The sequence below is a fragment of the Epinephelus fuscoguttatus genome, linkage group LG16 (genome assembly GCF_011397635.1).
Source record: "Epinephelus fuscoguttatus linkage group LG16, E.fuscoguttatus.final_Chr_v1".
NCBI lineage: Eukaryota > Metazoa > Chordata > Actinopteri > Perciformes > Serranidae > Epinephelus > Epinephelus fuscoguttatus.
Window position 1 is genome coordinate 1,831,885 of NC_064767.1, and position 113,705 is coordinate 1,945,589.

Here is a 113,705-nt window from a genome sequence, read left to right on the forward strand (position 1 = left end):
TTCTTTATTTTCATGACTATTTACATTGTAGATTCTCACTGAAGGCATCAAAACTATGAATGAACACACGTGGAGTTATGTACTTAACAAAAAAGGTGAAATAACTGAAAACATGTTTTATATTCTAGTTTCTTCAAAATAGCCACCCTTGGCTCTGATTACTGCTTTGCAAACTCTTGGCATTCTCCAGGTTCCAAGAGCATTTTGAAATATTTCCTCATCAAACTATTGAGCAACCTTAATATGACAGTCCTGAGATAGATAAAATATCATAAAAAGTATTTTATTAAAAATTAATTTTTCAGTAGACAATTATAAAGTTCTTTTCAGCTGTGTTTTCAAGATATATAGAATAAAAGAATCAACTTAGTGTTAGTATAAAGTTATAAAATAAGTGCTAAAAATAATAAAATAATAAATATCATAATTTGTGCTATAAAAAGGTAAGGAGCAGTACAGTATGCCAAAAAAGTCATGGTACAGAATGTCAAAGTCATAGTGGAGTATTTTGAAAAAAGACATAGTGCAGTGTAGTGGCCGTTTTTGTCCAAGTCGCTACTGTAGGCCACTTAATCTGCAGTAAGTATTTTTTAGTTCTGACTCGTGTTCGATTAATTAATCCACTCTTCTTGAGAAACCCAGTGTTACTCACAAGTAGTCCACAGGAGACAGGGAAAACGTTGATGTCACTTTATTTGAAGACACACACAAAAAAAACGTGGTCCAATACCAGTATAAAGCAGTCCAAAACTACAAGTTGTCACCTGCTATCTGTACACACTACTACACACGTTATGCACGTTATACACGGTCAAAAACTTATTTCAATCCACGCTAATGCAGATTCCTCTACATCCTAGCTGCACACATGATTGTCCTCACTGCGCACATGTGGCAAATTGCCCTAAAGCCCAATTAACTGTCGTAAAGGAACAAAACAATATACTTTACTGCATTTAGCATCAGAACACAAAAATTCATTCATTCATTCATTCATTCATTCATTCATTCATTCATTCATTCATCTTCTAACCACTTCATCCTCTTGAGGGTCGTGGGGGGGCTGGAGCACCTGGAGGAAACCCACGCTGACACAGGGAGAACATGCAAACTCTGCACAGAAGGGCTCCCACACCCGGGATCGAACCAGGAACCCTCTTGCTGTGAGGCGAGAGTGCTAACCACCTCACCACCGTGCCGCCCGAACACAAAAATTGCAAACCTTTTAATTTATAAATCTTAAAATACACATAACCTGTCCATATACTGTTGTTTAACTGTTGTGTGAACCAGCCAGAACATATTGCATATACTTGGCAACAGAAACGCTTTATCAAATATTACTTTGTGCCTAAGTGGCTCTCACATGCAAGTCAAGTCAGTGCAGTATGTCAGAAAAGTCATTGTAGAGTATGTCAAGAAAGTCATAGTATTGTTGAAAGAAAAAAGGGTTATAAAATAGCATGTCAAAAGACTGTTAAAAAAGTCATAGTACAGTATGAGACATGGCCTCCTTCCAACCCTGACACTGAAGAGCTATTAAGAACGCTCCAGGTACCAAAAACAGCCAGGATTTCAAACCCACACTCTGGAACATTGGCACCTTATTGCCACAGTCAGTCCAACTATTCCACCAAGTACCTGTCTCACTTAACCTTTTAATCTTTTCATTTGGGTGTTGGAATTAAAAATTCACCTGCCCTGGATTGAACCTTTAACCTGAGATTCTCCAAGCACTGTGTGTCACCAGGTCTTTTACTCAGTACACCAACCTTAAAACTCACTGACCCTTGATACAGATAAAACCCACAACCTCAGGATCTCCAACTAGTCCTTTAGCATCCTGAGCTATCAGGCTCAAGACGCTTTGTTTGTGTTCTTTTCAGCTTTTATACTTTTCATGTGTCGGATTTTAAAATTCACCTGTCCCAGGGAAGGATCAACCTTTCAACCGCAGACTCTCCAAGCAGCCCTTAAACAGTCTGAGCTATTCACCTCTCACTTCACACTCACTCACAGTGTTTCACTCAACCTTTTACTCTCTCCCTTGAACACCTGCCTTTAAATTCTCTGAGCCTCAATAAGGATCCAACCAACAACCTCAGAACTTCCAACCAGTCCTCTAATAGCCTGAGCTACTGCATCAGACAGTTATTCCATCTTTCCTCTGAGTGTTGCACCTTAAAAAACATCAGACTATTGGACTGAAGACTCAACAAGGCAGTTCGGGATTTACTTTATATGCCACTATGCTATGATAGCCTTTCTAGATACATCTGCCCAACAACAATTCCTTCAAAAAGAACAGCGTCAGTAACTTCCTCTTATTAGGTTTGTTTAATAAGTACAAAATACACACTTTTTAATAAAGGGTGGACTTAAGTTACATGTAAACAATTAAAGACATCAAACACATCAATGTATTGATATTTTCAGCAGCAGTTATAAAGAATGATTAGTTGCTTGTTTGGAAAGTTAGCTTGCAAACTTTGTCTGCCCAGAGTCGTAACTTGTCTCTACTATGATTTAGAAGAGTTTTGTCTTTTCTTTGCTGCATCATGCAGCAGAGATGAGAAGAAGTGGGGGAGGGGTAGCAGCTCCAGCTAAAAAGAAGATGGCCAAATCAAAGATGGCCACAGAGGGAGGTCTTCTGAGCACATTGGTCAGAAAAGCAATAGGACATGTGAGAGAGGAAGTTTTAAGTTCCCTCTCTGAGTGTAGTTATGTTGAAAGCCAAAATGTTTGCGTGTAATCTAAGTTTCATAGAGGTGCCAGGTTACTAAAAAGGATTTTCATTGCTAACAAGACCCTAGGTCTGTGTGAAGCATTACCTACCTTAAATCAACTTTGCTTTTGCAAAGCCAAATACTCAATAACCTGACTGCAAAGATATCACAACAATAACTGTGAAATCAGTATTGACAGAGGTCATGGTCCTGTACTGTTGTACTAATTCTGTGCCCAGTTTTTATGTTACCAGTCCATGAATGGAGGGAAGAGTTGGTTGTTTTGTTGTTCTGCTTGTTAGCCAATAGTTGTCTGTTATAGATGAGCCTGTCTTAGAAGAGTTGTGGTTCCAGTGGTGCAGGTCAGAGGACCCCGGTTGCTCTTTGTCCTTACAGAGTTAGCAGTACGGCACTAACTTGGCCTTGTTCTCATTTGCTCAAAAAGTTAGCTTGCAAACGTTGTATCTGCCTGGAGCATGAAGGTGTCTGGTCTCTTCTACCATTTAGAGAGAGCTTTTGCTGGCTGGGAGCAGGCCACATGCAGAGTGTCTTTTCTTTGCTGCTACTATAAGTCCATGATCTTAACTGTCGCACCACCCTCAGGACAAACTCACATCCTACACACATTCTCTGAGCTACCATCAGCTGCTCTGTACAGACTGAACTATCTGTTGGGAACATAAAGTCGGGCTTCACACGGTGGCACCAAATATGTAGGGATTTAATTGGCTATCGGAAATAATTAATAATTATTATTAATAATTAATAATCATGTCAAATAATGTGACTTAATTAACATTAAATCATCTCGTGGGGCACCATTCCCGTAAAGGGAAAAATGATAGCCAGTTAAATATATCAGTCTCCTAAAATATGCTGAACTATTAATTTGGAGTTTGATTAATAATTAAATTAATGACAACAACCAAAATTAACGGTAATGCCTGAAGGATTTCGGAGTTCTTGATGCAGCAGAGGTTGACTATTCATTCACTCTTGTGCAACATTAAACAGACAGCAGGTATGATTCCAAAGAATTATATTTATTCACAAATTAGCAAAGCACACCAAAACACACAAATTCTAACTAACTATATACAAGATTGGTGTGTATATATGTGTGTGTGTGTATGTGTGTGTGTGTGTGTGCGAGAGAGAGAGAGAGAGAGAGAGAGCGAGAGAGAGAGAGAGAAAGACAAAGGTGGGTGTGGTGATCAAAGAGCCGTTTGGCCAACAAAACAAAATGGCTGACAACAGAGAACTACCAAAATGGCCGAATCAAGGCTGGCTTCAGGTCGGGGGAGGTGTTTGTCTGACCGTGTGGTCAGGACAAAGACAAAGGAAAAGAAGCGGGAATTTTGAGATGCCTGTTTGGGTGTAGCTCTGTTGAAAGCCTATTTGTTAATGAGTCTATGTCAGTGTGACGTGTGTTGCAGACAGTCTGAATTAGTGCAGAGATTGTTTAGTTGTGTGCAAGAATCTGTTTGTGATCAGCATTAGCAAACTAAACACTTAGCTGTGGTGAAGCCAACTAATCAATGACCTGACTGCAATCTATCACAACAATAACTCAGTAAACAGCATCAAATCACACACAACAAGTCAAACAGTCTTGCTTAGCCTGTAAAGCTGTGATAAGCTATGCCCAGTTGTTACATTACCGATCCTTGAGTGGATGGGAGAAAGAGTCACTTGGTGGTGGTGCTTTGTTAGCCGGCAGAAGAAGGCTGAGAAGATCTGTGGTTTCAGCTGCAGTTGTTGTTGTGTCCTTTGTTCCAAAGGTGAAACTCCAAGGAAGCCGGTCACTCAGGGTTTAGCAGAGTTAGACGCTGGGTGCTAACTCACTTGGTTCTCTTCGTTGATGGAAAGCTAGTTGCAAACCTTGTGTTTGCAAGAGAGTCTATGATCAATTGCCCTCCCTTTGGGTTGGGCTATGGAGCAAGGGTCTGGGCTTCTGTGCTGGTCCAGACCCAGCCGGAAAGAGGTGTGAGCTGCTCAGCAGCTGGAGCAAGAGAGTGAAGGCTTGGAGGGGGCAGACCTTCTACAGGGTTTGGTGACATCACAGAGAGGCATGCCACTGTAACAGTACTGTCCAATTAAGTTGTGAGACTTGTTTCTCACTGAGGTGTGAGGTGAGACCTCCTGGGGATGGGTGTCAAATAGTTGTCTTTGTTTGGAGAACAAAGAGCATGCAGAGGAAAAAGCCTTTAAATGTCCAGTGATGATTTTACCAAATGATAAATCATCTGTGGTCCTGTGAATCCCAACGTATCTGTTCAGCAGTGAGAAAGTTTCTCTAACAGGAGGAGACTCTCCCTCCTACAGAGAACACAGAGACACTGAGGAACCAGGTGACAAGACTGCAAACCCAAACCCAGGATAAAGAGGTTTAGTGAATGTGGTGTTGAAGGTGTGGAGGTGGATCAGTGTGTCAGAGGAGACTCTGAAGAAGGACAGAGTGCCAGCAGGACAGTCCACATACACTGCTACTCTACCAGAGGAGGAGGAGGAGGAGGAAGATGTTACTCTGTTTTTGTGCCAGACAGTGTAACCACCATCAGAGCAGATCAGACTCCAGGACTGATCATTCCATCCAAACGCACAGTCATCACTGCCTCCACTCCTCCTGATTCCTCTGTAACTCACTGATATATAAACTCTTCCTCTCCACTCGACCTCCCAGTAACAGCGACCAGTCAGACCAGTTCTACACAGCAGCTGTGGCCAGTGGTCAAATCTGTCTGGATGATCAGGATATGACTGATCCTCCTCCACATGTGTCACCTTCCTGTTGTTGTCAGACAGTTTGAGGTGTCTGTTCACTGTGTTTGTGTCGATTGTGAGTTCACAGGAATCTGATGGAGAGAAGAAGACACAATACAGCTGCAGTTATTCATCTATCATCACTCTGATGATGACATCAGAGATTTGAATGAGTGATGTCACAGTTTGAAGATCAAATGAAAAACACACTTACACTTCCTCAGACCTGGTGTCAACCATCGGACTCCAGCAGGCTCCACCCTGAAAGGAGGAGGGGGGTCAGAGCAGCACTTCCTCTTTCACCATGGAAACATGGACATTACATCACTCTCATACACACAGCTTTGTTATTGTCTCCACATGGACTGACATGTTCATCACTTATTATTAATCAGCTGATATTGTTTTAGTTCAGTGTACCTGAGCAGGTGGTGTTTCAACAGTTTATTGTGGGTTCATCACCACCACACAACACTTGACCATTACAGTCAGCTGATCCATTGTCAATATACAAGTATTGATTATTGGAGCTTTGAAACCACCTGTTTTACTCCTGATGAGTGACCTCCTTTGTTTGTGTCATAATGACTGTTGTCTGTCACAAGTAAAGGAGACACAACCTCTGATGGAGGAGGTTGAATGTTGAAACAAGACAAGGCTCCAGAAACATTTCATCACTTTCCCTCCCTGTTTTGGCCCATCCTGGCTACTGTTCCCTGACTACTTGTGTCTGTATTGATGGTCTGATGTGGGACACAAACAGTTTGCTGAGTCAGTGTTTATCAGCTGTGGTTGTTTGAGGTCAGCTTGGTGTGTCAGGGTCATATGAGCCAGGCTGACAGTGTGACAGAGACAAAGTTTCCAGCTCTACCTCCTCTATCAGACTGAGTGTGTGTGGCTGCAGCAGGCCTCTTCATACCTGAGAGTGTCCAGTCTCCAGTGTGGATCCTTCAGTCCAGCCGACAGCAGCTTCACCCCTGAGTCTCCTGGATGATTGTAGCTCAGGTCCAGCTCTCTCAGATGGGAAGGGTTGGAGCTCAGAGCTGAGGCCAGAGAAGCACAGCCTTCCTCTGTGATCAGACAGCCTGACACACTGCAAACACACAAAACAACACACATGTCACATAATGTGAGGGTGGGTACCACAGTACTGCCATACTGTCGCCTACTGTGGGGTTACATCAACATTATTACTGACTTTGTTCTAGTCCCAACCAAACACCCACTAATGTCCACCAACTATCTGACAACATTACTGATTCCTCTCTGATATTTCAAGTTCCAACAACAGAAAAAAAAACAAGATAAAACATGTTGATGGAAAGAGACTGAAACACAAAACACAACTGGTTTGAAATCATATCAGCAGAGACAATCCTGTGATGGTTATGAGTTTATCAACTAATGTAAATCAGGATTTAAGTGGCCATCAGTTGAACATGTTGATGAATCCTGACCTGAGAGTTTCCAGTGTACAGTGTGAACTCTTCAGTCCATCAGACAGAAGCTTCACTGCTGAATCCTTCAGGTGGTTGTTACTCAGGTCCAGGTGTCTCAGACTGGAGGACTGGGAGCTGAGAACTGAGGACAGAGCTTCACAGCTTCTCTCTGAGAGGTCACAGACACTCAGCCTACAGAGACAACAATCAACAAGAAGGAAAAAAAACTAATTTGTGTTAAAATGTAATCCTCTTTGATTAATGAGTGTCAGGGTGCTTTCAGACCTAGAGTCGTCTCCTTTGGTCTGAATCAGGGACTAATGTTGTCACAAAGTTGCATAATTGCCTAGAGATCAAATGCCTTGTGTGAGAAAGCGACTTTTCTTTGATCAGAATTTCCATGTGGGAAAAATCCAGGAAGTAAAGCAAAAGTTGAAGAAGAGTACACTTGCAAGACAAATGTGACACTTTCTAATGTCACAATGGAGGGACAACTACGCAGGTTGATTTTAGCGCTGCTCATCGTGGACTATATTGCTGTGAAAAGCAACCACTTTAAATTTGTTCAGTAAAACATAACATGATATGAAAGCATGATGGTCTTTTCTATATCAGCCAGAGTTCATATCTGTATGTTGTTCAGTAGGTGGAATTGAAGCAGAAAAGAGTTTCTGAACTGTGAAGTTTCAAATCCTGATTGAACATTTGTCAGATTCAGAAATGCTGACATGAGAGAGAATGTTTAAACTGTATGGAGTTTAGAGAAATATGTGAAATCATTGCAGATGGTCTGCAGCTTGATCTGACCTGAGAGTTTCCAGTGTACAGTGTGAACTCTTCAGTCCATCAGACAGAAGCTTCACCCCTGAAGCCTTCAGGTCATTGTTACTCAGGTCCAGGTGTCTCAGACTGGAGGACTGGGAGCTGAGAACTGAGGACAGAGCTTCACAGCTTCTCTTTGAAAGGTTACAACCACTCAGCCTGAAGAGACAATAATGGAGAAAACACAAGCAATTCATTGAAAAGACAACAGAGCATTTAAGTTATGATATATGAATCCAACTGTCTCTGTACTTACAGAGCTTTGTTGGAGGCTTTGACCACTGGCAGCAGCCTCAGAAGAGCCTCCTCTGAAGCAGAGTATTTCTTCAGGTCAAACATGTCCAGATCTTCTTCTGATGACAGTAAGATGAAGACCAGAGCTGACCACTGAGCAGGAGACAGTTTATCTGTGGAGAGACGTCCTGAACTCAGGGACTGTTGGATCTCCTCCACTAGAGAACGATCATTCAGTTCATTCAGACAGTGGAACAGATTGATGCTTCTCTCTGCAGACAGATCCTGGTTGATCTTCTTCTTGATGTACTGGACTGTTTCCTGATTGGTCTGTGAGCAGCTTCCTGTCTGTCTCAGCAGACCTTGAAGGTGTTTCTGATTGGTCTGCAGTGAGAGACCCAGGAGGAAGCGGAGGAACAAGTCCAGGTGTCCATTTGGACTCTGTAAGGCCTTGTCCACAGCACTCTGGTGGAGATACTTCAGATTCTGTTTGTTTCTGATGACTTTAGACCAAAGGGAAGTTTTTTGTTGTTCTTCCATCAGATTGACTCCAGAGTTGATGAAGGTCAGATGGACATGAAGAGCAGCCAGAAACTCCTGAACACTCAGATGGACGAAGCAGAAGACCTTGTCCTGGTACAGTCCTCTCTCCTCTTTAAAGATCTGTGTGAACACTCCTGAGTACACTGAGGCTGCTCTGATATCGATGCCACACTCTGTCAGGTCTGATTCATAGAAGATCAGGTTGCCTTTCTGCAGCTGATCAAAAGCCAGTTTTCCCAGAGACTCAATCATCTTCCTGCTCTCTGGACTCCAGTGATGATCTGTCTCAGCTCCTCCATCATACTTGATGTTCTTCACTTTGGTCTGAACCACCAGGAAGTGGATGTACATCTCAGTCAGGGTCTTGGGCAGCTCTCCTTCCTCTCTGGTCTTCATCACATCCTCCAGAACTGTAGCAGTGATCCAGCAGAAGACTGGGATGTGGCACATGATGTGGAGGCTTCGTGATGTCTTGATGTGGGAGATGATTCTGCTGGCCTGCTCCTCATCTCTGAATCTCTTCCTGAAGTACTCCTCCTTCTGTGGGTCAGTGAACCCTCTGACCTCTGTCACCATGTCAACACAGTCAGGAGGGATCTGATTGGCTGCTGCAGGTCGTGTGGTTATCCAGAGGCGAGCAGAGGAAGCAGTTTCCCCCTGATGAGGTTTGTCAGCAGCACATCCACTGAGGTGGACTCTGTAACATCAGTCAGGATCTCATTGTTGTGGAAGTCCAGAGGAAGTCGACACTCATCCAGACCATCAAAGATGAACACAACCTGGAACTCTTCAAACCTGCAGATTCCTGCTTCTTTGGTTTCAGTAAAGAAGTGATGAACAAGTTCCACCAAGCTGTACTTTTTCTCTTTCAGCACATTCAGCTCTCTGAAAGTGAATGGAAATGTCAACTGTATGTCCTGGTTGGCTTTGTCTTCAGCCCAGTCCAGAGTGAACTTCTGTGTTAAGACTGTTTTCCCAATGCCAGCCACTCCTTTGTCATCACTGTTCTGATTGGTTCATCTCTTCCAGGTGAGGCTTTAAAGATGTCTTCTTGTCTGATGGTTGTTTCTGGTCTGTGTGGTTTCCTGGATGCTGTTTCAATCTGTCTGACCTCATGTTCATCATTGACCTCTGCAGTCCCTCCCTCTGTGATGTAGAGCTCTGTGTAGATCTGATTCAGAAGGGTTGGGTTTCCTGCTTTAGCGATCCCCTCAAACACACACTGGAACTTCTTCTGCAGGTTAGATTTCAGTTTACGCTGACAGACTGCAGCAAGATGTCCTGAATGAACACAACAAAGAAGATCAGTAAGACAAAGAAAATATTTCAACATGTCATTTCCTCAAAGAATGAGTATATGAATATATTTTGGTCCGTCTCTTGAGACATTAGTAAACGTCCCATTTATCCATCATGTTAAATCTTTATAGAAATCCTCTTACTGCTCTGCAGACAGTCAGCCAGCTCCTCCTGCTTCATTCTCCTCAGGAAGTTCAGTGTGATCTTCACAAATGCCTCTCTGCTGCTCCTCCTCTGCTCTTCATCCTCACCATGCAACACCTCCTCATCCTCCCTCTGACTCTCTAAGCATTCTGGGTAATCTGAACTCAGAACCTTCTGGATCTTCTTCAGCTGGTTCTTCACAAAAGTGAGGATGTTCTCCTCCAGCAGCTGGAACAGAATATTATATGAATGACACACTCAAACATCAGATCCATGTTGGACACACTGACAATCCACTGGTGTAAAAAGTGCAGCATGGAGATGATTGTGAACAGAATAGATGTCAAAGTAGTTGTTGTACATGTACAGACCATAAATATGGAGTCCAGGTGTGTTAGATGCTGCTGGGCAGACTGAGCACTGGGAACCTCTGAGCTCTCCTGGTCCACTCTGTGGAGGAATTAGAAATAATTAGTGCAATGCCTGTTTGGAAGGAGCCAACTGTTTGGCCTCTGGAATAGCTGCTTGCAGCTTTCTTTAGAAACGTTCATCCAAACAGATTTACACATGATGCCATTTTTGTTCGGGTCCTGAACAATACACCCGCCATGACATACTTGTTTGCCCTGACAATGCTACAGTGCACACATCATTTGCTAACAGCTAGCTGTTTTGGAGAAGGCCACATCTGGGAACAAAAGTGTTAATTCCAATGCTTGATGCTTGAAATGTTTGATTTTGCTGCAGGGTAAGATCCCATAAAGTGTTTCTTTATCTGTTCTTGAATGTGCTATAGCAAGTGATGGAGTAAGCTGTACCCATGCCCAGCATGCCGTTCACCGTTGTAGATCTGAAGTGGTCACACTCGACACTGCACTATATATATATATATATATATATATATATATATATATATATATATATATATATATATATATATATATATTATAGTTTGTAATTTTCAAACACAACTATTTAAAGATGGCGTGTTCTTTTATGATTGATCCTGATGAAGACCAGATGCAAACAAATGATGGGCAACCAATTCTGTATCAGTCTCACTGCAAACCCATCTGTTGAACCAACATTAAGTACTTACAGTGGGTCAAAAGAAGGTTGTCCATCTTTTAGGTCAATCAGACGACCGAATGACTGATCACTCTTCATGGACACACAGCTGGGTACAGGGGACTTTTCTCTCTGCTGCTGGAAACTGATAGAAACACTGACATTTACTGAACATACAAGATTTCTATTCATCATAAAACACAGCATAGATATTCCTTGACCTGACTGGTGGATGTGTGTGAGGCAGCGGCGTGTGTGCTTAAAGGCACTGATCACCACAATCTGATGTGATACTTGGAATTTTGGAATTTTATACCAGTGCCAGGCTTACACTTGATGCTGTTGACCTGCCCCTACACTTGAAACTGTGACCTGTGTTTGTCTTTGGACCACAGCACATCTGGGAGCACGGCCAGTTTCTGTCAGTGATAAAGCTTTGTCTTGGTCATTTGTGGGTGGAGCCTGCACTACATTCCCTGATTATAATTGCAATTAGCAATCTGAGGCTTTAGCTTTAAAGCCTCAGATTGCTTCAGATTGTTTCTAGAGGCATCTGCAAAACAAAAGAATAGTTACCTACAAAGGCTAGGACATAAGGGCAACCCTTCAAAAGAGATTTATTACACTGACTAACTTACTGACTCTCTCAAATTGTGCTCTGCACCCAAACCTCTGCAGGAAGTCCTCAATCTTCTGCATCTGATCCACAGCCTTCTGAAACCACACCCCATGCCCTTACGCGTAGTCCCTAAGAATTTGGAGCTAGTCCACAACCTCCTTGATTTCTTTCCAGACCACTTTAGTGAGTCCTCAGGCCCCTGTATCTGATCCATAGTCCTCAGAAACTACTCGCCATGCCACTGCAGGTAATCCTTTAAAGATCTGCAACTACTGCCCAGAGGGCTTCAGCTTCAGCAGATGTAGTGCTCTGCCATTATTGATTGTAATGAAAACCAGATGTAAACAACACTGTAAATCAAGAACTACCAGTTCTGTATCTGTAACTGATAGCCCATCTGTTTCAGTTGACAGTTTTAAGTACTTACAGTGGGTCAGAAGAAGGACGTCCATCTTTGAAGTCAGTTAAATCCTCTTTTGACCGATGACTCTTCATGGACACACAGCTGGGTACAGGGGACTTTTCTCTCTGCTGCTGGAAACTGATAGAAACACTGACATTTACTGAACATACAAGATTTCTGTCTCTGATTTCACTGGTTTTATTGGATAATAAAAGTTATTTTATCTCAATGCTTGTTTGTATTCAGTGTATGTGAATGTTTAACCAGTGTGTTGTCAGTCAGATGTGCTAAGACTTAACACTGTTGAGCTGCCACTCCAATTGAAACTGTGGCCTGTTTTGGGTTTTGGACGCAGCACATCTGAGTGCAGGGTCAGTTTCTGATAGTGCTAAATCTTTGTCTTGTTGAACTGCAGCTTGTCTTCAGACCTCTGCAGCTGGTCCTTCATACTAACAAGCCATCAAACCCTACCCTCCTCCTTTACCTCTGGACAGTTAGCTGCCCTGTCCCTGGTGGTGTGGTCTTTGATCTCGGTCAAGACTCTTTTCTGTTCTGGTTCCTCTGTCTTCCTCTGAAAATCATCTTTAAAACGATACGAGAGCCCTGCCAGTACATTCTAACTCCGACCTTGTCATATATTGACGTTTGGTCACAGACTTTCATCGTCCACATACAACGCACAAGGTACCCTGGGTGTGTTAGCTGTTGACGTTCTGGGACACCATTTCAATTCTGCCTGTTACATGCATTGTGTGTTTTCAAAAAACACATCCTTTTTCACAGAAAACTTAACGTCTACATACAGTCTCTTTAAAAACACACACACTTCAACAGTACAACACTGTGAATTGATGTTTTTTTTCCTTCAACAACAAACACATAGTTGGGTTTAGGCAACAAAAGCATGTGGTTAGGTTTAGGATAAAATAACATTGTTGGGCTCTGGAATCTTATGGGACATGAACACCGCTCTCTCAGGTGAAAGTTGGAGTTTGTTGAATCCATCCACCACCCCTCCCTGCCCATCCCAGTAGGACTTTCACTGCCGTAACTTTTGTCTTTGTCCCATTGCATTTCCCCCTGAGGTCGCCGGGTACTGTGAAATTATAATGGCGTCCAGCCCCATATCATGCCAATGGTAAAGGCCTTTTTTCATTGGTTTGTGACACCACAAGTCACTGCCCAATTGACAGATTTTGATGACCTTGGAGTGAGACCAGGCTTGCCCTGCACAGTTTTCTTTTTAGCACTTCCGTCCACTCCTGTTGGATTTCCAACTACGACTGCCTGGCAGATCATAATTGGGTATGGATTAGAAAAACAGAAGATGTCTTGAATGGGATCTATTTCAATGGACACTGTAAATAGTTTGCACTGTGAAACTGTTGCAATCCAGTTGTTTGTGGTGATGCAACAATCTTAAACTCTACAGATTGAGAAAAAGAACAGGTGTGTTAACGTTTCAGAGTTTTTCTTTGGGGGTGATGATGGCCTCCAGAAGAGAGCTCATGTTGACGGAGCAGCGAGCATGACGACTGAAATGAGAGAATTCTTTTAGCATTAGGCCACAGTTGTCGGGACAATGGAGGGAGGCTAAAGTTACATGATGGATTTTGTGTTTTGAGTGGAGATTGACTGAGTGGGATATGGACCGTGGAAGAGACTGTGTTGAGGCTGTACTTGCTCCCTCCCTTTTAGATGACAGAAAGCGAGGCTTGGGGCATGGAGATGATGGAGATGATGGAGATGATGGAGACAAGACCAGTTATACTGGGAAGCTGTCAGGTTCATTTAACATTTAATGTCAGCTTACTGTGCAGCAGAGACTTTTCGTCCTTTAACATCGATGCCATGTTCATGTGACGTGTCAGTCTGAAGGGACACACAGCTGGGGTCAGGTTCAGGTTCAGGTTCAGGTCCAGGTTCAGGTTCAAGTCCAGGTTTGGGTTCTGGTCCAGGTTCAGGTCGAGGGTAGTCTAGACTCTGATGGATCCTAGCACACAGAGAGGAAGAGCAGCAGGGAGGGAAATTCAGTTTTCAGTCTTCAGCCTCAGTATCAGCAGCTATCAACAGGAGAAGTAGAATCCTACAGGATGACAGCAGACTGACAGGAACACTGAGAGCAGCTGTAAACCTCACTGACCACCAGGGGGAGCTCACAATCCAAACCTCCACCCTGTGGACCTGCACACTGAGCCCTCCCACACTTCACTCACTCTGTCATGTGTTTAAATTCTCACTGTTAACACTGTGACACTGCTGAGTCCACAGGGTTAACATGAGGACTACAGTCGTTGCCATGGATACAGCATGACATATAACAAACAGTTGAAGCTGTGATTAATCTCAGAGTTTGTCTCCAACAGTTTTTGTATCAACAGTTTCTGCGACATGTGTTCAGTCTGCTGCTTCAGACACTTTAACAGAGACACATCATGTAACGTTCACTATATATACAACACAAATACATACATACAAAGAATAAAGTGTGAACACGGCTCATGTTATTCTGACATGAAACCGTCAGCTGATCGTCCTCACACTCACAGATGCTCTCATTTGTTTCTGTTGGATTCACTTTGAAAACTTTTGTCTCTGTGACTGCAGATAACACACAAATCCACATTATCAGAGTTCAAAGCTCAGATCATGTAAAATAACTACAGTGGTCCTTCCTTCATAGACTGGTTATTTCATCATAATAAAACATTGTTATTGAGTTGATTCAGTTATTAATTAACAGAGTAGAAATCATCCTCTGATCTATGAGAGCACTTTGACCAACAGAGGCCTCAATAAACATGAAATATGAGCCTTGATAAAATAATTCATAATAAAATAATAATAAAGTATCAGAGTCCAAACTGCAGTCCAGTATCAACTGTATGTGTTTGATACAACGTGTGGAAATGACTTTTGTATGATATTTACATGAAGTTATATTGACACACTGTGGCTCTTTGAGTACATTTACAGGTTTATTATGAGTCAGTGTTGAGGTGAGAGAGCAGAGAAACAGGAAACAGAGAGTTGATGAACATGTTGAAGGTGAAACACGATCAAATGTGATGAGTGTGTTGAGTGTGATACCTTTTCATGTTGGTGATAACCTGCAGCCTCCTGATGAAGACAGACAGACAGACAGATAGACAGGTTCATCATTAGACTTTAAAGTGTTTGTTGTCAGATAAACTTTGTGCTGTGGAGTCTGGATCAAAGACAGGAGGTGGACACATGAATCAACAGAGACACATTAGAGACTGGAATCAATCAAAGGTCCACTTACTCAGTTTCTTCTCATGGACTTCATCACTCTGCAGCTCTCTGCTGTCTGGACCAGGTCTGTGGACACAAAGAGTTTTCTGTTGTCCTCCGTCAGGATTCAGTCCTCTGTGTCTGCAGGCTACTGTCACACTCAAACACTGTGATGAACCAACCTGCAGCGCTCAGTTCAAAGTTCAGCTGCTGCGTTTTTATATGACTTTATATGATACATGTTAAAGTTTAACCCACAGCAGCAGCCACTCTGATACACTGCAACAAACCTGAGAACGAATAAAGCTCCCCATCACTGACAACATCAACACTCAATCACGGATATTATTTTACAAAAGAACATGACGGATAAAAGAGACTTGGATTGTACTGTAGGAGTTGTGAGAGATTTTTTAAACAGAAGTTTTGATAGAGTTTGGCACTGTTAAATACAGACCCCCATGACTTCAATTAAATTAAAAAATATTTAGTGTTTTTGTAAAATGCATCTACGCTGAACAGAGAACCAAAATAAACAACTATTCTTCACAAAGTCAATGCATGCACAAAGAGTAATTGATATACAACTTGTAATTTTGTGGGTGAAGTATTACATTAAATACACTGAACAAAAATATAAACGCAACACTTTTGTTTTTGCTCCTATTTTTCATGAGCTGAACTCAAGGATCTAAAACATTTTCTATATATACAAAAGACCATTTCTCACAAATATTGCTTACAAATCTGTCTAAATCTGTGTTAGTGAGCACTTCTCCTTTGCCGAGATAATCCATCCCACCTCACAGGTGTGGCATATCAAGATGCTGATTAGACAGCATGATTATTGCACAGGTGTGCCTTAGGCTGGCCACAATAAAAGGCCACTCTGAAATGTGCAGTTTTGCTTTATTGGGGGGTCAGAAAACCAGTCAGTATCTGGTGTGACCACCATTTGCCTCACACAGTGCAACACATCTTCGCATAGAGTTGATCAGGTTGTTGATTGTGGCCTGTGGAAATGTTGGTCCACTCCTCTTCAATGGCTGTGCGAAGTTGCTGGATATTGGTAGGAAGTGGAACACACTGTCGTATACGCCGATCCAGAGCATCCCAAACATGCTCAATGGGTGACATGTCTGGTGAGTATGCTGGCGATGCAAGAACTGGGATGTTTTCAGCTTCCAGGAATTGTGTACAGATCCTTGCAACATGGGGCCGTGCATTATCATGCTGCAACATGAGGTGATGGTCATGGATGGATGGTACAACAATGGGCCTCAGGATCTCGTCACAGTATCTCTGTGCATTCAAAATGCCATCAATAAAATGCACCTGTGTTCATTGTCCATAACATACGCCTGCCCATACCATAACCCCACCGCCACCATGGGCCACTCGATCCACAACATCAGCAAACCGCTCACCCACACGATGCCACATCCATCCATTCATCCATGAAGAGAACACCTCTCCAACGTGCCAGACACCATCAAATGTGAGAATTTGCCCACTCAAGTCGGTTACGACGACGAACTGCAGTCAGGTCGAGACCCCGATATGGATGACGAGCATGCAGATGAGCTTCCCTGAGATGGTTTCTGACAGTTTGTGCAGAAATTCTTTGGTTATGCAACCCGATTGTTGCAGCAGCTGTCCGGGTGGCTGGTCTTAGACAATCTTGGAGGTGAACATGCTGGATGTGGAGGTCCTGGGCTGGTGTGGTTACACGTGGTCTGCGGTTGTGAGGCCGGTTGGATGTACAGCCAAATTGTCTGAAACGCCTTTGGAGACGGCTTACGGTAGAGAAATGTACATTCAATTCACGGGCAACAGCTCTGGTGGACATTCCTGCAGTCAGCACACCAATTGCACGCTCCCTCAAAACTTGCGATATCTGTGGCATTGTGCTGTGTGATAAAACTGACCATTTTGGAGTGGTCTTTTATTGTGGCCAGCCTAAGGCACACCTGTGCAATAATCATACTGTCTAATCAGCATCTTTATATGCCACACCTGTGAGGTGGGATGGATTATCTCGGCAAAGGAGAGGTGCTCACTAACACAGATTTAGACAGATTTGTGAACAATATTTGTGAGGAAATGGTCTTTTGTGTATATAGAAAATGTTTTAGATCTTTGAGTTCAGCTCATGAAAAATGCTAGCAAAAACAAAAGTGTTGTGTTTATATTTTTGTTCAGTGTATATTTTGACATGTAAGCAATGAAATTATTTTTTGTGTAGGAAAGAAATAGCACAGAAAAAACACTTGCGAAAATAGCTGATTATGAACACATTCATAAAAGATGCAGTATGTGGAATAACTTATATGAGGTAAAGACTTTAAAAAGAAGGTGGTTGTACTGTTTAGACATTTCAAGAATTTAGTCTGTATTTCTCCACTAAGAGGTCTTTTCAGTGATTTTTACAGATTTCCAGGAAATGATGACAACTAAGATATGCAAAAGACTTTTGTGTGTTGTGAAAATATGATCGTTGATGACATGCCAGGAACCCAAGACAGCTACAGTCAGTTAAGGATTCAGTTTATGATGCTTGAGTGTGAAATGAGAACATTTATTTAAATGAGACAACAGAGACAGACAGGGCATGAGGATAGAGACAGATGGACATGACATGACATGCAACAAAGGTCCCTGAAACGTGTTCATAATAAAATGTCAGTAGATATCAACAGGGCAGACTGCACAACCTGCACACAAAAGATAATACAGATGGTTCATTCAGTGGATTCATCCGTCATGTGAACATCCTCATCCAAAATCAGAGGGCAGAGGTTAATTGAATGAGGAATGAAGCATCGAGTACTGAAGACAGGCAACAAGTCCTAAACCATGCTGTACTGATATTAAACATGACATAAAAACAAAGTTTTCAATGTAACATGATAAATAATTGCAAATGATCATTTTGCAGGTGAATTACTGCTTTAAACATAATTTTAACATGGAAGAAATGTAAGTATTTTTTAATGAAGCAGAGAATACAATAAATAAGGAAATAGCTGACTATAAACACATTTATAAAAGATGCAGTATGTGGAATAAAGTATCTGAGGTAAAGAATGAAAAACAAAGGAGGCAGTACTATTTGGACATTTCAGTAATGGAGTCTGTATATCTAGAAATGCCTATGAAAATTTTTATTATTATTGTTTATTATTAATGACATCATTATGATTATAATACTTATTATTATTGTTCTTGTTGTTATGCCTGTTGTTCTGAGCAAATATTGTTTCAGTTTGATGATGGGTTCCATTTTTTTTAGAGCTATTAGAGGTAGCCCAGCTTTTTGGCAGAGAGCAAAGCATGACCTCTTAGCTTATGTCTGTCAGCTTGGTGTCCCTCTGTAGTTCTCTTCATTTCTTTCTGCAGTTTTGTGTTGGACAAGTCTTCTCCTTAGCATTTTGAAACAGGAAGAAGAAATACAGGCAGTTGGCAATTTAAAATGGGCAGACAGGTGTGAACTGTTGCACCGTTGTATTGTCACTGCAGTAAAGATGTTTGATTTTAGATGGTATTGTTTTTGAGGAAAGTACTCATGTCTCCATCACAGGAAAAATCTTGGACTACTTTTATTTTGTGGAATTTCAACAATGTTGTTCACCTTATGTTCATTGCTTGTTCTGTATTGAGAATGCACCACAAATTGATAAAAAACACAGATGAAGAGGTAATTTGTTTTATTGATCAATAAGTGACATGCAATTTACCATCACAAGATGAGCCTGTAAAGACATTATTCTGAAAGACATTCCAAAACATGCAAGGAAAAAAAAAAGAAAGACAGAAAAAAACAGTTTGACAGTTTACATTTCCCAGGCCACCCTCCACTTCTATATTTATATGTCACAGCAGTGAAAAGGAATGTATATTAAAAGGGCAGCGTGTTGCTGATAAAATATAAGGTGAGAAGGTAGTTAAGATTATGAAAGCCATTACACTGGCTATTCAAATCAAAATCAAATCAAATTTATTATATAGCACATTTTAAAACAACCGCAGTTGACCAAAGTGCTGTTCATAAAAAAGAATGACACACAAAGCAATATAAAATGTACACAAATAAAAACAGTAATAACAATTACAAATGTAAAAAAGATTAAAAATTACTAAAATATTAAATTGACTACAGACAACTGAGGGCCATTGAAAACATCTACATTTTAAGATTTGTCTTAGAAGTGTCAATGATGGGGGAGTATTTAACTGAGAGTGGGAGGCTATTCCAAAGCTTTGCCGCAGCTACCGCAAAAGCCCGATCTCCCTTACCCACCAGCCTGAATCAGGGGACAGTTAAAAGACAATGTTCCCAGGATCTGAGAGGTCAGGCACTGGAATAGAGGCAGAGAAGTTCAGCAATATACTGTTGAATAAGAATAATACTTTCAGTAGCGTGGAGGAATTATTTACTATTTTAAGAAAAGATCAAGCCACTTTTAAGGCTGTATAAAAACTTATTGGCAGAAATACACACGTTGTATTAAGAAGCCAGGTTGATGAAATTTGGATTAATCAACACAGCAAGCCACTTAAAAATTGTGGAATGCAAACTTGAGTTTGCTTGAGTTCTAGTTGAATAATTTTTGAATATTTCCTGTTAGTAAATTGTTTTTCTCAAACTATGTATGGTATGTACACATACTCACATGTACATAAACAAAACCAAATGGTAATAAATAAATTAATAAATAAAGAGTAAACACCTGCTGATAGTCAAACACCTTCTTCATTCTTGTACCTTGTGAAAATCATCTCTTTTTAAACTGCTTTATGTTTGGACATTTCTTGAGCTCCACTTTCAAACGCTTCCATTGTTTCACTCCACAGACAGAAATACATTGCTTTATATTAGCATAGCATAACAACATAGGAAAAAAGTGTCTCATTTGTTTCTGTTGGATTCACTTTGAAAACTTTTGTCTCTGTGACTGCAGATAACACACAAATCCAGATTAACAGAGTTCAAAGCTCAGATCATGTAAAATAACTACAGTGGTCCTTCCTTCATAGACTGGTTATTTCATCATAATAAAACATTGTTATTGAGTTGATTCAGTTATTAATTAACAGAGTAGAAATTATCCTCTGATCTATGAGAGCACTTTGACCAACAGAGGCCTCAATTAACATGAAATATGAGCCTTGATAAAATAATTCAAGTATCAGAGTCCAAACGTGTTTTGTGCAGTCTGTCATTCCACAAGATCTTTAGATTGTCAGAGTTTTGACTGTAAGAATAAAGAGTCTGTATGATCCCTATATCCTGCCCCATGAATGATCTGAAGTGCTTTCTTTTGCGAAATAAGTCATGGATGAATTGTACTGATGTAGTTGTTGCCCAAACCTCTGCACAGTCATTTAGATATGGAAGAACTAGTGAACAGTACAGAATGTGGATTTGATTTATTTAATACTGCAGTACTTTTTGATACTTTGGTTTGTACATGCTTCATATGTGATTTCCAGCAGATTTGGTCATCTGTTGTCACCCCAAGGAATTTGATTTCATTAACTGTTTCAATATTAAACCCATTCAAATTCATCTTTATCTCTGTATTAGTTCTGCAGTTCCCAAAAAGTGTCAGTCTTGTTTTGTTCAGATTTAATGATCATTTATTTCTATCAAACCATATTTTTAATTTGTATCATCAGCAAATAACACCAGTTTGAATAGTTTTGATACGTTGCATAAATCATTGATATGAAGAACTAACAATTTAGGGCCCAACACTGACCTCTGGGGGACACCACGAGTAATCTCCAAACATGTTGAACACTGATCACCCAGCTTCACAAACTGCTTTCTGTTAGACAAATAACTCCTCACCCAGTCCAACTCTTTACCCCTGATGCCACAGTGTTCTAGTTCATTGAATAATATATCATGGTCTATTGTGTCAAAAGCTTTTTTATGTCTGTGAATATTCCAACTGTATACAGTTTATGGTCCAGTGAATCTGTGATTTCCTCAGCTGAATCTATTAATGCCAGTGATGTTGCTGTTTGATCTGAATCCATATTGACTTTCAGTGAGTCATTTGTATTTGTCTATGAATTTTTCCAGTCGGTTATTGAAAAGCTTTTCTAGAATTTTGGAGACTTGAGGTCGTAATGAAACAGGTCTGTAGTTTGTGAAGTGGTGTTTGTTCCCAGATTTATACAGAGCTATGACTTTTGCTATTTTCATTTTGTCTGGAAATGTAGCGGTCTGTAATGATAAATTACAGATATACGGCACGGTGGTGTGGTGGTTAGCACTCTCGCCTCACAGCAAGAGGGTTGCCGGTTCGATCCCGGGCGTGGGAGCCCTTCCGGGTTCTCTCCGGGCACTCCGGCTTCCTCCCACAGTCCAAAGACATGCAGGTTAATTGGTAACTCTAAATTGTCCATAGGTGTGAATGTGAGTGTGAATGGTTGTCTGTCTCTATGTGTCAGCCCTGTGATAGTCTGGCGACCTGTCCAGGATGAACCCTGCCTCTCGCCTGATGTCAGCTGGGATAGGCTCCAGCCCCCCCGCGACCCTCAAGAGGATGAAGTGGTTAGAACATGAATGAATGAATATGTAAACAGTATATCCATCAAACTAAAGAAGAGACCTTCTGTTTTTATAAACTTTTTTATTCTGTCTTATTCCATTTCTTTTTTTTATCAGCACTTGAATTTGTGCATTTTAACATTTACATTTTTGTTTTCTTCAATTCAGTTTGAATTGTATGAAAGAAAATTATAATACTGAAAATGATATTCTATTTTGAGGTATAGTGGAACATTGTTGTCTCATTCAGTGATCGTTCAGTGTTCTGTTCCTCTGTCTCCTCTGTGGGCCCTGGGTTCCTCCTGGTGCAGGACAATGCCTGGCCTCATGTATCCAGAGTGGATGAGTTGGATCAGCTGTGATTTCAATTTTTTACTTTGATTTTTGGTGTGATGTTTAATCCAGCCCTCAGTGGGTTGATGATTTTAGTTTCCACTGAAGGTTGTAGCGTCATTTTGTCTCAAGAACTCAACAAGTCCTGTACACACTGAACTATCTGTTCAGCAGTGAGAAAGTTTCTCTAACAGGAGGAGACTCTCCCTCCTACAGAGAACACAGAGACACTGAGGAACCAGGTGACCTGAGCCTGAACCCAGGATAAAGAGGTTCAGTGAATGTGGTGTTGAAGGTGTTGAGGTGGATCGGTGTGTCAGAGGAGACTCTGAAGAAGGACAGAGTGCCAGCAGGACAGTCCACATACACTGCTACTCTACCAGAGACAGAGGAGGAGGAGGAGGAGGAGGAGATATATGTTACTCTGTTTTTGTGCCTGACAGTGTAACGACCATCAGAGCAGCTCAGACTCCAGGACTGATCATTCCTTCCAAACACGCAGTCTTCACTGTCTCCTCTCCTCCTGATCCCTCTGTAACTCACTGATATAAAAACTCTTCCTCTCCACTCGACCTCCCAGTAACAGCGACCAGTCAGACCAGTTCTACACAGCAGCTGAGGCCAAACGTCAAATCTGTCTGGATGATCAGGATATGACTGATCCTCCTCCACATATGTCACCTCCCTGTTGTTGTCAGACAGTTTGAGGCGTCTGTTCACTGTGTTTGTGTCGACTGTGAGTTCACAGGAATCTGATGGAGAGAAGAAGACACAATACAGCTGCAGTTATTCATCTATCATCACTCTGATGATGACATCAGAGATTTGAATGAGTGATGTCACAGTTTGAAGATCAAATGAAAAACACACTTACACTTCCTCAGACCTGGTCTCAACCATCGGACTCCAGCAGGCTCCACCCTGAAAGGAGGAGGGGGGTCAGAGCAGCACTTCCTCTTTCACCATGGAAACATGGACATTACATCACTCTCATACACACAGCTTTGTTACTGTCTCCACATGGACATGTTCATCACTTATTATTAATCAGCTGATATTGTTTTAGTTCAGTGTACCTGAGCAGGTGGTGTTTCAACAGTTTACTGTGGGTTCATCACCACCACACAACACTTGACCATTACAGTCAGCTGATCCATTGTCAATATACAAGTATTGATTATTGGAGCTTTGAAACCACCTGTTTTACTCCTGATGAGTGACCTCCTTTGTTTGTGTCATAATGACTGTTGTCTGTCACAAGTAAAGGAGACACAACCTCTGATGGAGGAGGTCGGGGTGGATGGTTGGATGGGTTAGGGTTGCTGTTCACATCCTGTCTCCTAGCAACAGTCAGCACTGGTTTTATCATCTGTAATCTGGATATCAAATATTCCAGTCAAAGTCCATCTGCAGCCACAGTGCACTGCCTGTTTCCCCATAATGTTGGTCCAGTTCGAAATAAAGCTCTTTGGTCTCTGACACACCACGTCCACAATCAGCTGTTAGTTCTTCATTGAGCGTCTGTGGCTGACTGTCACCTTTAGTTTCTGTGGTGAGTCCCACTACAAGTCCACTCTTATCAGCCAGGGAACTCTCTGTCAGTGCAAAACAAACCAAATCCAGGTGAAGCTAAACTCCTTTTAAATCAGGAAACATTCCCATTATGATGACACCCATTGGTGGCAGATGATGAAGACCAAAACATCCCCCACTATTGTTTCATATGAGCCCACAAACCTGCAGCATGACCACATTGACACCGTCAACCCACCATGAACCTCCAACGTGTCAGGATACACCACTGTCCTATTATCCAATGTTGAAACAAGACAAGGCTCCAGAAACATTTCATCACCTTCACTCCCTGTTTTGGCCCATCCTGGCTACTGTTCCCTGACTACTTGTGTCTGTATTGATGGTCTGATGTGGGACACAAACAGTTTGATGAGTCAGTGTTTATCAGCTGTGGTTGTTTGAGGTCAGCTTGGTGTGTCAGGGTCATATGAGCCAGGCTGACAGTGTGACAGAGACAAAGTTTCCAGCTCTACCTCCTCTATCAGACTGAGTGTGTGTGGCTGCAGCAGGCCTCTTCATACCTGAGAGTGTCCAGTCTCCAGTGTGGATCCTTCAGTCCAGCCGACAGCAGCATCACCCCTGAGTCTCTTGGATGATTGTAGCTCAGGTCCAGCTCTCTCAGATGGGAGGGGTTGGAGCTCAGTGCTGAGGCCAGAGAAGCACAGCCTTCCTCTGTGATCAGACAGCCTGACAGACTGCAAACACACAAAACAACACACATGTCACATAATGTGAGGGTGGGTACCACAGTACTGCCATACTATCGCCTACTGTGGGGTTACATCAACATTATTACTGACTTTGTTCTAGTCCCAACCAAACACCCACTAATGTCCACCAACTATCTGACAACATTACTGATTCCTCTCTGATATTTCAAGTTCCAACAACAGAGAAAAAAACAAGATAAAACATGTTGATGGAAAGAGACTGAAACACAAAACACAACTGGTTTGAAATCATATCAGCAGAGACAATCCTGTGATGGTTATGAGTTTATCAACTAATGTAAATCAGGATTTAAGTTTCCATCAGTTGAACATGTTGATGAATCCTGACCTGAGAGTTTCCAGTGTACAGTGTGAACTCTTCAGTCCATCAGACAGAAGCTTCACTCCTGAATCCTTCAGGTGGTTGTTACTCAGGTCCAGGTGTTTCAGACTGGAGGACTGGGAGCTGAGAACTGAGGACAGAGCTTCACAGCTTCTCTCTGAGAGGTTACAGACACTCAGCCTACAGAGACGATATAATAAAGAAATGAAAAGACAGTAAGTTGAAAAGACAACAGAGCATTTAAGTTATGATATATGAATCCAGCTGTCTCTGTACTTACAGAGCTTTGTTGGAGGCTTTGACCACTGGCAGCAGCCTCAGAAGAGCCTCCTCTGAAGCAGAGTATTTCTTCAGGTCAAACACGTCCAGATCTTCTTCTGATGACAGTAAGATGAAGACCAGAGCTGACCACTGAGCAGGAGACAGTTTATCTGTGGAGAGACTTCCTGAACTCAGGGACTGTTGGATCTCCTCCACTAGAGAACGATCATTCAGTTCATTCAGACAGTGGAACAGATTGATGCTTCTCTCTGCAGACAGATCCTGGTTGAACTTCTTCTTGATGTACTGGACTGTTTCCTGATTGGTCTGAGAGCTACTTCCTGTCTGTCTCAGCAGACCTCGTAGGTGTCTCTGATTGGTCTGCAGTGAGAGACCCAGGAGGAAGCGGAGGAACAAGTCCAGGTGTCCATTTGGACTCTGTAAGGTCTTGTCCACAGCACTCTGGTGGAGATACTTCAGATTCTGTTTGTCTTTGAAGACTTTAGACCTTTGGGATGTTGTTTGTTGTTCTGCCATCAGATTGACTCCAGAGTTTATGAAGGTCAGATGGACATGAAGAGCAGCCAGAAACTCCTGAACACTCAGATGGACGAAGCAGAACACCTTGTCCTGGTACAGTCCTCTCTCCTCTTTAAAGATCTGTGTGAACACTCCTGAGTACACTGAGGCTGCTCTGATATCGATGCCACACTCTGTCAGGTCTGATTCATAGAAGATCAGGTTGCCTTTCTGCAGCTGATCAAAAGCCAGTTTTCCCAGAGACTCAATCATCTTCCTGCTCTTTTTACTCCAGTGATGATCTGTCTCAGCTCCTCCATCATACTTGATGTTCTTCACTTTGGTCTGAACCACCAGGAAGTGGATGTACATGTCAGTCAGGGTCTTGGGCAGCTCTCCTTCCTCTCTGGTCTTCATCACATCCTCCAGAACTGTAGCAGTGATCCAGCAGAAGACTGGGATGTGGCACATGATGTGGAGGCTTCGTGATGTCTTGATGTGGGAGATGATTCTGCTGGCCTGCTCCTCATCTCTGAATCTCTTCCTGAAGTACTCCTCCTTCTGTGGGTCAGTGAACCCTCTGACCTCTGTCACCATGTCAACACAGTCAGGAGGGATCTGATTGGCTGCTGCAGGTCGTGTGGTTATCCAGAGGCGAGCAGAGGAAGCAGTTTCCCCCTGATGAGGTTTGTCAGCAGCACATCCACTGAGGTGGACTCTGTAACATCAGTCAGGATCTCATTGTTGTGGAAGTCCAGAGGAAGTCGACACTCATCCAGACCGTCAAAGATGAACACAACCTGGAACTCTTCAAACCTGCAGATTCCTGCTTCTTTGGTTTCAGTAAAGAAGTGATGAACAAGTTCCACCAAGCTGTACTTTTTCTCTTTCAGCACATTCAGCTCTCTGAAAGTGAATGGAAATGTCAACTGTATGTCCTGGTTGGCTTTGTCTTCAGCCCAGTCCAGAGTGAACTTCTGTGTTAAGACTGTTTTCCCAATGCCAGCCACTCCCTTTGTCATCACTGTTCTGATTGGTTCATCTCTTCCAGGTGAGGCTTTAAAGATGTCTTCTTGTCTGATGGTTGTTTCTGGTCTGTCTGGTTTCCTGGATGCTGTTTCAATCTGTCTGACCTCATGTTCATCATTGACCTCTGCAGTCCCTCCCTCTGTGATGTAGAGCTCTGTGTAGATCTGATTCAGAAGGGTTGGGTTTCCTGCTTTAGTGATCCCCTCAAACACACACTGGAACTTCTTCTGCAGGTTAGATTTCAGTTTACGCTGACAGACTGCAGAATAACTTCCTGAATGAACACAACAAAGAATATCAGTAAGACAATGAAAATATTTCAACATGTCATTTCCTCAAAGAATGAGTATATGAATATATTTTGGTCCGTCTCTTGAGACATTAGTAAACGTCCCATTTATCCATCATGTTAAATCTTTATAGAAATCCTCTTACTGCTCTGCAGACAGTCAGCCAGCTCCTCCTGCTTCATTCTCCTCAGGAAGTTCAGTGTGATCTTCAGAAATGCCTCTCTGCTGCTCCTCCTCTGCTCTTCATCCTCACCATCCAACACCTCCTCATCCTCCCTCTGACTCTCTAAGCATTCTGGGTAATCTGAACTCAGAACCTTCTGGATCTTCTTCAGCTGGTTCTTCACAAAAGTGAGGATGTTCTCCTCCAGCAGCTGGAACAGAATATTATGTGAATGACACACTCAAACATCAGATCCATGTTGGACACACTGACAATCCACTGGTGTAAAAAGTGCAGCATGGAGATGATTGTGAACAGAATAGATGTTAAAGTAGTTGTTGTACATGTACAGACCATAAATATGGAGTCCAGGTGTGTTTGATGTTGCTGGGCAGACTGAGCACTGGGAACCTCTGAGCTCTCCTGGTCCAATCTGTGGAGGAATTAGAAAGAATTAGTGTAGTGCCAGTTTGGAACGAGCCAACTGTTTGGCCTCTGGTATTGCTGCTTGCAGCTTTCTTTAGAACACCAGATGCAAACAAGTGATGGGCAACCAATTCTGTACCTGTCTCACATCAAATCCATCTGTTGAACCTACATTACACAAATTGAAGAGGGTCTGGACTACCTCCAGAGTTTTGGGGACTTACAGCAGGTCAGAAGAAGGACGTCCATCTTTGAAGGTAATCCAAAATTCCTTTGACTGATCACTCTTCATGGACACACAGCTGGGTACAGGGGACTTTTCTCTCTGCTGCTGGAAACTGATAGAAACACTGACATTTACTGAACATACAAGATTTCTATTCAGCATAAAACACAGCATAGATATTCCTTGACCTGACTGGTGGATGTGTGTGAGGCAGCGGCGTGTGTGCTTAAAGGCACTTATCACCACAATCTGATGTGATACTTGGATTTTTGGAATTTTATACCAGTGCCAGGCTTACACTTGATGCTGTTGACCTGCCCCTACACTTGAAATGTCAGAAGAAATGTCCCCTGGTCGACTCAGTGAAAGAATTAGCTCACATTGTGTTTGCACCAGGAGACTGCTTTAAGTTATGAATTACACATGTACACACCAGTTCGTTAGAGATGTTGTGTTTTGTCATATTTTATTGTCATGAAAACCAGATGTAAACAACACTGTAAATCATGGGTGACCAGTTCTGTATCTGTGTAACTGATAGCCCATCTGTTTCAGTTGACAGTTTTAAGTACTTACAGTGGGTCAGAAGAAGGACGTCCATCTTTGAAGTCAGTTAAATCCTCTTTTGACTGATCACTCTTCATGGACACACAGCTGGGTACAGGGGACTTTTCTCTCTGCTGCTGGAAACTGATAGAAACACTGACATTTACTGAACATACAAGATTTCTGTCTCTGATTTCATTGGTTTTATTGGATAATAAAAGTTATTTTATCTCAATGCTTGTTTGTATTCAGAGTATGTGAATGTTTAACCAGTGTGTTGTCAGTCAGATGTGCTAAGACTTCACACTGTTGAGCTGCCACTCCAATTGACACTGTGGCCTGTTTTGGGTTTTGGACGCAGCACATCTGAGTGCAGGGTCAGTTTCAGATAGTGCTCAATCTTTGTCTTGTTGATCTGCAGCTTGTCTTCAGACCTCTGCAGCTGGTCCTTCATACTAACAAGCCATCAAACCCTACCCTCCTCCTTATAGTGGTGGGCAATAAAACGATAACATATTGTCTTGCGATTAACACTTATGTGCAGTCGATAGAAAAAAAGTTTGACGTAACGTTCGATAATGTAACTGTATTCTGTCGGGGTAAAAACACAAGGAAAGCCGAGCATGTTACCCTCGAGTCGGGCTGTGCAAGGTTGGTTGCATGAACACACTCACTTGCTCCCTGGTAACCTAGCAACGGTGTCATGCAAACAGCTAACAACGTCTGGTTTGGTTGTGCCATCCTCGTGTGTGAACACAGGTACGCTTATTAGCCGCGACTTTGGGCTTGTTTTTTTGTAAAGTCGCTTACAAATATTGGTAGTCGCGGGTTGTGGTTTTTTGGGCTTGCTTCTAAAGTGGAGTTGCTTATTTGGGCTTGCTCTCTAAACGTCGCCTTTCTCTATATCCGTCTAATAGGTTATTTAAACGCATGATAGTATGTCGGACTGCAGGATGTTTCCACAGCTCCGCCCCTCTCCTTCTACACATACACACAGGTGACGGTCAGTCAGTGAGAGTTTTTAAATTGCGCGATTAATGGAGATTCTTTAACTATTTCGTTAACAAGTGGGCGAAATATGGAAAGAATACAATAAAGATTTTTAGAAAGAGAGGATTAAAAGATTCGACTTCAAGAGGGGGACGATTCAAAGGCAGTGTTCAGATTCAGATTCTGCGTGAAATATCAGTCCCTTCAGAAAAACGCAATTATGCAATCGCATAATTCAACGCATAATCAGCCAAAGTCCACATATTTATGCAGGGGCCGTATTTTTTCAAAGACACCGCACTTTCGCCGCATAAATCGCCGATTTCTGCGCAAAATGTGCGAAATATGCGGGGCTTGCATGATTTCATAATCCCCGCATTTTCGTTGCAAAAAAGTAGGGATAGACCGATATGGATTTTTTTAGGGCCAATGCCGATACCGATTTTTTTCCATCACCCTTAGCCGATGACCGATTATGGACTGCCGATTTTCTTGAGCCGATATTTGGGGCCGATACTGCTTTTGCCTCCTCAATTTACATCAAAAAATGACACAATGATAACAAATATTACAGGTCTCAAGTTTAAAATAAGAAACATTTATTGAACAGTAAAAAATACTAAAACAAGATGGAAAGTTGAGGTAGAACAGGTAGAATATTATTATTATTTGTTATTATTATTATTATTATTATTATTATTATTATACATTCAAATTAAAAAAAGAGTTCAGTGCTCTTAACTCTTCCAGTAATGTCTTTATAAAATAAACAAATATTTAAGCTGAAGCATAAATAAAACAACAACTACTGTACACAGTAGGATTCGCTGCATGTGCGCTGCAGGGTCTTTCGGCAACACAGAGCTGCCCGTGGATGCCTGTCTGTAAATCATGCCAGGGAAAAATAAATCCGCGAACCCACACGCATATCGGCCAATGCCGATACAAGTAAAAAAAACTCAAATATCGGCCCGATATATCGGCCGGCCGATGTATCGGTCTATCCTTACAAAAAAGTCACATATATCTTAGCAGAAAGTTGAAATATTAATTGGAGGGGTTTTCCTTGTGAATGCTCTCTGTAATGTACAAACAGCTGTTGTGTCTGTCTGAGGCTCGCTGTGTGAGTCACGTAATGAGACAGAGCGCGCACTGGGCAGAGTCGGTGTGATGTTTCTTCTCCTCCTGTGGGGAGGAGGGAAGAAACCTTCCAGTGAAATAACTTTTGATCTAAAAGAGCTGGTTATGATTTTAGGCATGAATGTGGGATTCGGCCTCAGAGTAGCTGCGCTCCCGTCATCTCTGATAACGAAACAAGACGGGGAGACTGAAAGCGCACATAAATCACTCCCTCTCTTACGAAGTCAGGGCTAAGAGAAGTGCTGTCTTTAATGACAGTAGTTTGAGAGATATTGGGACAGAGGCTCGAAGGGAGGTTCTCCCAGAGCGCGTAACACCAGGGGTAAATCCCACTGCGGGGCCAAAGAACGCGTGACAGGTCTCTGTCGCCTGACTCCTTTCAAAAAGCGCTTAACCAGCGGGTGTGCAAAAACGGATCTCTCTCCATAGCCTTCATGACATAATATATATTTTATTTATTCATTTTTACAGAAGTTGTAGCATATTCCTTTTGTAAAGCTACAGAACTTGTTTGACTCAGCAATGTTTTGTTATATTTTATTTATTCATTTTTACAGAAGTTGTAGCATATTCCTTTTGTAAAGCTACAGAACTTGTTTGACTCAGCAATGTTTTGTTATATTTTATTTATTCATTTTTACAGAAGTTGTAGCATATTCTTTTTGTAAAGCTACAGAACTTGTTTGACTCAGCAATGTTTTTTAAGTTTGAGCCATGTGTTTAAGGTCTGAACTAAAACAAGATGAGAACTTAAATATCCCCTGCACTTTATGTGATGTAGTATGCTTGCTTATCATAGGAAGTAATTAGAAATGACTCTTTACATTAAGGTAGTGGCCTAGTGACAACAGGGTTTTGGTGGAATCACTTTTTTTTCTCTTTTTTATCAAACCGCAATTTTTACAAGTTCCCGCAAATGTCATTGCTTAAAATTGCATAAATATCCTGCATATTCCATCGCACTTTTTAAGAAAACGTGCCGCATAATCAAGGATTTTTGCCCACAACAATCACAAAAAAACTCATCATTCAGATCTTGTTCAGCATACCAGCACTTTACTTTCATTTTCATTCATTCATTTATTCTTTACATGCTTTTGGTCGGCTAATTGGTTTGCTAGAGTTCAAGGGCAGTAAATATAATGTATTTGTAAAGTAATTTTGGTTGTTGGTCCTCGTTGCTTGTTTCTCTCCCAAGATCTGGCAACACTGAACACAACACAGTGTGGAGTGAGTAGCAAGAATGAGTGCGGATAGCGAGGAAATAGTCGAGTAGTAGTTTTTATACCATCTTGTGTATGTTCATTTATTTGAGTGTTTTCTAATGGTTGTATTACATTTCTTCCATGACTGATTACTGTGATTGAATTCAGAAGAAAGCTACTGAGTTTAAAACAAATGTGTTAAAATTTATTTATTTTCTCCTGGTCCTTATTTTAAATAGGTTATAAAAAAATTAGCGATAATTATCGTTATCATTCAATATGAACCAGCTATATCTTGATATACTTTTCAGCCATATCCCCCAACTCTACTAGTCTACAACTCTACTACTTTAGTAGGGTGCTGTGCAAGGGAAGTTGTCATGTGGGGTCAGCACGGTGTCCAAAAAAAATGAATGAAGAGAGTGTAAATAAGAACAGGGCAGAAAAGGGGTTGTCTTAGTGATGGCCAAATGAGGCCTCATGAAGCATTTTCTTTATTTTCTGTTCCCACTAGATGGCACTTTTTGTTCATCAAAAGGTTGAAAGCACACTGAATTGCTATTCTTTGAGCCTCTCTCTTTAAACCAAGAGAACCATCTAGTGGGCTCAGAAAATAAAGAAAATGCTTCATGAGGCTTCAATTGGCCGTCACTAGTTGTCATACAGTGATGCTGCTAACAGAATGGAAAGACACAACAAAATGGAGGCAGTACGAGAGGAATTGGAACAGAAAAGAAATGGAGCTGATCAGAATATCTGCAGTGACAACAGTGGGTTTTGGGGCATTTATTGCCATGGTGATAAAATTGTGCTGTTAAAATACAGATGAAGTTTTGGGGCATTTATTGCCATGGTGATAAAATTGTGCTGTTAAAATACAGATGAAGTTGGAAAGGATTAAGATGATGGATACTGGGGATTAACACTTGAATGGTGTGGACGTATCCAGAGAAGATCTAGATACTACACTGAGGGAAGGGTTTGCAGATCATAATTGGGTCTGGATTACAAAACGTAAGATGTCTTGATTGGGATCTATTTGAATGGACACTAAATAGTTTGCTCTGTGAAAGTGTTGCAATCCAGTGGGTGGTGGTGATGCAACAGTCTTAAACTCTACAGACTGAGAAAAAGAACAGGTGTGTTAACGTTTCAGCGTTTTCTTTATTTTATTCTTTGGGGGTGATGATGGCCTCCAGAAGAGAGCTCGTGTTGACGGAGCAGTGAGCCTGACGACAGACATGAGAGAATTCTTTTAGCATTAGGCCACAGTTGTCGGGACAATGGAGGGAGGCTAAAGTTACATGATGGATTTTGTGTTTTGAGTGGAGATTGACTGAGTGGGATATGGACCGTGGAAGAGACTGTGTTGAGACTGTACTCGCTTCCTGGTTGACTTCTGGACTACGGAAGGCTTGGGGCATGGAGATGATGGAGATGATGGAGACAAGAGCAGTTAAACTGGGAAGCTGTCAGGTTCATTTAACATTTAATGTCAGCTTACTGTGCAGCAGAGACTTTTCGTCCTTTAACATCGATGCCATGTTCATGTGACTGGTCAGTCTGAAGGGACACACAGCTGGGGTCAGGGTCAGGTTCTGGTCCAGGTGAGTCTGGTCTCTGATGGATCCTAGCACACAGAGAGGAAGAGCAGCAGGGAGGGAAATTCAGTTTTTAGTCTTCAGCCTCAGCAGCTGCTGGAGAAACTATCAGCTATCAACAGGAAAAGGATCAACACAGCAACTTTTAACTAGAACTGAATTTACTGAAGAAAATGTGTGTGAGTGCTGACAGCTGAAGATTATGGTTTAACAAGGTGGAGTTATGTGTCACATAAGGGGAACTCAACACTATATTTTCTGTCACAGCTGGGATTTGAACTGATAATGTTTAATCAGTGAGGTGCACACTGCACCAAGGAAGCTAATGTCTGACACAGAGATACATGTATACTTGTCTTTATGCTGCAACACATGATTAATTCATCGTCAATGAATTAGCTGTTTATAATACTAATAATGATAATAATGACTTTATTAAGGACACAGAGAAAGGTCCATAGCATACCTGCTTTATAAATAAAATTGAAAATTGAATTAATACCCCACACAAAAAATACACAATCATCTCCGTACAAAAATAAATAAATAAATACTATACATATTTATATGAAGACAAGAAATACCTGACACTACATTATACAAGTTCATATAACAAGACATAATTCAATAAACTGCAGCCACAAACAAGCTGAGGGCCAGTGGCCCCACAGTCTGGATGGAAACAGTCTGGAGAGCTGCACATATATCAATATATAAGATTATGTATTGAAGCAGGGCAGGTAGGCACACTGACATTTACAAACATTTGGCTGGCACTGCACTATCAAGGAAGTTTAAGAAGCAGTCTCATGCCATCGTTATAGGCCACATTAAGTCTCTGCATGATGCCCTTCTATTGGAGCGCCACTAGTGGGCAGTTTATACAGCGGAGTGCAAAATGCTCTATAAAGAGCGATCTTCACATGAACTGAACACAGGCTGAATTTGAGAGCAAGCATATTAGCTTGTGCACACATCTTCAGACACTGTCTATGGATATCTGTATCATCAGATAAATCATTGACAGTATGATGACCAAGATGTTTAATCTCATTACACACTTTTAGAGCAACGCCACATAACAAGAATTCAGGAATACTAATTTTCTGTCTTCTTTACTTCTAACTATCATAATGTTGCTCTTGCTGGTGTTATATTTGATGGTCAAAGTTTTAACCATAGTCTGAGCAAATCTTCAACAGCTGTTGTAGGCTGGCACTATATGGGCAGAAGATCACCAGATCATCTGCATACATAAGATGATTTATTAAAACATTACCAACCATCCATGTCATCCATGTTCACATTAAAGAGAAAAGGAGACAAAATGCTGCCCTGTTGAACTCTGTTACTAACAGGAAATGATTCTGATACAGAGTACCTCCATCTAACCTGCACAGACTGATGAGCAGACCAGTAAACACTAATGCTAATGATGCACGTAGGGACCCCTCTACCATGTGATTTATTATTTAATTATTATCTATAAAGCACATAAACATTGTGTTCTGACGGTTATATATCTAAAATTTCTAGGGCTGTAGTCTCCTGGTCGACTAGTCGATTATTTGGTCGCTATGCTCTCGTCCGACCAAATTCTCATTAGTCGAATAATCGTCGTGTTACTTTCATAAGGAGAAAAGTGCTACATCAACAGCTTTCCAGGATTAATCCATTATTTCCTGCGGCGGGGGGACAGGCTAAGTTACCTGTGAAAATGGGGGTGTTTTCAAAACACCCCCAGTGTTGACCTCCTGTCTGTTTCTGTAAGCTGACATCATTTCCCTCAGTGGAAACAAAGCCAAATTATGTGCCGTTACCTTTGTTACATGTTGCTGTTGTCCCTGGTTTTATATGAGAAGAGAAAAAGATTGCTAGCTGCTAAGCTAATTTATATAATGTAAAATGCCATAGGCTTGTGCTAATAACGTTAGCATTTTGTATTGGTGGGGAAATGTGTCCAGATAAAGACAAGTGTTTGTCTGTGAACGCTGCGAGTTATAGTGAAGCTGATTTGTGTTTGACACTGTCTCTATTAAGCCATGTTTAATGTGTGTTTACTGTGTGTTTTGAATCAACTAAACTTTACAACACAGTCCTCCACCGCCCACTAGTGTTTTGGAGGTGTAACTGCAGAGTGACACAGACACACCACCACACAAGTAAAAATAAAGTGCAGATTTTTTTTCCACGACTAATCAATTAGTTGAAAATTATGTGCGACTTTAGTCGACCAAGATTTTCTTTGGTTGACTACAGCCCTAGAAGTTTCCTTGAAAGCAAAAATACACGTCAGTACTGTGTTTACGTTTGAAACCAAACTGGTTGTCAGTGGTAGTGATGTATATCACCAACATGTGACATGCTCATTCCAGCCACGCTTGATATTAGATCTCTTTGGCTGAGGTTTATAAAAAGGCTTACTAGAGATATGAAGCGGCTTCGCAATAGACTCATATAAAACACATAAATCAATAAAACGTTGTGGGTTACTACAGTTCACATTATCACATCTTATAGCATCTTTAGGCAGTTCAGTATTTCTCAGCAAAGTGTCTGTGAGGGAAGCATATTTCTGAACATCTCCATTAGTTAAAGTAGACCACTCCAGATTCCCAGTATCCATGCTATTTGCCACTGTTGGTATCACCACTAGCTTTTCTACATTGAGTAACATTCTACATTCTCAATTAAGTTTTATGTACAACTGTCCAAAAAAACAACTGAAATATTATCCAGTACAGTTTTTCAGAGCCCAAGGTGACGTCTTCAAACTGTCCACAACAAGATATTCAGTTTAAAGAGCTGATGAACATGTTGAAGGTGAAACAGGATCAAATGTGATGTCAAGTGTTGAGTGTGATACCTTTTCATGTTGGTGATAACCTGCAGCCTCCTGATGAAGACAGACAGACAGACAGACAGACAGACAGGTTCATCATTAGACTTTAAAGTGTTTGTTGTCAGATAAACTTTGTGCTGTGGAGTCTGGATCAAAGACAGGAGGTGAACACATGAACCAACAGAGACACATTAGAGACTGGAATCAATCAAAGGTCCACTTACTCAGTTTCTTCTCATGGACTTCATCACTCTGCAGCTCTCTGCTGTCTGGACCAGGTCTGTGGACACAAAGAGTTTTCTGTTGATCTGAGTGGGACCATGTGCTCCATCAGGACTCAGACTGGAGGCAGACTGGCTCTTTTAAGCCCTCTTCACACAGGAAATATGTGACACTGCTGCCGTCATGGATTTGTTAAAGTGATATTTGCTCATTGAGACAAAGGAGACGTTTACGCTGATGTTTCTTACAGCTTCATTCACACATGGCAGCACATTTATGGACAGAGACTCCATGAGAGAGAGAACAACAGTGAGTGAAATGATGTGAAGGAAGAAGAAGAAGGTTTTCTCAGCCTCTGTTAGAGTTCATAATGTGTCCTCTTCTACACCACAGGGACACACTTCATGTTGCTTTGTCTTTGTCTGTCTTTGGGGATGACCTCACTTTTCACTTGTGTGCAGTGTGCAGTCTAACAACTCATGTAGGACACAGGTCACATGATATACTGGTGTAGGGCTCATGTGACACAGGTCACAACAGTGAGATGAAGTAAGAATTGTTCTATATTGTGACAAACCTGCACATTAAGTGACAGGAAATGAAAAATATGCATTTTTGGACTGCCTGCCTGTACCATGGACTTTTACACTGAGTGAGCTGGACAGTCCTTGTTTTTTATCTGTATGTGACTATTTGCCCCGTCCTCCAAGAGCACCTGATGTTTTACAGCTAACTACATAGAGCCTTAACCCAGTGCAGCACTCCCTGTTTGTTTCCTCATTATCATATCTACAAATCTAAGTACAACAACTGGAGACGCTCATTTGGTAGATTTGAAAATGAAACCAAACAACACATCAAAAACATCTTCTCCTCAGAAAATTAGAAGGCTATTCACACCATGAATTTGTGCACCCTCTTTAATGTGTGTGTATGAATCAATATTGTCTTCTGGCTCTGTAGCTGTGGATGATAGAGGCGTTAGCTTTGTCTCCATGGTCACAGGTATAGAAGCAGGAGGGTCAAAGTTCAGGGCGTCCTGTTATGAGACAGTAGTCTGTCCTGATTGTGTGCAGACTGCATGGAACAGGAGGTACTTTTTAAGGGCAGCTGCAGGACCTACTAAAAGTAGAAAGGATGTGATTCGGAGCGCACCCAAAGTTTCCTCTGAACAAAAAGGATCCAAAGTGTCCGTGCGTCATGACGCGGAGAGCTCTGCGTGTAAAGAGGATGCAAAGACTGAATGTGATTGGCCATGATCGTCTCAGCCTCTATGATATAACCTCTCTGATCCCAGCACACAGGTGCGTAAAAGAGGAAATGAACCCAAAGTGTGATTTGCGCGCTGCCAACCCCGACGCACTGAACCGAAAGTAACTGAGTGCGACCTGCGCGCGCCGTCCCCGTGCGCATGCGTAGACCTCTAACTTTTCTTTTAGATTCTAAATAGTTGGTGACAAACTGTGAGAGTAAGAAGTGAAGAGTGTTAAAGTCCGGACTGAAGAGTTTGTGTTCTTCTTCAGAGGGTTTGGAGGGACGTGTCTGTCCGGTCCTCACTGATCCTCCTCTCATGGTGGAAACTGAACTCCACTTTAACAAGTTTCTACAGGAAGTGAACTAACAAAGAGTCATTCAAGAGTCACACAGTGAAAAGTGTCAAAGCTTACAAACCTTTAGATGGAGACAAGAAGCTGCGACACGACGACGAGCACACAAAGTGAAACTAAAGTGCCAACAGGAAGGAAGGGGCGGTGACAAACAGCTGCTCTCACATCAGTCTCATTCTTCACATCCACCCAGTGCCGCCTCCACACTGCAGGTGGCGCCCTCGGCCCAAATATACAGCAGCTCCAATATGAATGGACAGCAGCAGAATCTTCATATAGTCAGTGAGACATATTAATACACAGCTGCCCAAATGTCTCTTACAGTCCTTCTGTCAGTGAGTTCAGACAGATTAAAGCCAGATGTTAGGTGTTAGTATTCTGACTGAGAGGCAAGCTGAGGATTGTTTTATTTATTTTGAGGCTGATGTTGGCCAAAAGTTCATCTGCTCACTACAAGATATGATCTCCTACACACAAGACATTATCCTGACTGAGGACATATTATCTTCTACATACCAGATCATGTCTCCTAACATGTGTTCACTATCTCCTAACCTTATGCACACCCACTTCAGCACTGAGATATTATCTCCTACGTAGGAGATGTTGCTTTTAAAGCCACATGATGTTGAACTTGTGTTTGAGGAGAGACTCCTTCAGTGTGAACAGGAAGTGCACAAAGTTCTGTTAGAAAACAAGCATTTTCAGAGATTCTTAACTGCACACCCATTGCCACTGATGTCTTCTAGTTTTGAAGTTCTGATGTTTAAATCCAGTAACTCATGCCCAGTCCTGTGTGCTGTTGTGTACCGCCCCCCCAGGCTGGATGTCACCTTCCTCACTGAGTTCTCTGAATTTTTTTATCTTCAGTTGTTGTAATATATGATAACATTTTAATCACTGGTGATTTTAATTTTCACGTTGACATTGTGTCAAACACCAAAGCCTTGGAATTTCTCTGCATCATGGAGTCTTTTAACTTTAGGCAACGAGTCTCGGGCCCAACCCATAACCACGGCCACACACTTGGTTTTTACTCTTGGCCTGACCACTCCCACTCTGACTGTTGAGGAGTTGGGGATCTCAGATCACCTGTGCATCAAGTTTTCCACTACACCACATTCAGATCCTAAACCTCAGCTGCCTGCCTCATACTCCCGTATAGGCTAGTTTCCTCCTCCACAGCCAGACAGTTTACTGAGGCATATATAACCTCTTCTTCATCCCGGATCTCTGAGGCCCCTCCTTCTCTTAATCTCCCAGTTCAACTCAACCTGTGTCAACATCCTGGACTCTGTTGCTCCACTCAAACTCAGAAAATCCAAACATAAAACTCATCCCTGGCTTGTCAACAACAACATCCATGCTCTCAGGCAATCATGCAGAAAGGCAGAAAGAAAATTGAAAAAGGACAAGCTGCAAATCTCCTTTGAGATCCGAAGAAACCACCTACACAAATATCAGGAAGCAGTCAAGTTGACAAGAATCACATATTTCTCAAATTTAATATCCAATAACTTCTATAATCCAAAGGTCCTATCCAACACCATAAACTCCGTCATTTGTCCTCCTCCCAACACCAGCCTTGATGTGTCCCCTGACAAATGTGAGGAATTTTGAAACTTTTTCATCAGTAAAGTGAAAGCCATCAGGAAAAACATCCATCCCCCACCCGTGACATAGCTGTCTCCCTGGCCTGTTCATCCAAACTGGACTTCTTCCAACCCATCTCTCTATCCACCCTTACACACACCATCACCAGCATGAAAACAGAAACCTGCTCTCTTGACATCATTCCCACTGCTCACGTCTTTGACATCACTGGTCCAACCATCCATCCCGACCATCCCGTCTTTCTACTTTGTAAAATATTTTAGATCAAACACACACACTTGTTTTCCTCACACTGACTTTACAGTCTCAAACAAACTCAAGAATGTTTGGTGTCAAAAGATGAAAACCTACATGTCCATATGCTTAAATGAACTATTTAAAACTGTCTAAGAAATTCCTCCTCCAATTCTCATGATTTTTATTCTATAATCTTCTAAATATTCTAAAGAATTCCTCACTTGCACAATTAATGTCATTGCTCTTGTACAGTATATGGTGTCCCAGTTTTGTGCCATGAAGTCATTTTTGAATGCTCTTATTGATTCCTCTGTTCTCACTCTTCTGTGTACTGTTTTGTCGTCAGGTTGATTCGTCTTGTAGCTGCTGTCAAATACTGTAAAAATTGGCAAATGGTCACTGATATCACTGATTAATAGTCCACTTATTGTGTTGTTCATCATGTCAGTTGTGAATATATTGTTGATTAGCGTGGCACAGTGGGAAGTTATCCAGGTGGGTCTGGTGATTTTTGGATATAAGTTCATACTGTTTATTGTATGAATGAAATCATCAGTCATTTTGTGTTTATTTGTATGAAGCAGGTCGATATTGAAGTCTCCACAGATGAAAATTGTTTTATGACTTTTTTTTGCAAACATTTCCTCCATCCAGTCCTTGAACAGTTCAATACTGGAACCTGGTGTCCTGTATATGCAGCTAATAATTACAGATTTATTTTTCTCTTTGTATATTTCAGTTGATTTGCATTCAAGCGTGGTGTTAACGACAGCTGACATATTGTCCAACACCCTGAAGTTCATTTTATTCTGCCGATCCATGTGCATAAACTCAAACCCCTCCAGCTCAAAGTCCACCCCTTTTTCCATGTTGATCCATGTTTCAGATATTGCAATGATGTTGAATAAGTGTGTAAATTGACTCAGGGAATCCTTGATGTTTGTAACATTTGCATACAGACTCCTGCTGTTAATGTGTATGATTGATCATCTACCATCTTTATTGATGCAGTTATATTGTTCATCAGTGTAATAGCAGCAGTTATTATTGATGGAGTTGAAGAAGTAGTTATCCATATCCAGTAAATGGTGATCAGTGTATTGAAATGTTTGCAGCTGCAGGTTGTCATGTTCACTGATCCTCTGAGTTGTGCTACTATTGCCTCCAGATGTGGATGAGTGAATTCTTTCAGTGTGTGTCATGGTTGTGTGTAAAGAGGTTTGTTACCTTCCAGTCCAGCTCATGTTGATCATCAGTATTTGTCCAGCTCCTCCATACTTCTTACCATCAACACGTTGGCCTCCTCTGGTGTCCCGTTAAGCTTGATGAATATTTTGCAGTTTGTGGTCCAGGTGTGTTTAATTGAACTGCAGTTTACACACTTGTATGGCTGCTCTTAAAAAGACATACTTTTTGACTTTTATGTTCCTAGTTACATTTGTTTTTGTGCTATTCTTTGTATCGTGTTCTTCAAATCACATCAAGTCAATGTCACGTATATATCCCAGTATCACAAATCACACTTTGTGTCATGGGACTTTACAATCTGTACGACATACGACACCTTCTGTCCTCAGACCCTCACAGCAGATAAGGACGCTCCCCCAAAAACCCCTTTAAGGCCCCGATCACACACAAAGTGTTTTGCAGGTTGCAAAATTGGAGGCGCGCCACACTGCCTTTTTTTAATTGTATGCCACTTAGTTTATTTTATTGTATTTATCCTGCAGTAATCAGTGTGTAGCTGCTGCCATGTTGAGGCAGAGGGTACTGTCTGTAGCTCTGGTTGAGGGTGAGAGGCTGTCAGCAGATAAACAGAGATCTGTGTGGGTACATGAGACCCTAAAAAAGAGGCTGGATCATGGGGAGTACCACCAGTTGGTCCAGGAGCTTCTCCTCCATCATGGACGTTTACAGGCAGATTTTAGGATGACTCAGGGGCAGTTTGACAACCTGCTGTCTATCATCAGGCCGTATAGCTCTGGGTATCCAGCAACCACTACCACCAGTTTCTCCTCCATTGTTTACCAACTGTAAACTGGTTGTCGTGACCACCACAGAAGCCCCGCCTCTCAAATCATCCCATTGGACAATGGGGAAAAAGATGACGAAAAAAGATTCCTTATGTCAGTTTGTATAAATTAAAATACTAATCATAATGAAAATAATATTCTCTTTGAGGTATAGCGGAACACATTGTCACCTTCAGTGATGGTTCAGTGTCAGGAATTAAAGTTAAAAAGTCAGGACCCTTTCTGCAGGTGGATCCTCCCACTCAATTCATATAATTTGGAAATAATTTGATGAAGATCAGGGGGAGCAATGCTTCACTGTGCAGATTGAAAAGTGCTCAATGAAACATTAAATAAGTGCTAATATGTGACGTCCACACAAGTCACAGAGTCACAGTATAGTGTGTCAAAAAGACTCAAAATAATGTTAAAACAAGTTCATAAAAAACAAAACATGTTGAAACACCTGCAAATAAAGGCAGAGCTGTGCATGTTTGGACGCTGGTTCCTGTTTGCAGACAAAAGAGAGGAGGAAGATATAAAATGCAAAAAGGGACTGAAGATGTAAAATATGACTGTAGCCGAGTCAAATTTTCTTATTTTATTTTGTTTATTTATTTTCCCTAAAATCCTTCTTTTGTGTTGTGAACTTCCCCAAAATTGTTTCCTGCCTGTAAAAAGGTTCCTTCAGTGGTTTCTATTTGCAGACCTTTTGTTTGTTCCCCTGGGGAATTGTTGTGGCGTTGCACCACCTAGCGTCAAAGAGCTGTGTGTGCTGGAAACTGGTGAGTCACGTCATGAAGCGCTCTCTCCTCTGTCTGATTTATTTTCATTTTTCTCCATTTTAAATCACAATATATTGATGTCTGCTGTAGTGTAACATGCTAACGAACCTGTTGGTCTAGCCTTCGTCGCATTAACAACTTGTAAATTGAATCTTAAACTGTGTTATTCATACAGAGTTAGCTAACTAAGTCTTATGCTAGCTGAAACGTTTTTTTGCTCCTCATCTTTCTTTTTCATGCTGATCTTATTGGGCTGTGCTCAGCATGTGCTGGCTAAATAATAACTGTGTTATCTCATATGTAATGTGGAGTTTTATTGTGGTTTATGTGAGTTTTATTTTAATTTTCTCTTGTAGAGTGGTGGAGAGATGCTGTGTGGCTCGTGGTGTGTGACGCCTCTGTGAAGGTATGCTAGCTTGAAGTGTTAAATTTTTTTCATGTTCTTGATATTCATGTATTATAAAGAAAATGGGCTGATGTGGGTGAAATTATTTTTTTAATCCTGGAAGATGTGTGGAAAAGAGTTTGAATATATTTTCACTGCGTTTTGTATCCTGCTTTAATGAGGGCTGGATACTGTTTTATACAGTGCGCTGTCTTTCACTGTTAATATTACAGTTTGAGCTATATACCGTATATTGTGTAATATACGCAAAAGAGTTGTGTGTGCTCGAAACTGAGTGGTGGAGAGATGCTGTGTGGCTCGTGGTGTGTGACGCCTGTGTTTTTTCTTTTTCTGTGAAGAATAAATCCCACAAATACTCAACTCCGGTGTGTGTCTCACTTGCTAACTACACAACACAACGCAGAAAGGAGAGCAGAAAGCCATCTGCTACAGACACACAGGTATTTCTGGACTCCTAACTGCACTCTGTCTCATCAATGTGTGGACTTTATTTGTCTTCATGTGCGTCCATGATAAAGTAAGTGCAGAATGATTATTCCTCTGTCATAGTTTGGTTGAAGTGAAATGTGCCTTTCACTGCATTTTGCTATTTATGTACAATGTGTGCTGTGTTGCCGTTTTTAATGCTGATTGTAAAAGCAATTTCTCCCCAAATCTCCTTTGTATAATTGTAGGAATAAGTGATATGAGTGTCTGCATGTTTTTAGTTTCCCTGTTGTTGGTTTGCTCCTTTCAGGAGACTCATTGTTTCATTGATTCTGGGTTCATTTAGAGTGTGTTTTTGAAGGTGGCTGCGCTACAGGTGTGTGCCAAGTCATGGTGGATTCTGCCATTAGAGGGCGCTTTGCCAATATAACAGGGTTAACAAGGGGAGTTTGATTGACTTGACAGTTGAATATTGATTGGTGCTGTCTCACAGCCTGAACTGCTGCCTGTTGCATTGAAATATTATGTTGGTGTGTCTGTTTGATTTTGGCAACCTTTCTAAATGTTTCAACCTTTGTTGTTCAGGTTGAATTGAGTAAGATAGTTTGTTGACTTCTAAATATGTATTAGGCCAGGAGCCAGGTCCAGCCCTCATGATGTTTTCTGCCACCTTTGTTTCATCATTACTTCCTGTTAGCCTGTATATACCCTGGGCCATCATAAGTTGATAACCAGCACCCCCAGCTCGGGGCCGTTTGGTCTCAGGGGGCCTAAAACCCCTTTTTGGGACATGCTTCTGGTGAAATGATGGAAATGCAAATATTAGGGCACTACGTCGACATAAATAGTCATACAAGTATGACATTTGGCAGGAAGTGTCCTGACACAAAGGGGGAAGTAGCAAAATAAGACTCTGGGGCTTGTTGACATTTTATTTCAAAATATCACACACAACATCCCAAAAGTATTATTAACTTATTGTAAAATGAGTTTTACTTCTTGGAAATATATCCCTTAAATTCTCTTTCATTTTCTGTGTACAGAAGCACAGGTTCACAAATGTAGTCAAAGTTCCTTGTTGTGGATGAGCGCCCTGTGCATCGCTGTGTCTTCATCTGAACACTTTCCCCACCAGAGTATTATTTTTAAGTTTCCAGCCACCGCAGCATTTTTGATCCTATTCACTGATCTTTCAAGACCCACAGAATAATTTGTTCTATGAATATGTAAACAGTATATACATCAAACTGAAGAAGAAACCTTTTGTTTTTAGAACTGACAAACGTTTTATTCTATCTTATTCCATTTCTTTTTTATCACCACTTGACTTAGTGCATTTTCATTAAAGAGGAAAAAACATTTGAGACAAAAAGCTGAGAAAAATGCAATTTGTTGAAAGTAGTGTTGCTTTCGTCACCGAAAAGTATGACTAAATATTGTCGTCAGCGAACCTTTATCACATGACGAAAACAAGACGAGACGCAACGTAAATGGTGGTCATGTGACGATAACTATGATTAAATATATAATGCAATGTTGTTGACGAATAAAAACAAGACTTAATGTGGTTTACAAAATAAAACCTCTGCTAAAATGTCTCTTCATTTTCGTTGACCAAAACGAGATGAGACGAAATAACGTCATAATGTTTAGTCGTGTTATTATTATTATTCTGCAGTATTTCTGTTTCCTAGGCTGTGTGTCGCACTGAGCAGACGGATTACAGCCGTGACGATATACAGTATAACATCACTCGCCCTCATGTGATATTGCTTTTTTACAACAGTTCAACAGCAGCTTAAACAGCAATGCTGAGTAAGGAAATGTTAACAAAAGGTGATGAAATAAATCTATATCAGCACCCACGGAATGCCTCTCGTCCAATCAAATTACACGGTCGGAACTAACTGTTGTATAAATAAATATATATTTAGCTGTAACTGGGAGCTAATTTAGAAAAGAAAATTTTGGTTTGGTATAATAGAACTGCATTACTAAAAAGAGACTAAAATACAATTTTCATTGACTAGACGAAAATGTCATGGATTATTCTGACTAAAATAAGACTAAAATGCTCAGACTTTTAGTTGACTGAAACTCGACTGGACAAAAAAGAGTATGAACATGACTAAAACTAATAAAAACTAAAATGACAGTTTGACACAAAAGAGTCATTTTCAAGTACAGAATCAATTTTTGTCATTTACTTTTTTTTTCTTATTTCCTTATGTCAGTTTATATTGTATAAATGAAAATAATAATAATAATGAAAATAATATTCTCTTTGAGGTACAGCAGAACATGTCACGTTCAGAGATCATTCAGTGTTCTGTTGTCTCCTTCTCTGTGGGCCTCATGTGTCCAAAGTGGATGAGTTAGATCAGCTGCGATTTCAATTTTTTATTTGGATTTTCGGTGTGATTTTGAATCCAGCCCTCAGTGGGTTGATGATTTTGGTTCCCACTGACTGTTGTTACATCATTTTGTTCTCATCAAGTCCTGTACAGACTGAACTATCTGTTCAGCAGTGAGACAGTTTCTCTAACAGGAGGAGACTCTCCCTCCTACAGAGAACACAGAGACGCTGAGGAACCAGGTGACCAGAACCTAAACCCAGGATAAAGAGGTTCAGTGAATGTGGTGTTGAAGGTGTGGAGGTGGATCAGTGTGTCAGAGGAGACTCTGAAGAAGGACAGAGTGCCAGCAGGACAGTCCACATACACTGCTACTCTACCAGAGGAGGAGGAGGAGGAGGAGGAGGAGGAGGAGAGCTCTGTTCCTCTGTTATTGTGCCAGACAGTGTAACCACCACCACAGCAGATCAGACTCCAGGACTGATCATTCCATCCAAACGCACAGTCCTCTCTGTCTCCTCTCCTCCTGATTCCTCTGTAACTCACTGATATATAAACTCTTCCTCTCCACTCGACCTCCCAGTAACAGCGACCAGTCAGACCAGTTCTATACAGCAGCTGAGGCCAGTAGTCAAATCTGTCTGGATGATCAGGATATGACTGAACCTCCTCCACATGTGTCACCTTCCTGTTGTTGTCAGACAGTTTGAGGCGTCTGTGTACTGTGTTTGTGTCGATTGTGAGTTCACAGGAATCTGATGGAGAGAAGAAGACACAATACAGCTGCAGTTATTCATCTATCATCACTCTGATGATGACATCAGAGATTTGAATGAGTGATGTCACAGTTTGAAGATCAAATGAAAAACACACTTACACTTCCTCAGACCTGGTGTCAACCATCGGACTCCAGCAGGCTCCACCCTGAAAGGAGGAGGGGGGTCAGAGCAGCACTTCCTCTTTCACCATGGAAACATGGACATTACATCACTCTCATACACACAGCTTTGTTATTGTCTCCACATGGACTGACATGTTCATCACTTATTATTAATCAGCTGATATTGTTTTAGTTCAGTGTACCTGAGCAGGTGGTGTTTCAACACTTTACTGTGGGTTCATCACCACCACACAACACTTGACCATTACAGTCAGCTGATCCATTGTCAATATACAAGTATTGATTATTGGAGCTTTGAAACCACCTGTTTTACTCCTGATGAGTGACCTCCTTTGTTTGTGTCATAATGACTGTTGTCTGTCACAAGTAAAGGAGACACAATCTCTGATGGAGGAGGTCGGGGTGGATGGTTGGATGGGTTAGGGTTGCTGTTCACATCCTGTCTCCTAGCAACAGTCAGCACTGGTTTTTATCATCTGTAATCTGGAGCTGAAAATATGACAGTAGTAGTAGTACAGTACGTTCTGTGGTGAGTCCCAAAAAGAGTCATTTATCTGTTTTTGCATGATTAAATTTTCGATGTAATACGCCTTCTGTATACTGGGTGGCGGTTATCTACAATGGAACTGCATTTAAACAGGAAGGGTAACTGTAGCCAGGTGTGTTGCATGCCAGGGGAAAGCATACCATTTTGATAGTGTCACTGGGGTCTGCAGGTAGCGTGACGGTACCTTAGAGTGGAGTTAGGCTACTAAACTGTGGAATTTGACAATGTTCTACATGGATGCAAGAAGTTGTAAATAGTTGTAAGCAATTAATGAAGTGACCAAGAGACAATGTAAACACTTGCTGATAGTTTTGGTGATGTGTTACAGCATGTGTCAATTAAGTGTGCTAACATTGCAGCACCATTGGCTTAACGAAAGTATGAGCACATTTCACCTGTTTTAGCTTCACTCCACTGGCTGCTGTCCATTTTAGGATTCATTTTAAAAAATCCTTTTATTTGCTTTTAAAGCCTTAAATGGTCTTGCCCCACCCTACATCTCTGAGCTGCTGCACCCCTACACACCCAGTCAATCTCTCAGGTCAGCTGAGTTAGGCTTAAGCTCAGAGAGGATTGAGCTTTTGCTGTTGCAGCACCAAAACTTTGGAATGAACTGCTGCTGCACATTAGACAGGCCTCCTCACTGACTCATTTTAAGTCTTCTTAAAACCCACCTCTTTTCTTTGGCTTTTAACACCACGTAGGTTGTTGTTTTTATGTATATGCATATTTTTATCTTGTGCGGGGCAGTGTACTTTATTTATTTTATTTCATTGCTTTTATCTTTTTATTGTGAATTTTATCTTTTTGATCTTATTCGTATTTATTGTGTTTTAGCTTGTTGTGCAGCACTTTGGAAATCTTGTGTTTGTTAAAATTGTGCTATATAAATAAAGTGGATTGAATTAGATTAAAGCAGCTGTGCGGAACTTTTTACCATTAATAAAACTGTCCCTAGTTCGTATCACCTCCCCTTGAAGATCCGCATATTTATTTGAACCCATCAGTGACAAAAAAGCCTTTCTCTATATGGCTATTTAGCGTAGCCTCGGTGGGGTCAGACACAGCAGAAGTCAGCAAACCAGAATACGGCACCCGGAGGCGGAAGTAAGTCTGCACGCCTGCGGTGGCCCGCAGCCATTAAACCGCAGAAGAAGGAGCCGTGTTTACAGAGAGTGTTCTGCGAGTAAACGCTACACAGCGGGCATTGCTGAACACATGACAGTTTTACCAGATGTATCTATCTATAAGGACTTGGTTGTACTTTCGATGTCATGGCGGTTAAAAGAAAAAGAACAGAAGAAGGCTAAACGGGACAGCGATAGATAGGGTTGGGTTCCGGATCCGGTTCTTTTTTGGAACCGGGTCCAATGTTCCGGTTCCGGAACCGGTTCCATCACAGTTGGAGTAACGGTTCATGCAAACGGTTCCTAGGTTGTAAAAAAAACCAAAACGTCACATGCATTTCCATTAGAGTGTGGCACGGGCCGCATATTTCTGTCCGAACCAGACCGAGCCCAACATTATCTAATTACTAAAGCACTGAGTTTGTGTCACACAGTTGTCATGGTTACAGGCTATTTAACAGGCCAGGTGTGCACTGTGGTTGCTCCGCGGAGAGGAGACCTTCGTGTTTGAGACGGGAGCGGGCGGCGGGAGGTCCGAGGCTTCCAGCGAGAGGAGATGGAGAAACAAACAGCCTGTGTGTGTGTGTTATGTTCAGGTGTTGTCATGTATGAATGCATATAAGTATTTTTTATTACATTGCTGTGGTTAATTTGAGCTAATAGTGTTACTGTAGAAATCAAAAAATCACTTTTTGTTGTTATATATTCTCAGGGAGATGATACAAGCTCTAAATCTGAAATACACACCACACACAAATGTGTATTTTCATCTAATTGTACTGTGCAACAGTTAGAATAAAGTTTTTGTATTTGTATGATTGCATTTGTGTTTATTATATACTTGTTTAAGTATAGCAAGTATAATGAATATAATGTAGGAATCGGTAAGAGGAATCGGACAGATAAGAAGGAATCAGTAAGGAATCGGAATCGTTAAAATCCTAACGAGTCCCAACCCTAGTGATAGGGCTCGAGCCCAAACGCGTGTAAACCTCGGTCGGGCATTCACCAAGTGTAGAGAACTGAGAGATTTGTAAGGTTTTAAAACTGATCCCGAGTTGGCCATTTTCCTAATCGACAGGTATGTCATTTTTGTTTTTATTTAGAGAATATACCGCAACTTGTTAGACGTTGTTTCACTTCAATATACGACGACAGGGACGTTATAAGCACGCTAAATGTAACATTAGCTGATGTGAACCGCTTTTGTGTAGTAGCGTTACAACAAACGCCACAAAATTATCTGTGACTGTGACCATGAACACAAATATACAGCAGGCAGTTGTCCTCAGTTTATAAGAAATTCAGAGTTACACCAGAACATTTATGATTTTCCTCTCGCTCTCCAAAACAAATGCATGCGGTAATTGCCGGTTGCAGTTGAGATTTTACGAATGAACCCGAATGCTGGCTGCAGTGGGAATTTTACGACCCCAGGCTGTGGGTGTCATATCGCTTTGACCAAAGGGGGCGCTATAATCAACCAAAACGTAAAGTTCCGCACAGCTGCTTCAATCAAAAGCCACTATAGACGGTGTTTATCAGCTGTGGTTGTTTGAGGTCAGCTTGGTGTGTCAGGGTCATATGAGCCAGGCTGACAGTGTGACAGAGACAAAGTTTCCAGCTCTACCTCCTCTATCAGACTGAGTGTGTGTGGCTGCAGCAGGCCTCTTCATACCTGAGAGTGTCCAGTCTCCAGTGTGGATCCTTCAGTCCAGCCGACAGCAGCTTCACCCCTGAGTCTCCTGGATGATTGTAGCTCAGGTCCAGCTCTCTCAGATGGGAGGGGTTGGAGCTCAGTGCTGAGGCCAGAGAAGCACAGCCTTCCTCTGTGATCAGACAGCCTGACACACTGCAAACACACAAAACAACACACATGTCACATAATGTGAGGGTGGGTACCACAGTACTGCCATACTGTCGCCTACTGTGGGGTTACATCAACATTATTACTGACTTTGTTCGAGTCCCAACCAAACACCCACTAATGTCCACCAACTATCTGACAACATTACTGATTCCTCTCTGATATTTCAAGTTCCAGCAACAGAGAAAAAAACAAGATAAAACATGTTGATGGAAAGAGACTGAAACACAAAACACAACTGGTTTGAAATCATATCAGCAGAGACAATCCTGTGATGGTTATGAGTTTATCAACTAATGTAAATCAGGATTTAAGTGGCCATCAGTTGAACATGTTGATGAATCCTGACCTGAGAGTTTCCAGTGTACAGTGTGAACTCTTCAGTCCATCAGACAGAAGCTTCACTGCTGAATCCTTCAGGTGGTTGTTACTCAGGTCCAGGTGTCTCAGACTGGAGGACTGGGAGCTGAGAACTGAGGACAGAGCTTCACAGCTTCTCTCTGAGAGGTCACAGTCACTCAGCCTACAGAGACAACAATCAACAAGAAGGAAAAAAAACTAATTTGTGTTAAAATGTAATCCTCTTTGATTAATGAGTCTCAGGGTGCTTTCAGACCTAGAGTCATCTCCTTCATCTGAACCAGGGACTGATGTTGTTACAAAGTTGCATAATTGCCGAGAGATCAAATACCTGCACAAGAAAGCTGCTCTTGATTGGTCAGAATTTCAATGTGGGAAAAATCCAGGCAGTAAACAAACACTGAAAAATAGTACATTTACAAGATAAACACTTTCTAATGTCACAATGGAGGGACAACTACGCAGGTTGATTTTAGTGCTGCTCATCGTGGACTATATTGCTGTGAAAAGCACCCTCAGTTTGCACTTTAGCTCACAGGAAACTAACAGACCTGCATTTTAACTCTGAGTCAATAACAAGAACACTTTAAATTTGTTCAGTAAAACATGACATGATATGAAAGCATAATGGTCTTTTCTATATCAGCCAGAGTTCATATCTGTATGTTCAGTAGGTGGAATTGAAGCAGAAAAGAGTTTCTGAACTGTAGTTTCAAATCCTGATTGAACATTTGTCAGATTCAGAAATGCTGACATGAGAGAGAATGTTTAAACTGTATGGAGTTTCGAGAAATATGTGAAATGATTTCAGATGGTCTGCAGCTTGATCTGACCTGAGAGTTTCCAGTGTACAGTGTGAATTCTTCAGTCCATCAGACAGAAGCTTCACTGCTGAATCCTTCAGGTGGTTGTTACTCAGGTCCAGGTGTCTCAGACTGGAGGACTGGGAGCTGAGAACTGAGGACAGAGCTTCACAGCTTCTCTTTGAGAGGTTACAGCCACTCAGTCTATGGAGTCAATAATGGAGAAAACACAAGCAATTCATGAAAAGACAACAGAGCATTTAAGTTATGATATATGAATCCAACTGTCTCTGTACTTACAGAGCTTTGTTGGAGGCTTTGACCACTGGCAGCAGCCTCAGAAGAGCCTCCTCTGAAGCAGAGTATTTCTTCAGGTCAAACACGTCCAGATCTTCTTCTGATGACAGTAAGATGAAGACCAGAGCTGACCACTGAGCAGGAGACAGTTTATCTGTGGAGAGACGTCCTGAACTCAGGGACTGTTGGATCTTCTCCACTAGAGAACGATCATTCAGTTCATTCAGACAGTGGAACAGATTGATGCTTCTCTCTGCAGACAGATCCTGGTTGATCTTCTTCTTGATGTACTGGACTGTTTCCTGATTGGTCTGTGAGCTACTTCCTGTCTGTCTCAGCAGACCTTGTAGGGGTTTCTGATTGGTCTGCAGTGAGAGACCCAGGAGGAAGCAGAGGAACAAGTCCAGGTGTCCATTTGGACTCTGTAAGGCCTTGTCCACAGCACTCTGGTGGAGATACTTCAGATTCTGTTTGTCTCTGAAGACTTTAGACCACCAGGATGTTGTTTGTTGTTCTTCCATCAGATTGACTTCAGAGTTGATGAAGGTCAGATGGACATGAAGAGCAGCCAGAAACTCCTGAACACTCAGATGGACGAAGCAGAAGACCTTGTCCTGGTACAGTCCTCTCTCCTCTTTAAAGATCTGTGTGAACACTCCTGAGTACACTGAGGCTGCTCTGATATCGATGCCACACTCTGTCAGGTCTGATTCATAGAAGATCAGGTTGCCTTTCTGCAGCTGATCAAAAGCCAGTTTTCCCAGAGACTCAATCATCTTCCTGCTCTCTGGACTCCAGTGATGATCTGTCTCAGCTCCTCCATCATACTTGATGTTCTTCACTTTGGTCTGAACCACCAGGAAGTGGATGTACATGTCAGTCAGGGTCTTGGGTAGCTCTCCTTCCTCTCTGGTCTTCATCACATCCTCCAGAACTGTAGCAGTGATCCAGCAGAAGACTGGGATGTGGCACATGATGTGGAGGCTTGGTGATGTCTTGATGTGGGAGATGATTCTGCTGGCCTGCTCCTCATCTCTGAATCTCTTCCTGAAGTACTCCTCCTTCTGTGGGTCAGTGAACCCTCTGACCTCTGTCACCATGTCAACACAGTCAGGAGGGATCTGATTGGCTGCTGCAGGTCGTGTGGTTATCCAGAGGCGAGCAGAGGGAAGCAGTTTCCCCCTGATGAGGTTTGTCAGCAGCACATCCACTGAGGTGGACTCTGTAACATCAGTCAGGATCTCATTGTTGTGGAAGTCCAGAGGAAGTCGACACTCATCCAGACCGTCAAAGATGAACACAACCTGGAACTCTTCAAACCTGCAGATTCCTGCTTCTTTGGTTTCAGTAAAGAAGTGATGAACAAGTTCCACCAAGCTGTACTTTTTCTCTTTCAGCACATTCAGCTCTCTGAAAGTGAATGGAAATGTCAACTGTATGTCCTGGTTGGCTTTGTCTTCAGCCCAGTCCAGAGTGAACTTCTGTGTTAAGACTGTTTTCCCAATGCCAGCCACCTGTGTCATCACTGTTCTGATTGGTTCATCTCTTCCAGGTGAGGCTTTAAAGATGTCTTCTTGTCTGATGGTTGTTTCTGGTCTGTCTGGTTTCCTGGATGCTGTTTCAATCTGTCTGACCTCATGTTCATCATTGACCTCTGCAGTCCCTCCCTCTGTGATGTAGAGCTCTGTGTAGATCTGATTCAGAAGGGTTGGGTTTCCTGCTTTAGTGATCCCCTCAAACACACACTGGAACTTCTTCTGCAGGTTAGATTTCAGTTTACGCTGACAGACTGCAGATAGATGTCCTGAATGAACACAACAAAGAAGATCAGTAAGACAAAGAAAATATTTCAACATGTCATTTCCTCAAAGAATGAGTATATGAATATATTTTGGTCCGTCTCTTGAGACATTAGTAAACGTCCCATTTATCCATCATGTTAAATCTTTATAGAAATCCTCTTACTGCTCTGCAGACAGTCAGCCAGCTCCTCCTGCTTCATTCTCCTCAGGAAGTTCAGCGTGATCTTCAGAAATGCCTCTCTGCTGCTCCTCCTCTGCTCCTCATCCTCACCCTCCAACACCTCCTCATCCTCCCTCTGACTCTCTAAGCATTCTGGGTCATCTGAACTCAGAACCTTCTGGATCTTCTTCAGCTCGTTCTTCACAAAAGTGAGGATGTTCTCCTCCAGCAGCTGGAACAGAATATTATATGAATGACACACTCAAACATCAGATCCATGTTGGACACACTGACAATCCACTGGTGTAAAAACTGCAGCATGGAGATGATTGTGAACAGAATAGATGTCAAAGTAGTTGTTGTACATGTACAGACCATAAATATGGAGTCCAGGTGTGTTTGATGCTGCTGGGCAGACTGAGCACTGGGAACCTCTGAGCTCTCCTGGTCCACTCTGTGGAGGAATCATCAACAGTGAGCTCACATGATGTTTGCACCAGGAGACTGTAGAACTTATATCATTTACAAAAACACACACAGACCAGTTAGTTAAAGACGTGTTCTGTCATGACTGATCAGAATGAAAACCAGATGTAAACAACACTGTAAATGATGGACACCTGATTCTGTGTCTCATGACTGAGGATGACAACAGTTAGTTCATCTGTTTCATTCAACAGTTTCATTCACTTACAGCAGGTCAGAAGAAGGACGTCCATCTTTGAAGTTAATCAGACGACCCTTAGACCGATCACCCTTCATGGACACACAGCTGGGTACAGGGGACTTTTCTCTCTGCTGCTGGAAACTGATAGAAACACTGACATTTACTGAACATACAAGATTTCTATTCAGCATAAAACACAGCATAGATATTCCTTGACCTGACTGGTGGATGTGTGTGAGGCAGCGGCGTGTGTGCTTAAAGGCACTGATCACCACAATCTGATGTGATACTTGGAATTTTGGAATTTTATAGCAGTGCCAGGCTTACACTTGATGCTGTTGACCTGCCCCTACACTTGAAACATCAGGACAAATGTCCCCTGGTCGACTCAGTGAAAGAATTAGCTCACATTGTTGTGAAATAGTTTGGCTCGAGTGTCAAGGAAGGTGGTAAGTAGGCAGACTCAGCAGACTTCTTAACTCCACCAAAGTGTAAATTTATTTACAGTGCTCGCCATTACGTGTGCAAATTAGGCAAAAACAAATAAAAACCCACACGAAAAGCCAAGCAAATAACTGAGGAAAATTAATTCATAATAAATCAAACATAAGGGCACATGTTCACAGCAGCACGACCACTCCTCTCAGCCTCGAGCCCAAACCTCAACTGCCTTTATATAGAGGGACTGACTCACACTTAGACTGCCTCAGCCCCTACCAGAACAAAAGGAGGTTGCAATACACAGTAACCTTAACACAAGGAAATCAAATAAACACCTAGTATTAACTTACAAGCACATTTACATCACTAAATGAACTACTAAAAGTAAATAATCCTAACCGGTTACTTTAAACTGCACTAAACAAACAAAAGAAATATTCCTATAAAAAGAAAACCCCTCTACTTAGTTCAGCCCAATGATGTCATTGATGACATCACTAACACTATAAAAGACAGGAAGTGCTGGGCGGCGGCCTTTCAAACAGTCCTGCATGGTGGGTCTGAACAAAGGAACAAACAGAGCTTAGTACAGACAAAGGAACAAACAATTCGACTAAGTTCAAACCTGAAACACAATAAAGGTAACTGAAACCAACTTATGACTGTGTGTTTGTTTTAATTTACTCATATACACTGATGTTAACTGTAACATAACAAGAACACAAACCCGGGATAATAAGTGGTGTAATGTTACGAAAGCAATGGTAAATTATAGCAAAATAAACGTATGTAAAAGTAACATGGTATACTGTGTACACTGAGCATGTAAGGGACAAGTGGTGAGTGAAGCTGCATTCTCACCCACTTCGTCACAATTGTGTTTGCACCAGGAGACTGCTTTAAGTTATGAATTACACACACACCAGTTAGTTAAAGATGTTGTGTTCTGCCATATTTTATTGTCATGAAAACCAGATGTAAACAACACTGCAAATCATGAACTACCAGTTCTGTATCTGTGTAACTGATAGCCCATCTGTTTCAGTTGACAGTTTTAAGCACTTACAGTGGGTCAGAAGAAGGACGTCCATCTTTGAAGGTAACCCAAAACTCCCTTGACTGAGCACTCTTCATGGACACACAACTGGGTACAGGGGACTTTTCTCTCTGCTGCTGGAAACTGATAGAAACACTGACATTTACTGAACATACAAGATTTCTGTCTCTGATTTCACTGGTTTTATTGGATAATAAAAGTTATTTTATCTCAATGCTTGTTTGTATTCAGTGTATGTGAATGTTTAACCAGTGTGTTGTCAGTCAGATGTGCTAAGACTTCACACTGTTGAGCTGCCACTACAATTGAAACTGTGGCCTGTTTTGGGTTTTGGACGCAGCACATCTGAGTGCAGGGTCAGTTTCAGATAGTGCTAAATCTTTGTCTTGTTGAACTGCAGCTTGTCTTCAGACCTCTGCAGCTGGTCCTTCATACTAACAAGCCATCAAACCCTACCCTCCTCCTTTACCTCTGGACATTTAGCTGCCCTGTCCCTGGTGGTGTGGTCTTTGATCTGGGTCAAGACTCTTTTCTGTTCTGGTTCCTCTGTGGTGGAATGAACTCCCTACTGATGTCAGGACAACACAGTCACTGAACATCTTGACCAACATCTGAAAACCATCTTCCACATGATACCAGAGCCCTGCCAGCACATTCTCACTCCAACCTCGTCACATGGACATGGTCATAGACTTACGACATGCAAGGTACCCTGGGTGCGTTCTGAGACACCATATCAAGTTCTTCCTGTTACATGCATTGTCTTCTTTCAAAATACACTTCAGTCTTGATTGGGATCTATTTGAATGGACACTGTAAATAGTTTGCACTGTGAAACTGTTGCAATCCAGTGGGTGGCGGTGATGCAACAGTCTTAAACTCTACAGATTGAGAAAAAGAACAGGTGTGTTAACGTTTCAGCGTTTTTCTTTGGGGGTGATGATGGCCTCCAGAAGAGAGCTCATCTTGACGGAGCAGTGAGCATGACGACTGACATGAGAGGATTGAAAGTTTTGCTTTGTTGTCTGTTGTGAGAAACAGAATTCTTTTAGCATTAGGCCACAGTTGTCAGGACAATGGAGGGAGGCTAAAGTTACATGATGGATTTTGAATTCTGAGTGGAGATTGACTGAGTGGGATATGGACCATGGAAGAGACTGTGTTGAGACTGTACTTTCTTCCTGGGTGACTACAGAAAGTGCGGCCTCTGACAAGACCAGTTAAACTGGGAAGCCGTCAGGTTCATTTAACATTTAATGTCAGCTTACTGTGCAGCAGAGACTTTTCGTCCTTTAACATCGATGCCATGTTTATGTGACTGGTCAGTCTGAAGGGACACACAGCTGGGGTCAGGTCCAGGTCCAGGTTCAGGTCCAGGTTGAGGGGAGTCTGGTCTCTGATGGATCCTAGCACACAGAGAGGAAGAGCAGCAGGGAGGGAAATTCAGTTTTCAGTCTTCAGCCTCAGTATCAGCAGCTATCAACAGGAGAAGTAGAATCCTACAGGATGACAGCAGACTGACAGGAACACTGAGAGCAGCTGTAAACCTCACTGACCACCAGGGGGAGCTCACAATCCAAACCTCCACCCTGTGGACCTGCACACTGAGCCCTCCCACACTTCACTCACTCTGTCATGTGTTTAAATTCTCACTGTTAACACTGTGACACTGCTGAGTCCACAGGGTTAACATGAGGACTACAGTCGTTGCCATGGATACAGCATGACATATAACAAACAGTTGAAGCTGTGATTAATCTCAGAGTTTGTCTCCAACAGTTTTTGTATCAACAGTTTGTGCAACATGTGTTCAGTCTGCTGCTTCAGACACTTTAACAGAGACACATCATGTAACGTTCACTATATATACAACACAAATGCATACATACAAGGAATAAAGTGTGAACACAGCTCATATTATTCTGACATGAAACCGTGGGCTGATCATCCTCACACTCACAGATGCTCTCATTTGTTTCTGTTGGATTCACTTTGAAAACTTTTGTCTCTGTGACTGCAGATAACACACAAATCCAGATTATCAGAGTTCAAAGCTCAGATCATGTAAAATAACTACAGTGGTCCTTCCTTCATAGACTGGTTATTTCATCATAATAAAACATTGTTATTGAGTTGATTCAGTTATTAATTAACAGAGTAGAAATGATCCTCTGATCTATGGGAGCACTTTGACCAACAGAGGCCTCAATAAACATGAAATATGAGCCTTGATAAAATAATTCAAGTATCAGAGTCCAAACTGAAGTCCAGTATCAACTGTATGTGTCTTATACAACGTGTGGAAATGACTTCTGTTTCATATTTAAATTAAGTTAATGATGTTTAAATGAAGTTATATTGACACATTGTGGCTCTTTGAGTACATTTACAGGTTTATCATGAGTCAGTGTTGAGGTGAGAGAGCAGAGAAACAGGAAACAGAGAGTTGATGAACATGTTGAAGGTGAAACAGGATCAAATGTGATGTCAAGTGTTGAGTGTGATACCTTTTCATGTTGGTGATAACCTGCAGCCTCCTGATGAAGACACAGACAGACAGACAGACAGACAGGTTCATCATTAGACTTTAAAGTGTTTGTTGTGAGATAAACTTTGTGCTGTGGAGTCTGGATCAAAGACAGGAGGTGAACACATGAACCAACAGAGACACATTAGAGACTGGAATCAATCAAAGGTCCACTTACTCAGTTTCTTCTCATGGACTTCATCACTCTGCAGCTCTCTGCTGTCTGGACCAGGTCTGTGGACACAAAGAGTTTTCTGTTGTCCTCCTTCAGGATTCAGTCCTCTGTGTCTGCAGGCTGCTGTCACACTCAAACACTGTAATGAACCAACCTGCAGCGCTCAGTTCAAAGTTCAGCTGCTGCGTCTTTATATGACTTTATATGATACATGTTAAAGTTTAACCCACAGCAGCAACACACACTGCAACAATCCTGAGAACAAATAAAGCTCCCCATCACTGACAACATCAACACTCACTCTTATTTTACAAAAGAACTTGTTGGATAAATTGGATTATACTGTTTCTATACTGAGAGTTTGTAAACAGATGTTTTGATATAGTTTGGTGCTGTTTCTGTAAAATGCATCCACACTCAACAGAGAATTAAAAAAAAGTTTTTTTTCACAAAGTCAGTGCATGTACAAATGAGTCATTTATATAGAAATGGTAATATTGTGGGTGAAGTATTTCCATAAATATATTTTGACATGGAAGCAGTGAAAGCAATTTTTGTGCCAGAAAGAAATAGCACAGAAAAAACACTTGTGAAAATAACTGTTTATAAAGGCATTCATAAAAGATGCAGTTTGTGGAATAACTTATATGAGGTAAAGAATGAAAAAAGAAGGTGGTTGTACTGTTTAGACATTTCAAGAATTTAGTCTGTACCTTCCCACTAAGAGGTCTTTTCAGTGATTTTTACAGATTTCCAGGAAATGATGAAAGCTAAGATATGCAAAAGACGTTGGTGTGTTGTGAAAATATGACATTTCAGGAACCCATGACAGCTACAGTCAGTTATGTATTCAGTTTATGATGTTTGAGTGTGAAATGAGAACATTTATTAAAAGGAGACAACAGAGGCAGACAGGGCATGAGGATAGAGACAGATGGACATGACATGACATGCAACAAAGGTCCCTGAAACATGTTCATAATAAAATGTCAGTACATATCAACAGGGCACAGTGCACAACCTGCACACAAAAGATAATACAGATGGTTCATTCAGTGGATTCATCAGTCATGTGAACATCCTCATCCAGGTTAATTTAATGAGGAATGACGCATTGAGTACTGAAGACAGGCAACAAGTCCTAAACCAAGGTGTATTAATATTAAACATGACATAAAAAACAAAGTTTTCTTCACAAAATCATTGTAACATGGTAAATAATTGTATACAGATGATCATTTTGCAGGTGAAGTACTGCTTTAAATATAATTTTAGCATGTAAGAAATGTAATTTTTTTTTAATGAAGCAGAGAATACAAAAAATAAGGAAATAGCGGACTATAAATACATTTATAAAAGATACAGAATGTGGAATAAAGTACATGAGGTAAAGAATGAAAAAAGAAGGTGGCAGTACTATTTGGACATTTCAGTAATGGAGTCTGTATATCTAGAAATGCCTATGAAAAAATTCTTCCTCTTCTTGTCTTCTTCATTATTATTGTTTATTATTAATGACATCATTATGATTACAATAATTATTATTATTGTTCTTGTTGTTATGCCTGTTGTTCTGAGCAAATATTGTTTCAGTTTGATGATGGGTTCCATTTTTTAGAGGTATTAGAGGTACCCCCGCTTTTTGGCAGAGAGCAAAGCATGACCTCTTAGCTTATGTCTGTCAGCTTGGTGTCCCTCCGTAGTTATCATCACTTCCTTTCACAGTTTTGTGTTGGACAAGTCTTCTCCTTAGCATTTTGAAACAGGAAGAAGAAATACAGACAGTTGACAATTTAAAATGGGCAGACAGACAGATGTGAACTGTTGCACTGTTGTATTGTCACTGCAGCAAGGATGTTTGATTTTAGATGGTATTGTTTTGAGGGAATTACTCATGTCTCCATCACAGGAAAAATCTTGGACTACTTTTATTCTCAGGTATTTCAACAATGTGGTTTACCTTCTGTTCATTGCTTGTTTTGGATTGAGAATGCACCGCAATTTGATAAAAACACAAGTGAAGAGGTAATTAATTTTGACAGTTTACATTTCCAAGGCCACCCTTCACTTCTATATTTATATGTCACAGCAGTGAAAAGGAATGTAAATAAAAAGGGCAGAGTGTAGCTGATAAAATGCAAGGTGAGAAGGTAGTTAAGATTATGAAAGCCATTAAATTGGCTATTCAAATCAAAATCAAATTAAATCAACTTTATTTAAATGGCATATTTAAAAACAACCACAGTTGACCAAAGTGCTGTTCAAAAAAAGAATAACACACAAATATATAGTAATATAAGATGTGCACAAATAAAAACAGAATAAAACCAATACATGACAACAGACAACCGAAGGCTGTTGAAAGCATCTACATTTTAAGATTTGTCTTAAAAGTGTCAATGATGGAGGAATATTTAATTGAGAGTGGGAGGCTATTCCAAAGCTTTGGAGCAGCTACCGCAAAGGCCCAATCTCCCTTACCCACCAGCCTCAATCAGGGGACAGTTAAAAGACAATGTTCCCAGGATCTAAGAGGTCAGGAGCTGGAATAGAAGTTCAGCAATATACTGTTGAATAAGAATAATACTTACAGTCATGTGGAGGAATTATTTGCTAGTTTAAGAAAAGATCAAGCCACTTTTAAGGCTGTCGATAAACTTATTGGCAGAAATACACATGTTGTATTAAGAAGCCAGGTTGATGAAATTTGGATTAATCAATAATTTTTTTTTTTTTTTAAATTTTATATACTTTATTAATCCCCGAGGGGAAATTCAATTTTTTTCACTCTGTTGTCAATTACATACAGGTCCGAACACACACATGCACAAGCAGGACCTCTACATGCACTAAGTGGAGAGATGTCAGAGTGGGCTGCCCATGACAGGCGCTCTGAGCGGTGGGGGGATTTGGTGCCTTTCTCAAGGGCACCTCGGCAGTGCCCAGGAGGTGAACTGGCACCTCTCCATTCATTCAGCAAGCCACTTAAAAATTGTGGAATGCAAACACTGACATTTAGTGTGCGGTTAATGCACATGCATGTTTAATATTTTATACATTTCTAAAGCAGAAAATGAAATGGGATTTTGTTTACTGCAGATTGGTTTGCTGCGAGGGACAAAACAGTAACCTGCGCAATGTCGAAGTCACGTTTTCTTACATAACTCTGTCTCTTCTATTTTTGATTTGTGTAAGGAAAACAGATTGATTGAACTCAACATACAACAAACATAAACATAATAATAACATAAAAATAGTCAGTGGTGGACAGACATAAAGACAAAAACAAGTTACTAAAGGCAGCATGAAAACTGAAAACAACATATAATGATTTGATGTACATGTCCAAAAAGGAGTGGGAGGAAGTACAAACTTATTTATTCCCACCCCTTCCTCATATATTAATGATAGTCAGTTATGTAGCTCCCCATCAGTATAAAGCTGTACAACAATGAATTCTCCTAGACCTATTCTAATAATAAATTAAATTAATTACCAATAATATTTGTCTTATAGCACGATATAAATAATTACAAAAGTACTTAGAAAATATAAATTCATATATCTATACCGTATTCAAAAAATCTCATTTTTATATCCTTATCCAGTCATGAAAGATATGTTTGCTTTGTCAAACTATGTATATATACACACAAACTATGTATTTACAAACACACTATGTATGTACAAACACTCACATGTATATAAACAAAACTGATGGTAAATAAATGAATAAACACCTGCTGATAGTCAAACACCCTCTTCATTCTTATACCTTGCGAAAAACATCTCTTGACATTCAAACACTGTCATAGTTTCATTCAACAGACAGAAATACAAAACTTTCTTGTAGTCTTGTCTTGAAATTTAATTTTCCCCTTAAGTTATAACCCCCCTGTCTTTCAACGAATATTTTTTGAATATTTCCTGGTGGTTAAATTGTTTTTTTGCTTTAAATATTAGCATATATATATATATATATATAGCATATATATATATCATATTATTCTGACATGAAACCGTCGGCTGGTCGTCCTCACACTCACAGATGCTCTCATTTGTTTCTGTTGGATTCACTTTGAAAACTTTTGTCTCTGTGACTGCAGATAACACACAAATCCAGATTATCAGAGTTCAAAGCTCAGATCATGTAAAATAACTACAGTGGTCCTTCCTTCATAGACTGGTTATTTCATCATAATAAAACATTGTTATTGAGTTGATTCAGTTATTAATTAACAGAGTAGAAATGATCCTCTGATCTATGGGAGCACTTTGACCAACAGAGGCCTCAAAAAACATGAAATATGAGCCTTGATAAAATAATTCAAGTATCAGAGTCTAAACGTATTTGTGCTGTCTGTAATTCCACAAGATATTTAGATTTTCAGAGTTTTGACTGTAAGAATAAAGAGTCTGTATGATCCCTATATCCTGCCCCATGAATGATCTGAAGTGCTTTCTTTTGCAAAATAAGTCATGGATGAATTGTACTTATGTAGTTGTTGCCCCAAACCTCTGCACAGTCATTTAGATATGGAAGAACTAGTGAACAGTACAGAATGTGGAGTGACTTGTGATCCAGGACCTGCTTTGCTTTATGTAATACTGCAGTACTTTTGATACTTTGGTTTGTACATGCTTCATATGTGATTTTCAGCAGATTTGGTCGTCTGTTGTCACCCCAAGAAATTTGATTTCATTAACTGTTTCAATATTAAACCCATTCAAATTCATCTTTATCTGTGTATTAGTTCTGCAGTTCCCAAAAAGTATCAGTCTTGTTTTGTTCAGGTTTAATGATCATTTATTTCTATCAAACCATATTTTTAATCTTTATCATCAGCAAATAACACCAGTTTGAATACTTCTGATACGCTGCATAAATCACTGATATAAAGAAAAAACAATTTAGGGCCCAACACTGACCCCTGGGGGACACCATAAGTAATGTCCAAACATGTTGAACACTGATCACCCAGCTTCACAAACTACCTTCTGTTAGACAAATAACTCCTCACCCAGTCCAACACTTTACCCCTGATGCCACAGTGTTCTAGTTCATTGAATAATATATCATGGTCTATTGTGTCAAAAGCTTTTTTATGTCTGTGAATATTCCAACTGTATACAGTTTATGGTCTAGTGAATCTGTGATTTCCTCAGCTGAATCTATTGATGCCAGTGATGTTGCTGTTTGATCTGAATCCATATTGACTTTCAGTGAGTCATTTGTGTTTGTCTGTGAATTTTTCCAGTCGGTTATTGAAAAGCTTTTCTAGGATTTTGGAGACTTGAGGTCGTAATGAAACAGGTCTGTAGTTTGTGAAGTGGTGTTTGTTCCCAGATTTATACAGAGCTATGACTTTTGCTATTTTCATGTTGTCTGGAAATGTAGCGGTCTGAAATGATTAATTACAGATATACGTTAATGGTTTTGATATTCCCTCAATGAGCCTTTTTACAACAGTCATATTAATGTCATCACAGTCAGTAGATGTCTTATTTGGACATTTAGCAACAATATCTAAAATGTCTTTCTCATCCACTGCTGTGAGGAACATTGAACTCAGATTTCTATCTATGAAATGATCATTCTGCTCCTCAGATGTTCCTGGATCAGGGATTTGTTTTGCAAGATCAGGTCCAGCACTTACAAAGAATTTATTGAAACCATTAACCACTTAATTCATATTATACTTTTCAGTGTAATCACTTATCAAATATTTAGAGTAATCTAGAACCATTTTTATTAGTGTTCAATATTTTCCATATACCTTTAATGTTATTCTTGTTATCATCTAATAGTTTGTTTTAATATTCTTTCCTTGTTATTCTTATAATATTAGTGAACTTGTTTTTATATTTTTTATATTTATATTCTGCCTCCTCAGTTCTCTGTCTCATGAATTCTCTATAAAGTGTATTTTTCTTTTTGCAGGCATTTTGTAACCCCTTTGTGATCCAAGGACGATCTGCATATTTTAGTCTCCTAGTGATGATTTTTATAGGACAGTTTTTATCCTATAATCTTCTAAATATTATGAAGAATTCCTCATATGCACAATTAATGTTATTGCTGTTGTATATGGTGTCCCAGTTTTGTGCCATGAAGTCATTTTTGAATGCTATTATTGATTCCTCTGTTCTCACTCTTCTGTGTACTGTTTTGTCATCAGGTTGATTCGTCTTGTAGCTGCTGTCAAATACTGTAAAAATTGGCAAATGGTCACTGATATCACTGATTAATAGTCCACTTATTGTGTTGTTCATCATGTCAGTTGTGAATATATTGTTGATTAGCGTGGCACAGTGGGAAGTTATCGGGGTGGGTCTGGTGATATTTGGATATAAGTTCATACTGTTTATTGTATGAATGAAATCATCGGTCATTTTGTGTTTATTTGGATGAAGCAGGTCGATATTGAAGTCTCCACAGATGAAAATGGTTTTATGACTTTTTTTGCAAACATTTCCTCCATCCAGTCCTTGAACAGTTCAATACTGGAACCTGGTGTCCTGTATATGCAGCTGATAATTACAGATTTATTTTTCTCTTTGTATATTTCAATTGATTTGCATTCAAGCGTGTTGTTAACAACACCTGACATATTGTCCAACACCCTGAAGTTCAGATTTCTGTCCACATAGATTGCAACTCCCCCTCCACCTTTATTCTGCCGATCCATGTGCATAAACTCAAACCCCTCCAGCTCAAAGTCCACCCCTTTTTCCATGTTGATTCATGTTTCAGATATTGATGTTGAATAAGTGTGTAAATTGACTCAGGGAATCCTTGATGCTTGTAACATTTGCATACAGACTCCTGCTGTTAATGTGTATAATTAATCATCTACCATCTTTATTGATGCAGTTATATTGTTAATCAGTGTAATAGCAGCAGTTATTATTGATGGAGTTGAAGAAGTAGTTGTCCATATCCAGTGAATTGTGATCAGTGTATTGAAATGTTTGCAGCTGCAGGTTGTCATGTTCACTGATCCTCTGAGTTGTGCTACTATTGCCTCCAGATGTGGATGAGTGAATTCTTTCAGTGTGTGTCATGGTTGTGTGTAAAGAGATTTGTTACCTTCCAGTCCAGCTCATGTTGATCATCAGTATTTGTCCAGCTCCTCCATACTTCTTACCATCAACACTTTGGCCTCCTCTGGTGTCCCATTAAGCTTGATGAATATTTTGCAGTTTGTGGTCCAGGTGTGTTTAATTGAACTGCAGTTTACACACTTGTATGGCTGCTCTTAAAAAGACATACTTTTTGACTTTTATGTTCCTAGTTACATTTGTTTTTGTGCTATTCTTTGTATTGTGTTCTTCAAATCACATCAAGTCAATGTCACGTATATATCCCAGTATCACAAATCACACTTTGTGTCATGGGACTTTACAATCTGTACGACATACCTTCTGTCCTCAGACCCTCACAGCAGATAAGGACACTCCCCCAAAAACCCTTTTAAGGCCCCGATCACACACAAAAGTGTTTTGCAGGTTGAAAAACTGGAGGCGTGCCACACTGCCTTTTTTAAATTGTTTGCCACTTATTTTATTTTATTTTATTTTATTTATCCCGCAGTAATCAGTGTGTAGTTGCTGCCATGTTGAGGCAGAGGGTACTGTCTGTAGCTCATGGGGAGTACCACCAGTTGGTCCAGGAGCTTCACCTCCATCATGGACGTTTACAAGCATATTTTAGGATGACTCAGGGGCAGTTTGACAACCTGCTGTCTATCATCAGGCCGTATAGCTCTGGGTATCCAGCAACCACTACCACCAGTTTCTCCTCCATTGTTAACCAACTGTAAACTTGTTGTCGTGACCACCACAGAAGACCCACCTCTCAGATCATCCCATTGAACAATAGAAAAAGATGACGAAAAAAGATACCTTATGTCAGTTTGTATAAATTAAAATAATAATAATCATAATGAAATGACCCTTTCTGCAGGTGGATCCTCCCACTCAATTCATTTAATTTGGAAATAATTTGATGAAGATCGGGGGGGGCAATCCTTCAGTCTGCAGAATGAAAAGTGCTCAGTGAAACATTAAATAAGTGCTAAAATGTGACGTCTACACAAGTCACAGAGTCACAGTATAGTGTGTCAAAAAGACTCAAAATAATGTTAAAACAAGTTCATAAAAAAACATGTTGAAACACCTGTTAAAAAGTCACACTACAGTGTGTCAGAACAACTCACAGTATAGTATGTTTAAAGCAAATAAAGGCAGAGCTGTGCATGTCTGGACGCTGGTTCCTGTTTGCAGACAAAAGAGAAGAGGAAGATATAAAATGCAAAAAGGGACTGAAGGTGTAAAAAAGGCCCAGAAATATGACGTCATAGCCACAGAGCATTGTGGGACTTTTTCTAGTAGGAAGACACACAGGTATTTCTGGACTCCTAACTGCACTCTGTCTCATCAATCTGTGGACTTTATTTGTCTTCATGTGCGTCCATGATAATGTAAGTGCAGAATGATTATTCCTCTGTCATAGTTTGGTTGAAGTGAAATGTGCCTTTCACTGCATTTTGCTATTTATGTACAATGTGTGCTGTGTTGCCGTTTTTAATGCTGATTGTAAAAGCAATTTCTCCCCAAATCTCCTTTGTATAATTGTAGGAATAAGTGATATGAGTGTCTGCATGTTTTTAGTTTCCCTGTTGTTGGTTTGCTCCTTTCAGGAGACTCATTGTTTCATTGATTCTGGGTTCATTTAGAGTGTGTTTTTGAAGGTGGCTGCGCTACAGGTGTGTGCCAAGTCATGGTGGATTCTGCCACTAGAGGGCGCTTTACCAATATAACAGGGTTAACAAGGGGAGTTTGATTGACTTGACAGTTGAATATTGATTGGTGCTGTCTCACAGCCTGAACTGCTGCCTGTTGCATTGAAATATTATGTTGGTGTGTCTGTTTGATTTTGGCAACCTTTCTAAATGTTTCAACCTTTGTTGTTCAGGTTGAATTGAGTAAGATAGTTTGTTGACTTCTAAATATGTATTAGGCCAGGAGCCAGGTCCAGCCCTCATGATGTTTTCTGCCACCTTTGTTTCATCATTACTTCCTGTTAGCCTGTATATACCCTGGGCCATCATAAGTTGATAACCAGCACCCCCAGCTCGGGGCCGTTTGGTCTCAGGGGGCCTAAAACCCCTTTTTGGGACATGCTTCTGGTGAAATGATGTAAATGCAAATATTAGGGCACTACGTCGACATAAATAGTCATACAAGTATGACATTTGGCAGGAAGTGTCCTGACACAAAGGGGAAAGTAGCAAAATAAGACTCTGGGGCTTGTTGACATTTATTTCAAAATATCACACAACATCCCAAAAAAACACAAGTATTATTAACTTATTGTAAAATGAGTTTTACTTGTTGGAAATATATCCCTTAAATTCTCTGCTTTCATTTTCTGTGTACAGAAGCACAGGTTCACAAATGTAGTCAAAGTTCCTTGTTGTGGATGAGAGCCCTGTGCATCGCTGTGTCTTCATCTGAACACTTTCCCCACCAGAGTATTATTTTTAAGTTTCCAGCCACCGCAGCATGTTTGATCATATTCACTGATCTTTCAAGACCCACAGAATAATTTGTTCTATGAATATGTAAACAAGGGCGGCACGGTGGTGTGGTGGTTAGCACTCTCGCCTCACAGCAAGAGGGTTGCCGGTTCGATCCCGGGCGTGGGAGCCCTTCCGGGTTCTCTCCGGGCACTCCGGCTTCCTCCCACAGTCCAAAGACATGCAGGTTAATTGGTAACTCTAAATTGTCCATAGGTGTGAATGTGAGTGTGAATGGTTGTCTGTCTCTATGTGTCAGCCCTGTGATAGTCTGGCGACCTGTCCAGGGTGTACCCTGCCTCTCGCCCGATGTCAGCTGGGATAGGCTCCAGCCCCCCCGCGACCCTCAAGAGGATGAAGCGGTTAAAAGATGAATGAATGAATATGTAAACAGTATATACATCAAACTAAAGAAGAGACCTTCTGTTTTTATAAACTTTTTTATTCTGTCTTATTCCATTTCTTTTTTTTATCAGCACTTGAATTTGTGCATTTTAACATTTACATTTTTGTTTTCTTTTCATTTCCTTATGTCAGTTTGAATTGTATGAAAGAAAATTATAATACTGAAAATGATATTCTATTTTGAGGTATAGTGGAACATTGTTGTCTCATTCAGTGATCATTCAGTGTTCTGTGTCTCTGTCTCCTCTGTGGGCCCTGGGTTCCTCCTGGTGCAAAGGGCCCTGGGTTCTTCCTGGTGCAGAGGGCCCTGGGTTCCTCCTGGTGCAAAGGGCCCTGGGTTCTTCCTGGTGCAGAGGGCCCTGGGTTCCTCCTGGTGCAGGACAATGCCTGGCCTCATGTATCCAGAGTGGATGAGTTGGATCAGCTGTGATTTCAATTTTTTACTTTGATTTTTGGTGTGATTTTTAATCCAGCCCTCAGTGGGTTGATGATTTTAGTTTCCACTGAAGGTTGTAGCGTCATTTTGTCTCAAGAACTCAACAAGTCCTGTACAGACTGAACTATCTGTTCAGCAGTGAGAAAGTTTCTCTAACAGGAGGAGACTCTCCCTCCTACAGAGAACACAGAGACACTGAGGAACCAGGTGACCTGAGCCTGAACCCAGGATAAAGAGGTTCAGTGAATGTGGTGTTGAAGGTGTGGAGGTGGATCAGTGTGTCAGAGGAGACTCTGAAGAAGGACAGGGTGCCAGCAGGACAGTGCACATACACTGCTACTCTACCAGAGACAGAGGAGGAGGAGGAGGAGGAGGAGATATATGTTACTCTGTTTTTGTGCCTGACAGTGTAACGACCATCAGAGCAGCTCAGACTCCAGGACTGATCATTCCTTCCAAACACACAGTCAGCTCTGTCTCCTCTCCTCCTGATTCCTCTGTAACTCACTGATATATAAACTCTTCCTCTCCACTCGACCTCCCAGTAACAGCGACCAGTCAGACCAGTTCTACACAGCAGCTGAGCCCAGTGGTCAAACCTGTCTGGATGATCAGGATATGACTGATCCTCCTCCACATGTGTCACCTTCCTGTTGTTGTCAGACAGTTTGAGGTGTCTGTTCACTGTGTTTGTGTCGATTGTGAGTTCACAGGAATCTGATGGAGAGAAGAAGACACAATACAGCTGCAGTTATTCATCTATCATCACTCTGATGATGACATCAGAGATTTGAATGAGTGATGTCACAGTTTGAAGATCAAATGAAAAACACACTTACACTTCCTCAGACCTGGTCTCAACCATCGGACTCCAGCAGGCTCCACCCTGAAAGGAGGAGGGGGTCAGAGCAGCACTTCCTCTTTCACCATGGAAACATGGACATTACATCACTCTCATACACACAGCTTTGTTATTGTCTCCACATGGACTGACATGTTCATCACTTATTATTAATCAGCTGATATTGTTTTAGTTCAGTGTACCTGAGCAGGTGGTGTTTCAACAGTTTACTGTGGGTTCATCACCACCACACAACACTTGACCATTACAGTCAGCTGATCCATTGTCAATATACAAGTATTGATTATTGGAGCTTTGAAACCACCTGTTTTACTCCTGATGAGTGACCTCCTTTGTTTGTGTCATAATGACTGTTGTCTGTCACAAGTAAAGGAGACACAACCTCTGATGGAGGAGGTCGGGGTGGATGGATGGATGGGTTAGGGTTGCTGTTCACATCCTGTCTCCTAGCAACAGTCAGCACTGGTTTTTATCATCTGTAATCTGGATATCAAATATTCCAGTCAAAGTCCATCTGCAGCCACAGTGCACTGCCTGTTTCCCCATAATGTTGGTCCAGTTCTAAATAAAGCTCTTTGGTCTCTGACACACCACGTCCACAATCAGCTGTTAGTTCTTCATTGAGCATCTGTGGCTGACTGTCACCTTTAGTTTCTGTGGTGAGTCCCACTACAAGTCGACTCTTATCAGCCAGGGAACTCTCTGTCAGTGCAAAACAAACCAAATCCAGGTGAAGCTAAACTCCTTTTAAATCAGGAAACATTCCCATTATGATGACACCCACTGGTGGCAGATGATGAAGACCAAAACATCCCCCACTATTGTTTCATATGAGCCCACAAACCTGCAGCATGACCACATTGACACACGTTACATAATGTGAGGGTGGGTACCACAGTACTGCCATACTGTCGCCTACTGTGGGGTTACATCAACATTATTACTGACTTTTTTCTAGTCCCAACCAAACACCCACTAATGTCCACCAACTATCTGACAACATTACTGATTCCTCTCTGATATTTCAAGTTCCAACAACAGAGAAAAAAACAACATAAAACATGTTGATGGAAAGAGACTGAAACATAAAACACAACTGTTTTGAAATCATATCAGCAGAGACAATCCTGTGATGGTTATGAGTTTATCAACGAATGTAAATGTAGGAGCATAACTTTCCTCAACTCATCAGCAGGGTCAAATGTTTATTACCCCGCCCCCGAACTTACTCCGGTCAGGAGAGATGCAGACTTCCTGGTACCAAAAGGGAGATAGAGAGGTCATTTGAGATGGCTCAAATGACTTTGTAAGTCATTAATTTATCAAAGGGTCCCCTCCTCTCTGAGGCAACGCCTGGATTAACATGCTGCTAACTCAAACAATGCTCCTTTCAACTCCAATTTCCTGCTACTTCTTGTGACCCCAGGGGACGCCACCCCCTCTCTGACCAAATGCCTCTGTGTGATAAAATTCAAATGTATGTTGGAAGTGAGATTATTCCTTTTTTTGATCCTCTTTGTTGGTCGTTTGCCATGTCCTGACTTGTACACGTGCATAATCATGTTTATGTGAATGATGCTTTGCTTTAACCCTGTAAAAGAAAAGATTGATAAGTTGCAGAATTCAATTTTAGTTTCAACTGTTAACCCCTCTTTAACATGTAGCCATACTGCCATCTTGTGGCGGAGTTAAGAAGAGTTACCGCAAGGAAGTAAACTTTATATAGTTTGAATGAAGATATAATTGGAAATTATTAAGCAACTTGTCTGCATGAATACGTGCTTCTTCATTTTGTTTTCATTATATATTGTCATTGAGTTAATCTAGAGTGTGTGTATTTGACGTAGGCTAGCTGATACCACGGCATAATAATTGTATTTTGATTTAATGTTAATCTGCATGTTTAATTGGATGATTAAGAGTCAATGTTGACCATAGTGGGAAGAGTATGTGTTCCTCACGCGTAACATATCAAAGTACACGACCTCGTATAAGAAAAGCTTTAAGTTTCCCCAAAATAACACGTTGACTATTTTCACTGCGAGAGGAGCCTCCCTGATTAAATCCGCCCACTTTTTGGCCAGTCAAATACCCATGCGCTCGGAGCGGCTCAAGGCAGTCTTTGTTAGTCTTTTAGTCTAGTTAGTCTTTTTGCAACCTTTTCCAGTCTTTTCCGGTCTTCGGTAGTTCTTAGCTTCTTCTAGTCTTTTGTTAGTTATTCCCTGTTATTCTTGCTGTTAGTTCTGCCGTGCTTATTCGTGTTTTACCTTCTTGTCCTGCGTAATTTTCTATTACTCTCTTAACTCTTTTGTGCTCACGATCAAAGTTATTTTGAACTTTTAAATTTTGTCGATCCAGTTCTCTTTTATCTCCAGCGTTTTAAATATTTTTGCGCGTAATAACTTTGACAACAATATCGAATGGCCAACAATGTTGTTTTCACCATTATTATAAGCGAGTAACCAGAACGAAGTAGACCAGCACCTGCCGACCTCTTCGCTCCAGATTCATCGGAACCAGCGACTGCCAGCCACAGTGGTCCTCGTGCCAAGCCCAAAGGCCTTCTGCAACGTGAACCAACCCATTGGGGCACCCGCAGGACATCGCAAATTCAACTGATCCCGCTCTGCTATGAGACAGCTGTTCCATACTGCTGAAAAGTCCGGGAGCTGCAAAGCGACAGTCAGGGGCCCCAAGAGGAGCTTTGCCTTTGATCCCTGCTGCTCAAAGTAGGCCTAAACTTCCATAACTTAAGTGAGCCGCTGTGCAGTGAAGAGTGAGGTCGAGCAGGAGACTAAGTTAATGATCCTGATTTTAATTTAGGTTTTATTAGGCTGCATGAATGGTTTTGCGCCTTCCTCCGTTCCCCATTTATAATGTACATTAACATACTGTCCCACTATCGCCAAACTAAATAACTCACACAAGTGTTATTTCTCATTTTCATTCCATTTATATACTGTTAATTTTGTGTTGTGTCATATAATCATCATTTGCCAGTCATTTATTCAGTTGTTACCTATTTAGCTTAAATAAATCTTCATTTATCCAAGTCGTTGTCTGTGTGTATATCTTTTGGACAGGAGCTGAGATCACTGTATAGAGAATTCATAACCCAGATATTGAGATTGATTCATTTTTGATAAGTGTGCTGACTAATTAATAAGTGATTTATGGCGTTATTAATTTGATTAGTCGCTTCCCTCATTAGGAGGGTGGTGCCTCAAAATTCATTACAAGTGCAAATATTCTCAAAGAGGTATTTCCCCTACATAAATCAGGATTTAAGTGGCCATCAGTTGAACATGTTGATGAATCCTGACCTGAGAGTTTCCAGTGTACAGTGTGAACTCTTCAGTCCATCAGACAGAAGCTTCACTCCTGAATCCTTCAGGTGGTTGTTACTCAGGTCCAGGTGTCTCAGACTGGAGGACTGGGAGCTGAGAACTGAGGACAGAGCTTCACAGCTTCTCTCTGAGAGGTCACAGACACTCAGCCTACAGAGACAACAATCAACAAGAAGGAAAAAAAAATTAATTTGTGTTCAAATGTAATCCTCTTTGATTAATGAGTCTGGACTAAAGTCATATCTAAAGGAACAAAGATCTCAGTTAGTACTTTAGCTCACAGGAAACTAACAGACCTGCATTATAACACTGAGTCAAGAAGAACACTTTAAATTTGTTCAGTAAAACTGAAATATCAACTTCATCCAGATGGTAACAAGTGAGGACCCACTAAATTTGGTGATCTACAGTATAATCTCTTCTGAGCACAGATTAAAATCCTCACAGTTATTTATGATTAACTCAAAAATAAGGAGTCAATCCAAATAACATGATATAGTTTAGAGAAATATGTGAAATCATTTCAGATGGTCTGCAGCTTGATCTGACCTGAGAGTTTCCAGTGTACAGTGTGAACTCTTCAGTCCATCAGACAGAAGCTTCACTCCTGAATCCTTCAGGTGGTTGTTACTCAGGTCCAGGTGTCTCAGACTGGAGGACTGGGAGCTGAGAACTGAGGACAGAGCTTCACAGCTTCTCTCTGAGAGGTTACAGCCACTCAGCCTGAAGAGACGATAATGCAGAAAACACAAGCAATTAGTTGAAAAGACAACAGAGCATTTAAGTTATGATATATGAATCCAGCTGTCTCTGTACTTACAGAGCTTTGTTGGAGGCTTTGACCACTGGCAGCAGCCTCAGAAGAGCCTCCTCTGAAGCAGAGTATTTCTTCAGGTCAAACACGTCCAGATCTTCTTCTGATGACAGTAAGATGAAGACCAGAGCTGACCACTGAGCAGGAGACAGTTTATCTGTGGAGAGACGTCCTGAACTCAGGGACTGTTGGATCTCCTCCACTAGAGAACGATCATTCAGTTCATTCAGACAGTGGAACAGATTGATGCTTCTCTCTGCAGACAGATCCTGGCTGATCTTCTTCTTGATGTACTGGACTGTTTCCTGATTGGTCTGTGAGCTACTTCCTGTCTGTCTCAGCAGACCTTGTAGGTGTCTCTGATTGGTCTGCAGTGAGAGACCCAGGAGGAAGCGGAGGAACAAGTCCAGGTGTCCATTTGGACTCTGTAAGGCCTTGTCCACAGCACTCTGGTGGAGATACTTCAGATTCTGTTTGTCTCTGAAGACTTTAGACCACATGGATGTTGTTTGTTGTTCTTCCATCAGATTGACTCCAGAGTTGATGAAGGTCAGATGGACATGAAGAGCAGCCAGAAACTCCTGAACACTCAGATGGACGAAGCAGAAGACCTTGTCCTGGTACAGTCCTCTCTCCTCTTTAAAGATCTGTGTGAACACTCCTGAGTACACTGAGGCTGCTCTGATATCGATGCCACACTCTGTCAGGTCTGATTCATAGAAGATCAGGTTGCCTTTCTGCAGCTGATCAAAAGCCAGTTTTCCCAGAGACTCAATCATCTTCCTGCTCTCTGGACTCCAGTGATGATCTGTCTCTCCTCCATCATACTTGATGTTCTTCACTTTGGTCTGAACCACCAGGAAGTGGATGTACATGTCAGTCAGGGTCTTGGGCAGCTCTCCTTCCTCTCTGCTCTTCATCACATCCTCCAGAACTGTAGCAGTGATCCAGCAGAAGACTGGGATGTGGCACATGATGTGGAGGCTTCGTGATGTCTTGATGTGGGAGATGATTCTGCTGGCCTGCTCCTCATCTCTGAATCTCTTCCTGAAGTACTCCTCCTTCTGTGGGTCAGTGAACCCTCTGACCTCTGTCACCATGTCAACACAGTCAGGAGGGATCTGATTGGCTGTTGCAGGTCGTGTGGTTATCCAGAGGCGAGCAGAGGGAAGCAGCTTCCCCCTGATGAGGTTTGTCAGCAGCACATCCACTGAGGTGGACTCTGTAACATCAGTCAGGATCTCATTGTTGTGGAAGTCCAGAGGAAGTCGACACTCATCCAGACCATCAAAGATGAACACAACCTGGAACTCTTCAAACCTGCAGATTCCTGCTTCTTTGGTTTCAGGAAAGAAGTGATGAACAAGTTCCACCAAGCTGTACTTTTTCTCTTTCAGCACATTCAGCTCTCTGAAAGTGAATGGAAATGTCAACTGTATGTCCTGGTTGGCTTTGTCTTCAGCCCAGTCCAGAGTGAACTTCTGTGTTAAGATTGTTTTCCCAATGCCAGCCACTCCCTTTGTCATCACTGTTCTGATTGGATCATCTCTTCCAGGTGAGGCTTTAAAGATGTCTTCTTGTCTGATGGTTGTTTCTGGTCTGTGTGGTTTCCTGGATGCTGTTTCAATCTGTCTGACCTCATGTTCATCATTGACCTCTGCAGTCCCTCCTCTGTGATGTAGAGCTCTGTGTAGATCTGATTCAGAAGGGTTGGGTTTCCTGCTTTAGCGATCCCCTCAAAAACACACTGGAACTTCTTCTGCAGGTTAGATTTCAGTTTACGCTGACAGACTGCAGAATAACTTCCTGAATGAACACAACAAAGAAGATCAGTAAGACAAAGAAAATATTTCAACATGTCATTTCCTCAAAGAATGAGTATATGAATATATTTTGGTCCGTCTCTTGAGACATTAGTAAACGTCCCATTTATCCATCATGTTAAATCTTTATAGAAATCCTCTTACTGCTCTGCAGACAGTCAGCCAGCTCCTCCTGCTTCATTCTCCTCAGGAAGTTCAGTGTGATCTTCAGAAATGCCTCTCTGCTGCTCCTCCTCTGCTCTTCATCCTCACCATCCAACACCTCCTCATCCTCCCTCTGACTCTCTAAGCATTCTGGGTAATCTGAACTCAGAACCTTCTGGATCTTCTTCAGCTGGTTCTTCACAAAAGTGAGGATGTTCTCCTCCAGCAGCTGGAACAGAATATTATATGAATGACACACTCAAACATCAGATCCATGTTGGACACACTGACAATCCACTGGTGTAAAAAGTGCAGCATGGAGATGATTGTGAACAGAATAGATGTCAAAGTAGTTGTTGTACATGTACAGACCATAAATATGGAGTCCAGGTGTGTTTGATGCTGCTGGGCAGACTGAGCACTGGGAACCTCTGAGCTCTCCTGGTCCACTCTGTGGAGGAATTAGAAAGAATTAGTGCAGTGCTTTTTGAAACGAGCCAACTGTTTGGCCTCTGGTATTGTTGCTTGCAGTTTCCTTCTTTTTTGCGTCCTGAACAATACACCCACCAATAATTGTTTGCCCTAACAGTGCGAGAGTATATATGTCATTTGCTAACAGCTAGCTTTTTTAGAGAAGGCTACATCTGGGAACAAAAGCATTAATTCCAAAAGTTACATCACTGATGCTTGAAATGTTTGAATTTGCTACAGTGTAAGATCCCACGAGTGTTTCTTTCTTCTTCCGTTCTTGAATGTACTATAGCAAGTGATGAAGAGAAGGCTGTACCCAGCATGCCGTTCACCAGTGTAACAGTTAAGCGAGGTCCCCCCTCAATACACTACACAGTATGCTAACAATGCTCTATCAATAATTGTGTCCCATAGATCTCAAGTGGTCACACTTGACACTGCACTTCCCTGGGTCCCTCAGCAATACACACAATGCGTGAAGTTGTTTGGGTTTTAAGAAAATCAAAGGACATACATATGTACAGAGACTCCTTCCATTTTAGTTCTACTACTCATGTTATTTTTGCAGCATAGACTATTTACAGTTAATAATTTTCAAACACAACTATGAGTTAACTCTTCTCTGGTGCAAAAGTTAAAAAGCCTTTATTAAATGGCCATGCTCACTGGCCTTCATAAAGGCCAGTGAGCATGGCCGAAACATGTTGGTGATTTTAATGTTCATCATGAACTAGCCATTTAATAAAGGCTTTTTAACTTTTGCACCAGAGAAGAGTTGCCTTGGATTTTGTTTTTTTCAAGATGTTCTACACTTCCTGACCAAAGAGCACCTTCCTGGGTACCATGACACTGCAACCCACATGAGCACTTCATCTGCTGTTGTCTACAACTATGAGTTATATAGTGTTCTGCCATGATTGATCCTGATGAAGACCAGATGCAAACAAATGATGGGCAACCAATTCTATTTCTGTCTCACAGCAAATCCATCTTTTGAACCTACATTAAGTACTTACAGTGGGTCATAAGAAGGACGAACATCTTTTAGGTCAATCAGACCACCCATAGACTGATCACTCTTCATGGACACACAGCTGGGTACAGGGGACTTTTCCCTCTGCTGCTGGAAACTGATAGAAACACTGACATTTACTGAACATAGAACATAGATTTCTATTCAGCATAAAACACAGCATAGATATTCCTTGACCTGACTGCTGGATGTGTGTGAGGCAGCGGCGTGTGTGCTTAAAGGTACGGATCACCACAATCTGATGTGATACTTAGAATTTTGGAATTTTATACCAGTGCCAGGCTTACACTTGATGCTGTTGACCTGCCCCTACACTTGAAACTGTGACCTTTCTTTGTCTTTGGGCCACAGCACATCTGGGAGCACGGCCAGTTTCTGTCAGTGATAAAGCTTTGTCTTGGTCATTTGTGGGTGGAGCCTGCACTACATTCCCTGATTATAATTGCAATTAGCAATCTGAGGCTTTAGCTTTAATCAGAGGGTGTTTCTGGAGGCATCTGTGAAACCAAAGACTACTTACCTACAAAGGCTAGGACATAAGGGCAACCCTTCAAAAGGGAACTCTTAAACTAACTGACTAACTGACTCTTCAACAAACTGCGCTCTGCCTCCAGACCTCTGCAGGTAGTCCTTAAACTTCTGTAGTTAGTGTACAGACCTCTGTAGCTAGGCCCCAACATCTGCCACTAGTCCACATACCTTCACTGGTTGTTCCCAGAACTCTGAAGCATGGACGCAGCCTTTTGAAAGTAGTCCAAAAACCTCTGCAGCAATTGACCTAAAACTCTGGAGCTAGTCCACAACCTCTTTAATTTGTTTCCAGACCACTTTAGTGAGTCCTCAAGCCTCTGCATCTGGACCATAAGCTTCTGAAACTACTTGCCGTAGTGCTGCAGGTAGTCCTTAAAAATCTAGAACTACTGCCCAGAGGACTTCAGCTAGTCTCCAGTTGTCTGCCAGTCCCCAAAAATCTGCAGCTATCTGAAACTTTGGCCTCCCCTGGTTGACTCTGTGAAAGAATTAGCTCACATTGTGTTTGCACCAGGAGACTGCTTTAAGTTATGAATTAACCAGTTAGTTAAAGATGTTGTGCTCTGACATAATTGATTGTAATGAAAACCAGATGTAATCAACACTGTAAATCATGGATGACCAGTTCTGTGTCTGTGTAACTGATAGCCCATCTGTTTCAGTTGACAGTTTTAAGTACTTACAGTGGGTCAGAAGAAGGACGTCCATCTTTCAAGTCAATCAGATGACCCATAGACCGATCACTCTTCATGGACACACAGCTGGGTACAGGGGACTTTTCTCTCTGCTGCTGGAAACTGACAGAAACCCTGACATTTACTGAACATACAAGATTTCCGTCTCTGATTTCACTGGTTTTATTGGATAATAAAAGTTATTTTATCTCAATGCTTGTTTGTATTCAGTGTATGTGAATGTTTAACCAGTGTGTTGTCAGTCAGATGTGCTAAGACTTCACACTGTTGAGCTGCCACTCCAATTGAAACTGTGGCCTGTTTTGGGTTTTGGACGCAGCACATCTGAGTGCAGGGTCAGTTTCTGATAGTGCTAAATCTTTGTCTTGTTGATCTGCAGCTTGTCTTCAGACCTCTGCAGCTGGTCCTTCATACTAACAAGCCATCAAACCCTACCCTCCTCCTTTACCTCTGGACATTTAGCTGCCCTGTCCCTGGTGGTGTGGTCTTTGATCTGGGTCAAGACTCTTTTCTGTTCTGGTTCCTCTGTGGTGGAATGAACTCCCTACTGAAGTCTATGCTGATGACACACAACTCTACATCAGAACTGCCCCAAACCCCTCTGCAGTCCTGTCATCCCTCATCACCTGTCTCGAGGACATAAAGGCATGGATGAACAATAACTTCCTCCAACTGAACAGCAATAAAACAGAGGCACTTCTCATTGGCACCCCACACCAGGTTCAGTCTTCACCCATATCCCAACTTACCTTCGACAGCCAGCTCATACCTCTCTCCTCCTCAGTTACAAATCTGGGGGTTAGGTTTGACCCTCACTTGTCCTTCAATGACCATATAAAACACCTGTGCAAGACCTCATTCTACCATCTTCGCAACATCTCCAGACTCCGCCCCACTTTAACCCTTCCAGATGCAGAGAAGCTAGTCCATGCCTTTATCTCCTCGAGACTGGACTACTGCAACGGACTCTTCATCGGGTTCCTGGCAAGAACATCCAGAAGCCGCAATACATCCTCCTCCGAGTCCCCAGCACCAAGCTCTGCACCATGGGAGACTGAGCCTTTTGCTCGGCCGCACCACGTTTGTGGAACAACCTCCCTCTCCAGCTGAGGGCTGCACAGAGCCTGGGCTCTTTTAAAGCAGGCCTGACAACCTTTTTATTCAAAAAGGCCTTTGATTGTTAATTTGAGATAATTATAGGGTTTTTTTCTGTTTTTATTATGCTTTTAACCTGTAGCACTTTGAGATCCAAGGGTGAAAAGGGCATTACAAATAAAATCTATTATTATTATTATTATTATTATTATTATTATTATTATTACCATCACTAAGTCAGGACAGCACAGTCTCTGAACATCTTCCACCAAAGTCTGAAAACCATCTTTCACATGATACCAGAGCCCTGCCAGCACATTCTCACTCAAACCTCACCAGATATTGACATTTGGTCATGGACTTCCCACATCCACATACAACATTTAACGTTTACATACAGTATCTTTCCAAATACACACACTACACTGGTACGACACTGAACTGACTTTTTTTTTCCTTCACCAACAAACACATGGTTGGGTTTAGGCAACAAAAGCATGTGGTGAGGTTTAGGATAAAAGAACAGGGTTAGGCTTTAAAATCTTACGGGTTATGAACACCTCCCTCTGGGGTAAAAGTCTGTGTTTGTTGGACCCATTGGTTTTGTTATGGCTGATGAACCCCATCTTTGCTTTGCTGCTGCTCTTTCTGCTGTCTTGAGCTGGAGAATATAGATGAACTGTCCTTCTAGTAGGGGCGCCGTACAAAGGAAAGTTGTCATGTGGGGTCAGCACGGTGTCCAAAGAAAATTAATGAAGAGAGTGTAAATAAGATCAGGGCAGAAATTAGTGATGGCCAAATGAGGCCTCATGAAGCATTTTCTTTATTTTCTGAGCCCACTAGATGGTGCTTTGTGTTCATCAAAAGGTTGAAAGCACATTGAATTTCTATTCTTTGAGTCTCTCTCTTTAGACCAAGAGCACCAACTAGTGGGCTCAGAAAATAAAGAAAATGCTTCATGAGGCTTCATTTGGCCATCACTAGTTGTCATACAGTGATGCTGCTAACAGAACGGAAAGACACAACAAAATGGAGGCAGTACGAGAGGAATTGGAACAGAAAAGAAATGGAGTTGGTCGGAATATCTGCAGTGACAACAATGGGTTTTTGGGGCATTTATTGCCATGGTGATAAATTGTGCTGTTAAAATACAGATGAAGTTGGAAAGGATTAAGATGATGGATACTGGGGATTAACACTTGAATGTTGTGGACGTATCCAGAGAAGATCTAGATACTACACTGAGGAAAGGGTTTGCAGATCATAATTGGGTCTGGATTACAAAACATAAGATGTCTTGATTGGGATCTATTTGAATGGACACTGTAAATAGTTTGCTCTGTGAAACTGTTGCAATCCAGTGGGTGGTGGTGATGCAACAGTCTTAAACTCTACAGATTGAGAAAAAGAACAGGTGTGTTAATGTTTCAGAGTTTTTCTTTGGGGTTGATGATGGCCTCCAGAAGAGAGCTCATGTTGACGGAGCAGTGAGTATAACGACTGACATGAGAGAATTGGAAGGTCTGCTTTGTTGTCTGTTTTGAGAAACAAAATAATGACTATTGAGGCTGTACTCACTTCCTGGGTGACTACAGAAAGTAAGACTTCGGGCATTGAGATGATGAAGATGATGGAGACAAGAGCAGTTATACTGTGAAGCTGTCAGCTTCTTTTGAAATTTACTAAAGGAAAGCCCCTTGAGATTGAGCATCTCCTTTTCAAGGGGGTCCCTTGACCAAGACAACATTACATACAAAGACAATATCACATAACAAACATACAATACATGCTCACCCACTCCCACCCACATCCCTGCCCTCATCAGTCAAACACAGAAAAATAGATGAGTAAATTAACCAAGACCTGGATAATAAATCAATTATAACAGCAGCACAAAACAAGTTATATATTAATGTCAGCTTACTGTGCAGCAGAGGCTTTTCGTCCTTTAACATCGATGCCATGTTCATGTGACTGGTCAGTCTGAAGGGACACACAGCTGGGGTCAGGTTGAGAAGACTTTGGGCTCTTACGGCTCCTAGCACACAGAGAGGAAGACCAGCAGGGAGGGAAATTCAGTTTTTAGTCTTCAGCCTCAGCAGCTGCTGGAGAAACTATCAGCTATCAACAGGAAAAGGATCAACACAGCAACGTTTAACTAGAACTGAATTTACTGAAGAAAATGTGTGTGAGTGCTGACAGCTGAAGATTATGGTTTAACAAGATGGAGTTATGTGTCACATAAGGGGAACTCAACACTATATTTTCTGTCACAGCTGGGATTTGAACTGATAACGTTTAATCAGTGAGGTGCACACTGCACCAAGGAAGCTAATGTCTGACACAGAGATACATGTATACTTGTCTTTATGCTGCAACACATGATTAATTCACTGTCAATGAATCTGCAGATGATATTCTCCAAAAACAGTTTGATGTACAAATGAAAAAAAAGAGTAAAATATTATGAAGTACTGTCAATTAGAGGGCGGCACGGTGGTGTGGTGGTTAGCACTCTCGCCTCACAGCAAGAGGGTTGCCGGTTCGATCCCGGGCGTGGGAGCCCTTCTGTGCGGAGTTTGCATGTTCTCCCCGTGTCAGCGTGGGTTCTCTCCGGGCACTCCGGCTTTCTCCCATGCAGGTTAATTGATAACTCTAAATTGTCCGTAGGTGTGAATGTGAGTGTGAATGGTTGTCTGTCTCTATGTGTCAGCCCTGTGATAGTCTGGCGACCTGTCCAGGGTGAACCCTGCCTCTCGCCCAGTGTCAGCTGGGATAGACTCCAGCCCCCCCGCGACCCTCAAGAGGATGAAGCGGTTAGAAGATGAATGAATGTCAATTAGAGCCGAAGATCATATCTTCAAATTGTCCAAACCCCCAAATAACCCATTTAAATTTGAAAAAGCCAAGTGATATACAAGGGCAAAAAAAACTGAGGTCTGTCACCAGACAATACACCAGACCCAGAGCTCTGAAGCTTCCTCACAAACCTCTGACACTAGTCCCAAAACTCTGGAGCTGCTCCCCAGACCTCTGCAGTATGCCATTTGTAAAGTGTCTCACGCTGAAAATAACATCAACATTTTGCCACATTTAGCTTCAAACAATGTTTAAAAAAGTATTGTGAATTTTTTAACGTCACCTTTTACCACATTTACAGCAATATTTGTTAACTTAGAAATATATTAAATAGTTAAATCTAAATATTAAATGTGGCACCTAAATGTTAAATGTTAAATCTAAATATTAAATCTAAATCTAAATCTAAATGCTAAATATAAATATAAATATAAATGTAAAATCTAAATATTAAATATAAATATAAATATAAATGTTAAATCTAAATATTAAATATAAATCTAAATCTAAATGTTAAATTTAAATGCTAAATATAAATATAAATCTAAATGTTAAATCTAAATGCTAAATATAAATATAAATATAAATGTTAAATCTAAATATTAAATATAAATATAAATCTAAATATTAAATCTAAATCTAAATCTAAATGTTAAATCTAAATGTTCTGGGTGAAACTAAATATTTAGCTAATATGCAAATTCACACTGCCGGTCACCGGAAGTACCAAAATAAAAGCTCGAGATGGTCAGACTGTGTTTATAGAATCAAATAACGAATTAAAACCAACTTATCGGGGGAAATGGACACTTGAACATACATTAGCGTGATAATAACTACCTAAAATAACAAGAAACGTGTTTGGAGAAATTTTATTTGATGTGTACTTTGAGCTGTTAGTGTCCCTTCTGAGGGAATCACCCTGTTGTTCACAAATACTTCCGAGTAGAAAACCAGCGGAGTTTAGCTACATATATATGCATATCTCACGTTTTTCACGTCACTGTATCACCGTTTAGACTAATCTGGTGTTTGTAAAGCCTATAAACACTATGGCTGAACAAACATTATTATCACGGTCTGAAATTAATAACATGGTTATCGTAGATTAGCGGGGCTAACTGTTAGCTGTTAGCCCCGTTAGCGGTGTCTGTAATGACTCACTAACTCTAAACGGTCCGTGAAGAAAATATTTTTCCAGTGGATGTCTTAGTTACAACATGATTGAGCTAACTGGAGTAGTTTAATGTCGTATCCGACAATGGGAGACATTTAACAGATGACGTCCTGATAGCTTTGCTGCTGCTGCAGCCACTGATGCTTTCTAGACATCGTGATTTCCCAAAACTGAATAAATACCACACATCGCAACACAAAACTGCTTTGCTAGATCAATCATGTTGTAACTAACACATCCGCTGGAAGAAAATATTTTTTTCACGGACCGTTTAAGAGTTAATGAGTCATTACAGACACTGCTAACGGGGCTAAGAACTGACGGTTGTTAGTTTAGCTTAGGTTGTTAATCCCTCCGAAGGGACACTAACAACTCAAAGTACACGTCAAATAAAATTTCTCCAAACATGTTTCTTGTTATTTTAGGTCATTATTATCACGCTAATGTATGTTCAAGTGTTCATTTCCCCCAATAAATTGGTTTTAATTCGTTATTTGATTCTATAAACACAGTCTGACCATCTCGAGCTTTTATTTTGGTACTTCCGGTGACCGGCAGTGTGAATTTGCATATTAGCTAAATATTTAGTTTCACCCAAAACATTTAGATTTAACATTTAGATTTAACATTTAACATTTAGATTTATATTTAGCATTTAGATTTAACATTTATATTTATATTTATATTTAATATTTAGATTTAACATTTATATTTATATTTAGCATTTAGATTTAACATTTATATTTATATTTATATTTAACATTTAGATTTAGATTTAGATTTAATATTTAGATTTAACATTTATATTTATATTTATATTTAGCATTTAGATTTAGATTTAATATTTAGATTTAGATTTAGATTTAATATTTAGATTTAACATTTAACATTTAGGTGCCACATTTAATATTTAGATTTAACTATTTAATATATTTCTAAGTTAACAAATATTGCTGTAAATGTGGTAAAAGGTGACGTTAAAAAATTCACAATACTTTTTTAAACATTGTTTGAAGCTAAATGTGGCAAAATGTTGATGTTTTTTTTTAATGTGAGACACTTTACAAACGGCACCCCATACTGCAGCAGTCCCATCCTGTGGACTCTAGTAGAATCCTACAGGATGACAGCAGACTGACAGGAACACTGAGAGCAGCTGTAAACCTCACTGACCACCAGGGGGAGCTCACAATCCAAACCTCCACCCTGTAGACCTGCACACTGAGCCCTCCCACACTTCACTCACTCTGTCATGTGTTTAAATTCTCACTGTTAACACTGTGACACTGCTGAGTCCACAGGGTTAACATGAGGACTACAGTCGTTGCCATGGATACAGCATGACATATAACAAACAGTTGAAGCTGTGATTAATCTCAGAGTTTGTCTCCAACAGTTTTTGTATCAACAGTTTGTGCAACATGTGTTCAGTCTGCTGCTTCAGACACTTTAACAGAGACACATCATGTAACGTTCACTATACAACACAAATACATACATACAAAGAATAAAGTGTGAACACGGCTCATATTATTCTGACATGAAACCGTCAGCTGATCGTCCTCACACTCACAGATGCTCTCATTTGTTTGTTGGATTCACTTTGAAAACGTTTGTCTCTGTGACTGCAGATAACACACAAATCCAGATTATCAGAGTTCAAAGCTCAGATCATGTAAAATAACTACAGTGGTCCTTCCTTCATAGACTGGTTATTTCATCATAATAAAACATTGTTATTGAGTTGATTCAGTTATTAATTAACAGAGTAGAAATGATCCTCTGATCTATGAGAGCACTTTGACCAACAGAGGCCTCAATAAACATGAAATATGAGCCTTGATAAAATAATTCAAGTATCAGAGTCCAAACTGAAGTCCAGTATCAACTGTATGTGTTTGATGCAACGTGTGGAAATGACTTCTGTATGATATTTAAATGAAGTTATATTGACACATTGTGGCTCTTTGGGTACATTTACAGGTTTATTATGAGTCAGTGTTGAGGTGAGAGAGCAGAGAAACAGGAAACAGAGAGTTGATGAACATGTTGAAGGTGAAACAGGATCAAATGTGATGTCAAGTGTTGAGTGTGATACCTTTTCATGTTGGTGATAACCTGCAGCCTCCTGATGAAGACAGACAGACAGACAGACAGACAGACAGACAGGTTCATCATTAGACTTTAAAGTGCTTGTTGTCAGATAAACTTTGTGCTGTGGAGTCTGGATCAAAGACAGGAGGTGAACACATGAATCAACAGAGACACATTAGAGACTGGAATCAATCAAAGGTCCACTTACTCAGTTTCTTCTCATGGACTTCATCACTCTGCAGCTCTCTGCTGTCTGGACCAGGTCTGTGGACACAAAGAGTTTTCTGTTGTCCTCCGTCAGGATTCAGTCCTCTGTGTCTGCAGGCTGCTGTCACACTCAAACACTGTGATGAACCAACCTGCAGCGCTCAGTTCAAAGTTCAGCTGCTGCGTCTTTATATGACTTTATATGATACATGTTAAAGTTTAACCCACAGCAGCAACACACACTGACAACATCAACACTCAATCACTGAAATTATTTTACACAAGAAGACATGAATTCACCTCCAGAGCTGGAAATAAAGCAGGAAGGTTTCATACCGTTGATCTGATAGAGATAAAACCACCAGTGTCCATTTAAAGCACTTGGATCAAACTGGTTTCAGATTGGCTGTTCTAAGCTCTCTTCAGACATTAAATGTCTTCGTGCATTTGTTAAAGTGATATTTGGTCACTGTGACAGAGGAGACTTGTCAATGTCACGTATATATCCCAGTATCACAAATTACACTTTGTGCCAGAGGACTTTACAGTCTGTACGACATATAACGCCTTCTGTCCTCAGACCCTCACAGCAGATAAGGACGCTCCCCCAAAACCCCTGTAATGGGTCAACAATGGAATAAAGCTCAGGAAGTGCAACTGAGGAGGGTTCGCTCTCCCAGGACGGACAGACATGCAGGAGATGTCCTGTACACAGCCTGTTGTGTCTGACCAATTACGTGTCAGGTATCACAAACATAACATTTACTTATAATATATACAGGAAGTCAACACATTCATGTATTAAATAAGGTAAACAAATTATATAGTAGTCATAATACACACCAAAATATCATAGTACAAAGTGTCACATAGTCACAATATAGAGTACGCCACAGACTGATGAGTTGATGGTGGGCTTTGGGAAAATGCCAGGAGGGAACTAAACTCACCTCATCACCTCGTCCTCGATGCAGAGAGGGGACAGATTCAAGTACCATGGTGTCCACATCACCACGGACCTGACCTGGGCGCTAGACACTGTTTCACCTTAGACGCTGAAGGAGCAACACCGAACAGGACAGACAGGCCCTGACTGATGTCATAAAAACCATTAAAAACAGACCTGCTGATTTAAACCAGTAAAGATGTTGAAAACAGCTTTTTTCATGTTGAAAAAATAACCGTCTTTCTTACAATGCTTGTCCCAGAGTGGCTTCTTACTTACAAACATGAAAATGTCAGTGTCTCTATCCAGAGTCAGTGTTTGGTTTGTCCGCTCTGGGCTACTGTAGAAATACAGCAGTGCAACATGGTGATCTCTGTAGACTTGACCTGCAGAGATCACCATGTTGCTCGTCCTGCTCCCCGTGTAGATATAAACAGCTCATTTTAAGGTAACGAAAACACAACCATTCTTATTTTCAGGTGATTATACACTAAAGAAAACACACTGATTAGATTACTCTCAGTTATAGACAAAAAAATGTTTTATTTGGCATCAACAACAATTAGAAATGTTTACAAAAGATACAATGGAATAAACTAAAGACAGCAAAACATCCACTTTGTTTGACCTGCAGGACCTTTGACCTCCTGAGACCCTGTGTCCTCATATGATGACATCACAGTTTGGGTTTTACTTGACCTTATACTCTACTTAACTCAGACCTGTTGTCCTCGTTCATGGACACTTTGTGTGTCATCTCGTGGTAGTAAGAGCACAATAGCTATAATAATCCATGTAAAAACAAGATGGCAGCCGTCTCTGCCAAGTCAGTCTGCATGGTCAGAAGGTCCAAATCCTGATCACGTTTAATGGTTGAAACTTGTTTATTTATGATTAATAATGTTTGAAGATTTATCAACAGTCACAAGCTAAGACGGTAAATTGGGACGGACTTATTTGACACTGGGACTTTCTTATTGTCTCGTTTGAGGACACTGGGACTCAGTTATTGTATTAATTTTTTATACTTATCGGGTCCTGCTGATCCCAGATAGCTAGGAGAAATTAAAAATGCATACCAAACAAAAGTCCAGGTCTCAGGAGGATCAGTGGAGTGTGTGACGAATAAGTCAGTGATTCTCTTATCTGTCAGTTTTATGTTTATATAACAAGTGATAGTTTGTCAGTTATCAGTTAGTGCTGCTGCGTCTAAACTAAAATTTTCCCTGCAGTCGTAAAACAGGCTCCTGGCTGTGAGGACCGGGTAAGACTGTACATGTCAGTAAGGAAAGTTCAGACAGAGGTAATGCAGAGGGGTTTGGGCTTTGGATCATTTATCGAGGACGAGCAGGAGGAGCACAGAGCTGTGATGGCCGAGTGGTTAAGGCGTTGGATTCGAAATCCAATGGGGTTTCCCCGCGCAGGTTCAAATCCTGCTCACAGCGTCCGTCCCTTCACCTCTGGATAAAATGATAAAGGCAGAAAATACTGCCCTACAAAAGCCTGCTGGACAACATATGTGCTTTAAATATCAAAACATGAGGGACAGATAATACATTTCATGATGATATTACTATAGCTAGATAAAGAGAATATTAAAGCCCTCTTGTTTCCAACATGTTGCAGTGTTTTCAAAATATATTGTTTTGTGAAATGTTTATGTCTTTTCAGAAATGCTGTAGTGTTGTCTGCATTGTATTGCTCTCTGAAATGTTTTGTTTGTCAAATGTTGAAGTTTTTCTTCTGAAATGTCGCACTGTTTGTTTTGCAAAATGTGGTCATGTTTTGTTAAATGTTGTGTTTTGACCCTCGGGGCCACCATATAACAATAGGACAGTCTAATAAAAATCTCTGTATGTGAGTTCAGCTTTTCTTTATTTGAGGCACTGTTGAACAAAAACCAAAGAGACATTATGACCACATGTGAAAGACAAAGTTAAAATGAACCTCTCTCCCTTTGCTGGATTTCATTATGTTTAATTTTCCTGCTGTGAACACATCATGAGGTCCACAGATTAAATCACTGCCTGTATCACATGAATGCAGCATCACGCTGTTATCCAATCACATTCGGAGCCTGGCGCGTATCTCGGCTGTGATTGGCTGAAGCGTCTGTCAGTCATGTGTTTAGGGCGGGGCCGCAGTGGGCAGCTGTCAGACTCAGCACACAGAGCTTCTCCGCCCAAACAGCGAAAACACGGGCTGTTCAAACACAGAGCAGCTGAATGTCGCTCATCACCGAGCAGAGATGGTCCTGTAACTGACACAGGTGAGCTCACCGTTTGTACACACGTCACTTCCCGTCTTATATCAGTGCCAGATGTGCACGTCACCCTGCGGTTTGCGTGTGTCCTGATGTTTTTAGCATGCACCTAGCTAACTGTCAAAGCTAACGGTCAGCAGGCAGTGACAATGGAGCTGTCACTGCCTGCTGACCGTTAGCTTCTCATTGTCTTTAACGGCACGTTATATGCAGTTATATTACCTGTAGTGTCGTCACACAGTACAAAGCTGCTGTCGCTGAGTGAATGGTGCTCACCTGGCCGCGCTAACTCAGCTAACGGTATGTTCATGTGCAGGGGCGGAACTACACAGGGGCTCTGGGCACCCTCAGATATCAACAGCTCGTCCTTCATCAATAATGTGAAAATAATCAGTCTGATTTTGCTTCCCTCCTGTGAAGACATATTATCAGAGTCAGTGTGTCAGATTTTAGTGGCTTCTAGTGGTGAGAACTGGAGGTCACCACCAGCTGAAACTTCTCCTGGTTAGAAGTCCTCCAGTGTCCAGGAGGTTCATACAAGGAGCTGAATCATCCTCAGAGGTCTCCTCCTCCCCAAAACAAACACATCAGCTGATATAAACCAGAGGAAGACTCAATAGAACAGCTGTACGTCACAAATCAGTGTTTCTTAAATGCTGTTCTGCACGTCGCAGGTTGCCTGCTTCAGCCCCGATCACACAGAAAACATTTTGGAGGCTGCAAAACACGAGCCGTTAAAATTAAATGCCAATAGTAAAAGAAAAAAAAAAAAACACCTGATGTGCCTTGTTATTGTTGCCAGGCAACCTCCCATCACCTCCCCGACCCTAATCTCTCAAGACAGATTCAGCAATTGATGCCCTGTCCAAATACCCGCACTTGCGCCCTTGTGCCCCTTAACTGCGCGCTCCCGCTAAGGGGCGCAAGTGCGTAGGGTGTCCAAATTGTCTTCTGTTGTTATCAAGGGGTGCAAACCTGCGCCCTTAATGCACCGCTTCTGAAAGTGCGCATCAGACCTCACTTCGCTGAAGGATTTTACCCAGAATCCTCCGTAGTGTCGTGACGGCCTAACACTGCACAGCTGGCCGGTACAACTCACCATCTTCAAACGGTAACTGACGTGTCCGCGAGCCGTTAACTCCGACTGACAACTACCATTAGAGGAACATAACGTCAAACAACACGCTGTGTGGACTTAATAATACATGACAGGGTGTTAATAATGAAATAATATACAGTTTACAGTTGACTGGAGGTTTGTATGACAGTCCACATCACTTTACAGTTTTGATTGTGTCTTTAATTATTATTATTTTATTACCGTACGTCTTTATAGTTTATTTTATATCACAATTTACCACAATTTATCCAAGCAAAAAACATTTTAATAGTAATAACGGTAATCTAGGCTACATTAACGGTAGAGTAAAAAAAGATGGTACAGCTAATATACACATTATTAACAGGTAAATTCAAGAGTAAAATTTAATTTAATTTACCTGTTGGTTGGGCATCAGCATCAATACTTGGATGTGATGTAGATGTCACCTTCTCCTGCGGCTCCTAATCCTCCTCATCATTCGCTGATTGTATCTGTTTATCATTTGCAGCAGCAGTGCTGCGAACAACGTTATTTCCTCTAACGCCATGTTTCGTCTCCTAGGAGACGGACCAGCTGGACCCAAATGGAAGTGACGTGTACGCAACTGTCCCAGTTCTCCTTTTTAAACAGCGTCAGTCCCTTGCGCACTTACGCCCCTAACTGCACTTTTGGCAAGTGCACTTCAGGGAAGACCTCAGGGCGCAAGTGCGGGTATTTGGACAGAGCCTTACATTGTAGAATCTGTCGGCAGCCCTGTGTGAAAGACGACTTGTGGGGGGGGGGGCTTTGAGTTTGAATGATGCTGCGCTTTAGCCAATCAAAATGGAGGGGGCGTGGCCGAGACGTGCAGGTGTCCCCAGGAAATGTGTACCTACAGAAACAGCAAAATCTATAGCGACTGCTCCACCCAAAACGCCGTCTCGTCAACGTGAAAAAAATATTTTTTTCCAGTGGATGTCTTAGTTACAACATGATTGAGCTAACTGGAGTAGTTTCATGTCGTATCTGACATCGGGAGGCTTTTAACAGATGACGTCCTGATGTTAGCTTTGCTAACTGTCCCTGTCAGCTGCAGCCACTGATGCTTTCTAGACATCGTGATTTCCCATAACTGAATAAATACCACACATAGCAACACAAAACTGCTTTGCTAGCTCAATCATGTTGTAACTAAGATATCCGCTGGTAAAAATATTTTATTCACGGACCGTTGACTGAGTTATTACCTTATTTTTATACAGTCTATGGTTATTACAGACACCGCTAACGGCTAACGTTAACAGCTAACAGTTAGCCCAGCTAATCTACAATAACCATGTTATTAATTACAAAATGTGCACACAGTAACGTTTGTTCAGTCATTGTGTTTATAGACTTAACAAACATCAGATTAGTCTACACGGTGATATAGTGATGTGAAAAATGTGATATATAGCTAAACTCTGCTGGTTTTCTACCCGAAGTATTTGTAAACAACACAGCGATTCCCTGGGGGCACCGCCGGAAGTGAAGGGTGTGAGTGATCGCTGAGGCCCCTGCACTTCCGTTAGTCGAAAAACTCCGGGCTGTGCCTCCAGAGGTAAAGGAAGGGGTTTTTTTTTACCGATGGATTTCCAGATTGCCCTGACCATGACCTTCCTGTGTAATTAACCTGCCACTTATTTTTATTTATTTATTTCGCAGTAAGTAGTGTGTAGGAGGGATCGACCGATAGGTTTTTTCAGAGCGGGTGCCGATACCAATTATTATGAAACAGAGATACTGATAGCTGATATTTACAACCGATGTATGTCTGCTGTATAAATCATAGTTGACACAGAATTTAAAAAATAAACACTGACAAAGAAACACCAGAGGCAGGATAAAACCTCAGAATAAAGAGCGACATTTTAGATCTTTCAATAAATAGGAAAATAATTTACAAAAAAAATAAATAAGTAACAAAGTTGAAGAATATTCATTCATCTTCTAACCGCTTCATCCTCTTGAGGGTCGCGGGGGGGCTGGAGTCTATCCCAGCTGACACTGGGTGAGAGGCAGGGTTCACCCTGGACAGGTCACCAGACTATCACAGGGCTGACACATAGAGACAAACAACCATTCACGCTCACATTCACACCTACGGACAATTTAGAGTCACCAATTAACCTGCATGTCTTTGGACTGTGGGAGGAAGCCGGAGTGCCCGGAGAGAACCCACGCTGACACGGGGAGAACATGCAAACTCTGCACAGAAGGGCTCCCACGCCCGGGATCGAACCGGCAACCCTCTTGCTGTGAGGCGAGAGTGCTAACCACCACACCACCGTGCCGCCCAAGTTGAAGAATATGCTAGCTAAATAAAAACTGATTATAAAAATAAATAAATACACAATAATCATAAATACAAAATTTAAAAAATAAAACGAAAAATAATAAATAAAATAAAATGAAGGAGATCTCAATTAAAAGCCAGGCTAAAAGGTAGGTCTTGAGTTTGCTTTTAAGAGTCTAGAGTGGTACATGCAGGCAGTGAGAAGCACGCCAGGGGCAGTTCAGCAAAACAAAACTGTATATCGGCATATCGGTGGAAAATCTCACAGATACCGATAACCCTAAAAATTCATAATATCAGCCCAGCCGATTATCTGTCGACCCCTAAAATGTTCAGGCAGACGTAGGGCTGGGTGATATGACCTCAAATCAACATCACAATTAATTAAACATTTTCCCTCCATTTATTAATGATTATTTTGTTTTCATTTTTTGCCCTCATATTTCACTGACAAGGTTTGTACTGTTAATACGCTCAGCTATTAAAGACCGTGCAGTGTTCATATTCGGAAACGTGAAAGTGCTCCAAGTGCTCAAACAGACTGGTGGTCGCTGAAACGGTTTTTATCTTGCCTATTTTCACTAACTCCCTGATGTTTTACCATCCCTGCCTTTCTCTCAGCGTGCTGATACTCCCCAGCCATCACCTGACCACTCTCACCTCTCCCCGCCATCATCACCATGGAGACCGCCAACAGCTACGTGCTGATCCACGGGAAGAACATATCCCACAACACCCTGGCGGGCTCTGCTGTGGGGCCCCACATGTCCATCGACAAGCTTTTCCCAGCTCTCCTCGAGTGCTTTGGCATCATACTGTGTGGCTACATAGCCGGCAGGTGAGTGTGTGCAACAACAGGTACAAGCTTGTTTTTGTCATTTGTTTTTTTGCCGGAAAATCTTTAGTGAAGCTTCAGTTGACCCCCTAAACTGCTTTACTCATAGAGCGGATAATGAACATCAGCGTTGTACCCTTTGTTCAGCTAAATTAACTCATGTATGCAGGTTTGTTGTTGTGACTGATTTCCTGTTGTCACTAAACCACAGCTTTGCACACGGCTCTGCAAACAAGTACATTCTTTCTTTTCTGATGTGTCTCGCTCAACGTCACAGACGGGCTGGAAACAGGTTTGTAGATAGTAGAAAGCATCATGGAGGCCGGTGGAAGTGTTCCAGTGGTAACTTCTTTTTTAGATGCTTTCAGACGCTCTATCAACCTCAGTGCCGACTTAATTTTGGATGATGTTCAACTGCTGCTTGTACAGAAATGGACAGAATTTAGTGGCGGCTGTCATTACATCGTGCCGGCTAAAGGGCTAAAGTGGCGCGTCCATCAGGGTTTCATATTTCCATCACTGCTGGTCGAAGCTCATCATAGCCGGAGCTGATATATACATGTGACTACTGCAGAGTCATTTGTCCCCGTAGTGAATGCAGATGGTATCCTTCCCATTAAATACAGAAGCCAGATGTTAGCGAGTGTTAGTGTTTGTTTGTTTTTTGTCCAGTGGCTCAGGGGCTTTAAATGTAGATGACTTTCTTGTTCAGTTTTACAGGAACGCAGCCACCATGTTAATGTTCTGCTGAATGTAGCGAGGCTGTGATCAACCAATTTCACTGCTAACAGGGTTTTAAAACGTCACGGGTTTGTAACCGTAAAGACTCAGCTACACTGACTGATTCTGTTCTCACACTCACAGAGGGACGTAATGGTCTGTTATTTTCATGTGAACAATGGTTACACGGCGAGGAAAATTAAATAAATGTAGACAATTTCCAGCCTAATCATCAGACTGCAGGCGGAACAACACTAACCTAATGACATCAAAATCTAAAACTGTTGCATCCCGAGCTGTGTGCAGGAATATTTTAAGATAGTGGATAAAAATAAAGAAGTGATGCGTGAGCTGTGGCTTATGTTTTCTTGTGGCTGTTTCTTCCGTTCCACCCAACAGGGCAGATATCATCACAGAGAGCCAGGCGAAGGGTTTGGGGAACTTTGTCTCTAAGTTTGCTCTTCCGGCGCTGCTCTTTAAAAACATGGTGCTGCTGGACTTTGGAGACGTCATCTGGGCGTTTCTCTGGAGCGTCTTGGTCGCTAAGGTTGGTGTTACAGTATGTGTATGAACTTCTTTTACTTTATAGCATGGTGGTTAAAAACTGCTCCCTTCCTCTGTGTAGGTGATGGTGTTTGTGCTGGTGTGTGTGCTGACCCTGATGGTGGCCAGTCCGGAGAGCAGATACAGTAAGGCTGGTCTGTACGCCATCTTCGCTACGCAGAGCAATGACTTCGCCTTGGGATACCCCATAGGTGAGGCAACACACTGACGCCGATCTACCAGTGAAGACAAATACTGTATTTATGACACAAAGAGAAAACATCCTCCTCTTCCTCTTCCTCTTCCTCTGTGTGTCCGTAGTTGATGCTTTGTACCGGAGCACATATCCAGAGTACCTCCAGTACATCTATCTAGTCGCTCCGGTCTCCCTCATGCTCCTCAATCCCATCGGCTTCGCTCTTTGTGAGGTGCAGAGGTGGAGGCAGGCCAGCCATTCACACAGCACTCTTGGCATCCTGGGAGTCGTAGTCCTACAGGTATTGTGTATATCCAGGTGTTTTAGGGTGAATAACAAACAGCAGCAGGTGCAACACACTGTTACACCCTGAAGTTCAGTTCGGACCAAAGATTGGTGACAAGACGAAACCGTTTTCGAAGCGGTGTGAACTGGCCGGTCTGAGCTCGACTCAAGCCGGCTGATGGTGTCACCTGACACTCAGCTGATCAAATGGCCGGCGGCTGGTTTTAAAGCACGTCACCTGATTCAACAGCCAATCAGCTTGTAGTGAAGTCTGCTGGTCAAGTCAAAATGACCACAGATGGTGTGTTGGCTTGCTGCAGCAGGTGCTCCGTCCCCACCGAGCCCTCTGTTTCCGTCCTCACGGTCTGATACACCGTCTCATCGTGGCCACTTCCTGTCAACGTTACAGTCCCAGATGAGAGGGGTTGTACTTTCTAAAAGTACAGGAACTTTCAAGGTAGATTGCAGGGCTGGCTGTCGCTGATTGGTCAAACACACAAAGTACTGCTGCTTAAACTCCTGTACAGCTTCATCCATAAAAAAAAAAAAAGTACTCCAGAATCAACTTAGGACAGTTTTAGGAGGGGACAACATTTCTGTTTGTTTGGTAACATTATGAGTAAAGTTCAGCTTTGCTGTCGTCTTCCTGACTCATTTAAAAAAGACGGGAAGATCACGAGCTGACAGAGACACCACTGCGGTGCTGTGAGACAGTCGGTGACTGAAAGAAATGAAACATGATTATCTTCTTGTTTCAGAGCAGTTACATTCTACAGCACCAACATATAACCATCAGACACTCAGCAGATGATTAACTGTGGAGGGACACACTCTTAGTTTCATTTTCCTCCTCTGCATTTTATTCATGACATCCAACTTGCAGCAACTCTGCAGCAGTGAATGTCATCGCAGTGAGACAGAATCTGAAGTTCAATTTGTTTCTCAGTGCATCTTTTTTTGTTTTGTTTTGTTTTTTTTTGTTAACATGAAACAGGCGCAAACTGATTTGCAGGCTGCAGAGTGTGTTCACCCCTCGTCCAGTCATGTTGCTTTGTCATACGCCTGTGTAGTAATTTGCCAAATCTTCACTGGTCTTAAGACCACCGTGCAAACACAGATGATAATTTGCAGGAGCCTTTTGGTGTCTTGAAAAGTAGTCCTGCATATTCTGGGTCAAAACGTGACTTTAGTTTTACAAGTTACACTTTAAGATCTCACTCTCTGGCTGTTAAAGTGATGTTATCTAACCCTCTATCTGTACCGTCTGCAGGTGTTGAAGAACCCAATCGTATTCATGGTCATCGTAGGAATCGTCTCCCACTTTGCGCTGGGCCAGCGGATCCCTGCTGTGCTATCAGAGTTCATAGACGGCTTGGCGAACTCCTTTGGAGGGGCGGCCTTGTTTTACCTCGGCCTCACTATGGTACTGTTTGTTCAGCCTCTTGTGAAGTCTTGTTTCAACTCTAAGGCCGAGTCCACACTTGATTTGTTCTCAAAAAAAAAAAAAAAGAAAATTCTGTCCACACATGCAAAATCTTGAATGAAAACACAAAAACACAACGTAGGTGCTGTCATGAGGCCAAACCAAAGGGCGGCGATAGACCCCAGTCACAAAAAGAAAAAGATGTTGTCCAATCAGAAGCCTTAAAAAACGTTATTACTGGAAGTCTGCGTGGAGCAGTGACCTCTGTCGCTCATTCTGATTCTTCTGTTCCTCAATATAGACGAAGACTAAGGGCTCGAAACACTCATTCACTCAGAGACTCGTTGAGATCAAGAAATATCCTGAGCTAAACGACCCACAGTGCCGTCATTAGAAAGACAATGGCCAAAAAGATATTGTGTGGTGAGTCAGATCAGCTCTTCAGGTGAGACATTAAATTTAATCAGTGGCTCTCCACACATGATCTGAAGCTAACGCAGAGGAGGAGGAAGTACACATCTGACAGTAACAATAACTTTGTGTGGTCGTCTGTTGATGAGCTGCAGCATGACGCGTCCAGTGTGTGCTGGCTGTGGTGGCGCCGGCGTGTTTTAGCCTAACTCTACATTTATGTGTAGACACGTAAAAACGCCTGTTAGCGACGTTAGAACCAGCTCTGTTTTGGTCACATCTGCCTTTGTACGAAACGTCGCCTCATCTGGGACGCCTCACAAAGGAGATAACGGGGCACAGTCTGATTACATGAGCTGTCAGTCCCTGTCTACATGTCGACACTGAAAAGTTTCTGAACATCTTCACCCTGCAAGGATTTTTTCAAAAGGTTCATGTTTGAGTTTGTGTGTGGATGAAAGGCCAGAACGTGTATAAAAAGCTACACCTGTGTACGTGTGGACGAGGCCTTACCGCACTTTAAACTGAATCAGATTTAATTTGCTGCACTTATCTTGTCACTGTTTGAAATGTGTGTAAACATGGAGGATGTCTTCAGACATCAGTCATCTCTGTTTCTGTTTCAGGTCGGCCAGCTCCGAAAACTAACCAGAGACACTGGAGTCGCCCTGATTCTCCTCATCACAGCCAAACTGTAAGCAGGACCAGGATGGATTGTGTGTGTGTGTGTGTGTGTGTGTGTGTGTGTGTGTGTGTGTGTGTGATATGATGTGGTGGTGGCATTGTGTTCTGTATTACTGTTTCTTTCAAAGTGTTTTCACTATATTTAGGTACAGAATGACCACAGATTTTAAAGCGTTTTACACAGACATTTAATTTAATTTAATTTAATGTTACACAGAAATAAACATCTGTTACATTCACGCTCTCTCCAGACAAGTTCATACATTGCTGATAAAGCCAGTCGCCAACAGAGAAAGCTCTCTGTATTTCTCAGGTGTTGGGTGTCTGTGGCGACTTCCTCGTGTAGTTACATCAGTCAGCTAGCCAGAGGTAGAGGGTAGAGGGGAGGGACGATAGCAAAGGAGCAGCAGCTGGAAGTGTGGCGGAAAATCATAAGAAGTCTCCAAGAAAAGTTTCTGGACTGGATTCTTCCAGATAAAAAAGAAGCTCAGCATTCAGAGGAAGGATTGAAGACGTGGATCAGCTCTTCCTCGTGGGACGGTGCCAAGAGAAGAGTGGATGCTGCGTCCCTGCTCTTAGACAGGTCATCTGTAAAATACTAGTGCAGTGTCTGATGACTCCATCACTTGGCCTTTCTTCCCCTCTGCTTTTATTTGAAAAGAGCATGAACTCACAGATATACGTCATTAGCATTTATATTTACACTCACTGGGTGGGTCACACTGCAGGTGCACATATCTCCTCTGTGACACATGGTCAACAAAAACAGGACATCATAAGCTTCACAGAGGAAGTATTCAGTGCAGGGCTGTTTCCTTACACCTCTGACTGATCTCCATGAACCAGGACTGGTGTTAGAAGTTTTATGTCCCGCTCTACGTCCTCTCTCTGCAGCCTGGTGATGCCGCTGGTCTGCAAAGACATGGTGGATATTCTGGATGTAGGCGTGAACAGCACGAGTGCCAACCACACCAGTCTGTCTAACTTTGCCTTCCTGTACGGCGTCTTCCCGACCGCTCCCAGTGTGGCTATCTACGCCGCACACTACAACGTCGAGCTGGAGGTGGTGAGTACCATCGATGTAATAATCCTGCTTTGAACAGGGTTGAAGCTACAAAACAATATTTGAAACAATATAATAAGACAATAGACGTGTCAGGAAAGTTCAGGCACTCTGTGAGAAACATTACTGAGAGATAAAAAGAGTAAAAACCCCTCGTCCAGCACTTTGTTCTAATGTTGAAGGCTGGAAGAGTTTTGACTTTAAAACAAGGCATCGTCATGGTGTGTCAAAATTACAAGGCAAATGCCTTTCTCCTGGTCAGGTCACATGGCAAGACCAGGCGATAAGAGGATCATAAACACACACACACACACACACACACACAGAAGCCAAGAAAATTCCAATTTCTTGCTGGTAATCTGCCATGTAACTGTTTCAACTGTATCTACAACACTCAGTATTCATCCCCCACACCATGACACCGCCCTGCTTCTTTCCTCGTCTTCAGGTCCATGCTTTAATAAATTAATACGATTTTATGTCATTTTTCCAACGAGGAAAAGAAGCACTGTTAACATGGACATCAGAACCCTTTTGTTTCTAAAGTGTGTGGTGTGTTGGAGCGAGGTGGAAAAGTTTGACAAAGTCTGGACTGTGTAGTAGAACTATGAGATATCTCTGTGGCTAATAACTGTTCTAACATAAACCTCAGGGCAACCCTATAGATTTCTAACATGCTCTTAGCCATACCTGCTTTGTTCTTTTAAATGACCACTGTAGCTAAGATTTAAAACCAATAAAACAACATGTGAACGCAGCTCAGAGGAGCCCAGGCTACGTCTTGCAGGACTCTCAGGCCCCATGTTGATCCATTTTCTCACAGTCAGAGTTGACGGCCACATCTTTCAGCCCTGGAAGCCGCAGCTCCAGTGACAATGGCGAGCTTCACACGAGCTCCTGTGACATCATCGTTATAATGTCCTGCTAGAGCCACATACAGCCGGGGTTTACTCGCTCCTCCAGAGCTGAAGTATAGTCACATTTCACCTCCAGGTCTCTGAGTATCAAATGATGTGTGTCCTTTTTATCAGTAAGAGTTGAATCACAGAGTTGACATAATGTTCTTTACTGGAGCCATTTTAACAACAGTGTTCACCTCTCTATGTGCAAATGTTTCCCCCTAAACACGTTCAGCCCTGACACTATTTTCACACAGCACCATCGCTGCGTCCTGGGCTTAGCTCCGCCCAAGATATTGTAAATGATTTAACCTTTGTGCCCTGCTCAGAAAATAACTTCAGGAATATTCATTATGACCACAAACTTTTTTAAGGACCATATGTGTCACTTTAAAAAATCATTAATTTCTCCATTTTTTGCTTTTTTGTTTTTATTAAAATGATTTTAATCAATTTAAATCATTATTTAATCAAATATTAACCCTTCACATGCCAGTTTGTATCATATACCACTAGTTTGCCTAAAAGAGTCCTTTAACTTCCTCCTATGTCCAGAATATGTCATGCCGCCCTCCCCCTGGTAAAGCTATGAATTTTTGATCAGTTCTTCCAGGGTTTTACCTGTTAATGATCCAAGCTGAATCCTAAAGGAAACAAAACCATACTTACCTTAGTTAAAATACAAACAACTCAGAGCGTTTTTCCCGCTGTAGCAGAGTGATAATGTGTGCTTCTATACTGCTGACACAGCACTGTGGAGATACAGTACGTATACTGCAAAGACAGTTTTCACGATCCAAGTCTGCGCCCAGTAAATTAAGAAAACCTGAAGCCTTGTATCCAGATTACTTGTTACACTGTCACTTAGTGTTTTAAAGTGTCTTTCTCTCTGTCCTCTCTTCAGGTGACATCAGGGATGGTGATCAGTACGTTTCTGTCTGCACCCATCATGTACGTGTCGGCCTGGTTGTTAACAATCCCTCTGATGGACCCGACCCCGCTGGTGACAGAGCTCGAAAACGTGAGCTTCAACATCAGCATTGTCAGCCTCGTGGCGCTGGTGAGTGTGTCTGCAGGTTTATCTTGGAGAAAACGATGAAGAATAAAAACTGTTTGTCAGAATTCACTTGGCTCAGTTTTATGACAGAAAGCTGTTCCTGACTTTGGGTTGATCGTGTGCCTGTGTCTTCTCTCAGGTGTGGACCATCGTGGTGATGTTGCTCAGCAGGAAGTTTAACAGACTTCCTCACCTGTTTGCCTTAAACCTTTTCCTGGCTCAGGTCAGTCTCCAGTCACAGCTCCAGATGGAGCGTGTGCTTCACCGGTGATGTTCGGAGGTCATTTTGTGTTTCTGTCTGTGTCATCTTCACGTTCCTGTTCTCTGCTCGGCTCTAGTTCCTGGTGTGTGTCAGTATGATCCTGTGGAACTTCCTGGTGAAACAAGAGGATAATCTGGTGGGAAAGATCCTCACCTTCACTCTGCTCTACGGGTCTCTGTACAGCACCTACATCTGGACGGGTAAGAGCGTGCATGTATGTTCATTAGACTGTGTTTGACTAAATAATAAAATGAACTGTGTTAAGCTTGCTCACTCTGATGCGTGTTTTTCAGGTTTAATCCCGCTGTGTCTGGCGCTCACTAACAGAGACGATCTGCTGAGACTCCGACCGGGAGTATTCATGATTTTGGGCTGGGGGTAGGTCAGCGTTACACAACATCACTGCATTCAACATAGTGTTCATTCTGTCAGGTTCTTTTGTCTTAAGGTTCATTCTCACTGCCGGAATATTTGCGCAGCGCTTTTCTGCATTTAAACCATACACACAGGCGCGGTACAGACGCAGAGCGGAATTTCGCGTTGTTGTGTTCCAAGTCCGCGCAGTGTGAACGGGTGTAGGCGAACATGGACGAGAGTAGGAGCAGCAGCAGCGACGATAACATTATTGTCATTTACGTTAACTTAGCTAGCAATAGGTAGCTAGCTAGCAAGCTAACGATTAACAAGTGTCAACATCAACTTTCTTTAGCACTTACAACTCTCACCGCAGCCACCAAGCTGGACAATGGACTGCCAGACGTTGTCCTTTAATTCATTGTTCATACAATCATCCCGTCTTTTATCAAAAAGGACGGGGTGCTGTGAAACAAGGTTTATCAACCTTTCTCCCTTACTGTCCTGCCTGACTGGATTTCGGACTCTCCCAGGTCTGTGCGATGTCACTATAAACAACATTTCATTGGCCCAGCTGTGTAGTTCCGCTGCGAATTCCGCAGGGGTCAAAGTCTGGGCGGAAACTTTTTTCACCGCACGAAAGTTCCACCCCGGTGTGCAAACTTCCATAAGAACCCATGAAATCAGCTTTTATATTTTTCCATGAGAATAATCTGCGTAGATATTCACCCTCAATGAGAATGGACTTCTAGTCTTGTGTCAAATGTTCTTCTTAGTTTTTATGATATGAATGTCGGCCTTTTATCTCGTGTTTCTAGTCATGTGTTTTTGCAGACATGAGGAACTGTTAAAATGTGGTATTTCTTAAAGGGAGTTTGGTGTAATGTTTTCCACCAGGTGCAGGATGGGAAATAATCTCAGAAGAATCTAGTTGTAGTCTGTCACAGTCACTGTCACACTCTCGTCTTTTAACAGTCGATCAAAGTCGTGTAGTGTAGAGTAGCTGGTAGTCACCTCATCCTGTTTTGGGCATTTTTAAACTGTAGCTGTTTAGTCATCAGATTATTGAACATTTCAGTCGAGTCAAACCAATGTCTTCGTCATTTTAGTCAAACTTTTTTCACACGCGATTGATGGATTGGTTGAATAAATGCTCAGGTGACACAGGTTTACTCATTAGAGATGCAGCTTTGTAGAAAGTGTCTGGTCCAGTGGTCTGATAGGATCAATTTAAGGAATACATCCAGATATGGAGAATGTTCTGATTTGTTCATTTATTTTGAACCAACTTTAACTTCAGTAAGTTACTCCTCCTCCTCCTCCTCCTCCTCCTCCTGATGGTGCCCATCATGTGTGGGGTGGCCAGCACACAAAACAAAACTGCTGCGTTGGGGAAAACAAATCAGTTTAATTATTTTATGTCCTTTTTGACAATGAAAATAAAAAGTGATTTTAGTAGTTTCAGATTACACCTAAGGCTCCTCCTGTCAACAATACTGCACGCTGATATAGTCACAGTTTGTGTTTAATGACGTCGGTGCTGTCTCGTCTTCGTCGTGGGAAAAAAAGGACGTTGATGAAGATTTTTTAGTCGTAGTTTTAGTTAATGAAATTCACAGCACATCCAGAGTGGAATTACAGTTATTAACAAGCACTTAAAAACTGTTTGAACACTATCGTGTGTGTGTGTGTGTGTGTGTGTGTGTGTAGGGTTCCCTTCCTGATGGTCGGAGGTCTCCTGATATCAGGAGAGCGGACCGACACCATCGACTCTGCGTTCTTCTACGGCAGAGCTCAGGTCAGAAAAACACCTGCTGCTTTACTGTTTTTCACTCTGTGTATTTTTCCTGGCGTCTCTCTGTCCTCTGCTCCAGTCTGTCTAGTTCCTGTTTAAATCTGTCAAGCAGACTGTCCACTGTAACTTATGAAACTGAATTGTACATAAATCAGAGTTATAACTCAAAATGAAGGAAGGCGTTTCTTCATCTTGTGTTGTGTGTGTGTCTGCAGATAATCAGCACGGCGGTGGTGCTCGCCGTCAGCCTGGTGCTCGGTGCCATATCTCTGATGGGTCTCAGCCAGGGGGACAGGGAGCAGAGCGGCTACCAGGCCCTGAGCAGAGCCGCTGTAACAGGCGTCAGTGATGAGCTGAGGACCCCTGGTGGCCTGGAGGATCCACAACAACCACAGCAACAACAGTCACAGACGGCAAATTCACCTGACGGCAGCATCAACTCAGGTCTGTGCTGATACACATGAAATCCCATCAACATTTGCCTGGATCAAACAAAATACCAGGGCACAAAAACAACTAATCTCACCAGATGATGGTCATATAAATATGTGTACTGTCTGTGTCGTGTTTCCAGACCTCCACAGTTTCTCTCCTCTGCAGCCCATGCCTGACATGATAGCCAGCACGCAGAGGGAGCACACAAACAGCACAGGTAGCAAACACTCATTTAAGTCTTTTTACATCTGTTAAATCTAAGTTATGACATTTAATTTGCACAGAGCAGAGGACATTTTCTATGTGTTTAACATTGATGCTGACATTTAGGACATGAAACAGGCAGATTCATGTGTTTTCTTCTACATCATAAAAATGTCATTTTGTGCAGTTGAATTAGGACCTGCCGTCTGTCCCTGATGTATCTGTCTGTGTCCGTCCTCTCGTCTTTACTGTGACTAACGGGGTATTAAGACATTTATTGTAGTGAAAAAGGAAAGAAAACTAAATTAACAGAAAATATCAGACGTTTGAAAGTGTGATGTGAAACAGCATGCAAATATCTGCACATTTCTCCTGGACTTCAACAGTTATGTTGTTTTTCCGTCTCCAGGCCACAGTGGGGCGCTGTGTGACGGGCAGCAGCAGCAGCAGCAGCAGCAGGGTTCTTCCTCCTCTGAGCAGCCGCTGAACCTGCCTCCACCCGGCCTTCAGACCACTGATGATAAACAGACGGTCAGACACGTCCTGCTCTGTCTGCTGCTCTTTGTCAGCCTGTTAGCGGTGAGGGTTAAATACTCATTAAATAACACGTTCGCAGGAGTCCAGCAGAGTCACACATAGGCTGCAAACAGGCAGTCAAAAAATTTGATCCTATGTTTTTTTCTGAACACTGATGGAAACCATCACGAGGTCAAGGAAGGATATAAAGGAGAGTTCATAAGGACTCAGGAAAAGACAGCAACAATGCTGAGAGAATCCCTCTGCACTTACAGCAGCACTGACAGCACTAACCAAATAAACCACAGACAGAACATAGATTTTGTCTCAGTTTTTATTCTGAAGATTTATTTTTAGTTCGTCATCATTTTGTTTTCGTCATGGAAAAAAGGTTGATGAAAAAATTTCGACATAGTTTTCATCAATGAAATTAACAGTGAACTACCCACAGTCTTACCTTTATCATCGACTCATGGTGGTGCACTGCTGCAGTGTGAATATAGGGGAAACACTGAAATGGACATTTGCCGTTATTTTTAGCATAAAAAAAAATAATTTTTGACCTGGTGGGACCCCTGTTGGCCTCACAGCCCAAAAGCCCTGTACAAATAAAAGGGAAACACTAGACCAAATATGGGACTCTGAGTCGAACCAATAAAGCCTCTTGAATTCAGTTTAATCTCCTGATGTCTGACTGGTGAATGTCTCTGTCTGTGTGTAGAACCTGTCCAGCTGCCTGTGGTGGCTCTTCAACAAAGATCCGGGAAGACTTTACCTTGAACTACAGTTCTTCTGCGCTGTGGCAAACTACGGACAGGTACCCCAGGGTGCGGTGTGTAAACATGAGCTGATTTAGTGCAGAAATCATGTGTCCAACTTGTACTCCTCATTGTCTTTGTCTCAGGGCTTCCTGTCCTTTGGGATCTTTGGTCTGGACAGACACCTCATCATCATGCCCTTCAAGAAGAGGTGAGGAAGACTCCATCATGGTTTCTACAGTCACTTCAGATCAAATTATAAAATGAGGAGAAGAGGAGTAGAACAGTGTTTGTGTCTGTCAGGTTGCTGGGGATGTGGCAGGGACGGGACAGTGAGGATCTGAGTCCCTCAGGTGTACCAGAGGAGGTCCGACTCACCTGCACCCAGTTTGTCCGTTACCACAAAGACCAGTGTGTACAGGACATCGTGCACACACGCAGGTACGAGTACGGATCTGCTCCTCTTAGAGCCTGTGTCCGCAAAGTGTTTTATTTCTTGGCGCTGGCGTCTTTTTTCAGTTGCTCTCTATGATGAGCGGGCGTGTGCAGCAACTTAAAGAAAAAGCACCACGCCCAGCATCTGGTGGTTTCCGAGCGCTTTAGGTTGCAAATCTCTGAACTTTTCAGACAGGCACCGGTGACGTCACTGCTGATTTATTCCTGAGCAAATAACGTTATCCTCATCGTCTTTCTCTCGGCTGCTTGACCTTTGCCTGCCGCTGTTTGATGGGGACATTGATGTTTTCACTTCGCACCAATGATACTGGATTGTTGATCAGACCAATATTCATTACACCCCTGTTAGCTACCTGGCTAATTACAATTTAGATATTGTTGTCATAGAAACAAAAGCCACACATAGTACATCATTAAAAAAATGCGCCGCCAGCTCTTGTTTTTTCTCATGAAGCGCTCCCCAACGCCCTGCCACTGAAAAAATATAAAGCACTGTGTGGACACAGGCCCTGATGTGGCATATGTCTGTCTTCTCTCTGGCACATGAAATCTCCTGAACTGCAGGTCCAATTTTTACCAAATAATCTGAGCATCATTAATCAACAGAGCTCATTAAAAGCTCAACATATTGACCAATGAACTCAAAATGGGGCGTGGATCAGCGCTAGGGTTGCAAGGATGGGAGATTTTCATGGTACTGTCTCAGAAAATATTGTAGTTTAAATATCATCAGTCAGAATGAGCCTTAAAGGAATGCAAACAGAAGATTTATTTTTGGTTGAACAAACGTTTTATTTCTATAATTGAAACTTGAAACCATTTTGTTATTGAAAGTTTGGGTAAAAAGTCTTTCAATATCATAGATAGCAAATGTACACTGTACGATAGTGGTCAGCTTTTATATCACAGTATACCTTGGATCCAGTATATCGCTGCAACCCTACTCAGCACATTGTTAGATGGGCGTGTTTAACCCTGTTAGTTATCCTTAATACAGGTGTTGTAAACTGTCAGATCTTGATCCTTCGCAGCTTTAAACCTTTAATGGTCTGTGCTGGCTTTAACCCCCAGATTGCTGCTTGTGGCCGTTATCTCCAGCTTTGATTTGGTTCTGGTTTGAATCCTAACAGTTTGGCTGCGTCCCGTCAGATGACCTCTGGCTCTGTTCATTTTCACATCATCACTGCTTTATTTTTATTATTATTATTCTGTTTGCCTCTGACTTTTGGATGATTTTTCTCTGCATCCTCTTTGCATGTTTTAATCTGTCTGTTGACCTGTTGCACTCACTGAAGTTCTTCATCCACAGAGTCGCTCTTTTTCATCAAACTTATTCAGGTTGAGCCATTCAGAGTCCTGCACGGGAGCATTTTTGAAAACCCGTATCTGCCCATACCATACCATACCATACCAGTTAAGCTCAGTGCCAGAGCCGACCCGTTACCTGTGGTTATGTCTAAGTCAAAGCCACACCCTGATCAACACTGATCAACCCCCCCCCTCCCCCAGGCTCCAGTCCCTCACATGAAGCTGGGTCTCCGTTCTTGAATTGGACGTCTCTTAGACTGGATGGTGAAAACATTCAATCACTGCCAGGTTAGGAAACATGTTAGCATGCTCCTTCCACCACCATCAAACCTCCAAAGGATCCCAACTCCATGTAGGCTGCCACCTCATCCTCAGGCTGCAAAGTGTCATGGCTGGAGTCCTCCACGTCGATGACCAATGTGACCACGGGGTCAAAGGTTACACTGGTGTCACTGACTTTAAAATAAAAGCAACTGCAGCTTGATAATGTGATTTAGATCTTAGAATATTACACATATACTGCACAAAGTTTATGTTCTCACCTGCTGCCTGCCCACGTGTAGTTCACTTCTAGCTGTGCCCATACCTGTACATTTATGAATATACTCGGGCTGTGAAGCAATTAAAAAAATATATCTAATTATTTACATGCTCTGTGATTATTTAATCTAGATTAATCACATACATCAGTTTTTGCTGTGAAAGTATTTAAAAATCAACAGCCCTATTACAAACACATTTCTACCTGTTACACAGCTTGTTGCAGGGCACCCTGTGGGTTCCTGACCCGGTGCAGGACTCTGGAACCATTAAACATTTATACTGTATGTGGAGCCTTTTACCATAGTTTGCAGTACATGCTTACATTCACAGATATGAATAATTATTTCCAAGAAGCTTTAGATGTGAGTGCTTCTTTTAGCCTCACAAAAATACTAATAGTCTAAATCTTAAAGACAAAATCAGCTCAACTAACTGGATTTTTATCTTTTTAACTAAAAGCAATGTAAAATTTTAAAATGTATTAAAAGTTGAATTTGAAATGTCGTCTTTACTAAACTCTACTAACTGAGAACCAGACTTTGTTTCTGGATGTTTATGAGTCTTGAGTTCTTTTCTTTTATGTTAACACATAAAACTTTCCCACTTTTACTTTCTTTATTAATCCTTGTCCTTTCCTTTCTTCCTCCCTGCGTCCCTTTGCCTGCCCTCTTCCCCTGTCCTTGCTTCTCTACTGCTCAGTGGCTCAGGGGAGAGTGTGAGCGCCTCCACAGGTGAATCCTTCCTCTGATAATGACAGGTTCAGAGGAGGACTGGAGGAGGAGGAGGAGGAGGAGGGGGCTGTGAGACGCTCCCCCTCCCATCAGCCCCGGTACCTTCACTCGCATCAGGATCTTCAGGAGCAACTGAAGCACGAGCCGCATGATCTGCACCAGACTCACCAAACTCACCATCCGGCTGAACACTGCGGCCGAAGTTTGCCTCCATCCCGACCCTGGAATGAAAACCAAGCACATGTTTCTGACTGTGATATCCCAGAGGAGCAGACCCCCCAGCTCCAGTCTAACCACAACCCAGCTGGTCCTCGCCGCCTACACCAGCACGGTCTTTCCTCTAGCCCCCCCCATCTCCATCAGTCATGTGTCCAAAGTGTGTTTCGGGGCAGCGACCTGGTGGACTGGCTGCTTGAGAGAGGCCTGTGCGCCGGGCGAGCCGAGGCCCAGCTGTACGGCGTCAGGCTTCAGCAGGGAGGAGTGTTACATCACCTGACAGGTCAGCGCCGCTTCAGAGATGAACCCTCCCTGCTGTACTGCTTCACACAGGGGGCAGAGAGAGGGAGAGCGGAGCAATGGTCCCACATCATGTGACAGGAGAGAGGAGGCGGGGGAACAGGTTCGAGTGACAGGCGTCTGGGGCTGCTCATGGCCAGAGGTTTGAAAATGTGCGGCACCAGCTGCTGAGAGGCTTCGTTGGCAGCTCCTTGAAGAAACAAGTAGAGGGATGGGTGGGCTCAGTGAAGGCTGCACCTGATAGTTCAAAACTTCTTTCATAAAGTTGGTATTCAAACTTTAAATCAACATTCAGATGCTGTGCAGCCTCTTTTTGCATGTCTATTCATTTGAAGTGGGGCTCACATATAGTCAATGTGTTACCTTCAGTAGATGGCGGTCAGCACGCCCCCAGTTTGGAATAGCAGGCAGGACTCCCACCAGGGAAGCTCAGCATCACACTGCTGTGGACAGAGGGTTGACAGTGAAACGTATTTTAGCCATCCTAAAAAAAGGCCCACCTAACAAAGTCAGTATCAGTCTAAGTAGACGCCATATTGAGAACTTCATTTTCTCAACCACATTACACCGTCAGGGTTACATACCACAACACCACATGTTGCAGCTGCTCCTCTGTCCAGCCAGGATGTTGTGGACAGGGTGGTTGACACTGTCCGTTACGGCTTGCAGCTTATTCCGTGTGTGTCCCTCCACCACAGTTCCCAGTAGGTCCAGTCCCCTGCTCAGCACTGGGCTGGCCTTTAAAGAGTGTTTATGAAACATGAGCAGAACAAATTTGTGTGTAGGAACATTTTGACAGTAGGAACATTTCGACATTCATCAACATGTTAGTAGCGTCGATCTTTTCGTAGGTACTATAGAAATCTGCACCTGCTTCTGACTGCTCGTAGTGCTCGTGTAAAACAATGTTGCACATGAATATTGCTCGTCATTATTAGAAATTACAACATTAAAGGGATAGTGCACCCAAAAATGAAGATTCAGCCATTATCTACTCACCCATATGCCGAGGGAGGCTCAGGTGAAGTTTTAGAGTCCTCACATCACTTGCAGAGATCCAAGGGGAGAGGAGGTAGCAACACAACTCCACCTAATGGAGGCTGACGGCGCCCCAGATTCAAACGTCCAAAAACACAAATGTAAAAATGAATAAATAAAATATGTATTATGTCATGAAGGCTATGGAATATTTCAACTTCCTGCTAAGATATATGTGACTTTTTTCAATGAAAATGCGGGGATTATGAAACCATGTAAGCCCCGCATATTTCTCGCATTTTGCGCAGAAATCGGCAATTTATGAGGCGAAAGTGCGGCGTCTTTGAAAAAATGCGGCCCCCGCATAAATATGCGGACTTTGGCTGATTATGCGTTGAATTATGCCGTTGCGTAATTGTGTTTTTCTGAAGGGACTGATATTTCACACAGAATCTGAATCTGCACACTGCCTTTGAATCGTCCCCCTCTTGAAGTCGAATCTTTTAATCCTCTCTTTCTAAAAATCTTTATTGTATTCTTTCCATATTTCGCCCACTTGTTAACGAAATAGTTAAAGAATCTCCATTAATCGCACAATTTAAAAACTCTCACTGACTGACCGTCACCTGTGTGTATGTGTAGAAGGAGAGGGGCGGAGCTGTGGAAACATCCTGCAGTCCGACATACTATCATGTGTTTAAATAACCTATTAGACGGATAGAGAGAAAGGTGACGTGTAGAGAGCAAGCCCAAATAAGCAACTCCACTTTAGAAGCAAGCCCAAATAAGCAACTCCACTTTAGAAGCAAGCCCAAAAAACCACAACCCGCGACTACCAACATTTGTAAGCGACTTTACAAAAAAACAAGCCCAAAGTCGCGGCTAATAGCGTACCTGTGTTCACACACGAGGATGGCGCAACCAAACCAGACGTTGTTAGCTGTTTGCATGACACCGTTGCTAGGTTACCAGGGAGCAAGTGAGTGTGTTCATGCAACCAACCTTGCACAGCCCGACTCGAGGGCAACATGCTTGGCTTTCCTTGTGTTTTTTCCCCGACAGAATACAGTTACATTATCGAACGTTACATCAAACTTTTTTTCTATCAACAACGCATAAGTGTTTATCGCAAGACGATATGTTATCGTTTTATCGCCCACCACTAGTTTCAATGATGTGTTTTTGGACGTTTGAATCTGGGGCGCCGTCAGCCTCCATTAGGTGGAGTTGTGTTGCTACCTCCTCTCCCCTTGGATCTCTGCAAGTGATGTGAGGACTCTAAAACTTCACCTGAGCCTCCCTCGGCATATGGGTGAGTAGATAATGGCTGAAGTTTCATTTTTGGGTGCACTATCCCTTTAAATGGTATCATGCTCCCTTATGTTCACACTGCACATGCTGAGCTTCTCTGGTGGGACTCCTGCCTGTTATTCCACCATCACCTACTGAGGCTAATACACTGACTGTGTTATTAGCATTATTATAATATTAGTAGTATTAGAGTCCAGAGGCCAGATGCTTAAAATAAATACCAGTTGCAAAAGGCAAACACATGGTTTTTTGTGCATTCACATAGTTTATGCATCTGGCCCCAGAGGTGGCTGCTGAGGATTGTTTCTGACTTGTGTGATCCAAATATTTCCAAACAGTCCAGAGTGTTGTAAAGTCCAAATTTAGTGAGCAAGATAGATGCGACCGTTTCCAAAACTCACAGCATGTAATTAACCAAATATTCAGCTTCAGTCTGTATCTGTTGGCGTCTAGCCGTTCAAAAGCAGCAATCTAACAGCTCCATAAACTACATGTATTCATTTCAATCACTACATTCAAACTGAGGATTCTTTTGTTTTGAGGTTGTTGATTTTTTTATGGTGATGACGTCATAAACGATGAGGACAGTTATTCAAAGCGAAAACTTCAGTAGAAGCTTTGAATGTGAAAAAAGGCATTGGGTGCAGCCACAGTAGGAGCTGAGTTGTGGAGACAGTTAAGAGGAGGAAGAGGAGACAGGCGCCCCCTGCTGGTTCTGCTCAGACCAGGTCCCTTTTTAATGTTTTGGGTTGACACACTGTCACTGCTCTCAACTCAGCTTTTCTTTTCTTTTGATCGTAGTTTTTGATTTTATTCACCCCGAGATGTGAAAAGTGACCTTTTTTATTTCTGTGAACCAGTGAACTTCACATTTTCACTGTGTGAAGAACAATGAAACTTTAAAGGACCTGTCCCCACCCATCGGCCCCTCGTCCTCTAATATGGTTCCATTTATGTGACGTGTGACAGTGGTGAGAGGCCAATAAGGTAAGCATGTTTGCTCTCAGCTGACGAGCTGCAGGACTGTTCACTGAGAGCCAACGGCTCCTTCTGTTTTATGTTCAGTCATCTTCAGTCTGCTTGTTGTTACTTCACAGTTTGATATTTTGCACGTTGTGTCTTTGAACCGCTCTGGTCTCCGTTTGACTAAATGCATGACTCGGAGCAGAATGGACGTCTGCTCAGCACTGAACCTTTTGCACTGACTGAACAAGAACATTCTTCACCTTTTTTAAATTATGCAACTCACTGGATATTCGTCTCGTGTGATGATGCTGCAGATGAAGATGGTCAATTATCTTTGCTTTGTGTAATCATGTCGCTGCCGCTGTTTAAATGGACTCATTCAGCCAGAGTGGGACAGGAGCACAGCTGCCTTTAGTCTCCAGCCAAATCTGGCAGTAGTTTGGTTTAAGAATTGAGCCCAGGACATGAACTCTGTTTGTTTTGGAGACTGATCCCAAATAAACTCCCAAAATTCAGATTCTGAAACCCCTGAAACATTTAGAAATTCAGCAGAGCCTTTTATCTGAAACACATCAGTCCGTTTCACATTTTTGTTTTATCTCGTTCCACTTTGATACAAACTGAAACAGTCCTAAACTGGCTTTTATTCTACACAGCTGACTCTGATGAAGTCTGTCCAGACTGTAAACACTTCCTCCAGGATGTTGCAACTGCAAAAATTAACGCAAATTCAACCAATCACTGCAACTCTGACTAATCACCGTCATTTCCTGTGATTGTTTCTGGTTGTGAAGATGCAGACGTGCAACACAAACGTCTCAAGTGTAATTGTCTGTGTCCTTCTCATGAACACAATATCTTAAAAACACCTTAAGGGAACTTCTTTAAATTTGACACAAACGTCCACTTGGACTGAAGAATAAACTGATTAAAATTTTGTGGTCAAAGGTCACTGTGACCTCACAAACTGTGTTTTTGTCCATAACTCAATAATTACTTATTACTTCTGACCAATCGTGACACAAATGTCTAACAGGATAAACTAATGTATAGTAAGTAGTAATAAGACATATAACACGGGGTGGTGGTTCTAGTTCATGAATTATGCAAAAAAAACTATTTTTACTTTACTTTGCTCCCATAATACCATTTTTTTAAAAATGCGTAAAAACATCACAACACACACTACAACCTTTTAGAAAAGCTGCCTTGAATTTGGCAGTTTACGTCCCAACTATCCCAAAAAAAATCCTGCAGAATCCTGGAGGGACTGCAGATCTTTAACCACTCCTGAGCTGTTTCCAGGTTGAGCAACCAGCAGTACCAGCCACACTACAGCAACCGTCTGCCTGTTACGTTGCTGCTGATTTATGATATTGTCACTATGAAGTTTACAGTGTGTTGGCAGGGCTGCAGGAGATGCAGGGATGGTGATATATGCACATATGAGGATGACCCCTGACCCTTCACCTGAAGCAGAACGCCCATGTGAAGGATCTTCCTGTGTTCCTCTGGATCCATCCTCCTCATCACAGACCGTCTGTGTGCATATACGTCTGTCTCTGTGCCTTCTGCCCACTGACACCACATTTAAGTTCCTGCAGTCCACATCAGGTCCTTGTGTTTACTGAGTCGAGTGCCTGCCTACTCTAATGTGAAGGTGTGTGTTTGTGTGCATGAACAAAAACGTATCCGAGTGTCTGTGTGATGTGTGTTTGTGTACAGAGAGAGGTTTTACCCTGAGGTGTGACAGTGTGTTGTTGGAACACAGGATCAGTGTCACTGTG

General features: G+C 41.7%; 2 protein-coding genes, 1 long non-coding RNA gene, 1 other non-coding gene and 1 pseudogene across 5 annotated transcripts; 3 read left to right on the forward strand and 2 right to left on the reverse strand.

The window, feature by feature from the left end:
• Nucleotides 1-3,857: 3,857 nt before the first annotated feature.
• Nucleotides 3,858-86,272, reverse strand: LOC125903020 (NLR family CARD domain-containing protein 3-like; annotated as a pseudogene).
• LOC125903049 (uncharacterized) lies at nt 26,577-75,579 on the forward strand. The gene is made up of 2 exons (XR_007451234.1): nt 26,577-26,669; nt 75,471-75,579. It is a non-coding gene; the product is annotated as an uncharacterized LOC125903049 (long non-coding RNA).
• On the reverse strand, nt 45,557-74,727 carry LOC125903027 (NLR family CARD domain-containing protein 3-like). Its single transcript, XM_049599617.1, has 6 exons — nt 74,262-74,727; nt 51,645-51,984; nt 50,531-50,704; nt 49,993-50,166; nt 46,617-46,663; nt 45,557-46,494 (listed from the first exon to the last, which is right to left on the reverse strand). The coding sequence occupies exons 1-6, from the start codon at nt 74,692-74,694 to the stop codon at nt 45,950-45,952; spliced, it is 1,713 nt and encodes a 570-aa protein (XP_049455574.1). The 5' UTR covers nt 74,695-74,727; the 3' UTR covers nt 45,557-45,949.
• A 2,081-nt stretch (nt 86,273-88,353) lies between the features above and the next one.
• trnas-cga (transfer RNA serine (anticodon CGA)) lies at nt 88,354-88,435 on the forward strand. The gene has a single exon. It is a non-coding gene; the product is annotated as a tRNA-Ser (tRNA).
• A 704-nt stretch (nt 88,436-89,139) lies between these two features.
• Nucleotides 89,140-109,626, forward strand: LOC125903617 (integral membrane protein GPR155-like). Of its 2 annotated transcripts, none has more exons than XM_049600640.1 (20): nt 89,140-89,259; nt 93,291-93,507; nt 94,624-94,771; nt 94,850-94,979; nt 95,089-95,264; nt 96,519-96,671; nt 97,709-97,776; nt 98,661-98,832; nt 100,633-100,788; nt 100,925-101,008; nt 101,124-101,247; nt 101,341-101,425; nt 103,112-103,199; nt 103,412-103,640; nt 103,771-103,848; nt 104,245-104,414; nt 105,073-105,168; nt 105,256-105,320; nt 105,413-105,550; nt 108,174-109,626. In XM_049600640.1, exons 2-20 carry the CDS (start codon nt 93,350-93,352, stop codon nt 108,739-108,741), a joined length of 2,886 nt encoding a protein of 961 aa, XP_049456597.1. In that variant the 5' UTR covers nt 89,140-89,259; nt 93,291-93,349; the 3' UTR covers nt 108,742-109,626. The 2 variants fall into 2 exon arrangements, with proteins under 2 accessions (XP_049456597.1, XP_049456598.1); XM_049600641.1 differs by having other exon boundaries at nt 108,116-108,310.
• Nucleotides 109,627-113,705: the final 4,079 nt, after the last annotated feature.

Bases quoted from the DNA above. Each gene is read 5' to 3' on its own strand.
- LOC125903027 (XM_049599617.1), bottom strand. From the start codon at position 74,694: ATGATTGAGTCTCTGGGAAAACTGGCTTTTGATCAGCTGCAGAAAGGC. The intron at 50,705-51,644 runs GTAAGTACAGAG...TTGTCTCTGTAG, and splicing joins AAAGCCTCCAACAAAGCTCT to GCTGAGTGACTGTGACCTCT. The intron at 50,167-50,530 runs GTCAGGATTCAT...GTGTGTTTGCAG, and splicing joins TGTACACTGGAAACTCTCAG to TGTGTCAGGCTGTCTGATCA.
- LOC125903617 (XM_049600640.1), top strand. From the start codon at position 93,350: ATGGAGACCGCCAACAGCTACGTGCTGATCCACGGGAAGAACATATCC. The intron at 101,426-103,111 runs GTAGGTCAGCGT...GTGTGTGTGTAG, and splicing joins TTCATGATTTTGGGCTGGGG to GGTTCCCTTCCTGATGGTCG. The intron at 103,641-103,770 runs GTCTGTGCTGAT...TCGTGTTTCCAG, and splicing joins TGACGGCAGCATCAACTCAG to ACCTCCACAGTTTCTCTCCT.